The sequence below is a fragment of the Myotis myotis genome, unplaced genomic scaffold, assembly GCF_014108235.1.
Source record: "Myotis myotis isolate mMyoMyo1 unplaced genomic scaffold, mMyoMyo1.p scaffold_m19_p_4, whole genome shotgun sequence".
Lineage (NCBI taxonomy): Eukaryota > Metazoa > Chordata > Mammalia > Chiroptera > Vespertilionidae > Myotis > Myotis myotis.
In genome coordinates this window covers 123,370,484-123,492,379 of record NW_023416346.1, presented here as the reverse complement: position 1 = coordinate 123,492,379, position 121,896 = coordinate 123,370,484, and the positions used below count along the sequence as shown (strand labels likewise).

Genomic DNA, 121,896 nt, shown 5'->3' with positions numbered 1-121,896 from the left:
TGGCACCAGTGACATTTGGGCTGAATCGCTCTCTCTGGTGGGTGCTGTCCTGTGTGTTGTGGGATGCTACCCACCAGGTGCCAGCAGCACCTTCTTCCCCAGCTGTGACAACCCTAAGTATCTTTAGGCATTGCCAGATGTTCCCTGGGGGCCATGACCACCCCCAGGTGAGAACCACTGTGCTAAACTAATAAGAAATGACTTTCTCTTCCCTCTCAGAACCTACTCCCAAATATCTACCTAGGGCCCGGAATACTGTACTGGTAAGACATCTCCACATCCACCAGCAACAAATTTTGCTCTCTTTCTGAGTGGCCTTCAGTAATATATTTGATTTTCAAGACTTTTGGTCATTCAGAAAAATGCTTTTATTGCCCTTGAAAATAAGGTCATTTCCAGCTAAAAACCATCCTTTTAGAGAAAGTTCAGACACAGAATTTTACACACTAGGGCAGGGGTGGGCAAACTTTTTGACTCAAGGGCCACAATGGGTTCTTAAACTGGACCGGGGGGCCGGAACAAAAGCATGGATGGAGTGTTTGTGTGAACTAATATAAATTCAAAGTAAACATCATTACATAAAAGGGTACGGTCTTTTTTTTTTTTTTAGTTTTATTCATTTCAAACCGGCCGGATCCGGCCCCAGGGCCATAGTTTGCCCACGGCTGTACTAGGGTCTCTGTAAACTGGAAGTGGCCTTGGATACTTGAAACTCAACTCCTCCAACCCCACACCCTTTGCCACATTTTTACAAATGAAGAAAGTGAGAGCTAGAGGGGGAAGTGACTTGATCAAGGTCATACATATTCCTAATCCTCTGTGTGTGGAGGCATAGGCCAATAGAATTCTCCTTTGCCCAACATGCCTGAAGAGCTTAGGTCTCTAAACACAGAGAACTTGTAGTGCTTTACAAGCAACAGCTTAGGCCAAACAATGTCAGTTAAGGAATGCAAAATTTAAAAATGATAGAATGCTGTAACCAATTAGTGCAAACAAACATTTATTGTGAAATATTCAGCCTACCCTTTATTAGGTATTACATCATCAAAGCACTTTGTGGCAATGAAAATAGCTTTTTTACCCTTCTGATTCACCCAATATTCCATTAAAGCTGCAAAAAATGTGCAATTTGCTTGAAAAATAGGTTGCTCTTATTTACTCATTTGTGAAAAGTCAAAAATAAAAAAAAAATAAAATGATGCTAGCTTACAGGGCCTCTAGAGCCAATTCGCCTTCCTGCTTCCGAATTACCCCCCAAAATAATTAACAAAGATAATTTGTTTTAAATGACTTTTTATAAAACCAGTGCACCTTTCTCCATATTATAATCATAAAATTAAAAAACACACACACGCACATTATTTACTTTCTTGGAAAAAAGGTGGCCAGCCGTTGTTTTTTGATCGGGAGCATGTGTATTTCCTGGGAATTCATTTTCTTGAATTTTATGCTCCGGCTTTTGACAGGTTTCCTAAGGGGCTCTGTGTTTCCCATGGACTCTTCTCCTTGACTGTTGATGTCGTAGCCCTGAAATACGGAATCTTCTCTTTTGAAGGAGAAGTTTTTGGTGGACACGCCCGAGAGGCCTTTGATCTTGCCACAGAAGATAGTAGGCATGGCATCTTCCACCGAGACAATCACCTTGGCTGCCTGGGAGTTGCTCACCATCTCAATGTTATTTTCAGCCTTGTCCTCGCTGTTGGACTGGCTGGGCTGGCTGAATGGCTGGGTGGTGTCACTGCTGCCCAGGTGGCTATCCATCATGGCTGAGGCTTCGTGGGGTGTGGCAGGGGCAAAAGGCATCTCCATGCCTCTGTGCAGTTTCTCCTGCACCTTGTGACATGAGCTGTCCACTGACCTGCTGCTATTATACAGAGTCTCAGGGGGAGGCTCAGACTTCCGGCGGGTTGCCAGAGACAGGTCTAGGGCTGCATCCTCCTGGCAGATTGGGGGACTGACTGCGCCAGCCTTGAACCAGGGCACTGACTTCATGGAGAGATCCAGGGCCTCATTCTCACTTCCCATCTTGATGACTGTGTGGCGGTTGAGCTGGAAATACTCCTTGGGCTGGAGGATGTCAAAGGGCTTCAGTTCCTCCTTCTCCAGAGGGGTCTGAGTGCCTTTAAAGGGGTGTAGGCCAAAGGAAGATGGCGGCTTGGATAAACTGGGGCTGAACTTGGACTCAGAACTCTGAGGCACTGGGATGGGGATGGGAATGGGGATGGGTACAGGCAAGGGGACAATCACAGGGTAGGGCACCAAGAGGGTGGCTGGTGGGACCAGGGGGGACAAGGGGGAGTTAAAGGGCTGGGGGGGCACAGGGGCATATCCAGGAGGAGGCTGACAGGGTGGGGAGCCAAGAGTGCTCTGTGAGGGAAACAAATTCTGGAGCACAGCTTCAAATGGCAATGTGGGCTCCTGTGGCTGGCTGGGGATGCGCAAGTCCAGGAGCTGGGGCTGGGCCTCGGGGTCCTCGGCTGCTTGGAAGAGGTTGTTGTGGATGGCACTGGAGGAGCATGGGGCCTCCTGTGGCAGGACCAGAGGGGAGTTGAGGTGCTGAAAGACATGCTGCTCCAGCACCACGGGCAGCTGCACAGGGCCCTGTGTGGTCATAACATAGGTGGCATTGCCATTAGGGTTGAGCTCAGGTGCAGAGCTTCCCTCCACCTGCATGTGAATGGGCATCACCACCGGGCTCTCCCCAAGGCACAGGGGCTGCAACACGGTGGCCGCCACTTTTAGAGCCATGCCGCTCTGGGACTCAGCTGGGGGGTTCAGAATGGATGGGGCCGGCACCGTCACCAGCGCCTTCTTTACCAGGTCTGTGGAGTTGATGTTCCAGGCCTCTGTGGTGATCAGCTGGGCCATACCATTCTCCAGTCTGTTATTGGCCAAGGCAGGAGAGGAGTTGGTCATGTCCATGGAGAGGTTCTGTGATTGCAGATCATCCATCACTCACCTTTGATGTCACTCAACCTGAAACATAGAACACACAATATGAATTTTCCTTCAGAGACAATTTATAATTGCCCTAAGAGCTATCTTCACATCTTTTAAAAGTTTCCATGTCTTAGTTAACCATGGAGTACACCCATCTCTCTATGTATACATACATGTTATAGGCATTTCCTAATATATACGAACACACTGATGTGATCAGCTGTGCATGAAGAGCTCCAATTTAACAGAGGATTTTGATATAAACAGAGATGATGTAATGACTAAATTGCTAAGTGGGGTTAAACAGAGTATTTTAACCATCATACTCAGCTTATATGTTTAGCCTTCAACAGACACAAAGAGTCATTCCACTTTGCTATATCAGACAGTTAAGATATGCAGAGATGTGACTTGTTCAAATTCAAATAGGCAGTAGAGTCTGTCCTTTCAGAAAAAACCCCCACCACATTAGACTGTTCTATGAAAATGGAAGAGGGCCATCCCAAAACTGTAATTGAAATTTTTTTAAAAAAAATTAAAAACAAAACTCTGCAGTAATAATTATTCCAAAAGAGGCTTGATAAGGGGAAGAGCCGTGCGCTTAGACAAGAGAGTCATTACAGTTGTCTCACCATCTCCCTCTTACCAGTGACATCCCCTTTCTTCATAATTTTCCACCAGTGAAGATGCAAAACTTGCATGAATGCTCATAGGATCCAATGTCACTTTCGCCGCCATCTATTTGATCTGTGACCTCTCCTAACGTCTAGCTGTCAAAAGGAGGGGATATTGATGATTCTAGGGCTGGAGAAATGAATCACTTGTTGGAAACAAGCATCCTCAGAGGTGAGATACACTCCCTTAATGTCCATTGCACTGGCCACTGGAGAGGCCAAAGAACCCAGCACAGGTGCTTCCTGAAGGAAGCAGGGCTGCAGCTGCCAATATGACTCTCCATGGAAACACCTCCATATTTAGCCTGGTTACCATGGAGAAGGCAGGCACCATGTATAACTCCAGGATCTGTGCAGCCCTGGAGTCTGGTTGGGATCAATAATAATTCAATAATCCTCAGTCTCACTCTGCATCTCTGATTCTAGACCTCACCTCTCTGAACTGTATAGACTTTAGTCCTGTGATCATCTAGTCTTTCCTTGCTCACCACCAAGTTACCAGCACAACCTCAAAAACAAGTAAGAGAGCTGGCCCAGCACACCATGGGATTGGAAATAAACAAACAAGACATTGCTACAGGAAGCATCTTTAACAAATGAACAACTCTGTGATGTTTCTAGATCATTCAAATGTGTCACATGCAGAGAACAAGGAGTTTCTGTGAAGCATGAGGAGGAGAAGGCAAGAGGAAGGATGCTATGCAAAGCATCACTTTGTGGAGAAAGACTGGTGGATGATGCCCTTGGCAGGGATCACTGTGGTGCCTCTGAGGAAGCCTCCAGAGCCTGACTCTTTAGGGGCAAAGTGCCCTCTGGAAACCACAAGGTGACCCAGCATGCAGGCCAATAGTGCACTTGGGGCAGAGTAGGGAGGCAGCCTGTCCCCAGGAAGATGAGGGACCTTGCCCAAGCTGCAGTGCCTGTTTTTCCTGAGAGGAATTCTCCCTGATTCAGTCCAAAAAACACCATATTTCCAATACACCATCCATTCATTGCTTCATTCATTCATTCATTCATTCATTCAACTAACCAATTAACTTGTTGAATGCTTACTGCATACCAATACTTTCTGGGGGCTAGAAATGCTGTCATGGGCCAGACAGACAAGGTTCCTGCCTTCAAGTAGATCACATTCTAGTGTGGACACATGCCTTTGATTAGACAGAGATTTGCTAGCATGAGAAGGCATCAAAATTATGCCAGAAGAGGCAGCAACATCAGCAGAACAAAGCTTTGTGGCCTACTCGCTAGCAGCCCTGCGAAGGCCCTGAGAACCAAAGATCTCCTCCAGTAGGGTCTGCCCCATCCCTCCTACTGGCCAGAACTATCAGGAAGTGGTGAGAAAAGGCTGAAGAGAAGCTGGGTGGGGTTGGCAAGGACAAGGACAGCAGTCAGAGAAGGCACCCATGACCACCCATCTGGGGTAGCTTCTAATGACCTGCAAGGGAAGTCACTGAGAGAAGTCATGTTCTGTGTTTCCTGTGGGCTTAGGATTAATCAAGCAGTGAAACTGTTTTTGTCATCATGGGCTGTACCTATCCACCCTTCCAAATGTGGTGGCCTCCTTCCCTCTCTGCCTCCCTTAACACTCCCCCCACCAAGGGAGAGACAGCAACTTCTCAATGCCTCCTTTCCCTGCTCCTGGAATACACATTCAGCTTAGGTGCCAGCTTTCATTTCTTCCTGCAAAACGTCACTCCTCCCCCTGTCTAGCCCTGGTACTAGGCCTGCAACTTCCCTGGAACCTTCCTGCTCAAAATGTGAGGAGGATTAGAATTCAGGGTCAATTCCAGGCTCCTTTTTCCTGTGGAAGCTGTGAGGGCCACAAACACCCTTCCGTGCATTTCGTTTCTTGGCAGAGAGGCCCCTGTAGTTCTTCATTCAACACCAAGTGCAGTTCCCTGCAGAGGTGTGTGCGAGAGAGTGCTTGAGAATAACATTTATTCAAAGTAGTGGCCAGGTTCCTTCCAGAAAGTCATTGAATATTTGCTCATCTTTTTTCTACCAGGGACTTCCTCAGTCCCTTTTGTCAGGGAAGGAGCTGAAGGATCCCCAGAGTTCCTATCCCTGGGCAGTGAGTGCAGCCCAAAGAGGCTATGGTTATGTTACAGGATGGCTAGGAGGCCTCTATTTTCTCAGCCTGTTTCTAGTTACCCATCTACCACATCCTGCCTTCCTGAGACAGATGTCATGTGGGTGGGAGGGTAAGTCAGTATCCATGAGTTCCAGGGAGGCCATCAGACCCCCTTGCCAGGGCCTCAAGTCTCTGTGAACAGGGCTGAGGCCAGATGGATTGCAGGACAGGGCACAATGCAGTGGGGGTGAGCAGTGTGCACCTTAAGGCCAAAGGGACAAAATCTCACTTCCGCCTCCTTCCGCATGATAGCTTTGGACCTGTCTGATGATTCAGCCAATGGAAGCCCTGAGAGCACCCTAGCCCTTTCTCCAGAAAGCCACCCCTTGCTGATATTGCCTTTCCTCCAGCAGAGAGTCCCAGCTCTCCACCATGTACCAGGTAGGTACCAGGTACTTCTTTCTCTCTGCTCCTCCTGCCCTGTCATTCACCCTGCTAGTAGGCACCTTAACTAGGGGACAACAGATGGGGTGGCCTGAGTGCACCCAGTATGGGCAGAGCATGCCCTGAGAATAACAACCAGCTCTGGGATGCAGGTTCAAAGGGTAAGTCTCTCTCCCTCAGATGAGCCATGAAGTAAGATAATAACTAGAGAGAATGAGAAGGCCTGTCCTCCATGCTGATGAAGATGGGGTGTGGGGTGCGCAGAGAAGTTAGTCAAATCAAGGAGTGTTTCAAGAGCCACCAACTAGTGCTCAAGCAGAAGGAGGCAGTGATTTCTTCAGAGGCTACCGGGGACATTTTATTTGGAGTTTTAAAACATTGTTGGCAAATGGATTTAAATGAAGTCACCCACCCATTCTCCTGTGCCCATTACCACTAGGAGTGTGGGGTAGGTTGGTTAACAAGGCAGCATGGCAGTGAGAAGTGGGCAATCTGGATCTGCAGGTTTCAGGAGACTCTTACCCTCTTGGCCCTTGGCTGGGGAGGGAGGGCTGGGGACTAGGGGTTGGGTGCAGCCCAGTGTAAGCCACGTGCCTCCTGGATGGAGATGCTGAGGAAAAGCCTCAGGGCCCAGGGCAGATGGGGAGTTGGGGCAGGACTGTCTGGGGCAGCAGTTGGGTTCAGAGACCTAAACCCCTCATCTTACTATTACAAAGAACTAAGTGTGCCAGGGGTGGATTATCCCAGGATCTGCCCCTCAGTCTGGAGTGCTCTTTGGCCTTTGCCATCACCCAGAAAACTCCTGCTCACCTGTTAGACTTTGGGGTCTTATCCTCTGAGACATCCCCCAACTCACTGAGCTCCCACAGAACCCAGGCTTATCCTTGTCTAGTCCTGACCTTCTCTTCATACTGGGATTGCCTATTTACTTGTGTCTTCAGGAGGAAAGCACTGTCTCACCACCTCATCTTCATATCTGTACCTGTGAATAGCAGGTGCTCAGAATGAAGGAGAGCATGAATGAATATCTATACCCTTCTGAGCTTGGTCTTCTCATGCCCAGGCTCTTGTTATAGGCCCACCATTTATAGAATCATGGCAGTTTAAGACTGGAAGGGGCATTAAAGTTTACATTTCTATCCTCTTCCTGACTCTTTTTATAGATGAGGAAACTGCAGCCCTGAAAGGCTAACTAAAACTCCCCTGAGGCAAATGAAAACAGATGTCACCACACTCATTGTGGAAAGAGCAGAGGGCCAGGCCCCACAGGAATCATGGAGGGTAACATGGCAGCCACCTACTTCACCAGCCAGTAGAAGCCTCCAAGGAGACAGTGGATGCAAAAGCACTTTGTGGACAGAAAGAAGTCCGACAGGGGTGAGTGTTTATGAATTCATCCTGGGTTCCTGTGTTTCTCTGACATACCCAGAAAAAGAACCAAGCAAAGCCACATGTGTGCTGCTTTCCTTATAAGGAGTTATAGTCTGAAGAAGATGACCTGAGGTCTAACTTCAGTCAGTGACCCACCCTGCTTTTGAGCCCCACCAGACATTCCCACCAGCCATGCCTACCTCTCAGGCCTGCTGCTTTCAGAGCATTGCACAAAGCACTCATTTCACTCTATGGGCCTCCATATAAGTGGACATTTTTATATGAGGATTCATTTATGGCTTAATTTAAAAAGTGAAAACACTTGACCACTCAGATAAATTAACTATTGTCCAGGTCCTAGAGTCCATCTATTTTCTCACTGTGGGCATTTGACACTTTCTAACTCACACACACACACACACACACACACACACACACACACACTCATACACACACACAAACAACCTAATACTCTCATTCTTAATGCCTTCAGCCACATCCTAAATGATCTCATGGGCCCCTGAAATGCCTGCACAAACTCAAACTGAAGGAACTTCAGAATGTGACTGTGAACCCCCACTGATCCACGGTAGGGTCCCTGAGACTATCCCAGGCAAAACCTGTTTCTGAGGTGGAAATTGGGACAATGGCACTGGGACATGTTGAGAATCTCTCTCAAAGATCATGTTCCTGAGAGGGGACTGATTTTATTTTGTGATTTGAATGCATTTGCACCACAGAAGCAGCTATCAAGATGACCACAAGCCCCCAGTCCACAGCAGAAAGCACTCCTGCACAGATGTTTTAGGAATGGGTATTTGGTATGGTGGGCAGGGGTTAGTTACCTCATAGCAACTCAAGTCAGAGGCAATTGCCTTCTTGGGGGCCCTGTGAGGACCCTAGGACTACAGGAGTGAGGTCTCTGGAAAAGTGAACTGAGCCTCAAGGAAAGCCATCTTACTGATAAGGGCTATCATGGACAGATTCCACCCCCAGAAACCAGCTGACCCAGTGTGAGCTTCAAAGTTTCCTCCTCTGGCCTCTATCTCAATATAGGAATTCTGGAAAGGCCTAGGTCTCTGGCCCTGCTCCTGGTGATGCTCCCTTCAACCCCAATGGCCTGTTGATGTGGCCTGCTTTCCTCTTCCACTAAAATAAGCCTCATGTAGGTTTTGTACAGCAAGGTAATTTTTTCCCTCTAAAGCATTTATATATATATATATATATATATATATATATATATATATATATATACACACACACACACACACACACACACACACACACACGTATATATTCTGATAATTCTCTGAAGATAAGTGTGTTCCAACTGTAGAATCTTCACAGCTTTGCTTTGTGGAGCCTGTAGGCAGTTATCAGTCACTTCAGGTCAAAATTGGGTCATCTCTAACCTTGTGGCTCAAAATGGGGTCCTTGGAGCAGTAGCAGCATCTCCTGAGAGCTTGGCCCCGCCCAAACATCCTGAATTGGAATCAGCATACCAGCAAGCACCTGTGATTTGTGTGCACATTAAAATCTGACACATTCTGGCTTAGCATTGGTTCTCAGACATGGCTGCAATTAGAATCACCTGGGAACTTTAAAAAAGACTGATACCTGGGTCCCACCACCAAGACTCTGATTTAATTGGTCTGGGGTACAGCTGAGGCATTGGAGTTTTTTAGGACATTGGGGATTTTAAAAATTCCCTGGGTGATTCTAATATGTAGTCAAGACGGGAACCCTTCATCCAAAGGCCAGAGAACAAGGCAGCTGGTCAGCCAACCTTCTTCTTTGTGGCTGACCTTGCTTCATGCTTCACAGAAAACACAAAAGCCATCAATCTCAAACTCCCTCAAGTTCCCCACAGGCTCACAGTGTCTCCCCATGTCTCCCTACCCCCAAGAGAAGATGAGATGACTTCCCTGGGACTCTCTGATAAGAATCCTACCCCCTTCCAACAACACCCTATTCTGAGTCTATTTTCTACTTTCTATCTTGTATATCAGCTATATTCTCAATGACTGACCCAATTCTATATAAAAATTACTAGCCACTTACTAGTAGTTAAATAAACAAAACGTAAGTTTCATCATTTAATACAACATGGATATGGTTTCACCATTCAGGACCTGATATGCACTAAATATCTAATAGGTAATTCCAACTGGGTTAAAAATGCTTTAGCTCTCCCAATAAGGTGTAATAAATGTCAATTGCCCCAGTGATTACATTTTCTGAATTTTAGACATCAGCACAGGGGCTTTCTACTGAAGCTGTGAACATAATTTACCACATGAATGTCTTCCCAATTTGTTTACAATACAAAGAATACACTAAATAGTCACCCACTTTATGGCCAATTGTTTTTTACACCCAGAGATCTACACAGCTTTCCAAAAGGAATATGACTACCCAGGTTAGCTTTGAAAATGAGCTCCCTGTTAAGTAAACATGTTACTTAATTTATTAAAATAGTGGTGGCCATGCGGTTTATGACTTAGTGTCACCTTCATGAAGATGAATAAATAGTGGCTGTGGGGAAGTTCTGTCAGAGAGAATAGAGTGAAAATCTTTGCTTTTATGTAATACTGGTGAAAAAATGAAAGAGGTGGGTAATTCAGACAGAGGAAGTGGTGGGCATCATGAACTGGCCAATGACACCAGGGAACACTAAGGCTTTCCCAGAGAGTGGGGTAAGATAATCCGAGGGTTTCCATAAAACTTAGTTACGTTCATTTTATGACTTTATCCTTTTTATTCCAATTTTCTATTTTATGACATATGTAATAAATACAGGAAGACATATAATTTAATAATATGTTGAAGGGATGTGCAATTCTTTTTTCTGATAGGAGTGCAAAAGTGAAAAAGTTGCAACTCAATTAGAGAGATGATGCTCTCAAGACCCAGTGAGAGTTCCAGGGTCCCCCTGCCTGAAAAAGTCTTGGGGTTATTGGTCCAGTTTACTCCTATTTTTCAGAGCAGGAAGCTAAGGTTTGGAGGTTATATGAGGTTCAGAGATTGTAGAGTTCATAGGCTCCACGGACCTTGCTCCTTCAAAAGCCTGGTCCCTCACCCATGGCTTTGGTTTCAAATTTCACTTGAGCCTAAGGGGTCCCTTCCTAAATCTCTATCTTTACCAGCACTGAACACCAAAGAATGTGAGATGTTCTGATTCAATTGTCAAAATGTCAAACAGATTGTTCAATGCTTCTTTGTCTCTATATCTATTTCTGTTCATCAGTTTCTGATGTTCATTATATTCCATAAATGAGTGAGAACATGTGATATTTATCTTTCTCTGACTGTCTTATTTCGCTTAGCATAATGCTCTCCAGTTCCATCCATTCTATTTCAAATGGTTAAGAATATAAGGATATCAATGGACACAGACACTGGGAGAAGGGGGAGGGCATGGGTTGGGGGGTAGGGGAGGCCAGGGGGAATAGGGGAAAAATGAGACATATGTACTACTGTTTGTAATACTTTAAACAACAAAAAGAATGTCAAACAGAATTTTATGGGTGAGGTTATTGATGAAAAAAAAAAGATGAAATAAACCCTTGAGTCTGTGATACCTAATAGACAAGAGATTGAAATAGAAGAGATGAAATTCAAGATACATACTAGTATACACACAAGCTTTTTATGACTGTGGGAAAGAGATTTTATGTCCTGGGACTCAGTTTCTTCTGTAACATGGGATATTGCCCTACTCTCATGGTGGGGTGGAAAGTTAACTCAGGCCTCCCAAGAGTAGTGTCTACTGAGGAGTCTACTGAGGAGTAAAGCGTAGCCTTGTAGGAATTGCTGTGGACCATGAAGGATGGGTAAGTTAAGTGTGGGCATTCTGGGAGAATTGAGAGAAGAAGGAAAGTACACAAGCGGGTGGGGGAAAGGGCAAAACTGGGGTGGGTCTGGCTGGGCCACTCCCATGACCACTAAGAAGACCCCTCCCCCACCCTTGGAACTTTGAAGGCTAGGCCACAGGGGTATGAGGGGAGCAGCTTGTAGGGAGGGACCAGGAATGCTGAAAACTGAGACATTGGAGAACTAAGGTGGGTTCTTCTCAGAGTTCTGGTCTGTCTTTAAACAAGGTCAGTGGAGGGAAGGCTGAAAGAAAAGGAGAAGATAAGAAGACCTCTTCAGCTTCAGTCAGAGCAAGGTCTGTCTCTCTTGGGACTAACCTTCCCATTGCAGGGCAGTCTCTGTGGGTTAAAGACATCCTACTATATGCCAAATGTACCTACTATGTGGTCTCTGCTGGGTCTCAGGTTAGGGCTGGGCCTCAGCAAGTAAATAGTTTTGTGAAAATCTGGTTGAAAAGAGAAATAGTAAAGCTGTACAAATCAGAAGAATACAGGGAAATTTTCACAACTAGAACCAACAGCTCACAGGCCTGGTTTTCTGTTGGTGGCCTTGACTGGATTCCACCAGAGCACAAGAGGGATATAGGAGACTGCCTTGCCTCTTTTCTCACCCAGGTGGAAAGTGTGAGCTATCTTTGTATTTCTAATCTCATTTCATATTCCTGATGACCTCCAGCCTGCTCACAAAGAACCTATGGCAACCCTGGGGCCTTGCAGGCCTGGGTGTAGGACTAAAATAGGGAACCAGGTTCACATCCGTTCATTTATTTATCCTTTCAAAAATTATCTGAGGTGCACCAAGGAAGCATAACAAAATGCGGAGACAAAGAAACAGGACAAAATTGTCAATGGAAGATATAGAGTTCAGAACCACACTTTTAAGGTCTCTCAAGAACTGTTTAGAAGCCGCCGATAAACTTAATGAGATCTACAAGAAAACTAATGAGACCCTCGATCTTATATTGGGGAACCAACTAGAAATTAAGCATACACGGACTGAAATAACGAATATTATACAGACTCCCGACAGCAGACCAGAGGAGTGCAAGAATCAAGTCAATGATTTGAAATGCGAGGAAGCAAAAAACACACAACCGGAAAAGCAAAATGAAAAAAGAATCCAAAAATGCGAGGATAGTGTAAGGAGCCTCTGGGACAGCTTCAAGCGTACCAACATCAGAATTATAGGGGTGCCAGAAGATGAGAGAGAGCAAGATATTGAAAACCTATTTGAAGAAATAATGACAGAAAACTTCCCCCACCTGGTGAAAGAAATAGACGTACAGGTCCAAGAAGCACAGAGAACCCCAAACAAAAGGAATCCAAAGAGGACCACACCAAGACACATCATCATTAAAATGCCAAGAGCAAAAGATAAAGAGAGAATCTTAAAAACAGCAAGAGAAAGAAACTCAGTTACCTACAAGGGAATACCCATACGACTGTCAGCTGATTTCTCAACAGAAACTTTGCAGGCCAGAAGGGAGTGGCAAGAAATATTCAAAGTGATGAATACCAAGAACCTACAACCAAGATTACTTTATCCAGCAAAGCTATCATTCAGAATTGAAGGTCAGATAAAGAGCTTCACAGATAAGGAAAAGCTAAAGGAGTTCATCACCACCAAACCAGGATTATATGAAATGCTGAAAGGTACCCTTTAAGAAGAGGAAGAGGAAGAAAAAGGTAAAGATACAAATTATGAACAACAAATATGCATCTATCAACAAGTGAATCTAAGAATCAAATGAATAAATAATCTGATGAACAGAATGAACTGTTGATTATAATAGAATCAGGGACATAGAAAGGGAATGGACTGACTATTCCGGGGCGGGGGGGGGGGGGGGGGAAGGGGTGTGGGAGATGCGGGAAGAGACTGGACAAAAATCGTGCACCTATGGATGAGGACAGTGGGTGGGGAGTGAGGGCGGAGGGTGGGGCGGGAACTGGGAGGAGGGGAGTTATGGGGGGGAAAAAAAAGAGGAACAAATGTAATAATCTGAACAATAAAGATTTAAAAAAAAAAATTATCTGAGTACCTACTGTGTGCCAAGCAGGCATTTCCTATTCCTCCACCCTGGCACTGTTTTCTTCATAGGCTCATTGCCCTCTCTTGGCTCAATTCCCAAATTGGTATTCTGCCAGGGTTATTTGCTCCTAACAAGGCTCCTTCAAGGCCCAATTTTCTTGCAGAGGTAAAGGAACAGTCTCTAAAGAAGAATGTTAGCCCTTAGGCAGCAGCAGAAAAATACTTTGGTGCAGGGACCTCTCTAAGATATAGGAGAAATGCTTATTTTCCAGAGAGGGCTGCCTCTGAAACTAAAGGAAAAGAAGTGCCCTTCTAAAGTCCTGGTGAACCTCAGCGGAAGGTGAGAGGTGCATCTCAGAATCACAGGAGAAAAACCATGAAGAGCTGTTGTGTGGTAGGGCACACTCACTTGGATAGTGGGCTGTGAGAGTCAGTGAGTATCTGTTCCTGGATCCAGCCAAGGCCTCAGAGCCTTCAGCTGTACATGCAGAACCCCCAACAAACCTCAGGTGCTGCTGCCGGAGCAGCCATCTTGTGCACAGGCAGAGGTCATATTTAAGGTCTCAGGCCAAGGTCTGTTGCCTTAAAAAGCTATGGGGTTTTTTGGGAGATTTATCTGGCAAAAGAGAAACCTCTTATACACGGAACAAAGAAGCAGGGTGAAACCTGCTTTTGGAAGAAAAAAAAATACTTCTAATTAGATTGAGATTCAAAGGTTAAATTTTTGTTCTGGGAAAAGGGCTGTTTATAATCTCGTGTCATTAGCAGGACATTTTCCAGAGACTAGTGTGCCAGAAATAGAGTCTAAGGGGTCAACTAGAAGGAAGGGGTGTAGATTTGTGAAGTACAAAGGACTGGAGTTCAGATTTTCCCTTTCTTCTAGTGCATGTGGGCCCCTCACATCACTGGCACAGAAACAGTGCCAGCCTCATCCTGGACACTGTGTCCCCTGTGCGAGTGGTCAGAATTACAAGCTTTGAACTCAGACAGACCTAGGTTCAAATTTCAGCTCTGCCTACCTTTTTGAGCTGTGTAACCTTGGGCAAGTTAGTTCTAAGCTTCTGTGAAAAATAGGGATTAAAAAAGAGCTGGGGTGGTTGTAGGGAATAACCTATGTAAAGTACTTGGCACAGTGCCTGGCACATGGAAAGTGCTCAGTAAAATATGGCTATCATCATCATCACCATCACCATCACCACCACCATCATCATCATTATTGTTGTCATCTTATCACCAGAGCCATTGCCATCATTATCAGATCCACTGCTCAAATTTCCTCTGAGCATCCTAAGTAGCATAATGATCCCAATAGGTTTGTACATTCAGTTCCCAAGTTAAACCCTGTTTGTTCAAAGATTCATTTTAAAATCAGCTGCTAAAAACTGGGAAAACATTCACTAAAGAATTAATGTTGCATTTGATGGTAAGGTTTCTACAAAAACTCACTTAATCCCCAACATAGCTGAAATATTGAACATTTACATTGAAAATAGAAAGCCATTGTTTACAGCATTGGAAATGAAAAGGAAAATAATTAAATATTAAAAAAACCCCTATTTCTCATTCAAACTGAAAGGCTGGGGAAGGAAGAAGAGGTAGCCAGAACCGTTTGTATCTTGAATATGGAGTCACAAACATGTTGGGGTCCAGAATGAGCCTCCTCAGAATGCATCACCTTGGCATGCAGATTATTTCTAGCTGAAAACAAAGTCCACCAATTTAAAGAAGAGATTTTTGGTTTGTTTGCTTGTTTTTAACCTCTTACTTTACCTGCCTAAAGAAAGTCAGGTAGCGCTAGCCAGTTTGGCTTAGTGGATAGAGCATTGGCCTGTGAGACCAAAGGGTCCCAGGTTCAATTCTGGTCAAGGGCACATACCTCAGTTGCAGGTTCCTCCCCAGCCCGAGCCCTGGTGGGGGCTTGCGCAGGAGGCAACGAATCGATGTGTTTCTCCCACATGAATATTTCTCTCTGTCTTTCCCTCTCTCTTCTACTCTCTCTAAAAATCAATGGAAATATAAACTCTGGTGAGGATTTAAAAAAAAATAAATAAATTCAGGTAGAAAAACCTGCTTCAGGAAGGGAACCTCAGCCTATTCACCTCAGCACATAGGAACTAAGTGTGGCCAACAGGGAGGATCCAAGTAAGTCTGTTTCCCATTGTTTCTGGATGGCCTGGCAAGAATTTGTTTACCAAATATTTACTCCTTCTCATCTACCTGTAAATTTCCTGCTTTCCCTTTGAAGTCCCAGACCCGTGCCTCCTTCTCCTTAGTCTAGAATGGTAGATAAGACTGAGCTGCCCAATGTATCCTGGGGTCCCATATTTTTAGGGAACCCACATATGCACATATGTAAAAAATTTGGTCATTTTCTCCATAACATAATCTGTCTCATTTTAATTTCATTATTAGACCAGCCAGAAGAGCTTCCAAGGGTGAGGGGAAAAGAATTTTTCTACCACCACAAGCATTGTAAGTTTCTGAAGTTACTGCTGATTGGCTATGATATATAATTTCACTTAGATCCTATAGTTTTCCTTCTGGTTGTTGACAAGAGGGGCCTAAGTAGCTCGTCTCTTCTGCTCAGAAGTGGGATTAGGGTCATTTTTTCACTCACAAGAGGAACAAAAACAAGAGCCGGGTGGAAGAGGAGAGGAAGAGGGTAAGAACAAGAGGAAGACAGAAAACAAAGATATTTTCTAAGATAATTGGCCAAGAGTTGAAGGAAAAAGGTGGAGAAGATTAAAAAGTATGTGTAAGTCCAAATGAGGAAGAGACTGCTCAGCTGGAAGTGGTAAAACAGATATAGGAAGCTATATTGAAAACACCGAATGAGCATTATTCAGCTGGCCACAAGAGGACGCTGCTGAGCTACAACAGTTGGTTACTGCGCAATGCTGTTGGGGGAGAGGTGGGAATGGAGCTTCTTAGTAGAATGAGAATTGGGAAAAATATGAATGTGTTTACCAGTGCTAGCAGGCACATAATGAAAGTGATCCGAATTTGAGGGAAGCTTCTCCCATGCTTTAAAGCCACCAACCACATTCACTTGTGACTTAGCTGTTCTGTCAGTCCTAGAAAACACACACACACACACACACACACACACACACACACACACACACGTATCTTTTTTTGGTGCCTAATCTTTATTTTTGTCTATCTCTTACCCCTCCTCGGGCAGTTAGAAGTGGGGTTCCCCCATCAAAATTGGGTTTTCTAGAAAGAAGTTAATAAACTCATTCTCACTGAGGTCTGTGACTGATAGGTTCTGGAATTATGTTTCCTTTATTGGCATAATAAACATAATGCAATCAGTGATAAAGCTATGGACAAACAAATGAAACTCTAATTGAGGGGTTTCAGATACCAATCATGGGGTGGGACCTTCCTAATTGTCTTGAAATCTCTCCATACAGACAAGAGCCTACAACTATGACCAAGTATGCTGGCTCCATTAAAAGGCACTTGAGGTTTTAAAAAGGGATGTGACATAGCCTCAACCTGTAAGCACTCATAACTAAGAGACGAAGTGAATGCAAGTAGGTTCTTCATTCCCTTATAGACTCAATCCACAAACACTGTTCACACACCAGGAACCTCATGAGTATGTGCCTGCAGGGTCCAGAGATTTTAGCAGTATCTGTAATTGTCCTTATGTCACAGTACTTTATGGTCTTTACTTACCCTGTTACTGAACTGGCTACCTCCTGCAACTCTGGTTTCTGTCTACCAGACTTTTATGCATAAGTTAGGGGCTCTCAAAGGATTATCTCTCCCCCACACACCCTCTACCCCATGCACAACATGCTACTGCAGTGCTACAGCCACAATGGAAACTTAGACTATCACCAATAATGGTAGACATGGTGAGGAGGGTAAAGAAGGAAGCTTGGCTTTTGGTGAATCCAACTGGCTAGTTATCTTAGTAGGGTTCCTCCCACAGACTTATTTGACTGAAAGTAATTTATTTGGGAGAAGATCACAGAAAACACCAGTAGAGTGAAGCAGCGAGACTGGGAAAGGGCTCATCAGTTTTCCAGGGGGGTGCTGGGAGACAGTGGAGAACACATGCCTTGGAGTTGGTACATATATTCACCAAAACCCATCCATTATTGATCAAGGGATGCTCCTGGAATGTGTGTCAATTTATTGGCACTTCCAGCTAGCCCAGCATGCAGGCCTAGTGTGCTTTTGAGACACACACAAAGGAAGTCCTCAGGGAGAGTCACAGGTATTTGCAGTAAACGGGGATATGGCAGGGGTGGGGAACCTTTTTTCTGCCAAGGGCCATTTGGATATTGATAACATAATTTACAGGCCATACAAAATCATCAACTTAAAAATTAGCCTGCTATACTTGGTTAAACATTTAACTCACCCCTAATGCCTTGGCAGGGCCAGGCCGAATGATTCCATGGCCTTATACAGCCTGCGGGCCAGACGTTCCCCACCCCTGAGATATAGAGTCCCATGGGACATAAGGGCAAAGCACCAACCATATTTGCTTTACACCAGCCATGCCCTAGAAAGTTCCAGTGGTTATTATGTGATGACACAAATGTCACCAAGTCAGGCCACCATGGCAAGGTGTTTCCCCAATTGCTGATACTTTCTATGACCTCTGTGAAGAAGACACTCTGTTATGATAATTTCCAAGCCTGGTAAGACAGAAACCAGAGTTGCAGGAGGTAGCTAGTTCAGTAACAGGGTAAGTAAGGACTATGAAGTACCATGATGTAAGGACAAGTCCAGGTACTGCTAAAATTTCTGGACCCTGGAGGTACATACTCATGAAGTTCCTGGTGTGTGAACAGAGGCATCAGTTCACAAGAAGTGTGCCTTGAGATCCCATGAAGAACCAGGCACAAAAGGAGGCCAGGGATGGCTCTCTTTCCAAAAGCAAGATGGTTCAGAGATTGACTGCTTGGCTAATGTGTTCCTTTGGGGCCCTCAAGAGAGTTCTTTTAATCATATTTGTGCTGGCTAGAATGTAAGATGTTCCTGAGATGAGTCACAGAAGGAGTGTCTCTTCTGGTGATCTTCTATTCCAACTCAGGGACCAAAAAACAATCAATAAACATATACTACTTCGCTTTATCAGCTGCACACTGCCTAAAAATAACAATAATAATAACCTCAGCCCAAGAAGTACGAAGACAATGCAGGAAGAAGAGGGTGGAGAGTGCTCATCTTTTAAACAGGGAGTCTGCTTTCTGGAATTGTTTTGTCAAAAGCACCCCTCTGGCTGGAGGTGAGCTCTCTCAAAAGCAGAACAATGCATTATGAAGAATCTTAGGGTTGGTCAGTCTTTTGAAGTCTAATGAACTCATTATATTTATTATTTTAAAGCAAGTATGGTGGATGCAGCTAATACAGCATAAACAGCTTGGGTGGGGCAAGTAAAAGCTGCTGTGTAACATCTGGCTAGCTGTCAATGAAGATTATAGGTATTATTTCCTATTTTCTTTGGTAGTGGAGAATTCTCCTGGAACGTATGCTTGTACTCCCATGGTGGATGAGTTGAAAGAGGTTAGTTATTGTCCCTCTAATACCCAAGGCGGATCCCCAAAGCAAGATTCATGGTGATCCTCCTTTTTCCTCACCTGCTCCACATCTGAGTTCAGTCATTAAACCTTTATTCCTGGAAGTGACATGTGAGCTGGGCCTTGCCACATGGGTAAGATTTCAGCAGAGGAGATGATGGAGTGGGGGTGGGGCAGAAGTGTAGGAGGAAAGGCACAAGAGGAAAAGTGTGGGACTGGGCAGCTGAAGCACAGGGCTGGGGAGGGCTTGAAGGAGAGACAGGGTACTGTGAACATTAGAAAGCTGTCTGCCTCATCCAAAGGGTGTTACAAATTTCCATTCAGCAATTAACCTTGTGCCCCAAAGGATAACTAACTCAGCCAACACAATTTTGATGTCTTCAGAGGTTCTGATGGAGGCCATAATGCAGTACTGAGGAAAGTTGAGAGGAGGAGAAAGGACATTAATTGACAGGGCTGTGCTAGCTCCTCCTTCTCTCTCTCCTCTCTTCTACACACACAAGATTATATAAATAAATGATTTATTAAGATTTATTTATTATGTGCCAGGCACCCTGCTAGGTATTTTACATTCATTTTCTCTTCTCAATTTCTCAGCAACCCAGCAGATCAGTACCATCTTGGTGTGAATTGGTTTGTAGGTTTTTTTGGTCCTTTTTTCCCCCCAAACAGATCTGTGAGTCCCCAGGTATGGTTGTTTTGATGGGAGGGAGGGAAAGAGTTTCCTAGAATGTGGACAACATTCAATGCAGAGAAGGCAGGTCTGGGGTGGTAAGGAAAAGATAGGGCAAAGGTTCCTGGCTCCATATGTGGGGGCAGGGGAGGCAGGAAGGGAGGAAGAAGGGGAAGTGTCTTCTCACCTCTAGCCAGAGCCTGGAATTCCTTGATCTTCTGTACCTGGGGCAGGCCAAGCCCTGAACTTGCCCCTTCACCATTATCAGAGCAGCCAGCCATTACTCACCCTGAAGGACACAGGTACTCTCATTTCTTCTTGGAGCCCAACTTTCCCTTCCTACACCTCTGGACCAGCTTGCATCCCAGTCAGGGCTTCACTCCCAGCCTCCCCAGGAATATATAGGTTGGGGGAAAAGTAGGTTTACAGTTGTTCACATGGAAAATAATACAATAAATGCCCTAGCCGGTTTGGCTCAGTGGATAGAGCGTCAGCCTGCGGACTCAAGGGTCCCAGGTTCGATCCCGGTCAGGGGCGTGTGCCTTGGTTGTGGGCGCATCCCCAGTGGGGAGTTTGCGGGAGGCAGCTGATCGATGTTTCTCTCTCATCGATGTTTCTGGCTCTCTGTCCCTCTCCCTTCCTCTCTGTAGAAAATCAATAAAATATATTTTAAAAAAAGAAAATAATACAATAAATAATAACACTGTAAAAGAATAACCTGTGTTTCACACACTCACAATTGTAAACCTACTTTTGCCACACCTTGTATTTCATCTATGACTGTCTGGCTGGATGTTTACCATACCTACTTCCTCTTCTGCCTGCACTACATTTCCCAGACTCCCTTGCAGTTAGGGATAGTCAGGTGCCTGAATTCTAGCCAACAGAATGTGGGTGGAAGTGATGTGCACCACTTTCAACAAACCTTCCTTACATGGTGCTCTAATCTCTTTCTCCTTACCTCAGCTTGATGCACAAGAACCTCTTGGAAGCCACTTGTTGGAGATAGTAGAGCCACAAGATGGAAGGGCCTGCATAACTGAATCATGGTCTGAAGGAGAGCCACTGGCCATCAGGAGCATCCATCTGGGGCTCTATGTGAATGAAGAATAAACTTCTATTGTGTTTGAGCCCTGGTACACTTTCAATTTGTCTGCAACAGCAGCTATCATTACCTAAACTAATACAGTATGCAAAGGGAGGGCTGGGGGCACACTGACTTGCAGCCTCAGAGCATCTTGAACCCCACCAGCTGATAGCCAGACTGCAGTAGCAGCCCAAGTGCCCAGAACCCAATTCTGAGCTTCCATGTGTTAACTTTTCTGCACTAAAAGCACTGACATCCTTGGCTGTTCTTCCTGACTTGAATGGATTCATTAATATGGGTTCAAGGCCATTTTTTCCTGGTTCCTGCATAAATAAATATCCACTGAGTCTACTTCATTAGCATCCATAGAGCTAGTGGGGGTGGAGAGGGCAGGGGGTGTGGAGCTGCCTTCACAGAGCAGGAGGAGGCAGGCCAGCCAGCAGCCTTCTTCCCCTCCCCCAGCTCTGCAGGCAGCCCTCATCCATGTGAGTGGGTGGGAGTGGGGGAAGGAGAAGCAGCAGGGTCCTGGCACAACACAGGCAAACAGACTCCGGGGACCTGGCATGCCTGGCATCTGGCCAGAGGAAACTGCTAAGACCACAACACCCCTTTCTCTCTTTATTCCCTTAGATGTTTTGTTGTTTTGCAGAACAGGGAGGCCTGGGATTTCTGCCCTTTCCCCAGCCACACTGGAGTCTTTCTAGGAAAGATCCCTGTGGATTTTCCCTTGGGGGAGCACACCATCTATGGCTCAAGGATCTGGGCCAGCTTTCCCTTGGTGCCCTACATAATTGATTTCTTAGGCAAAAGACTTCCCATTAAATAGTAGCCTCCCCTTCCACCAACCACTGAAATTTCACCACTAGCAAGCTATTGCCTTGTGTTCAACATTATTGCCCTCTTTCTGGGTTCCTTTCCAAAACACCGATCTGTGTAAAGTCTTTGGGTCATTGCCACATTGGAGAGAATTGATCAGAACATTTTCTACATAGTAAGGGCGCCAGCACCTACAGTGGGAACATTTCCTGTCTGTGCCTTAGGTGAAGCTCTAACCCAGTCAGCCAGCAGAGTTCCAGTTATCGCTTCATTTCCATTAATGCTTGAGGCTTGGCTACAGAACACAGGGAAAATTATAAATGTTCTTTTGGTGGTAAAATGGGTGGCTTGCTAATTAATGTGGTGACTGTAACAAATGGGAAAATTTAGCAATATTCAAGATATATGGATAGCTAAAATATTTTAAAGGCATTCCCCATTTTGTGTGCATAGTGTTGGAAAATCCAGGAGAGCCAACAGCCAGCACTCCAAGGATGATTTTGATACTTGCCACCTAAGTGGTCCCATGCCTGGTAACTACCTGGTTTTGGAGGACTTCCAGTTGCCTACATCAACTAGAAGGTAGCAAAATTCTGCCTTGGAAATGTTGTCATATCTGTGTTAAGTGGAAATTTCATACAATGTGTCATCACAGCAGCTGAAAGGACAGCTGGCTGGGACTTCCTAGCACAGGCCTAGGAACTGGTTTGTGCAGTGATGGCGAACCTATGACATGCGTGTCAGAGGTGACACGTGAACTCATTTTTATTGGTTGATTTTTCTTTGTTAAATGGCATTTAAATATATAAAATAAATATCAAAAATATAAATATTTGTTTTATTATGGTTGCAAAGATCAAAAAATTTCTATGTGTGACACGGCACCAGAGTTAAGTTAGGGTTTTTCAAAATGCTGACACGCCAAGCTCAAAAGGTTCGCCATCATTGGGTTTGTGCCTGCTGGCTACTTACATGTCAGATTTCCACTGTGTGTGTGCAGCACAATTTACCCTGAGACTGGCTGTCAGTGTGATTCTGAGCTCCTTGATCAGGAGCCCCTCCCCTCTCCATTCTGAGACTCTGGCCTGACTCCTACGCCTGCCCAGCCTGGGCCCTCTGGGGCTCTGGCTCTGAGATTGCCCTAAAGCAACCCACAGACAGCCCTCAAGGCTGGAAAGATGCTGATTCAGGGACAGGATGATGAGCAGAAACCTCCTGTCTGTAAAAATGTAATACTTGGCCTTCCCTCCCGAAGGACCTTTTTAGTGTCTGAGCTGGTAGTGGTCAACATGCTTGAAAATTCTTTAAAATGTCTTTTAAAATTAAAAAAGCAAGGAATCATATCACATCCATTAGAACGATTAAAATTAAAAAGCCCGTAGCACCAAAAGTCAATGAGGATATGGAGCAACTGGGATTCTTGCTGGTACACTACTGGTAAAAATGTAAAGCCACTCTGAGGACCTATCTGGCAGTTTCCACTGAAGTTAAACAACTGCTACCCTCTAGGTCAGCAATTCCACTCCTAAGTATCTTCCCAAGAGAAATGAAAATATATTCACAAAACCTTGTACACAGATGTTCATAGGAGTCTGGTCATAAGAGCCACAAACTGGAAACAACCCAAATGTCTGTCAACAAGTGAATGGATAACATGCTGTGTGACACCCACCAGTGGACTTCTACTCAGCAATAAAAAGCAGTGAACTCCTGCCACATTCCATGACATAGATGAGCTTCGAAGACACTGTATTGAGCGAAAGAAGCCAGATACCAAAGTGTGCATGCTATAAAATTTCATTAAGGCAAAGTCCAAAAGCAGGCCAAAAAATGTATAATGATAGAAATCAGAAAGTGCTTGCTCTGGGGAGGGGGCAGGGGGAAGGGTTTTTCAGGGGTAATAGGAATATTTTATAGCCTCTTTCAGGTGGTGCTTACACAGGTACACACAATTGTCAAAACTGATGCATCTGACCATTTAAGAATAATTGGGTTTTATGTTAGTTATCCCTTGACTTAAGAAAAGAGACACTGAAAATATTATCAAACTGCAAAAAAGAAAAACAAACAAACAAACAAACAGAAAACAAAACACCAGAAGTGGTTCTGTGGTTCTGCACTGCAAATTGTGACCAAATCTGAGTACAGTGGAGGCAGGGGAGATGGAGCAGAGGCTGCTGGTGGTGAGGGGTGGGGGCACCGCCTGGGCACCTGCCAGAGGCCCTTTACGTCAGGTACAAATAAAGGAGGCAGCACAGTCAGCCCCCAAACAAACAAACTCTCAATGAAATAAAAGAACAGAGGCCCAAAGGAAAGCTGGCTCAAGAGTGTGGGATAGCTATCAGGCTTTGAGCCAAAACCACTTTCCAGGAAATGGCAATATTTTTGTGTTTGGGAACGGGGAGGGAGTATTAAGGCAAGCAAGAGCCAAAATGCGCTGGTCTTTGGACAATTGCTGCCCAACTAAGGGGCCCTGAGGAGGAGGCTTCAAAGTGCTGCTACTGAGACCTCCTCAGTGGGTCTCTGGGTGGGGCACTCAGAAAAGCCCAGGCTGGAGCAGAAGTTGGAAGTTTCTTAAGGGCAAAGGTCTCCTATTTTGCAAAGTGAAGAGGAATCTTCTATTTTCCTAGTAAGAGACCTGGCAGTCTTGCCCATTCGCCTTGTTCAGCCTGCAAACAGCCTAGGGCGGCTTTATGAGGTCCTGGCACGAGCATGAGCTTGCAAGTCAGGCAGGCCACAGACCTTGGCTCTGCCCCTTCAGAAAAGAAAGGCAAAGAAGTAGATCCACATGGGCTACTAATTTTCATTTTATAAAGATCATCTACTACAACCCATTTTCAGATGAGGAAACAAAGGCTTAGAAAAGGTGATTTGCCCCAGGCTAGCATCTAGTTAGGGGCAGGATTATGATTATAATTCTCCTCTGTTCAAAGCTCTGAGCACCTTCCAAGACAATGTGCTGCTCCTGGGCCCTCAAATGTTTTGATTTCCACAAATGCCTCTAAGTAATGAGGTGACAAATAGTATATTGAAATGGTGTTCCTCCAAGCAGAAGTTCTTTACTGAAAAAAAAAAAAAAAGATCATTTAAAGACTAATTAGGATTCTGACATTCTTTAATGGCCCCAGGGCCATGTCAAAATCTATGTGGATATTTTCAAGTTATTTTCTTATCACAGGTGATATTTATTCTCAAGAGAAAAATCAAGGATATGCTAGTGACATTCTTTGAAATTTGAGTTGGGTGCTATAATCATATAAGTAGAAGCAAGAATTTTTCTTAATAAACTACAAATAATTGAGAAATATACAAGTACTAGATAAATAATTTTACACATATTTTAATGCCATTCCTTCAGTTCAATAAATGACAAGAACTCTTACTCCTAATAATGTGCATGGAGATATTAAGGTCAGGGTTTAAAGGCTCACCTATTCTCTCCTTTCTTTTGAAACTCTGAGCGGGGTACAAGATAAAACTGGGAGAGAGAGTATGGAAAGACACTGGTGTAAGTCTCACCTGCATTCCCTCTTAAGCCTTCAGGGTAAATGAATTTCTCAAATCTTTTTTTCTCTTTGATGGGCTAATCCCTTCCTTCCAGGAGATTTCAACCCTCCACTCTGCGCCAGGTCTACAGCCACAGAGCCCCTTGCTGTTTGCATCTTGTGTCCGCACACTGATCTCTTAAACAACTGCAGAAAGGATGTCTAGAGAGGTCACAATTGCTGAATTTTGAGAGCCTCTGACTCTCCCTGGAGAATAAGCACATGAGAAGTTCTACGGATTTTCAAAGAGATCAAGTCAGACTCTTCTCAAACCATGCCCACACTTTCCTCTGTCTCTCATTTTTCTCGAGAGGAGAATTCCGAAATTGTACAGATGTAGTGCTAATGGCAGAGAGGCCTACATCTCTTGGTGCAGGTAAGAACCATCTGCTTTTAGTTACTGAAACTGTCTCCACAAGGCCAAGACAACTTAGTCCATTGGATGCAACTAGTGACTCAAACTGTTGGATGAGAAGCTGTTGACATGCCCTTGCTAAGCTCTCTGCCTTAAGCCACTGTTCGACATTGTGAAAGCGATGGGACACTGATGTACCCACACTCACTGCCCATATTTCTAACTTGAGGGGGAAAAAATACAATGCAGAAGCAGAACAAATCCAAGATAAATCCTCCTGACTTGTAGAGAAGAGCCCTACTTAAATGTAATAGATACCCAGCTCAGACTGACTGTGGGAGCAGGAGTAAGTTCCTTAACCTCTCTATGCCTCAGTGTCTTGATCTGTACAATGGGGGTGATATCAGTAAATATGCCGCAGGGTTGTTTAGGGGAGTAAGTGAGTTAACATGCAAAACACCTGGCACACTTAGGCACTCAATAAGGGTTATCTATTGTAATTATAATAAAGATAGGGAGTTAAAGACCCCCGCTGTGAAACACTAAATAAATAAGGTGAGAATTTCATTTTAAACTAAGCAATAAATAAGATGATGAAAAGAAGGTGCTTTTGCTTCTCAGCAGTTTTTAGCCTGTCATGGTGTTGGCCTCCCATGGCCCACAGTGGACAAGGTATGCAGGGGAACAGTAATTGGCATCAATCTGAAGTGTAGAGTTAAGAGCAAAACCAGTGGGGACCTGAGAGAGGGTTTTCATTAGGCCAGACTACCTAGGATAAAGGGTGGGGATGGACAATCAGCTCAGGCTGCACCAGAGACTCAGCTGGGGCACTTTGAAAGATCTGGATACCCAGGCCACATCCAGACTAATGAAATCAGAATCCTCCAAGGTCACCGAGTCATCATGATTTGTTAGTGCTCCTTAGGTCTGTACTCCCTTCCTTTTGACATGAATAGTACTTATCCAAGTTGGTCCTCAAGAGGCCCAGACACACAGTTTCAATATTCTTCCCAGAGATGGAGAAACCCATGAATCCTCAACCAGGGCAGGGATTGATTCGGATTTGTGTATGAGTCCACAGTGCCTTCAAAATAGTCTTTGTGCTGAATCAATCTGTGAATGAATGGACACATAGGTGAATGGATGGATGGATGGATGGATGGATGAATGGATGAATGAATGAATGAATGAATGAGTGAGTGAGTGAATACAGCACCATAGCAAATGTCTGCTGATATGAAGTAAAATTGATTAAAAACTTTCTGGAGGACAACCTAAAAGCATTCATACCCACTGACCCAGAAAATCTACTTGAAATAATCCCAAGGCAATGCAGGCCCTGGCTGGATTTCCTCCTTAGTGCCTACAGTTCTTATTAAAGAGAGATCTCATGGAGGTGTGGAACAGACTGACATACCTCGATGTTGGGTTGGGGGGATGAAAAGAGATAAACCAAAGAATTTATATACTTATATGCATAGCCCATGGACATGGGCAATAGGGTAGTGAAAACCTGGAGGTGGGGTTGGGGTTGGGGCTGGAAGGAAAGGGGGGAAAGGGGGAGGGAAATGGGAGATATCTGTAATACTATCAACAATAAAATATATTTTTAAAAATAGAGATCTTGTGGGTGACAGGAGGGAAAGAGTGGACACTCCAGGGCGACTGTGCTCTTGTAATCTCATTTCTGTGGGGAGGTGGAAGAAGAACACCCTCAGATAAGGCCAATATTTTTTGTTTCTTTCATTCAGGTTTGAGATTTGCACAACATTTCAGATAAGAACTCAGCTTGGATCCCAGAGTTCAGTAGCATAAGCACAGAAGAGACTTTTCTAGATAGGTGAAAGACTATAAGAGGTTCCTGCCAGCCATTTACCTAAGTCATAAAAAAAAAAAACACAATACAGTAACCCTGGCTGGGTGGCTCAGCTGGATGGAGAGCCATTCTATAAGAAAAAAAAAAGTTGTGGGTATGATTCCCAGTCAGGGTATACCTAGATTATGGGTTCAATACCTGGTCAAGGCCCATACAAGAGGCAACCAATGGATGTTTCTCTCTCATTTCTCTCTCTCCCTTCCTCTCTCTAAAAATCAATAAACATAACCTTAGGTGAGGATTAAGATTAATTAATTACTTAGTTAATTAAATCACAGTAAGGCAGGGCCCGATGTCTGGTTTTGAGCAGAGCAATCCTATTAACAGTCTCCCCACCGAGGATACTGTTAACCATAAAATGTGCCTTCAGGTAGTGAATGAAGTGACTCAGTCCTGCCAGCTGCTGTGAACAAAGGTGTTGGCATTGTGCCATACACTGAAGATGGCTATTTAACTTGGGGAAGTTAACAACCCTTTCTTTCTGAGAATGGGATAAATTTGCTCTTGAGTCCGTCTTTAAGGCACTATGTATCAGGGGGAATCCATTTGTCAAGGCCCAAGGCCTACAGTTCTCTCCCATGCAGGCCATGAGGTGCCTTCTCCACTGTATATGCAACAGCATTAAAATGATGGGGCTTTGACTAAGGAGCTGGAATCAAGAGGAACAATTTTTACAAATATGCCTTTAAAAAAATCAAACTACCCCATCTTAAGCTTTTAAATGTGTTTGTATGTGTATGTACTTCTTAAGAGAAAATAGAGTCATCTTTAAATTTAAAAACATTCCTTGGGTAAGAACACTTATAAGAAGTGTAGTCCAGAAAAAATATTATTCTTGTGTTACAAAATCAAAGCAGTGGAGAGAAAAAAATCAAAGGGAACAATCCATCAGGAAAAATGTCAGGGTTCCAAAATGCTGTGGGAGACTGCATAAAAAGCACAGTAATATTTAAGCTTGTGATAAACATGCTTTTTTCTACAGTCACTTTTTACCAAGTGTGAGTTTATATAGCTTCCTTAAGGATTAATTCTAAGGGATTTCCTATCACTCCTGGGCTTAAAATTTCAGGCAAGCTTAAGGAGGTGGGTGGACTTTGGAACTGAGAGGGCACACAGAGGACAGCAATCAGAACATAGCACTGAGGTTGCTGAGGTCACTCCTTGGAGCCTTGCATGATTTACTTAGAAGGGGCATGGGTAGTTCCCCTGTGTCTCAGGCAGTTCTATCCTCAGCCAGCCATTCTTCAATGAGTATGGATCATGAATTGCACAGAGGCCCAGGGTCTGGGCCAGCACTGTCCCACAACTGGAAAATCACCAAAGAGGTTGATGGTGGGCATGTAGTGATGTCTTAGATACTAAGGATGACGTTACCACCACCATCATCACAGTGACCATTGTAGTAAGCCTTTTACTAAAGAGAAAAAAAAAACTAATTCCCTGAAAACTGGCCAAAGCAGTATTAAGAAATGTTAATGAATTATTGATCCCTTCAAATGCAAATGCCTATTTCTTGGTGAGACTGTATGTTCTAAAACCAAAAGACAGGGAGCTTATCTGCTGTCCCCTTCTCCACTGCAATCACTGTGGTTTAGATCATGTTGACCTCCTCTGGCCAGATCCACAGAGAGTCTCTTGGCCCTCACATTACTCATCTCAGCAGCATTCCACACAGTTGACCAGTCCTTCATTCTCTTCAAACACAAATCAGATTGTTTTGCTCAGCTGCATAAAACTCTCCAATTGTACTTTAAACTAAAAGTAAGTCCAATGGGACCAGCCCCACTTTAACCCCTCATCTCCTATCACTTTCCTCCTCCATCAGAGTATTTCTTTTCCTAGAAGCTGCCTTGCTTTTTCCTTCCTCAGGGCCTTTGCACTGGCTGTTTACTCAGCTTAGAATGTCCTTTCTGAAGCTGGTTCCTTCTCAGCCTTTAAGTTCCAAATCAAAGTAGCCTCCTTATAGAAAATTATTCACTTGGATAAAGGAAGGGAGGACCTAAGGGAGAGAGAGTGGGAAAGGGAGAGGGAGAAGGAGATAGAGAGGGTCAGGGAGAGGGAGCGAGAAAGAAGGAAGGGAAGACAGTATTCTCAACTAGTATGCCCAATGACTGACATAGCTCAAATTCCTCAGAGAAGTACCCCTAAATTTTGAATAATTGTTCCATTTATTTTAGCTATAGCTGAGACCATATAGAGTTGAGCAGCTATCAATGAAATGTTGAGCTGATGCATGATTCAGGGTAAAGTAGCCTTCAACTTCTGATGAATAAGAAGTGCTACATGAGCCCTAAGTCCTGAGGGCATGTCCATTGGGATACTGAGGACTTTTCCTGGGGATTAGACAGGACAGCATGGCCAGGGCAGTGGGCTCTGCTTCCACAGCACTGCCTAGGGCTGAGAGCAAGGAAGGAAGCCTGTGATATTCCCCACGCCACCCCCGACCCTTGCAGGCCAAACTCTACAAGGAAGGTAGAGGTGGAGCTTTGTGCAGCATCCAGTAAGCATTTGTTGGATGGCTATATTTAACAGAGGCTCTTCATCCAGACAATTGATGTTTTATTCAGAAAACACTTATATAAAGTGTTTATTGTGTGTACTCTTCTAAATGTTTACAAATATTCAGTCCTCAAAGACAACCATACAAGGGGGATGCTATTATCACCACTTTACAGATGAGGAAACTGAGGCATGAAAAGGATAGCGTGCTTGCTACTTGGTGGTGGCAGAGCTGGGATTTGGACTTGTACTACAGCACTGTGTACCAAGGACAGGCAGGAGGGAGGGCAGCATGAAAAAAGGGAAAAGAGGAAAGGTGGGAGCCAGGGGAACAGTGGGGGTCTTGCCAGCCTTTTCTGATGTGTGCCTTCCCCTGCAACAGATCTCTTTTCCTTTTCTGTATCTGCCAGAGGTCTAGGCCAGTGGTTCTCAATCTAGTGCCAATCTGTCACTGCTGCAAGGGGACATTGGGTCATGTCTTGGAATATATTTTGTTGTCACAACTCAGGGGTGGGGGTCTATAGGCATCCAGTGAGTGGAGGCCATAAATGATGCTAAACATCCTGCAATGCCCAGGACAATCCCCAAGACAAAGAATTATCTGGTCCCAAATGTCAATAGTGCAAAGAGTGAGTAACCATGCTGGTCCAGACACCACCCCCTTTCAGAAAATTAATGAAAATGGTAGTAAGGTCAGCAAAGGAAGGCCCATCTGGGAACTCCTGAGAAATGCCAGCCTGGATCCTGTTTCACCTCTACAAAATCTGAAGGGCAAAAGCCTTCCTGTTTGTCTGCCTCTCTCTGTTGTCTCCTGGCACCACAACCATTCCCTCCTGCTGAGAAGCTAAGAGCAAGCAGCCCTTGGCCCAGATGGCACACAGCAGAGGCTGCTAATACCCACTTCCTTTGGCAGCTTCTTAAGACTCTTGGCTTGGAATTTGGTATTCCTCGAGCCCTTTTTCTTAATTACATTGTAGAGATGGAGGAAAACCTATGTGTAATTTGGTATTCCTCAAGCCCTTTTTCTTAATTACATTCTAGAGATGAGGGAAACCTATGTGTATATAATTCTGAAGTGAATGATCCTACCTTTCATTGATCTCAAACATGTTAGATCAGAACAAAATAATGCTGTTCCTCCAAATAGATTATGAAGATCTCTGTAGAAGCAAGTGGACTGTGATGAGCCAAGCTGTGGCTGAACCAGATCTCTAAGCTGGACCCCAAAGCAGAGCCCAAGAAAATTTAAAATGCCCTTTATAGATGACTAGATGCCTGTTGCATGAAGAGATTCGTGCAATAGGCCTTCCCTTCCCTTGGCTGCTGGCACCAGTTTTCCTCTGGCACCCAGGGCCCAGGCCTCCGCTCTGTCTGGGCTCCGGCCAGAACCCCCCTGCAGCTGTCAGGCTTCGTGGCTCCGCTGATCCCAGGGGTGTGAGGCCTCGCGGCTCTGCTGATCCCAGAGCGGTGAGGCCTCGCAGCTCTGCCTGGTGCCAGGACCATGAGGCCTCTCGGCTCTGCTGATCCCGGGGCCATGAGGCCTTGCTGCTCGGCCGGCTTCGGGTACATTTGGCTTTGTTCCACCGCTTGGAGCCTATGTATGCAAATTAACCGCCATCTTTGTTGGCGGATAATTTGCATATTGCCCTGATTAGCCAATGGGAAGCATAGCGAAGGTACGGTCAATTACCCTTTTTGTCTTTTATTAGATAGGACTCAGGATCAGACTTAGGGTTGAAGAGAATGGAGTGAAACTAAGTGATGTGGTAAATTCTGAAGGCCTGCGCTCTGTGACCTGAGATCAACATTTCATCTTTCCCACTTTTGAAATGAGGTTCACAACATATCCATAAAGATGTTCTTAGGGTCAGCAGGGGAGGTTGTAAAAGGGCCTCACACTGGGTGCCGATAAGAGTAGAGCCTTGGCAAATTTTTGTTTGCCTACTCACTGATGTTCATCCTTTTTATTCTCTTATCGCTCTTTATTCTTTTAATCATCCAACACCAGAATCCAAAAGGGATCCAAAATCTATTTATGTCTCTAGCCCACCAACCCAGGAACAATCAGATGTCCTGAGCACTCAGTAGAATAATAACAAACAAAAGTAAAACTTGAGAAGTACTGCATGTGACCTGATTTGAAGGCATTTGAAGGAATCTTATAGTTGATGGGTTTTCAAAATTGGGCTTCAGTTAATGAATAAAAGTATAATCTAGAGTCCATGGCATTTGCTGAGATGCTATTCATGGCCATCTGTATGGCAAAATATTGTTTGGGATGGTATGAATAAGAGACCCAGTCCAGAGAAATAGACCAGGCCAGCAGTTCTCAAACTTCATTAATCATCAAAATGCCCTAGGAGAGCTCTCTGAGAACACAGTCTCTGTCAGACCTCCAAAAGCCTGACCCAATACATTTGATGGGGTCCAGGACATGCAGGTTCCAAACTCCCCCCAAGTGACACTAAGGTCAGCCAGATTGGATTTAGGAACCTCTTGATGAGGTTTCTAAATTGTGTGGAGCAAATTACCAAGTACCAGACACTAACCCATGATCCTTAAATCACTTCCAAAATCCTAAACCAAGATGTTTCCCAAGTATTGTTTGAAGCTGCCTTTGCTTTTATATCTAAGAGAAGGTTTTTAGATACAGGATTTATTTTACTCCCAGCAAGATGCTATACATCACTACTACCAATTAGGCAAGTTCATTTAAAAGCTTCGAATACATATTTGTAATAGCCCCCTCTGCTCATCCAACTTTATGTCTAAACAGTGCAGCGAATGGTTGTACAGTTCCATTTGTGAATTCCACTCTTGTGAATGTATTTCCAAAATTGTTTCAGAATTTCTTTGTATGGGAAAGCCAGGACTGCTGGTTTTAATAACATGGTTTAAACAGTTATCCAGGTCACTGAGATTTCATGACTTCCCAGAACACAGGCAGCACACAGCACCCAAAGTACCTTCTCTTTTTTATTTTTATTGAATGTATTGGGGTAACATTAGTTAATAAAATTATATAGGTTTCAGGTGTACAATCCTATAATACATCATCTGTATATTATACTGTGTGTTTACCACCCCAGGTCAAGTCTTCTTCTATCACTATTTATCCTCCCTACACCCTCTTCTCCATGGCTTACCCTCTCTTTCCTGCTGGTAATTAATATACTATTGTCTGTGTCTATGAGGTTGTTGTTGTTTTTTGTGTTTTTTGTTTGTTTGTTTGTTTGTTTGGCTTAATCCCTTCACATACCTTCTATTTTTAAAACAAAGACTGCCCACACACAACTCCACCCTTTCCTCTTACAAAAGGACTCCCTCTCCACTCCCTTCTCCCAAAGTTTTCTTTAGAAAGTGTAACCTGGCTTAAAAGAATGAAAACTGAGGTTAGACCAAGTGAAACGTGGACCCTGCCCTCAGGTTAAAACTCATCAACATCACAAAGTAATTCACAACAGTGGCTAGTCTCCAGTAGGTGCTCAACCACCAACTGAATAAATTCAAACTATTTGATAGAAGTCTGGCATCTCTGCTTATGAAAACCAAAACAAGAATTCTCTGAACAACTGAGACATTCCATAGTGTTCTATTACGTAATCAACAAACTAAAAAAGAACTTTATTTTTAGCTACTGAACTTCACAGGGAAGATCCCAGTCCTATTTAAACTTCGCTTTCATCCCTAAACTTCAAATGACACATGATTTGCTTTTTTAATTTGTATTTTTAAAGAAAAGATTCAAAGATGGCCTTGAGCACATTTAAAACAATACAAAACAACAAGAGAAATAAAGCAGATGGTTAAAAAATCATAAATCAGGATAAGCCCGCTGAACAAGCTACAAAGGAAGGCACCGTCAAACAGTAAAAGAGAAGGGGCACTTGGTTCCTCATGACTAAGTCTCCATTACTGTTTCTTTGCAAAAGAAAGCTTAGAGGTCATCTAGGGGAGGGTATCATCGTCCCTCCTTAAACTTTCACAATTATGGAAAGAGCTGCATGATAATTGGTAACTCCAAAGGTTCAGTACTCAGAGCAGGTAGGTGGTATGTTGCTTCCCGTGTGATAGAAAAAGAATGGTTTGGAAGGATTTGATTTTTTTGGTGTTTTTTTTCCAATTACAACTGACATACAATATTATTGTATATTAGTTTCAGGTGTACAACATAGTTGTTAGACAATCATATACTTTACAAAGTGATCCCTCTGAAGGATCTCTCTTTTAACTGTACAGTGGCAGAGGTAGGGAAAGAAGAAACAAAACAAACAAAGAAAGAAAATCTAACCTAATGTGTATGTGCTGTTTTAACACATGATGAAAACAACGAAAACTCTTCTCTAGAAAAAAATTCCATTCCCATCTTTTCTATAGACATCAATAAAAGGACACCCTTTATAGAAATTCCATTGACACCCTCTAGGCTGATGAATACAGTAATGGCCACATAACAATATTTTGGGCAATCATGAACTACCTATATGAGGAGGTCCCATAAGATTATAATACAGCTGAAAAATTCCTATCTCCTAGTGATGTCATAGTGCAACGTATGACACAAATACTTACCACTGTGTTACTATTGATTACAGTGTTTAGCAGAGTAACATGTCGTATAGGTTTGTAGCTTAGGAGCAGTAGGCTGTACCACGTAGCCTAGGTGTGTAGTAGGCTATACACCATCTACATTTGTGTTAAGTACACTCTATGATGCTCACACAATGATGAAATCACCTAATGACACATTTCTCATTATGTATCCCTATCATTAAGCAGTGCATGACTGTACAAGAAAGAGACTCTAAAATTCAAGACCCATACTACTTGGTTGTCTTTAACACTGGACTAATATTTGGACCATCCCATGGAGATAAGGACTTTAGTTTGGGGGGATTTGTTTTGTTTTGTTGGATCTATGTGATGGCTGGGTGGAATGTAAAATATTCAGGGGCATGCATTCCAATAGGTAATCTGTGAAATGAATGAATGAAAGAAACTGCATGGGCTAGCCTGTCAGATCTTACAACAGCTGCCATATATTTATAATGCATTAAAAGGGTTTTTCTTTTTAACCAACAATAACTGGGCCTCTTAGGCAAGAACACATGTCCATTTGTTTTACATAATTTAGGAGTACATGCTGTTCTGTTGTAACATAACAGAGAATCTGGCACTAACTTTTTGCTCCTAGAGCAGCTTACAAACATACTTATTAACCCAAGTATATTAGTTCTGCCTCCCCCACCACATTTTATCTACATGACCCAAAAAGATGCAGAAGGTTTGCCAAGGCATGCTTATCGATGTTAATTCATAGGCACGGACAAATCCAAGATCTCCTGCTCACCTCACAACTGGATGCTTCACACCACCTAATGGGTATCCTCTGAGTGGGAGGCAAGACAGGGGGTCTAAGCAGCATGAAGGTTTATATCAATAGACCGAAATTAGTCCACTGCCTTATCAGCCCCATGCCCACCCTCTTTGTTTCACAGCCAATTTGTAATACATCAGAGTTTGCTGTAAATTGCTTTTCTAAGCAGCTCTAGAACTTTGTGGTCATGCTAAGGAGATAAGAACCAGTACTGGATTGTCTTCACCACCTGCTTCATAGCCTCTGGTATTTTCCCAGTTAAAGCACTCATTGCCTTATCTCTATCAAAGCAAGCATAGCACTGGATTGTAATTACTTCTTTAAACTCCACCTTTCTCTCTAAAGGAAGTAGTATGGAACAGGAGAGGGATCACTTGTGCCTTGTTAAATACCACTCTATCCCCCAAACCTTGCAAGGTGCATGATGTGTAAATTCAATAATATTTGTTACCTGAATAAGTGAAAAGATGTCCCTCTTTTAAGGTGACCAACCACCCTGGACCAAGGGGCTTCAAGGACCTCAAACTTTCTGTGCCCAACTGGCAACAGTCCCAGGCAAACCAGGATGGTTAAATGGCTTACACTCGCCTTTCATTTCCAGCTTACAGACCTACCCCTCCCAGGAGTTCCCACCCCTGCCAAACCTATCTATCTATATAGCTGCTCGCCTTCCGCACCAGCTGAAAGAAGGGGGCAGTCTTCTAAGATGACAATCCTTTGTGCCTCATTTCTGCCCAATGACAATAGTTTCTTTATTTTCCAGATTCAGAAAATGGGAAGGTGTCAGAGTGATCAGGAATGATGCCCCAATTTAAGCTATGTTCCTGAGTCTACCCAGACGCAGGCATGGTGCCAGATACTTGGGCACTCTAGGTGAGAAATGGCTCCTCTCCTAGCTGCCTTCAAGCCCACCCTGAGGAACCATGTCCCAATCTGTTTGCTATGCTATCTTGATATGACTGGCCAAAACCCAGCTCTCTTCCCTTTCTTCTATCTCAGGGTTAAAGGAGGTGAGGCAATGAAGCAACCTCTCTGCCCAACACTTCTGTGACTGATACAATAAGGGAACATGGAGCTAGCTTGATTTTTAGGGGAAAGATAACCCAAGGCAATACTGGCCTTTAGGATAATAGCACATTTGCTTATGTGATGGTAAATGGATTTTGCCACCACTTTGGAACAAGTTCACCTGGGGCCATACCATTCTTGCTTATTTATTGGATGCTCTAATACAGACAACCTAGAAATATCAGTTAAAACTGAAGGCAAGGGGAAAACTGGAAACAACTCAAATGTCCATCAAAAATACATAAACTGTGCTATATTCTCATAATGGAATATTGCAGAGCAATAACAGAGAATGAATTACTGAGACATGCAATAAGCTGGATTAATTTCACATTGAATGAAAGAAAACAGACATCAAAAGACTTTATATGAAGTTCAAAACAGGTGATGATTTTCAAAAACTGTTAGAAGGCAGGGTAGTGGTTACCTTGAGGGCAGGATAGAGGTGTTATGTTATGAAAGTGAACTCTTTGCAGGGATGGAAGTGATCTATATCTGCATTTGGATGGTGGCTATATGAATCTACACAATGGGAAACATTTATTAAGTTGTACATTTGGTTCTCCCTCTCAAGAGCACACCTGCGCCTTTTCCTTCCCTCTCTTCTTTGCCCCGCCCCCCCCCCCCCCCCCGCCAGGTGGGTTACCTTTGCCTTTCCCTCTCCTAAGCTTCAAGAGCCCTTCTTTTGCTTCTGGAACTTGTTTTGTGAGCTTATTCAGCCCAGCTGGCTCATTTATATTACCTCTGTAACTTTCTAAATAAACTTTTTCTTATAATTTGAAAAAAAGTTGTACATTTAAGGTAGGCTCACTTAACGTGCTTTATGTGTCTATTAAAAAACTAAAACAAAACAACCAATACAAAAGCTATGGAGGAGATACTCACTGCCACCTGATCCAGCAAGCCCTGTCATGTAACCCCTGGGAAGCTTTCTTACCTCCTCTGTAAGTACATTCCTCTCCCTACCTGCTTTGGCTGTCAAATTAAATTAGATGAAACCAAGTGGGGTGGTTGTTCAATCTCATTTGTTAAATGTATGCTCGACACAAGCAACACTGTCAATCTCAATGAAATTAGGGTTTGTCAAACTAAGGATCTGATTTTTTCTCTTTTTAAAATAAAAGACAGCTTTCTGCATTTAGGACTCACTCTCAAATATCTTTACAGCAGCTGTATCTCTCAGCCTATTAGTCAAGGGCAGGCACCCAGCCAGCTGTTTGCTGGATTCGACTTCCCTCTACATGATTATTTCAAAGGTCATGTATATGTTAATTTACTACCTGGTTGTTATTCAAGAGGATTTTATTACATCATTTTATGTTGATTTATTCTTTCTCCTCTTCTAGGAAATTCTGGATTCTAAAGCAACCAATGGTGGAATAGCTCTGGGTGAGTGTGAGACTTCAAAGAAATCACTGTTGTCATTTTTCAAATTAAAAAATGAATACACACTGGCAATATGTTTTGATTGGACAAGATTATGATTGCCATTGTCTAGAGCTAGAAGAAGTGGTTTAAACAAAAATTGTTCATGTGAAAAATATAAAATAAGGAGAGAAAGCAAGCAAAAGAGACACCCACAGCGTGCCCTATATAAATTATTTGACAGTAGTAATGCACAGTTGGTGAATTTCACAACATCTAGGTCTTAATAATTTGATTTAAATTACATTTTTCCTGGGGGAGACCTAAAGGCTTAACTATTTTAAGTCTCTGCAGTTTAATTTTCTATAGTTTCTGTGTGGCAACAATATCCTAAAGCTGGAATACTATGGGAAGAGCTTGAAACACCAAGAAGAGAAAGAAGGAAGTTGATTGAAGGCCAAGTTAGAGAGGGAAGATGTCCTCACCAACACAGCTTATAGGAGAGGAAGGAGGGTCGTTGGAGTGGGATCCTATGCATAAGATCATCCCATAGGAGGAATTACGGAAAAAGATTGGTGCTGCTGCTTCTGGGAGGAGAGAGGGGATGGGAAAGGGAAATGACAGACAGCCACAAGCAGAGGAGACCAGGAGAGATAAGGCACCAATAAAAGTACTTCTTGGCTTTCAAAGGAATAGTTCAGTGTCTCCTTTATTTTTTAGCACCTGTATCTATGAGGCCTCACTCACATGTGCTCCTGTATGAGAAAAGAGTGACTCACAATCAAAATTATTGGTGAGTGATCATCACTGTTCTGCTCAAATATCACATTCAGGTGCCCTTACACTGCATTCAGAAATCTATTAGGTGCACAGTGGAGTCAGGAACTTCCTGACCTACTTTTACCAGAGAGTGGGGGCTTCTAATTCTGCAATCAGTGAGACAGCAAAATAATTAGAAAATGCATGTGGTGTGCCAGATCAACTCAGGCAAATAGAGCCCTGGGGATAGGTTAATAGAATGTAACTTAAACAGCTTATGTGCTTCTAAATATGCAGAGGTTGGCAAGAACCAGACAATAGGGAGTCCTTCAGAACCCAGAACACGTCTTCCCCCTCCATCAGCCCAACCCTCATAGAGTGAGTTTATCTGTGCTCTCAAATTCCCTCCCCACACACCCTTGCTACTTCGACTGTGTCCTACTACAGTTGAAGTTGTTATCTGTATCTGCAGTATGACACCCTGCTCTCCCTAATGCCTCCAGATTGCCCCGGCTCACTGAGATAGGTTTGTGTGTTTATTCCTCCAGAACTGCAAACTCAAATGCAAATCATCCAATGTTATATAGAATTCTAGCTCTCAGCCCAAACTCCACCTTCCTCTTCTGTTCCCTTTCCTAAGTTGTGTGAAAAATACCTTTCCAAGAAAAGATTAGAAAGAAACTGGACAAACTGCTTTGTGTATTATGATTTTTCACTCCAAAAGGATTTATTTTAGAATTCTTTTAAACATGTTCATACCTACATTACAACTGCATTTTGGAAAATAACAAACAAAAGAAAAAAAATCATTCAGGTGTCTTAGGCTTTCAACAAATAAAAACTATTTATTTGATTTTATTGGTTTGTTTTTTAAGAAAATGACCTATTAGGGCAGAGATATAATTTTTCTTTTTCGCTTTGTATGTTATAATAAGCCATTTTCCTTGGGGATATAGAATGGCTTGGAAACCCCTTAAATAACAATGCCCACCCCCATTCTACTCCACTATCCCAGTGGGTGTTTTAATGATTCAATTTATGCACACCTTTCTGCAGTGTTATATCCATTGTGCACAGTACTGGGAATGGCGCTGATAGAGAGGGAGCAATGGGACAAAGGCTGTCTGCCTTCACTGCAGTTTGAATATTAAATACTGTTTATTACTGTCCTCCTTTGGGTCAGCCACTGATCTCAAACTTTTCCACAGCAAAGCTACCTGGCAGTGGCTTGGCTGAACCCCAAATGGGTGATGCAAATGGTGCCATGGAATTTGCAAAATTCCCAGACAAAATTAATGTGTGTGCCAGAGACTATTTTCTAAATTTTATTTTTCAGTTAGAGTTTATACTCAATATTATTTTGTATTTGTTTCAGCTGTACAGCATAGTGGTTAATCATATACTTTACAAAGTGTTCCCTCTGATATTTCAAGTACCCACCTGGCACCATACACTATTATCGACTACTAGAGGCCCGATGCATGAAGATCCATGCAAGATTGGGCCTTCCTTCTTCTGGCTGCCAGCACTGCCTTCACTCTGGCCGGAGCCATCGTTCCACCTTTGCTCCAGCCTGGAGCCACCTTTCTGCCTTAGTTCTGGCCCAAAGCTGCCTTCCTGCCTTCCCACGCTGCCCAGAGGCCTGGCACAGCTGGGGCGACGCGGAATGCCTGCGTTGTCGCCATGGCAATGACTTAAGCGTCCAGCCCTGCCCCCGGCCGCTTGGTGCCTGAGTATGCAAATCAACCTGCCATCTTTGTTGGGTTAATTTGCATACCCACTCCTGACTGGCTGGTGGGTGTCACGAAGGTATGGTAAATTTGCATCTTTCTCTTATTAGTGTAGATATTCCCTATGCTATACTTTAAATACATCCCCATGAATATTTTGTAACTACCAATCTGTACTTCTCAATACTTTCACCTTTTTCACCCAGTCTCCCAATGCCCCTCCCTTCTGGAAACCATCAGTCTGTTCTCTGTTATCTATGAGTCTGTTTTTATTTTGTTTGTTCATTTTTTTTTTTTTTTTTTGCTCTTTAGATTCCATATGGAGGTGAAATCATATGGTATTTGTCTTTGGCTTATTTCACTTAGCATAATACTCTCTAGATATATCCATGCTGTTGTGAATAGTAAGATTTTTTTATGGCTGAGTAATATTCCATTGTATTATGTACCACACCTTTTTTATCTATTGATGGGCAGTTGGGTTGCTTCCATATCTTGGCATTATTAACAGTGCTTCAATGAACATAAGGGTGCATATATTCTTTTGAATTAGTGGTTTTACTCTCCCAGAGATTATTTTTTCTTAGGGAGGGGCATGGCTCCATTTAGGATTCCCCTGACAAAGAAGGCCTCAAGACAAAGACTCAAGTACATATAGTTTTATAGGGGGAGGTTTGAGATTGCTCTGGTGTCGGGGTAGAGGTGGGATGTGAACGTAGAATGATAGGCAAACATCCTAAGTTGCTTTAAAAAACAGTTAGCTTCTGTGGGCAGTCATAGATCACTTCCTCTTGGAGTTTACCTCTGAGATATCTAGACTTGGGGTGGGGTGGGGAAAATGCTGGGGTCTGTATCCTAATTGTATTGTAGTATTGGTTGGGGGCTGCCCTGGGGACACTAACTCCAGCACCTCTTGTTTGCCCAACACTGATCCAAGCATGCTCCCATGGCTAGCACAGAAGTCTTGTTACCGAGATCTGTAGGGGGTTGCAGTGAGCTCACAGGTAGGTGGGATAAGTGCCAAGGACATAGGAGCTGGCTTCTGTAGAGAGAGGATCAAGGGTCTGGGTGATGCAGACACCAAAATATCTTAAAACAACCACTGTGCAGGTGCAGGCCTGGTCATTCCTCTTCATTCCCTGAAATCCCTCCTAGTGACCAGGGTCAGGCAATAGGCTGAGCTGCCTCAAAGTAAATTGGGCATCTTTTGGAGTTGTTTGAACCCAGCCCTACAGGGGCTTCCAATGAGAAAATATTGGCATTAGAACCCAAATGATAGCCCATAGAGACTGAAGCATCCAGTGGCCCTTCCCAGTAACCCCCTAAGGAGTAATTTTTACACTGGGAACCCTGATTCCATAAATATTGTAATCCTCATAGATGATGTCTGTTTCACAGCAGAACTCTGAGTCCCAGAGAGTTTGCTACTCTACCACATGTGATACTCTCTTCTCTCTCAAATGCAGAGATGTAGTCAGATTCAAGACAAGCCACATGCAGGTCAATTGCTTCATCCTTCTTGGGAAACCTGATGGACTAAGTTGGTGGCTTTGTTGTTATCTGATTTTTGTAAGCTCTATCTTTGTCAAATGCTATCACCAGGCCTATATATCTCCACCAAAATACATGCTGAAGAATGTTCCTAGCAGCTATATTTGCAATAGCCCCAAACTGGAATCCACCCAGATGTCCAATAGCAGGAGAACAGATAAACAAACTCAGATACATCCATTCAATAAGATACTACACTGCAATAAAAAACATAAACTGCTGATACAGGCAGCAACATGGATGAATCTTTTTTTAAGAATATATTTTTATTGATTTCAGAGAGGAAGGGGAAAGGAGAGAGAGAGAAACATCAATGATGAGAGAGAATCATTGATTGGCTGCCTCCTGCACAACCCACACTGGGGATCGAGCCTACAACCCAGGCATATGCCCTGACCAGGAATCAAACTGGTGACCTCCTGGTTCCTGGGTCAACACTCAACTGCTGAGCCACACCCGGCTGGGCAACATGGGTGGATCTTAAAAGCACTGTGTAAATAAAAACAGCCAGGCACAAAAGTCTATATACTGCATGATTCCATCTCTATGAAATTCTAGAAGGGACAAAATTAATCAATGGAGATAGTAGTCAGAATTTTGGTTGTCTTTGGGAGTTGTTAACTGGAAAAGGGCTCAAGGGAGCTTTATTGATTTATCAGTTGCTTCTTGCTTTTTCTCTGTGCCCTGACTGGGGATTGAACCCATAACCTTGGCATATCAGGACTATGCTCTTACCAACTGAGCTACCTGGCCAGGGCTCAAGGGAGCTTTATAGGGTGCTGGAAATTGATTCTATTTTGCTATGAGGGGTGGTTACATGGGTGTGTATACCTGTAAAAATCCATCATCACTTAAGAATTGTGAACTCCATGCACTTAACTGTATTGTTATATATACCTCAATAAAAAGGTAAACCAGAATGATATTTTTTAAAGAATAATAAAACAAAATAAGACAGCTCTAGAGAATACTGCGTCCCTCTCTATGTATCTGCCAGGTAATACTATGAAGAGCAGAGATGTAAGTGCTCCCCTAGATCTTGGCTTCCTGAGTGAGAAAAATACCTAGAAAATTCTCTTGAGTGAGGCTGGCATTTTTGCTGCAGGAAACAGGGAAGACAGGAGGAAAAACTCTAAGTGAGCAGCATGGAACCTTTGTTAGGCCACATGAGTGTATTGGTGGATTTAATTGCTGCCCCCTTCAAACATATCCACACAGAGTACACTCACACTCTACCAGTATGACACAGAACACATCCCCATACAGTCATACATACACACAGAGCACTGCACACATTCATTACATACCACACATAAGCATCACATTCACACACAAAACCACATCACACTATACAGATACACACACAAACTCAGATGTTCATCTCACACACACACACACACACACACACACACACACACACACACACGCACGAGGCAGCCCTTCATGCAGATTTAGCTCTTAGTGCTCCAGCACTGTCTGGGTGATCATCTTCCTCCTCCTGCTGCTAACCACAGCCACTGTCATCATCATTATCATCATCGCCATCGTTCCAGGAACGTCCCTCATGGACAGGATGTCTCAGAGAGCACACAGCTGTGCCCACAGACAAAGACATCTGCCTGGAGCTGTATGTTCACCCCGAAAGCTGTCCAGGCACATCAGATTTATGCCTGGTTCTGAGGAGTGAATGTCCTGCAACCCTCAGCTCAGTCCCAGCAGGAATCTTGTGGCAATGGCTGTACAGCCTCCTCCCCACTTTCTTTCTGGCCTACTGCCCACTGCCCCCTCCTCTGAAAGGAAGCCTTGCTTCACTTCTTAGTGAGGGACAGCATCTTGCCTTGAGTTCAGATCAGCCCTGATCTTCCAGACAAAACTCATCTCATTACCAGAAGGCTACAGAGAAACCAGTCAACAGCATGAAGGTGCCACCTCATCCTATTGGAATGCCAGTGCCTCCTCACTGTTAATCTTTGTCATAGATTTGGAGCATAAATGCATCATTCCTATAACCTAGAAACCTTTTATTCCACTGTTCTTTGTCATCTTAACTTAAAGAACTAAGCCCATTGAGTCCGTTTCAATATACGTTGACTATCTGGATCTTCTATCTACACTAATAAAAGAGAAACATGCAAATTAACCATCACTCCACCACTCTGCTACACCCACAAGCCACGCCCACCAAACAATCAGGAGCGAGTATGCAAACTAACCCAACTAAGATGGCGGTGGCCACGGAGCTGGAGCGAGCAAGAGGCTTGGGTTGCCCTCAGCGATGGAGGAAGCCAAGCTTCTCACCTGCCCTGGCCAGCCCTGGGCTCCGTTCAAGGCTACAAAGTTTCAATTATAGAAGATAAATAAATCCCAGATACCTGCTTCCAGCCTGCCCTGGCCTCCACTCAAGGAGGCGCTGAAAAAAAAGAAAAAAGAAAAAAAGGAGAGGCTGGGAGCTTGGGTCGCCAGAGGGTGTGGCCAGCCTGAAAACAGCCATCAACCCCTCACCCAAGCTGGCCAGGCACCCCAGCGGGACCCCCTACTCCCCCCACACACACACACACCCTGAAGGGGCTGTGGGCAGCCTGAAAACGGCCCTCAGCCCCTCGCCCAGGCTGGCCAGACCCCCATGGGGTGAGGGTCCCCACTAGGGGGCTTGACCAGCCTGCAAAAAGGCATCAGTCCCTCACTCAGGCTGGCCAGGCACCCCAGTGGGAACCCCCACCCTGAAGGGGGTGTGGCTAGCCTGAAAACAGCCCTCAGCCCCTCACCCAGGCTGGCTAGGCACCCCAGCAGGACCCCCACCCTGATCCGGGACACCCTTCAGGACAAACCAGCCAGCCCCCACCTGTGCACCAGGCCTCTATCCTATATAATAAAAGGGTAATATTGCAAATTGACCCTAAAAGCAGAATGACTGGGAATGACTGGTCACTATGATACACACTGACCACCAGGGGGCAGACGCTCAATGCAGGAGCTGTCCCCTGGTGATCAGTGCGCTCCCACAGGGGGAGCTCTGCTCAGCCACAAGCCAGGCTGATGGCTGCCAGCACAGCGGTGGTGGCGGGAGACTCTCCTGCCTCCTCAGCAGCGCTAAGGATGTCAGACTGCAGCTTAGGCCTGCTCCCCGCTGGCAAGTGGACATCCCCTGAGGGCTCCCGGGCTGCCAGAGGGATGTCTGATTGCCAGCTTAGGGCCAATCCCCTGGGGAGTGGGCCTAAGCCAGCTGGTGGACATCCCCCAAGGGGTCCCAAACTGCAAGAGGGCACAGGCCAGGCTGAGGGACCCCCCACCCCCGAGTGCACAAATTTTTGTGCACCGGGCCTTTAGTAATAATCTATAACAATAGGTCTCCACATGTGGAAGACAGTGAAGTATGTCAGTGTCCTCATAATGTCCCCCTTAGGATTCGACCCCAAAAGGAGAAGCAGAAACATGGTTGTCACAGCTCTGTTGTGTTGTAAAGATTGAAAACATTCTAAATGATAACCAAGGGGGAACTAGTTAATTATTGCAGATCATTACATAGCCTATTACTAATCATTGCAAAGGATGACCCAGATTGGTATGTCCTGACATGGAAATAATGCCTAAGAAAATTAAGGAGAAAATAACTGAAAAAGTCATGTGGCAGGAGATAATATAGATTTTATATACACAGAGTGAACTAATTTTTGTTGAATGTGTGTATATATTAAGAGCTTGTACCAGTTTTCTCTGATAAGATTACAGATGGCTGTTCCTTTCTTTGTTCTGGATGTCTATAATGTTTTTATTTTTTAATGTGTTACGTTTTCCAGTAAGAAATACAAGATTAGAGACTAAAATATCTTCTTCTAAGGGTGCATCACTGATTCCCCATCCATTCTTTTTAAAGTCATGGATTACACATACTAAGAGGCAGCCTCATTGAGAGCCTACTCAATGCCACTCTCTGTGCCAACTCTGCAGGCCATGATGGTGGACAAGACAATCACCTCCTTCTCACTTGGAGTAGCATCTACAGCTGTAAAATGAGGGTAACTTTGCAGGCTGACTGAAGGGATTATTAAATGATTCCTGGCACATAAAAGGCCTTTGAAAACTGTCAGCTACTTTTTTAAACACCAGAGGAGTATGACTTAGTTAAGGTAGGATAGGCTGCCTAAGAAATCATATTTGTTTTTGTGTGTTTTTTTAGAAATCACACTTGTAATGGCTCACTAATGGAAGCTTATTTCTTGTTTATGTAACAGCATAGGGTGGGGGCTCCAGACCAGACACTTCCATTTTTTAAAATATATTTTTATTGATTTCAGAGAGGAAGGGAGAGGGAGAGAAACATCAATGATGAGAGAGAATCATCAACTGGCTGCCTTCCGCACGCCCTCTACTGGGGATCGAGCATGCAACCCAGGCATATGCCCTTGACTGGAATTGAACCCAGGATCCTTCAGTCCTCAGGCCAATACTCTATCCACTGAGCCAAACCAGCTAGGGCCAGACCAAGCACTTTCATGCAATGATCCTCCTCAGGCACAGGAGGCTCTGCTATCTTTCAAGGCTGCCCTGGGGCTTTGCCCCATCCCAGAAAGCCAGTGGATGAGAAAAAAGCATGGAGGAAAACTTGGAAAGCTTTTTCGATTGGATCAGAACTATACACTGAATTTCCACTCACATCCTATTGCTCAGAATTCAGTCACACGGACTGCAAGGGAGGCCGATAAATGTAGGCTTGCTGGGTTCCTGGGAAGATGAACAAAACAGGTTTGAGGAACTAACAGCAATTGCTGCCATGGTGAATTAGAGAAAGAAACACACACCCCAGAGACTGTGTTTGTGTATTTATTTGTGTCCAATTTTCAAAAAGCCAAAGCTCTGGGAAGTTCCAAAGCTCTTCTTTGCTGAACTTTTAGTTTTTGGGAAGAATTCAATCTCTCTCTCTCTCTCTCTCTCTCTCTCTCTCTCTCTCATTATTAAGGCTGTCTTGCCACCATCTGAGATACTACCAAAAAACACCAGCCCCCAGCTCTGACTTTCACAAGATTTGAGATGCTATCAAAAATAAATGCCAACTCATCATATCCTGTGTGAAAGAGATGCCAACACACATATATCTCATACTAAAAATTGCAGACAGAAGCTTTACTGTGCATACACTGTCACTCCTCCTCTTCTAAAGAGCCTTATATGCCAGCCAGTGAATCCGTGAACTTAATCATAGGAACTAAGAGGAAATATTACTTCTTTCCTTAAGCAGGTGCTTTGCAGAACCAATACTTATGTGTCTGTTAGAAGCTTACATTATAGAGTCAGAGTGTTAGAGATTAAATTCAATAGTTTGGTTCCATGTTGAGAATTGCCTAAATGATAATCAAGAGGCAGCTGGACCTTGAAACCAGGCAGATCTTGATATCCTCATTGAGGATATCAAGATGGAAGGCCCATTCACTGTCTAGTGAGGGAGTCAGCTACTGGACACGCAGTTACAATGCAACAAGACATTTGCTACAGGGGAAACACATGCAATGGCAGTGGAAGTGCAGGATATTAGAAAGGCCACTGATTATTTGCCATTTCTGATTTACTTGGCACAGAAGCATAAAGTAACTCATCAGAAAATCTCCTACACTCATTAGATCAACCAACTGGAAATGCAAAGAGAAAGGCTACACTTTGGACCCCAAGGGTCTTTATTTATGCTGTCATTGGAAAGAGAAGCAGGAATAATACTAGTAGCTACAGATTTTGGATTCCTCCTATGTACCAGGCACTGTACATACTTGTCACTCATCTTGCTAGGCAGGTATCACCACTGCCCATTTTACAGATGGCATTTCTGATGTCCAGAGATATTAAGATACTTGCCCCATTATGTAGTAATCTGCAGGCCTGGGAATCTGGTCTGTTTGCCTCTAAAACTGGGCACATTTCACTGCCACCATTCACTGCCTCCCCACATGGAAGATCAGGGGAAAGCAATTCCAGCAGACAGTGCTGGGACCTACAGCTTAATCAGATTGCTCAGGAGAAGCAGCACAGGAAGGGGGAAAGAGGTTGGCTTCAGGAGTCAATGCTTAATTCCTGGAAGTGATGTGAGTATAGACTCTCACCAGTCATCTATTCAACATCTATTCAACATTCAATATTTATTAAGCAATGGCTAGGTTCCAGGCACTATTCTAGGTGCTGGTGATATGGCAGTGAGCAAGATGGGGGAGGAGGGCAGAGTGGGGAGTAAATATGCTCCAAAATTTTGTCACACACGAGAAGTAACAAAATAAATACCTTTTCATTCATTTAAAAAATGAAAACATCTTTTTAAATATTTTTTATTGATTTTTTTTTTAGAAAGAGAGGAAGGGAGCAAAGACAGAAACATTGATGATGGAGAAACACATATCAGCTACCTCCTGCATGCTCCCCACTGGATATTGAACCCGCAACCATGCCCTGACCTGGAATTGAACCAGCAACTCCTATGGTGCATGGGGTGATGCTCAATCTACTGAGCCACGTCAGCTAGGCCCTTTTCATTCTTGATGTTGATAATTAGAGAAACGGATGTTAGAAATTTAGGGGGGATTCAATTTAAGCACATTACATTCTGTTGTGGAATATACTTTCCAAATCTGGAGAAGATAAAGGATCTATGTATAGGACAAAAAGACTTTTAAAGACATGAACTGGACATTGATAGTGGTGATCTTTGGGTGGCAGGGCTGCAAATAATATTTATTCTCTTGTTATTGCCTTTCTATATTACTTTCATAATCATAGAGAAACAAAATTTACTCAAATGCTAAAGAAACTAAAGCTCCAAAGAACCAGGATCTTCCCGTCCTGGCATTTAGGCATTAACTGACAAATCAGCCAGACAGAGTAATGCCTAGCTCCTCTAGTCACGCCGGGTGATATCTTATTTCAGCACATTGCCTGATTATTTCAGAATTTACTCACAGGGGTAGCCACAGGAGGAAATATACACTCATCACTGAGATATTAGGGACTGAATCCTGAAGCTTAATTTTTCATTAGGGCATTGTGCCATTTTTCAATTAAGACAGGTTCATCTTTTTCTTTCTTTCTTTTTTTTTAAGTGCTGATGTGTAAAACCTCATTTCCTTCCTTAGCACACTGGCCCAAGGATTTTATTTTTAATTGATTTCCACGTGATCCTAAGAGTGACAGAGAAACTAGGCTGGTGAACTGTGTTGCCACAGTGTTCCTGGTGCTGGAAAGGAAACACAGCTATGTGAGAACAATGCTTTGGAAAATCTGTAAAACCCGGTGGAACACACCTAATGCTTGTATGAAAGGGCAGGCATTACTCACAGCAGCCTTGACAGTGAGAATGGAGACTGAAAAGCCATCCAACCCTTCAGCAATGAATGTGCCTGGATGAATTGGCCAGGTCTCACTTAGAAGCCAAAGAAAAATTGTCTACTAACATTTTGATATAGTGATGCATTGTATTATCTTTTTATGAAAAGTATTTTATGTATTTTTGAATAAAAGAAGATTGCCACCTCCCTCTCCCCACCAAATATAAATCTAGAAATGGAAATACCCTCACTCAGATGAACAGGGTCTGTGAGGGGTTTAGGGTTCTTAGCATAAGATTTTGTTTCTTGCTGGAAATATTCTTTCAGAAAAGTAGAAGTGATTGAAGGACCACAGGAAACATCTGTGTGTACAAACAGGCCAGCTCACTAGAAATAAAAATGCATTATGCATCATAAAGTTCTAAATATTTTTATTAACACAGTTTGTTAACCAAGATCTGAGAAATAAGGTTCTCTAAGAGTCCCCTGTCAACTGCTTTCTTCAATATTTTATTTTATTCTCAGGTAGCTCTGAAATCTTATCTTAGATTTTAGCAATGAGTTTCCTATTAAAAGTTATTTCTTTTCCATCTCAGACTGAGCAAAGCTCTGGGCCAAGGAGGTTAGAGAATTTGTTTCATAAAACTGACAGCTTGGCGAGCATTCAATCACTTGGCACTACACAGTGCAGGAGAACAAATAAGTCCTTTTCTGATGCTGCTCCAGACACATTACGATGTATGTTCCATAGCTTTATTCCTGCATTCGTCCTGTTTGCCTCCTGCAGCAACATGGGAAAGGGGCAGAAAGCACATCAAAAAATACGATAAAATAGAGGAGGAAGTGATATTAATCAATAATGCTCTCATTTGGAAGTTCAGGGGAAATGAGCACGTTGGATATGCTGTTTTAGGTGGTGGTACCCAGCCTTCCTTTCCAGAAGGCCAATACTTTCAGGGGACTCTCGGCCATTGTGTTGCCCTGTCTTCAATGCTTCCAGACATGTGTCTTTGCAAGATCCAACAAATGCTTTAATAGGGCAGATAAGGCCAGCTCGGTGGCTGCTTTTGGCAGGGGTGGTGCCTAGGGCAGGCTACTGGCTCGCAGTCTGGGCATCGTTCTGGACAGCAGAGACCAGCTTTCTCCAAACCCTGCACAAGCTGAAATTTCCTGTTTAACAGGCCTAACTCAGAGCAGTCAGGGAAAGGAAACCATTACAAAATCTCTGCTCTCCTCCCTAAAAAAATTACAAGGACTTTTTTTTGGGGGGAGGGGGGCGGTACTCATACACAAAGTTACCACTGAATAATTCTTGTGTGAGGCACAGCTAATCCATGCTATTGGAAGATAGTGATTACTGTTGGTGAGAGGTAATGAAGAGGGTATGAGCAGGGGGAGTTCTGGGGGCTGGTGTGGCCTCTGTCTCCACCAGGGTGCTGGTGACATGAGTGTGCTGTTTGTGATTTTTTTCAATCTGTACACTTACTAATATGTGCACTTTTCTGTATGTATGTTAGGATTTTAGATAAAAAATGGAAAATAAAAATCTGTGATGGATAATTTTTAGGATTTCTCCCATCCATATAGCTGGCTTTAAAAATCAAACATTACCAAGAAAAGAATAAACCAGGGGTCCTCAAACTACAGCCTGCGGGCCACATGCAAATACAAATATTGTATTTGTTCCCGTTTTGTTTTTTTTTTTGTTTTTTTTTTTTACTTCAAAATAAGATATGTGCAGTGTGCATAGGAATTTGTTCATAGTTTTTTTTTTTAAACTAAGTCCGGCCCTCCGACGGTCTGAGGGACAGTGAACTGCCCCCCTGTTTAAAAAGTTTGAGGACCCCTGGAATAAACCATATCTACCCACTGCTTAAAACTTCTGACCTATTGAAAGTATATGTGAAATACAAAGCCTTTTTAAAATGTTGGTACTATTATTTAAGCTTTTACCCACCATGTCCTTTATGCTTGGGAAAGAATATATTATAGGCAATTTTGCTATAACTAATATCCATTCCTCATAACATGATGCAGATGGGCACAGATAACTGACAAAGAACATTTTCACTCTAGGACTCATGGTAGGAGTTGGAGGCTCTTTCCAAATTCCCAAGTCCCATTTGGGGTCTTTCTTGCTCTTTCACTATCTGATCCATATGGCCAGAGAAATTTCATTGTTACTTTTTTCACATCTTCCTCTATTTTTCCCTTTCTCTTTTATTTCCCCGCACAGAACTCCTCCTTATTCCTGCTGCTGCACAAGAATATAGTCTGATGCTGTTTCCTGTCACTAGTGTCACTGGTATTAGATGAGTGTCTCACCTCATCCTCCATTTCTATTTGCATTTCTGAAGGTTTGTGCCAGGCCAGGCCTTCACAGGAAAAATCCTTTTAGTTTACTTGCTATTCCAGGGCTCCTCTGTCCTACCATTTACAACATGCTGCCTGCTTACTTACTGAGGTTTATTTTGAAAGAGAAATAGTTGGGGCAGGGGTGGGGGAGGGAAGCTTTTGAAGGCAAAAAGTTGTCATTTCGTTTCAAAGAATTATGAATAATGGAGGACTATGGTTGCTTTGCAAGTTAAGATCTGAATGGATGACTGCTACAAATGATTCTGCATTTTGCTGCTCTTTCTAACCATGGTTTCAAGGATGTAGGAACACATTGTGTAAAGAAACTGCTTTGTTTACCTAAGACCCAGTTTAAAATATTCCCATGTCTCATTAAGGGCTTGCAGGTCCCAGATTCCAGCAGGAATCCCTTAGATGAGCAGGAGGAAAGCAGAATGGAGTTCTCAGGCCCTTATTTTAAGAAAAGCAGGTCATTCAGACCCAGAGAAGCTATCTGAAAGGGCTTGGGATATGTTCTTTCTCTTTCCATTCCAAAGCTCCCTTTCTGCTCTGCAGTAGCATCAATATACTGAGTTCCCAGGCTGAACTAAGTGAGTCTCCACTGTTTTGGCCCTGACCAGCTTAGCTGTCCATGTTGTGACACCTCCCCTGGCAGGTGGGTGGCATTTCTCATCCCAGTTTGCCCATGACTGTTTGGGTTTTAAAGCTGAAAGTTCCATGTCTCAGGGTCCCACATCCCCAATTCCAGGCAAACCAGGACAGTTGGTTACCCTAGTGGCAGCCCACCAGCTAAACCCCTCTCCTCCAGCTGGGCCGAGTCAAGGCCTGAAACAATAGGATTACTCTATGCACCTGCTTCTTACAAATTCGGACCTATTTAAAATATGTGAATTTGGAAAATGTATTTAAAGCTGCTGACTGAAGGTCTGTCAGGACCCTCCCACTCCCCATTTTCTGGCCCATTCATTGTTTTCATCACACTCTCTTCAGAAATTGGAGCTCAGATGATTATGTGGGCAGCGTCAAGATTTTCTGACCACTCACTTAGTTTGGGTCTGCCCCAACCCTGGCTGCAAAGGGAAATTGGGGCCCAGGTATCCAATTCCCCCATCCTTAGGGTGTTGTCATAATTTACTCAACCAGCCATTATCAAGTCCTACAGAATCATTCTCCTCAGTACTTCCAGAATTCAATCGCTTGCCTCCCCTTCTGCAGCCACTATGCTGCTTCAATTCAAGTTCATTGCTCTTGCTGGATTATTGCAACAAAGCCTGTTTTGGTCTTCTTCCCTTCCTACCCTAGCTCATTCTCCACTGGGGTGGGGGGGGGGAACAAACACATAAAGCAGATATTGGCACTGGCCTCAGGATAAAGTCCAAGTTCTTTATCAAGGCTTAATAGCTGTTTCTAAACATTACTGTGGGTTTAAGTGAGAGAACCTACAGTATATTAAATTCCTGGCCAGGTGCTTCAGCTCTATCATGAATTTGGGAAACTTACAGTGCTTCATCCCGTCCACAGAAGTGATAAAAGGGGTAGAGCATTTGGCATTGACAACTACAGAGAGAGATGGCAAGTGACAGATTTGAAGAACGAGAAGAAGTGTCCCACTCAGATGAGGGATGAAGAGCTTCGTGTCCAAATATCTGAGATGGAGTTGAAAGTGGGTCGGGTTGATTATAGGAAAGTGGGTCTCATTCTCTGATGACTGCTGGTGACAGAGACAAGAGGGACAAAGCTGGGGCCCCACTGGTGTACTCAAGATTTGCTGAGCTCTATCATGGGTGGCTGGCACAGAGATAAGCAGAAAGATGGAAGTACTCAAAACACAAGAATGTGACATTTCACTGCTGATTAATAGGGACAGAATGAGGCCTCAAGTTCATGCCTTTGAAGACTTGCTTTTAGAAACAGACAAACTGGGGAAATTTTGTGTGTGTGTACTTTTTTATTAAACATATTATATTATCAGCATCTAAGTGCTACAGAACACACTGCCAGGGGCCAAGTAGGGCTAGGGTGCTATAGATGGTGATCAAAATGAACCTTAGGAAGTGTTGTCTGGCTCAGGAAAATGAACGCTGGTGTGACACCAAGCCACAAAAAAAGACACATGACTCCAACTCTCAAAAAACAAAACAAAAGAACAAAACAAAGAGAGAGTAACATGTAGAAATAGGAAACAAAAAGAGATGGGTTCTGTGGGAGAAAATACAGGTTTGTGTACACTTAAGAAAAAAATGATTCTGCATAAATCTTTCATTTTACAAATATTCATAAAACAACCTAATAGCTGCGTTCACGAGTAACCTCAGCTACTTCTTAACACCTGCATTAAAAACAAAAACAAAAACAATAACAACATTTTCAGCACTGATGAAAGCTAGATTAAAAGTCAGGGTGGCCAACATGACAATTCCCTTTCCAAGCCCTGCCCCCCTTGACATTCATACCCCTTTGCCTCCAATCCTGTCCCAGGGCATCTGGCCTGTGCTCTCCAAATGGACAAAGATTTTAATTAGGGTGAAGACACATGGGGGGGGGCCGCCTTCCTTATCTGTCTGCCTCATCGGCTTCACTTTTTTTCTTTCCTAGTTAATTTTTCGGCCACCAATTAATTGCCGAGAACAGCAGATTAGATAACAAATGGGCCTCTATGTCTGGGCTTGTCCTACATTACCAGGGTGGTCAGGAAATTCCTAGAGATCTTTCCTCCTCCTTCACCCCACCCAGCTCTCCATCCCCTCTCAAGGTGCCCCAAATTAAAATGAAGTCATTCCAGAACAATTTCCGAGGAAGTGACCAAACCTAACTGTGGCCCAAATAAAAGTGGAACTGTCCAGGTCTCAGGACAGTAGCAGAAAGGAAGCTTCTCCCAGCTTATGTGAGTCAGTGATCACTGCTCTCTGTGTACCAGGAGGTATCAACTGAACCCCAGACCACACTACTTGAAGATGAAGGAATCAGTCCTTAAGCCCATGTATATTAGCAGTTAACCAAAGGTCCTAGTACCAGAAACACCAGCAGCACCTGGGAATTGTTAGAAATGCCAATTTTTTGGCCCCACTCTAGACCTGCTCTGGAGGCGGGTCCCAGGAATCTGTATTTTAACATGCACACTGAAAGCTTGAGAACTACTGGTTTACAGGCCTTTGAGAAATCGAGAAGCTGCGCTAGGAGGGAAGATGAGAGATGCCAAGCTGATAGGTGCTATAGGAGAAGGGCATATAAAGCAAGGATCAGAGGGGCAAAATGGCATAGGAAAACAAATGTGTTCTAGAGCTGTGCTGTCTAATATGGTACCAGTGACATGTGGCAATTTACATTTAAAACTTAAAAACAGAAATATAGCATAATCTCACTTAAATGTGGAATTTTTAAAAAGCCAAACTCATAGTAACAGAGAGTAGAAGGGAGATTACCAGAGACTGGGATGTGGGAGAAAGGGGAAATTTTTAAAAAGAAAGAAAAAAAATAAAGTAGAAGGGTGGTTGCCAGGGACTGAGGGGAAGGGGTCATGGTTATTGTTCAATATGGACGGAGAGTCAGTTTACAAGATGAGGAGTTCAGAGCTAGATGGTGGTAATGCTGGCACAGCAATGTAAATGTACTAATGCCACTGTACACATAAAATGACTAAGATAATTTTTTAAATAAAATTAATTAAAATAAAATGTTAAAGTCGGGCCTTAATCACACTAGTCACATTTCTAATGCTCAACAGAGACTCGTAGCTAGTGGCTACCATATTGGACAGCATAGGACATTTCTATCATTGCAGAGAGTTCTATTGAACTTGGCTGTATAGAATCCCTATTCTACCTCCTATGATCAGTGTGACCTGGTATAAGTTGCTAACCCTCTCTGAGCCCACCTATCTGGTATGATTGTTGGAGCTGGATATAAAATGATAAATGCAAATTACTGGGTATAACTGTTTATCCAGCAGGAGCTGGATAAACAATAGGTAATTTACTGCTGTTATGATTTTATAAGCAGCCATTGGAGACATTTCCTAATGAAATAGATAGTTTGCATTGGCTAGGATGGACTCCTTCCACTACATCCCAATTGCACATTTCAGAGGTTATGTAGGTGGCTTTACTTTCAACAGGACAAGCCAGCAGTGCCATTCCAAAGCAATACCCAGGCCAGGAAGGTGGTATCCTAATCCAGAAGCAATATGTAAGAGACTCGTAATAAGGCTATGATTCATGAAGCCAGAGAGCCTCATTTGGGAGGGTGGTATTTTTCTCTCTTTTTTTTTTTTAACACCACTAATGTCATAATCCCTGGGATAGTCCATTACATTAGAGTCAATACTTCAGTGTTCTTCGTCTAGAAAGATGCTAAAGAGATCTTGTAACTTTCTTGCAAACCTCCCCCCCCCCCAAAATAAGAAAACAAACAAAATCCAGCCCAGAATAATGGCACAACCCGGAGACATCTTCCCTACTGAAGGCCAGTCATGAAAGGGATAATGGGAAGAGGGCTTTATGTGTGTGGTGTTTTATTCTAACTAATTAGGAAATAGGGAGTCACTGAGTGTTCTTGAGCTAGGGTGACTGCTTTAGTGTAATAGTGACAGGAATAGCAGGGGAGAGGAGGAGCAAGGATAGGAGTCAGGTGGAGCAGTGAGAAGACTGGAGCCAGGCCCAGTGAGCCATGCTGGGGCCTACACTCACAGTGGCGGTGGGCAGAGCTGAAGACAGGAAGAAGGGGTGGGGGTCAAGCCTATGCAAACTGTCAGCAGAGTTGACATCAGAAGCCAGGGATATAGTGTCCAGACTCCCAGCACTGAGGCTGTATGTTCAGGCATTATGTCCAAGAGGCCAATTTTCCTCTTCAAAGTCCTTTATTGAAGAAATTCCATTCTTCACAAAGGCTTTGGACAAAGCCAGTTCTCTGTGGGTGATGGGTCAGAAGAGTTGGGTTAGGGACTTGGAACAAGATTCTCAGGTTGGTTTTTCAGGCTTAGGAATCATAACAGAGGCTCCTCCTCCTAATCCACTCAGGCCTCCTGGGTGAATCCCAGACTTTCTAATGTTTAAAATGAGTAACATTTTTTTAAATGGAGACTACAACAGGAGTTAGACAACTTCTGACTGTCAAAAAAAAAAAAAAGATGTTAAACTACAAATGCCATGTACTATCCTAATTATTCACAAAAGAAACTTTAACACTAATAAAATTATAAAGGAACATTTTAGGATAAAGGGCATTTCTGTAAAATGGAAAAGGTTTAGCTTAAAAAAAAACTAATTACATTTTCACTTTTCTTCCATTTCACTGTGAATGGGTAGAAATTTTGTCCCATGCAGGTAATAGTCTGCAAGCCTGGTCTGTGGGGACCAATGGTTTATGTGACATTCCAAAAATGGTTCACTGTGTGGTTTAGAATGTCAGAATCAGCCCTGATGATCCCAAATCCAACTGCCCAGCTCCTAAGAGCAAAAACAAAGCTGAGATTTCTGGTGTGGGTGTGTCCAACATGAAAAGGCAGGGCAGAATCAGTCTTTACTAGCCTTCTTAAAATGCAAGTGATAAGCTACAATGGATGCTAGAACAAATGGTCTCATATTGATATATTCAAATTCAATAATTTCATATTTAGTCTAGCGGGTTAGTGAAATTTTTTATCATAAAAAGAAACTGCAGCCAGAGCTAATTGCTCAATCTGAAATGTATCTGGACATTGTTTAGATGTTGGAAAGGAAATGGTAACGTTATAGAGTTTTAGCAAAGAGGAGGGCATTATTTTTTAAAATGTAAACGTAAAATTAATAGAAAATGTGTCCCCACATAGTTTTCAAGCTTTGACGTATATGGTCAAAGAAAGAGCACCTCTATTTTGAGTGTTCCTTGACATTTTTCTTATTTCTAAAATGTGAAAGGAAATTCATCAGCTCAGGCTCAATCCATTCCCATCCATTGATTTGAAGCCAATCAATGGCCATTGTAATCTGAAAAAAATAACACCCGTTTCTATGAACCTTTCCAAGTGAGGGCAAGTTCAGCTAAGCTTAATAAAGAGAAAAACAGCAAGGGCCATCTGGAAAACACTTCCAGAGTCACAAAAGATAGTGGCAGCCTTTGCCCAACCTGCTATAAATAAGTGTCTCAGGGAAAAAAACACCCAATTTTCAAATCTGTTTCTACTTAATACAGCTGCAATAGAGTTTATTTAGCTTTTCCCTATAGCAGGAAGATTGTTGCCTTTTTATGACAAGGGTCTAAATGTTTTTCACAGCCATTTCCATTGCCATTATTTTGAGGAACAACATACCACGCCGACTTGTCTGTTTGTTTCTGTAGCACACAGCAGTGGCCCCAGTGGCCTCTGCACCACCAAACTGGCCTCGAAAGCCCAGATTTATGATCCCGTTTCCTCTCCCAGTGTTGCAAACATCATCCAAATCCTGGCCTGCAAAGGGTTGGCAACTTAGAATGACCAAGTGTCACATGCAGCAAATCAATTATTTATCTGCCTGGACCCAGTACACTGTGGATGTCTGCCAGCTCATTGCCTCTTCCTTCCCCATGATAAGCAAGGGTCAAATTACTCTTCAAGCGAAGCTAGTCCTTGCCAATGATGTCCTGGCAACCCCTACACACTCACCTTTTCATCTTTTCTCACTGGCTAAGCTTGCAAAGGAATTCCTCTACACATGACACTCCAAATTCTTTGAGACACTCTGAGAAAAAGCCTCACCTAACTTGGATGGCTGCGAAATGAAGTGGCCCCCACTCATGTCTGTGCTGAGTATCTGCTCATACCCTCAAGTGTCCCTAAACACCCATCCCACTCTGTAGACTGGCAGAGCAGGGTTGACACCAGGACACTGTCCTGCGTAATGAGTGATCCACCTCTGTTATCCCTCTGTCCCCCAAGCACCCATCCAATTTCCATACATGGGTAGGACAGGGTTCATCCCCATGACACCTTCCCTGTGAATGCATGTCCCTTCTTTCTAGACTTTCAAGGGACCATGTGAAAGATGATGGCTGAGGGCTTGTCCAATGACAATATTTCATCTGTTGCTGCTGACTGCAGGCATTATCAGGTTTGAGGTGCCTGAGGGAGCCTTGCTGACATTCTCTTTCCCAAGGGGAATTGCTGCAATGAAATGAATGTGTGTAAGAGGGACAAAAATAGGGAGGGGTGGTGGAGACCACCTGAATTTTAATTTCCAGTCATTTTGAAAACTGCTCCATTTAGCTACCATTGATTTTCTTTCTCAAAAGTACTAAAATTAGTACTGGGTAGAGGACTCCCACATTTTGAAATGAATCTATTCCAGTGTTATGAGTAGAGCTCTCCCAAGTACACTAAGGGGCTAAATTAATTGGTTTAGGTTTAAGATGCTACAGGAGAAAAGACAGTGTGGAAGAGGGAGGAGTGAAGGAAGATGCCTGGTGGATTTGAAAGCATAACTGGAGTCAAGTTCATATGAAAAAGAAATTAGGGAGGAATAAACCTTTTCTCTTTATGAAAAACTAGAGAAGCCATTATATATTACAATATGCCCCTCAATTACCTATGACTTATTCAATGCCTGTCTTAAAAACAAAACAACAGCAACAACAAAAAACACCTCTGTGTTCTTACAATCTTATAGATCCTTCTACCAACCTTAGAATTAAATCAGGCAAATGACCCACTTCCAAATGTTAATTAAGCATCCCCATAAATTGTATATATAAAAGTCAGAGGGGAAATTGTGTCGTTTATTATTTCAAATTGAATTTTTCAGAAAACACAACTTACTTATTAAATCTTGGTCTATATTAATGGTTCTTAACCAGGGATGATTTTGTCCCAGAAGGGACATTTGGCAAGGTCTGGAGACATTTCTGGTTGTCACAACTAGGGTAGAGGGTAATACTACTGGCATCCAGTAGGTACAGACCAGGGATGCTGCTAACCATCCTATAATAAATGCACAGGACAGCACCCACCACAATAAAGATCTTCCAACAAGGCCAAGGTGGAAAAAAATGTGCTCTAGCTAAAGCCAAGTATGCATGGCATTTAATATTCTTATCAGTGGCAGTTATCAAAGGCAGAAGACCCCATTGTCTTTGAAATCTAAGGTTGGCTTACATATATGTCAACTAAGGACATATTTACTCCTTTCAGAATAAAGGAAATAGGGTTTCAGTCTGAATCTAGGAACATTAAAAAAATATTCTGACAATGATGGGGGTAGAAAAGGTGCATATTTCATAGGTCTAAATGGATGGAAATTAATATAGCATAAAATGAAATGATTACCTAGTTATGTTCCATACAAAACCAAAATCAATACACTGCATCTTACTTAAACTGCAATTAAAGTTAAAAAAAAAAAACTAAAACAAGGAAATGCCATTCTTTCCCATTTCTTGCTAGCTGGGCATACGTTTCTGAGCACAAAGCATTAAAACAAAAACAAGCAGACAAAAACCTTTATTTTAAAAGCAGATTTTTCCAGAGCATAAAAAGCTTCCTGAACCATTCTATTTTATTTACTGTAGATTCAATCAGTCTTTAGTGAGCAAAACATGCAGCCCATTCTCTTGGTTATGCTTGCCTGGCTTTCCAAATGCCCTCAAAACTGGGATGATGAATCACATACCTTGGCCCCACTGTACCAATTAATAGTCAGCAAAGAATTCCACAGAGCTAAGACAAGACTTTTTGCCTGGTGTGTGTGTGTGTGTGTGTGTGTGTGTGTGTAGGGGTGTGGGGGGAGTGTCTGTGGGAAGGGGCCTTCAGCCAGCTGTTTTTCAGATAGTCTTAAGAGCAGGTGTTGAGATTTTCTAAAATTTATTTACAATATTCTGTGTGGCTCTGCAGTACCCCCAGCATGGGGATGGGCTTTGGTCAGAGAAAACGTATATACCTAGAATCGGGGCTTCCAGGCTTAAACTATGTAGGAAAGAATGGCTAACAGCTACGTCATTTCAACCTTCCAGGCCACTGTTCCTTTCTCTGAATTATACAGCCAAAGTGGCCATATACACAAAGACAAAAATAACAACAACAAAAACGCCCAAACACACCCAGTCTTGGCTGCCAGCAAGGCCTGATTCTGCTGCTGAAAAAGAACAGTTGCTACAGTGCAGCTGGAGGAGATTTTCCAGGAAACTGGTAATACCCTGGCCGTTAATGAATTATTTTTCGCCAGAATGTCGGATTCTTCCTGTGCTCCAGTAAACAGTCTGCCATGGGAAACAAAACCGGCTCCTTCCGAGGATCTCAAGAAGGTCAGCCAAGGGTCCTCTGTGGGGGCAGCCACAGACGCCTGACCTATAAATCACCACAGCCTCAAGTTCATTCTTATAGCTCTTTTTGTCTACTTGGGCCATACCCAGGGCCCAGGGAAGGGCCCAGGAAGACCACAGTGTCGCTGCCATCCCCTCCTGAACTGTCCCTTGGTCAGATTTCCTCATCTTCAGCACCACGACATATGAAATTGGGTTTCCTTGCATATATCCTGTCTCTCTCGCAGAAACTGTATTTATTTCCATGCTCTTGTTTTCATCAAGCTGTCAGGAAATGGCTATGTGTGTCCCCTTTTCTCCTTTCTTTTTTTTTAAGATTGGCTTCAGCCCCAAATAACCCACTCTCAGTGATGAAGTGTCTACTTGGGACACTATTCTCCAAGCACGAATCTTTGGGAAGGATATTACTAGATCAGGTGTCAAGGAACTCAGTTACTCAAGCAGGAGACAACTCTCCAATGGACAAGGACAGAGGCTTGGGAGAAAAAAAGGAGCCACTTTTTTCCAGCCAGGCCTGCCCCCTACCCCCGCCTTGCTCTCTCATTTCCATTAAGATTCAGGAGCCCACATTCCTAACAGAACTTGACTGAGCAAACATGCTCATAGGTAGGCTTGATGAGGACCCTGTCATTTGATGACAGGCTGTTGTGGCTACTGGATCAACCCCATGTCTCCCATCTGCCATGGAGATGGAGTGGGTTTATGCTCCCCTTGAAACATCTGGAGGTACCGTGAGGCTGAAGGCACAGTTTGGTAGTTAGTTTGCTCTGGAGCAGTGCTGTAGTAGAAATATATATGTAATTTTAAAGTTTCTAGCAGGCATATTAAAAAAATTAAAATAAACAAATGACATTAAGTTTAATACTGTGGCTTATTTAAACAATATATTGAAAGTATCATTTCGCCATATAATCAATATAAGAATCTGTAATAATAAAAGTATAATATGCTAATTAGACAGGATGTCCTTCTGGACGTCCTTCCTTCTGGATGTCCTTCCTTCCAGACAAAGCCACAGCAGGCAGGAGCCGAGGCAGAAGGGGCAGAGGCCCCGGGCTGTGGCAGTGGCAGGCGGAGGCTGTGGTAAAGGTGGCAGGCGGGTGGGGACCACGGCAGAGGTGGCTGAGGCAGAGGAGGCCGCTGCCACAGCAGGACCTAAGGCCCTTGCATGAATTTCATGCATCGGGCCTCTAGTTATTAATAAGCTACTCTGCATTGCTTTTTTATACTAAACTAGAGGCCCGGTGCATGGATTCATGCACCAGTGGGGTCCCTTGGCCTGGCCTGTGCCCTCTTGCAATCCAGGACCCCCTTGGGGGATGTCAGAGAACCGATTTTGGTCCAATCACTGCAGGCCAGTCCAAGGGACCCCACCGGTACATGGATCACCGGACCTCTAGTATGCATGTAAGATCTTTGGTTAATTTCTTCCTGCCCTCTCTCTTCCTCCCTTCCCTCTGAGATTCATCAGTCTGTTCCATGCTTCCATGCCTGTGCATTGAGCATCTTCCCCCTGGTGGTCAGTGAGCATCATAGCTACTGGTTGAATGGTCGAATGGTTGCTTAGGCTTTTATATATATAGATTGTAGAAATCCCATGCATATACTAGGTCTTATCCTTATAGCTCATCCTACTTTGGACTAGCCACCTTTCAACAGCTCAATAGCCACATCTGACTAGTGGCTACTGTATGGGACAGTGCAGATATAGACAATTTCTATCACCATAGAAAGTTTAGATAGTGCTGTGCTGAAAGACTAAACCAGCTGTGCGAAGAAGAGTGACAGGTGAGAGCAGGATGAACTATAGGGTTATTGGAGCTAAGAATTACAGCAGAGCCCTGGCTGGTATGGCTTAGTTGGTTTGGCATCATGTCCTGTGCACTGAAATTTTGCTGGTTTGATTCCAGGTCAGGGTACATGTCTAGGTTTTGGGCTCAAACCCTGGTAGGGGGCATGCAAGAGGCAGCTGATTGATGTTTCACTCTTGTGTTGATAATTCTCTCCCCCCCTCCCTTTCTCTCTCTAAAAATCAATTTTCAAAAATCTTTAGAAAGAAAACAATTACAACAGAAATAGTAACTGCAAGGATTTTGATGTCTAGGTGGCCCCAGCCCTATCTCTAAGTGAAGATTAAAGTGGGTTTTTAAGAAAGGCCCAGGGCCCACACCTGCATAGTGAGTATAGTAATTATTCAAGGAATCTGCTGGTTGAGCTGCCTCCATCTTAGCTCTTCCAATCTATTTAAGGCAGAGGATGGGACAGAAGATCACCAAAGTCAAGTATGTCCTTTCAATAATAATTCTGGGTTTGCAATATAATTTGGTGAAGCAAATACAGAAACATGATCAAATTATGTCTGTCTGTGCCTGAGCAGGCATGTGTGTTTGTGTGTGTATTCATAGGTAGAGAGAGAAGGAGGGTCATGTGAGAAATACAGAAGTACTAACATGGCCACCAAAATCACCTCCTCATCAGTGGCCATTAGAACAGAAGAGAGTTGCCCTGGCTAGCATGCTCAGTGGTTAAAGTATAAGTCTGTGGACCAAGGAGTCTCAGGTTTGATTCTGGTCAAGGGCACATACCTGGATTGTGGGTTTGTTCCCAGTCCTGGTTGGGGCATTTGTGGGTGCGTGCGGGAGGCAACTAATGGATATGTCTCTCTCACAATGATGTTTATCTCTCTCTCTCCCCCTCCCTCCCTCTCTTCCACTATCTAAAAAAAAAATCAATGGAAAAAGTATCCTTGGGAGAGGACTAACAACAACAAAAACAACAACAAAAAAACACACACAAGGGAACGGTAGAATCAAGGGCTCATTAAAAATCATGAAGTAGGCCAGTGTGGCACAGTGGTTGAGTGTCAATCTATGAACCAGGAGGTCACATAATTCCTGGGTTTCAGGATTGATCTCCTGTAGGGGGCATGCAGGAGGCAGCCAATCCATGATTCTCTCTCATCATTGATGTTTCTATCTCTCTCACCCTCTCCCTTCCTCTCTGAAATCAATAAAAATATATTTTTAAAAAATTGTGAGCCATGAAGGAAACACCTTGAGTCTGAAAAGAATGAGATGATGGGTGTCTGGGCAGACAATTAGGTAGGAGAGAGAAGTGATAATCAGAGGCATTCTCCAAAGACAAGAGCTGCCAACTCTACAGTGAGGATGCCACCCTAACCCCTAAATCAAGCTTAGTTCAGAATCCCACACAGGCTTTTGTGCGAGAGTATAATTAGCCTTTCCTCCTCCTCTCTAGATCCTCATTCTCTGAGGTCTCCCTCAGACTCTGATAAGGGAGGCAGCAGAGTCAAAAGCATCTCATATATGGATTCAAATCCCTGTTCTCCCAATGACTCCAAAATTTATAGGGGTTTAAGACTGCCATCTGGTTGGAGTGGGGATAAGGGACTAACTTTGACAATGCATTTACATAGCAAGACCCCAACTCATTTTTATTTAGAGTTTATTTATCTAAGACGGTTAAGAGTCAAAATAACCTGCTCACCCTCTGGTCCCACTATGGGTCTCAGTTTCAGTCTCGGTTTCCTCATCCACAAGGTGGGAATGCCTGTCTCATGTGGACTTGTCAGCTTTATCTACTCGGGGCATAACACCAGGAACTCAGAGTCCCCAACCAAACATTCATAGCTCAAGTTTTCTCCCTGCTGGGTTTCCTTTGATAGTGACTTACAGCTCCCTCCCCAACACCATTCACTCTACCAGCTCCAGCATTTAGTCACTCAACTCTCACTTATTAAGCAACAACTGGGTATTGGGTATTCCAAGATGAAAGGCACAGCCTTTCCACCTTAATTAGTTAGGGACTATTTGGGGTCCATCTACTTGGCACATACACCCTGGGTGACTGGGCTGGGTATTTGGTAGGCTCCCCTTGCCCTTAGGTACCATATATTGTGAATGGGTAGGGAATGGGTAGGGGCTGAGGACTCTGGCCTGTGGGATAAATAAATAAGAGATTTGGGGAAGGGGTAGAGGTACATGTTGCCCATCTAAAGCCTGGAATCAGACATTTGACAGGAAATTTCTCTGAACCTCAGATTCCTTATCTGTAAAATAATGCCTCTGTCACATTGTGGATTCCCACATGTGAAGTGTTTGGCAGACAGTGCAACAACAAATGTCAATTCTTTTCCCAACTTACTTCCCTCCACTACCCTCTTCCCCCAAATCTAAGATTAGGGAAGGAGCCAGAGAACAGAAACTTGGTATTTTCTGACTGGAGAGTCACAGCACACTGTATGTGAATATCTCCCCATTCAGAATACCTCCATTCCTGGTCCAGTGGATTGAGGGAGGCTAGTCCTATCCAGTTTTCAGGTCATTGTAACTAGTGCTGTATCTGTTTCCAGGTGCTATAGGACTCCTAGCAGCACCAGGTCACATACCTCCCATCCTTCTCTTTTTCTTTCTTGCCTTTCAGAGGCCCTGTCTCAGAGGCTGTTTTCTGGCTACAATACTTTTTATTTTACAGTTATTACCCAACCACCCACCAATCAAGTTTTCACATTGGCAACTGGCATCACCTGGAAAGCTGTTCTTTCTTTTAATCCTGAGATGGGCAGGTTTTCCTGGGCTGAGCCTCAATGCTGGAAGTCTGGGGTTTCTTTGCATTATAAAGGACTCCCGCCCTGAATAGCTGATTGGTGCTGGTACCAAAGCAGCCTGCATCCTAAATTCCAGTCTGAATTGGCTCATAGTGCCTGGCACCTTGTGGTTGCCTCTAGTGGGCACCTGTCAGGATGAGACACACGTGCCCATTCAGAGTATATTGTGTGTGTGTGTGCGCGCGTGTGTGCGCGAAGTGGGGGGGGGTCTGGTGGTGGGTAGGTGGCCTCTTTGGGCTTCTAAGGAGCAGAGGAATTGGGATGCCACGAGGCTTATGAATCTGTGCCTTCCAGCCCACCCCCAGCTTCTGAAGATGGCACAGCTCCCCCTCCCCATTTTTCCCTTTGAGAAGAAATGCTAAGGACAAAACTGGGTGGGGGCATAATGCTGCTCTAGTGAGTGGCTCCCACCCACTAGCCTCCCGACTATCTTCCTCCAACACTGCCACCCTTCCACTGCAACAAAGACACATCACTACACATTTTCAAAGTTATCAGAAGTCTCTTGGTCAATCAATGAACGATTCTGATGACTCAAAAGGAGGAAGAGAGGCATCCAGAAAACGGTGAGAAATATTCTCTGGGAAAAAGCACAGCAAACCTTGCCCTATGCATGCAAAGCTAAAAATTGTTTTCTTCCTGCTGGCTGCTTTTTCTATCTGTTCTAAAGAGAAGCTTCCAAGAATCAGCTAAATAAAGGGATCACACCAGAGGATGAGAGAGAATGCTAAACCAACAAAAACAAAGACCCTAATGAAACAGAGAGAGCCATGAAAATCCGCGGTTATCAAAACTTTGGCCATATCTATTTATCATCGCTGCACACCCGGGCTCTGCGGAATATCATTCTGTTGATGTCACTTATCCTCAGCAAAATATTTACACATCCTTAAAAACGCCAGATGAGGGGGGCCGGCCTGCGCACCACAGCAAGCCGCAGCTCACGCCCAGTCGCTGAGTTCTGGGCAAATGGTGGGGTGGGGGCGCGAAGGAGGGTGGCTCCTGTGGGCACAGGTAGGAGCTATGGACAGTTCCCAGAACTCGGCCACCTGGCGCTGCGCCCTGCCCTGCCTACCTCTCTCCCACCTGACTCTGCAAGAATAGCCACATCCCTGATACGGTGTCAGCGCCACCCCCACCTCCCCCCTGCCTTTCTCATTGATTAAGTTCTCAAACCATTGTTAAAGCCCGGTTGCTTTTCCCTGGAAAACTGGGCTGAATTCATTAAGCTTCCCCGTGCCACAAAAGGAATATTCATAAAAGTTTGGCAGGCAGAAAAGGAGGCTGACTTCATGCCGCGGGGTGGGTGACAATTTGCTCCTCCAAAGCCACCTTCTTTCTCCACGCCCCATCCCTCTCTCCATCCATCCGTCGTGCCCCAAACCTACTCCAGGGACTTCCGATAGTGAAACACAAAGCAGCAGCTGTTTGGCAACATTTCTACCCCTCGCCGGCAACCGTGGTGGGATGCCATTTCCCCACCCAGGCGGAGCTTATCCGGAACAATAGTCGGGCTTTAAACAGCAAACAAGCAAACACACAGCGCACAAACCTGACCCTGAAAAAGCCAACGCGGCAAGAAGCAACAACTCCCTCCGCAGCAAAGGGCACCACGGAAACGCACGCAAAAAAATGCAGCGTGAACGCTGCCCAATGCTTAACATGGCAGAAAGCCCGAGCCAGTGTGGGCTACCCCGAATCTGAGCACTGGGGGGACAAGAGGGCTCCCGGGGCGCCTATGCACACTCACCCGGCTCCGGGAGGATGCGGGGCTGGCCAAGCGTCACAAAGGCGAGCCCAACGCGATCTGGCAAAACCCAACTTTCCACCCGGCTCGCCAGGGCCGCCAGATACGTCAACAGAATCCATCTTTCGAAGGGCCTGGAAGGCGCCGGTTTTCTGGGCTGGGGCAGAGCCGCAGAGCCAGAGGCAGCCCCGTGCGGTGCCCGGGCGCGGAGTTCACCGTGCGCCACCCTCTGCGTCCTGTGCCAGCGATGGTGGCGGCCAGAAACCCACTTCGGGTGCCCCCTCCCCGCTGGCCTGCGCCGCCTCCCTGGCCCCGCTGGCAAGTGCGCGGCACCGGGAGCGGGAGCGGGGCCCAGATACACCGCACTGGTAGCGGCCTCCGCCAGCGTCCCCGCCTCCGCCCCCGCCCGGCCCTTCCCGCTGGCCCGGGCTTCAGGGTGCCGTCCTGCCCCCGCGAGCAGGCCCCTCCCAGGGCGCGGGGCCCCGCCAGGCGCTCCCAGTCCGGCGCGCCCCCTGCGTCCCAAGGCAGGTCGGCACTGGGAGGGCGAGGGGGGACCCCAGCCCGCACGGGGGCGCCGCGGCCGCTACCTCGCTATTGCAGCCGCCGCCTCCAGGAAGCCGCGGGGTGGTCACGGGTGCGGGAACTCTCCGGTCTGGCCTCTCCGCCCGCCTCCTGAAGGGGGTGCGTAGCGGTGGGAGCCGCCGTCGCTGCTGTCACCAAGCTGCTGTCGCCGCCACCGCTGCCGATTGTGCGTGAGCGTGTGTGCGCCTCTGTCCGGGCGAGTGTGTGACTGCGTGCAGCGCCCAGGCTTTACTATATACACCAAGGGGTGGGAGGAGGCGGGGAAGGGGAGGGCTTGGGGGAGGTGGCGGATGAGGGGGAGCAGGAGGGGGGCGAAAGGGTACCCAAAGAGGCTGTGGCGGAGGAGGGACAGGTGATCTAGCCCATGGGGAGGGCGTGGCTGTAGGTGGCTCGGATTGGTAGCAGGAAGAGGCTCCAGGGCTCTGGGTGGGAGTGGCGGGTGGGACTCCAGGGAAAGCCTGTGGAGCACGACCCTGTCACCTCCCAGCAGGCTAGGGACCATTCCAGACCCCAGGATGGAGAGGAGAGAGAACAGAGCCCAGGAGGGAGGAAGTGTCTGGCTGATGAAGGTGGGAGAAGTGGGAAGGGTCCAGCGATGACATTCTAAAATGCCAATTGTGATACATGTCGAAGACCCCCCCTCACAAGGTGTGAGATTAATAAAGACAATATTAGTCCACGGACATAATTTCATTTCCACATAATTGCTTTAGAGGCAATTCATTTATTAATCTAACATTTATTAAGCACCTAGTATTTGCCAGACACTGAGCTAAGAACTGGAGTTACAGAGATGATGGATATATGGTCCCTAACCAGTATATAAATAATAAGTATCATTACTACTATTGATCATTTTAAAACAAAATAGAAAATCAAATACTATAAATGTTTTAACAGTGCAAAGGAAGTAACTACATTGGTTTAATTAATCCCTAAAGATGTAAAGATTATTTTTCTGCTCATCAAAACAGGATGAAGATTTTTGAGAGAATGGCAGAGCAGAAATGACTTTAATCAGAGCAGAAAGCCGTCCCAATGCTGTGAGTAGTAACCATGACTTAACCTCTTGTAGAAGTGGGATGGCCAAACAGAAATACATAGAGAGCAGCCTGGCAAGTTTATAATTAATATGGGAACCTTAACTTGTGTTTAAAAGGCTCTATTCTAGCCTTGTTGTGTTATGAGCATAATGTGGTAGAAAGAAGAGACTCACTATGACTTTCGTGCACACTTTGCCTTTGTGGACCCCTTCCTCCATAAAAAAGTAAAAATTACATTTTTTAAATTGCATTGTTGTAAAGATAAATATATTAATATTATATATTAAAACATTTTCTTCAACCTAAAAGATCACTTTTTCTTCTGATTTTAAATGAAATTAAAACATTCCCATGGGCCCCTAAAAGCTTTGTGAGCCTCAGGCACTGTGCCTACTGCCTCTAACAGAGAAGTCAGCCCTATTGATATCCTTTCTTAATACTAAATTTCCTCTTATGAAAAAGAAGAATCAAATTAGGAAGTGCCCAATCAATATAAGAGCAGAAAGACACACAGTGCAAGTTTAAGAATTGATAATAATGAACATCAGCAGAAAGGACCAGTTCCTACTTTTTTTCAATCAAGCTCTTGGGTTTTAATTATTTATTTTTCAAAATATGTTTTTGTTGATTTCAGAGAGGAAGGGAGAGGGAGAGAGATAGAACATCAATGATGAGAGAGAATCATTGGTTAGCTGCCCCCTGCACTCCTGATACTGGGAATGAGCCCACAATCCAGGCATGGTCCCTAACTGAGAATCCAACAGTGACCTTCTGGTTCATGGGTCAATGTTTAATCACTGAGCCACACAGGCCTGGCCAAGCTCTTGGGTTTTAAATGAGCTGTGAGTAACTAATGATACTTATGGAGTTATTTGTCTGTGAATGTCTTCAACCACTTCAATAACCACAGACTTCCTCTATGGATCTCATAACTGTTCTGATCAGGTATGTGAGGGCTCAGTTACCAGGATGTAGCCTGAATACAACTAAAGACATAACTAGGCAATTATAATAGGGCAAGTTCATAGATGAAAGATCCATAAAGGTTTTGTGTGTGTTGAGGAGCATGTGTGTAAAAGGTAGGGATTGATATCCTGGAAAGCAATTACTAGCTTATTTCTTTTGTTGACCTCATCACAACCCTGGGTTCATGTTTGAACCTCACTGGCAATTGTGATTCATATTTGCTGCCCTTTGAAATGCTTATGTTTTTAGGAAATACTATATTGATTCAGATTAATGCATAATAAATAGGTATCATGGACCCAATTCCCAAAGAAATGTACAGTGGCACCCCTCTGTATTTTCATAATGGCTGCCTTTGCAGAGAGAAGAGAAAAAGAGGATTCCAGGAAGAGAGGATCTGGATTGGGGTAAAGGAGATGTTTTGGGACAGAATAAAGATATTAATATGGATGAATTGTGTTCATACAGTTAAAGGGATGACTAAGAAAATGGAGGTAAGAAAGGATATACCCAACAGAAGAAAACAACAACAAAATTTCCAGAGTTGCTCAGGGTGATTTTTGAGATATGTAATTCTAATATTTTGTGATTTTAAATTAGGACTGAAGAAATTTTCTATTTCAGATCTGATTCTTTTATATCTATTCTGCTTCTCTAATATAGCATCTTCTCAAAATCTAGTTTTCAACATACTTGTCATGTAGATGGGTCATTCACTCATTTATCCAATAATCATCATTTAAGCACCTGCTGTATGGCAGTCACTGAGCTAAGGACTGTGATTAGTGAGATGGTTAATGGAGGGTTGTTGACCCCAAGGAGCTCACAGACCAGTAAATAAAGTGTTAATAATACAATGTGACACCATGTGGTACATGAGGAGTTAAAAATGGCTCAGATGGACACCAAAGGAGGGGCCTATTCCTGTACTTGGAAGGGGTAGGGAATGGCATGAGGGCAGTAGAAAAGATTGCACATGGAGGGTGACAAGAGTTGAGCATTGAGAGATGAATAAGAGTTTTTTAAAGTGAGGGAAAGCCATTACAAGTGAAGGGAATGGCAGGCACCAAAGCTTGGATACAAAGGAGGCTGCAAATATTTTGGGAGGCTGCTAGAGTAGTCTGTGAAGAATTGTGGTGGGGGTGGGGACAGGGGAAGATAGAGGTCATTTGAGATTCCCTGGTCTGTCCTGTAAAGGAGCTTTTTGTAGTCAGTGGGGAGTCATTGAAGGACTTGAAGCAAGGGAGTGAGTGACCAGGAAAGATTTGGGTTGAGGAATGATCACTCTGATGGTGGGTGTGAAGTGCTGATAGGAGAGAGGTAAGGTTGGCAGCATGGAGACCAGGTGAGAGAGACTGTGGCAATGATCCCAGTTGAATCAAGGCAGTGTCAACAGAGATGAAGGGTTCGAACTTGACTCAAGTGGTACTCAGGACATACGATCAATAGGAATAATGATGGAGGAAATACGGTGACTTGCATCTGGCTTTCTGAATCATATGACAAGGTGGTTGTGGGTGTGGTCAGTGAGATACAGGTCCCTGGGAAGAGAATTAGATTTGTAGCTGGAAATGATGAATGTCATAGGTTCCCCCAGAAGCCAATCCTGAAACGAAGATTCAAGTGCAGAAAGTTGAATTGTAAGGTGAAGGAAACAGTGGTAGGGATGTGGGAAAGGGAAACAGAAGGATGACAGCCAATAGAGGGTATGTAATCAAGGCCAATTACTACCATGGGCAAGTGGAGGTTAATCTTACAGACAAACTCTTGGACATGATACAAAATACTCACTTCAGAATTGTCCCACTCAGAGGGTGATGATTTTTTGGCAATTTCAACCTGCCACCCAGTATTGGCAGAGAGTCTTTTTCAGGTATAGGGAAAGGATACTGGTTGGCAGCTTCAATATCTGTGGAGCATGTTGAAATGGTAGCAATTTAAAAAAGAAAAGAAAAGAAAAGAAAAGAAATGGTAGCATCCAAAGGATGTGGGTAGTGCACCCACCACTGTGTGCTCCAGGGAGTTTTGGTTAGTACATCTTTTTTAAAAAATCTATATATTTTATTGATTTTTACAGAGAGGAAGGGAGAGGGATAGAGAGTTAGAAACACTGATGAGAGAGAAACATCAATCAACTGCCTCCAGCACACCCTCTACTGGGGATGTGCCAGCAACCAAGGTACATGCCCTTGACTGGAATCGAACCTGGGACCCTTCAGTCCGCAGGCAGACGCTCTATCCAAGGGGTGGGCAAACTTTTTGACTCGAGGGCCACAATGGGTCCTTAAACTGGACCGGAGGGCCGGAACAAAAGCATGGATGGAGTGTTTGTGTGAACTAATATAAATTCAAAGTAAACATCATTACATAAAAGGGTACGGTCTTTTTTTTTTTTAGTTTTATTCATTTCAAATGGGCCGGATCCGGCCCGCGGGCGGTAGTTTGCCCACGGCTGCCTATCCACTGAGCCAAACCGGTTAAGGCTGATTAGTACATCTTGAGTTGAAAGTATATCTTGGGTAGTCACAGAGAGAAGTCCAGTAGGCATTTGCAAGAACAGGCCTGGAGTTCAAAATCTAAGCTGGAGACCTAGATTTGGAAGCCATTAAGTCCTGGGTGTTAGCTGAACCAGTGGGTATTGATGAGCTCTGCAGAAGACATATGTGACTTAAGTTGATGGCTGAGCCCATCACCCTTGGCCATACCAACATGATTTGATCTGATCTGATCTGCATGAGAATCATTGTGAATTTCTCTAGGAGTTCCTAGAACCCTTGAAGGTGTAATGCCAATTTAGTGCTCATGGGTATGAATGTCTTTGGGGGAAATGGTCCATTGCTTTCACAAAATTCTTAAGGGGTCTATATTTTACTGAAGCTGAATAATGTATTTAAAATAGAAATTCTTTTAAAAAATTTTAATGGTCAATCATATTTACTAGATGATTGAGTGACTGAATGCAGGTGGACATTTGAACACATAATCACAATGAAAAAGGGTTGATACTGGAAAAAATGCAAAGGGTAATTAAAACACAGAGGACTGAAATCAAACCTAGGCTTAGGGAAAGAGAATGGAAAACATTCAGAGGAACAGTCCAGCAAGAAAAACATTTTAAAATTATTATATTTAAGGATGGCATTTTTAGCTAAGGAATTTTCAGAGCCTGTGGGGTAAGAGAAAGATTTTAATCATTTTGATAGAATGGAGACATCTAATGTGAACTGTATTATGCCATGATTTTATATATGAACTGGCCCTTCTCTGCACTGGTTTCTTTTAGTCCAGTTGTAATTCTGTCTAGTCTTACAGCCAGGAGAGCATTTGATTTCAAAGGATTGTGAGAAATTGTCAAAGTGTCAAAGGCTCATTATGAAGGGCTCTGCTTGTGGCTGCCCCATTCTGCATTCCCCATTCCTCTTTCCTAATGGAACCACAATGTTGTTCAGATATCCATCCCTTTCCTACAAAGCCATATACTTTAGAATTTAATCCTAGCTTTAGTATGGGGTCTATTTGATCTGCAACAGATGGCATCCCTCCTGCTATAATTTGGACCAAATAGACCAGATAAGAGATTTTCTGGGAGTATCATGGGTAAGTTCTTTATAGGAGAGCCACCCTCCCTCTCCCAATGAACAAGAAGATAATGAAACCCCATTTGGAACTGTCAGTAAAAACATGATGCAGGTGTCCATATACTTGATTATATAAACTGGTGCACTACTGAGGGTAAAAGGGGTTGATATTACTAATTATGTAAGGGCCTAAGGCATAAACTGGGTATTCAAAGCAAACCAGGATGGTTGATAACTATGATGGCAGGAGCAGGCTTAGGAGAGACTTGATGCTCTCAAGGCAGAACAACAAAAATAGGCAAAGAATCTGGAACTCTGATGATGTTATTGAACTGCTAGAACAAGCAACCATTTCTAAAGCCACCTGAACTTGTACTTCCTGTTACATAAACTATTACACTGCTTTCTAGATTAAGTTTCTTTGAGTCAGGTCTCTATTGCCTGCAATTAAAAGCATCCTAAGACATACATGAAGTTGCAGGATTGCTTTTGCTTTGGTTTGGTTTAGTCCCAGATGGGGTGAGGACTTTATGGATTCAAAAGATCTAACAAAAACAAGTGAAAGGAGGAAGTAGGTCAGGAATTGATATTTTAATCTGACTTTCAAGACAAGGGAAGGAAATCATCTAAGCTACCATGTGGTTGCACTGAATCTGGAAGGTACTGCACTTGGCAGTTTTCATTTGAGCAGCGCCTTGGAGGCACACTCTTGCCTCTGACAAAGGCTGATTCTTGTGCCCAAGGTCAGGAGAATTTCTTTCTATTTCCTGCTCTCTCACTGCTCTGAGTGGCTTTGAACCAGCTGCTTCTCTCTGTGGACTTGGATCCCTCATACCAGGAGCAGCCATCTTCCCCCTGATGTCATGTCTAGTCTTTCTGACTTGACTTGTAAGTAAGTCCTTGATGTACATCTCCCACAGAACCTACCTCAGTTCTCTCTGCAGGGAGCCCTCAATAAGTCATGGTTAAATTCACAATGATCTCCCCTCACATCTGGGGTCTCTTACTCCTAAGGAGCTTCAATATCCCTTATCTTGTTCAAGTCTTATAACCCTCACATGTACCTTCCTTTTCTGTGTGGAGGGAAGATGTGGACAGAGAGGGGTTTGGGGTTGAAGCCATGTGACTGTCACCTGAGGCTATCAGGGTTGTCCAACCAATGGAGAGCCCTGCACAAGCCAAGTGAGAAGCCAGGTTGCATGAGACAGAGTGGAAACCATATAGGTCACCAAGAAAGGACCAGAAACAAAAATAATAGCCTGGAAGAGATTTGGAGTCAGGGACATGAAATAATAAGGCAGTGGATTTTGGTTAAGTGGAAAATAGACCCAGATTTGGTTTGGGAGAGCTGAATTGTTTTGCCAGATGGGATAACAATGCCACCTATGGCATGAGTGCAGTTGAAATATGGGCACATCAAGGACCAAGGATAGGCTGGCTCAGAGATGACCCCCCTCAAAGGAGGGTGGGCAGGAGAACTGTACACACAGACACACACACACACACACACACACACACACACACACTAACACACACACACCTTTACACATGTCAAGTCCTGTTCTCTTTCTGGCGTCAGGGTTACTTTTACCTTTCTTCAAAATTCATTCACAAAGGAGCCAGACTGATCTCCCAATAAGAAATCAAAAATCGGCAAAGTTGCCCTGGAGTAATGCCCTGGAGTGACAATGAGAATATTGTCCAAAACAATCATTAAAAATAGCTGCTGAGACACTCTATGTAAAGGGGACAACAAGCAGTGGCCCTAAATATCCCCAGTAACCAAAACTACAGTCCCCCGTGTCAGGCACTGTGATGAGGGCAAGAGTCCATCTCTGCAGTGTTTTAGAAGAGCTGCTGAGGACTTTCTCAGCCATCAAGCCCACCGGCTGCTGGAAATGATTAACTCTCCCATAGATACACCCTATCTGATCTAGCTAGCACACAGTGTATAAACAAAGGAGAATGTGGTCGTTAATTTCACAAATGGTCCCTGTCACAAAATGCACTGCATGTTCCCGAAACCTTCAGTGTGTGGGTGATGGGCAAGTTTTGTCCTGAGTCATGCATGGCAGGTTTCTCCAATGTTATTGACAAGGTTTCTCATACTACAATTATAAGAAGTGGGAGGAGTTGCAAGGTCACTTTTGTAATAGGACATCAATGTATAACACAGATAGGACTTAAATCATGTCATTTTTTGCAGTTAAGATAACTTCCCAAGTTATAAAATTTTATTTTTTCCATTTAAAATCATTTTAAATTTTCAATTACAGTTTACATTCAATATTATTTTGTATTAATTTCAGGTATATAGCATAGTGTTTACACAATCATATACTTTACATAATCATATACTGATATTTCCAGTACCCACCTGGCACCATACATAGTTATTACAATATTATTGACTATATTTCCTATGCTGTACTTTATATCCCCATGATTGTTCTGTAACAACTAATCTGTACTTCTTAATCCCTTCACCTTTTAAACCCATCTCCCAAGCCCTTTCCCATCTGGCAATTGTCAAAATGTTCTCGTATCTATGAGTCTGTTTAGAAATTTATGATTGGAAAAATTTTATAGAAGGAGAAAAAGAGAGCATGAGTAAAACCTCTCTTGCTAGGATGGCTAGCAGTTTTTATTGCTGTCCTTTGCATTTGTGGCCTCCCTGTGCCAGGTCAACATCCAAGTCCTCTCATGAGACTGCTTCCTGTCAGCCCCTGCTACCTCAGCTCCTCCCAAGGGGAATCCTGATGCTCTTCACTCCCAGGATGATTCCTGCCCAATTTCTGAGCCAGACCACCCGTGTGTTGGATCTGAGATGAAGCTTGCCTCTCCCATTACAGCTCCTCGTGTTCCTGAGGCATCACTCAACCACTGAGCTATAGTGTTCTCCAGTTGTCCTCTTCATGACCTTCCCCCACATTGGCCCAGCCCTAAGAGTAAGATTTTTGGGTCTGTTTCTCTTCATAGCTCTCATGTCTTCCTTTGGAAATGTAGTTCCACCACCTAAACTCACTCACCAAAATGTCCCCATCAATCTCTGAAGCTCACATAGCAGTCTGCATGGATAAAGTTGGTTTCTCATTCACTGATGTTCTGCCTTGAAGGAACTGCCCCAAAACTTGACAGGAGTGTTGCACAAATTCCAATCACCATCATCCTGGATTATCTCTTTCACCCCTTCTATTAGATGAGTCCTCATTAGAGATTTATAGTGATTGCTTTTCTTTTAAGAACAAATATTTTACTTGCAAATAGAGGTGACCTTTTGAAAATTACAATATTATTGCTTTATAATTTATTCACGGTTAAAATGGAAATACTGTAGAGCGCGTATAATTTATTCCTTTAAAAAAGATTTTTCATTATAAGTAAATTTCATTAAAAATTAAATATAAGTGTAAAAAGTTATTTTATCTCCATGATAAACATTCAGTTATAACCACTCTCAATGATCTGTATGTTCCCTTCAAGTTTTTCTCTTTATAGCATTTACCCAAGTGATATAGTATTACCCATGATTTTAGTCCTGCTTTTATCTTTTAATAACTTCCATTGATAAGCATTTTCCATAGCATTCTAATAACATTACATAATCAGAGTAAACATTTTCAATGGTTCAATAAACAATTTCATTAAGTGGATCCATCACCATAAAACTTAGCTTTTCCTCTACTGTTGGAAGTGTGGGCTATTTCCAAATTCTGCTGTTGTAAAGAATTCTATAATTGTATATATTGATGTTCCCCATTAATAAGTTCTCAAAATCAATATACAGCTGTAATACTTCTGGGGAAGATGCAGAAACATTTACATGTTGCCAATCTGATCTTAAAAAGGATGTTCCACTTATAACTCTAAATATGAGTTCTGGCAGTACTTGCCTTATGGATACTCACCAGCCTAGGCCAAAATATTTCTCATTTTGTACTAAAATATATTTCACTGATAACTGTGGAGGCAAGCCATTTTTATGTTTGTGTTTTCTATTTACATACTTAAAGGAATTATCAGTTTATTACTTTCACTCACTTATTAATTAAATCATAGTGTTTGCATTTTATTTATGTGTCTATTATTTAAAACAAAATAAATGTATGTCATAACAACAACAAATAAATCCCAGAAGTGGGATTACTGGATCACCTAGTAGTTCCATTTTTAATTTTTTTAAGAACCTCCATACTGTTTTTCATAATCTCTGTACCAATTTACATTCTCACCAACAGCATACAGGGTTCCCTTTTCTCTATAACCTGCTCAATATTTGTTATCTCTTGTCCTTTTTATAATAGCTGTCTTAAGAGGTGTGAGGTGCTATCTCACTGTGGTTTTGATTTGCATTTCTCTGATGATTAGTGATGTTGTGCACCTTTTCACATACCTGTTGGCTACTTATATGTCTGTTTTGGATGTCTATTTAGGTCGTTTTACCCATTTTAAACTTGGGTTGTTTGTGTGTGTTTTGGGTTGTTTTTGTTTGTTAGTTTTTTTGCTATTGACTTGTAGGAGGTCCTCATATATTTCGGAATATATATATATATATAAAAGGCTAAGTGACTGGCCAACTGGCTGGTAGGTATGATGCACACCAACCACCAAGGGGAAGACACTCAATGCAGGAGCTTCCCAGCAACAGCAATTTTGCAGAGTGCCCTCTCACACTCTGGAACCCCTGGGGGATGTCAGACTGCCAGTTTCAGCCCAATCCCCGCAGGCCAGACAGAGAGAGCCCACCTGCCAGAGGGACCCTGCTCACTCTGCAGACATCTTTTGAGCCTGGCGCCACCCCAGGTGTGGCCGGCCAGGGAGGGACTGTGGGAGGTTGGCTCTAGGGCGTGTCTGGCCCATCTTGCCCAGTTCCAGCCCTTCTTGCCCAGTTCTGCCCCACCGGCCACATTCTAATTAATTTCCTTTCAATGTGCATGAATCCATGCACCAGGCTTCTAGTATTATAAACCATCTTAGATGGTTTGACAATATTTTTCTTCCATTCCATAGGTTACCCTTTCATTTTGTTGGTTGTTTCTTTTGCTGTCTAGAAGCTTTTTAGTTTGATGTAGTCCCATTTGTTTATTTTTGTTTTGTTGTACATCTAAAAAATCATTACCAAGACCAATGTCAAGGAGCTTCACCCCTATGTTTTCTTGTAAGAGTTTTATGGTTTCATAACTTGCATTTAAGTCTTTAATCTCTTTTGAGTTAATTTGTGTATATGGTGTAAGATTTTATCCTTTTACATATCCAGTTTTCCCAGCACCATTTTTTCAAGAGACTATCCTTTCCCATTGTGTATTCTTGGTTCCCCTGTCAGAGATTAGTTGTGTGTATATGTGTGGATTTATTTCTGGGCTCTCTATTAAGTTACATTGGTCTTTGTGTTTTTATGCCAATACCATACTGTTTTGTTTACTGCAGCTTAGAAATACAGTTTGAAACCAGAAAGTATCATGCCTCCAGCTTTGTTCTTCTTGCTTAAGATTGCTTTGGCTATTTGGGGTCTTTTTGCTATTTGGGTTTCATTTATCCCTGGGATGCAAGGATGGCTCAACATACTGAAATCAATAAATGTAATACACTACATTAACAGAATAAAGGATAAAAACCATATGACCATGTCAATAGATGTAGAAAAAGTATTTGACAAAATTCAACATTCTTTCATGATAAAATCTCTCAACAAATCAGGTATAGAAAGAATGTACCTTAACCTAATAAAGGTCATATATGACAAGTGTACAGCTAATATCATACAAAACAGTGCATGATTAGGAAAAACATGAGGGTGCCCTCACCACCTCTATTCAACATAGTACAAGCCCTAGCTAGAGCAATTAGGCTAGAAAAAGAAATAAAATGCATCCAAATTTGAAATGAAGAAATTGTCTGTTTGTAGATAACATGGTACTCTATATAGAAAACCCTGAAGAATCCACCAAAAAAAAAAAAACCACAAAAAAACACCCACCACAAAACAACTGTTAGAACTAATAAACAAATTTAGTAAAGTTTCAAGATACAAAATCAATATACAAAAATCAGTTGTGTTTCTATACATCAATGATGAACTAACTGAAAACATAAGAAAAAAATCCCAGTTTCAATAGCATAAAAAAGAATAAAACACTTAGGAAAAAAATTTAACCAAGGAGGTGAATGATCTGTATACTGAAAACTATAAGACAATGATGAAAAGAACTTGAAGATAGAAATAAGTGGAAAGCTATCTTATGTTCTTGAATTGGCAGAATGAATGTTGTTAAAATATACCACCTAAAGTAATCTACAAATCCAATGCCAATGGCATTTTTCACAGAAATAGAAAAAAATCCTCAAATTCATATGGAATTACAAAAGACCAAAAATAGCCAAAGATATCATAAGAATGAAGAACAAATCTGAGAGTTTTTAAAATCATGAATGAGCGTTGAATTTTGTGAAATGTATTTTCTGAATCAATTAACATTGGTTATTTAAATTTTCTTCTTTACTCTGTTGATAGATATATTGCACTGATTTTTTTTTAAAGACTTTATTTTTCAGAGCAGTTTTAGGTTCAATTTGGAGAAAGGTACAGAGATTTCCCATTTACCCCTTGCCCCTACACATGCATAGTCTCTACCATGATCAGCATCACCAAAGTGTTACATTTGCTACAGTTGATGTGTCTACATTAACACATCATAATTACCCAAAGCCTGTAGTTTACCTTAGGTTTCACTCTTGGTGTTGCATATTCGACAAATTTTGACAAATATATAATGACACGTATCCATCATTGTAATATCATACAGAGTATTCTCACTGCCCTAAAAATCCTCTGTGCTTCACCTACTCATCCCTCCTCTGACATCCAATTTTTGGCAACCACTGATCTTTTTACTATCTCCATAGTTTTGCATTTTCTAGGATATTATATAATTGGAATCATGAAGTGATTGGCTTCTTTCACTTAGTAATATGCACTTAAGTTTGTTCTATGTTTTTTCATGACCTGAGAGGTCACTTCTTTGTAGTGCTAAATAATATTCCATTGTCTGGATGTGCAATTATTTATCCATTCAGTTACTGAAGGGCATCTTGGTTGCTTGTAAGTTTTTGGCAATTATGGATAAAGCTGCTATTAATATCTATGTGCAAGTAAATACCAAGGATTATGATTGCTGAATCCTATGGTAAAGTATGTTTAGTTTTATAAGAAACCGCCAAATACTGTTGCAAAGTAAATGTGCCATTTTGCATGCCCACCAGCAATGAATGAGAGCTCCTGTTGTACCACATCCTCACCAGTGCTTTTCAGCATTCCAGAATCAAGCCATTCTTCTGTCTTGATGCTTCAAGATTCCTTCTTTTTATAGCTTACTTTCTGCTTGAAGAACTAACTTCCTTTAGTCAATATTTAAGAGTATGTTTGATAGCAAAAAATTCTCATAATTTTTCTTCACCTGCGAATGTCTTGATTCCCCTTTACACCTAAAGGATACTCTGGGTTGGCAGTTCTTTCAGAACTTGCAGAATATTGTTCCACTTCCTTTTGTGCTCTGTGGTTTCAGATGAGAAATTCACTGTCATTAGAATTGATGTTCCCTGATAATTAATGCGTCATTTCTTTCTTGCTGCTTTCAAGATTTTATCTTTGCCTTTAGTTTTCAGAGGTATAACTATGATGTGCTGGTATGAATTTCTTTGCATTTGTCCTGTTTGGGGTTTGCTCAGATTCATGTACCTGTGTGTTTTCTTTTGCTAAATTTGGGGTATTTTACATCATTATGTCTTCTAATATTTTTTTTAGCCCCAATCTTTTTCTCTTCTTCTGCTACACTAATAATATGATTTTTTTCTTATTGTTCCACAAGACCCCAAGAATCTGTTCATTTTTTTTTTCTAATCTATTTTCTGTCTCTTTCTGATTGGATACATTTTATTTACTTGATCACAGTTCATTGATTCTATCTGCTGATTAAGTTGCTTAACTATTGAGTTCATCAAGCAGGTTTAAAATTTGCGGTGTTAGCTCAGCCTGTGTGGCTCAGTGGTTGAGCATGAACCTATGAGCCAGGAGGTCACAGTTCCATTCCAGGTCAGGGCACATGCCTCAGTTGTGGGTTTAATCCTTAGTAGGGGGGCGTGCGAGAAGCAGCTGATTAATGATTCTCTCATCATTGATTATTTCTTTTTCTCCCTCTCCCTTCCTCTATGAAATCAATAAAAATAATTAAAGGTTGGGGTATTTTTCGGTTAGAAGATTTCCATTTCATCCTTTTTCATAGCTCATTTTCTTTTCTGAGATTTTCTATATTTTCATTTATTTCAAGAAAATTTGCTATTGCTTGTTGAAGGGGTTTTTTTTTGTTTTTTTTTTGTTTTGTTTTTTTGTTATGGTTACTTTAAAGTCCTTGTCAGATAACTCCAACATCTGATTCATCACTGTGTTGGCATCAGTTAATTGTCTTTTTTCATTGAAGTTGCGATTTTCCTGGCTCTTGATTTTGCAATTTTATCCTGGATATTTGTACTATTATACTGTGAGACTCTAGGTCTGATTTAAGTATTTTGTTTTATCAGGTAGTCACCCGTTTAGGTTTAGCATGCAGGTCCTAACCTACTTTTATGGAGTATGGTTTGAATAATAACTTACTTTTCAGAGACTTTGCAGTATTTTTGGGTATGCTTGGTTTATCTGGTACTGTTGGGACTCTCACTGGTCTCTGGTGGTGCTGCCTAAGGGGTTGCCCTAGGCAGGGCCAGTTGATGTCTCTGGCCCATAGAGATGAAGATTGTTTCCTAGGCAAGATAGCTTCTTGGGTGTGGTAGAATCTCTCTTGCCAGTGCCAATATGCCACTCGGTGTCTTCCAGCAAGGGAGTCTTAGGTCTGGCAAAGGAGGAAAATACTTCCTTTAGCCGATCCATTCCCCTTGCCAGTGTTGTCAGGCTCACCTAGTGTTATCAGAGGGCCTACTGCTTGATCTGGTAGAGTAATGAGCCTACCTGGACAGACCTGTGTTGTTAAGTTGGGGGTCTGGGATTGCAAGGCCTGGGTTGCCTTCTTTGTTTGGTGTGGGGGGGGGGGCATATAAGACATCCTGCTGCTGTGTCACTCTTTCTGTCCTGGGATCCCAAACTAGCTTGCCTTCCTCTCCCTACCTTTCAGAGTACTCCCTTGGTGGCCTCTTAAGTTCTTTCCAGAGTTCACAGTTGTACTTAGCAGGGAGGAGCAGGGAAAATGGGTCTAAACCATCTTGTCCACACAAAAATGTCTTTAAAATGTTTAATTCTTTAAAACTAAATAATAATTGAAAAAATGATCATTGCAATTATTATATGATTGATATGAAAAATAATTTTGGCATAGAAATAAAGTACATTTTAAAAAATGATCTGCTCCAGGTGTCAAATATACTAGCTATGCCACTGAGAGTGAACAAAGTGAAAGGAGAGATTAGAAAGATTGTTAAGAAGGTCCTTAAAGCCAAGGGTAGAAAAAGTGTTAAGAAGCTGAGAGAGGTTATTATTACATTTGTTTTATGATGAGATTAGAAACCAGAGGATCTGAAGCATTAGGTTGCTTGCCCAAAATTGCTTTGGCATTTGGCTGTAGGACGGTTGCAGAATTCAGGATTATGACATTCCAAGACCATGGTAACAGCACACTGTTTCCCAGGATGCTGCTTTCAAACTTCAAACACACCATTTGCTGGAAGATATACTTAAAAAGTCAAGTAGCTTTTGCTTATCTGGCAAATAAACAAAAAGTTTCAAAGAAGTAAATGTTTACTAAATTTGACTAGTATTAAATGTCTGCTATTAATTGTCTCTTAATCATCCTGTTTGGAGGGGGTTTAAGTAATGTTCATTAATTCATTTCAAGGTAATAACCAAGAAAGTGCTTAATCCTAGAGGGAGAGTATTAAATTATAATTGGCATTTGTATAAGTTTGTAAAACTCTTTTTTATATCTTTCTTTAAGCTGCTGACTTCTAGAATTTATTCATAACAATTTTTTTACATAATCAACAACATATATCAAAATTTCATTTTTTTATTAAAACGTTGAAGAAGTTGGTATTCTAGAAATAGCTTTGAGATAAGAGAATGAGGAAGTTATGGGAGTAAAGGGTTGGCTTTGAACACTGAAACCAGTGAAAGGTAGCACTTGCTTAAATCATTCTTATATACTTGCAAATCAAAAAGCATATATAACAACTAATATTTGATGCTGGAGAAAGAATGCAAAATGAATCACATAAGGTCCAATTTATGTTAATAAAAGAAGACTCAAAAGTGTGGGGTAGAACATGAAAAAGCAAAAGCATGTAAAGCCTACATTTTATGCACTTGAAGAAGCATAGTCAAAAGATATATTTTCTCTTTTTTTAATCTTTTATTTTTTTTAATTTTCTTTCCTTTTATTCTTTTATGGCATAAAAATTTCTTACATGTCACTTTTCTTTGATTTTCATTTGCCTATGGTCACTCCCATATAAGCTAAAACTTTGTTCCTAATAGTATATACAGGATTTCAGATAAAAGTTGACCACTTTCTCATTAAATGTGTTTGAGTCTTTTATTAGATCTCTCTATATAATGATATCTATATCACTGGATTTTTCAGAGTCAATTTTAATTTTTAATTTTACTATTTTAGAGAGAGTGGAAGGGATGGATAGAGACACACAGAGAGAAACATAGATGTGAGAGAGACACATCGATTGGTTGTGTCCCATACATGCCCCAGTCGCCGGCAACTGAGGTACATGCCCTTGATCAGAATCGAACCCCCAACCCTTCAGTCCACAGGTCTGTCCACTGAGCCAAACAGGCTAGGGCCAGAGTCAATTTTTAGAAATCCTGCTTTCTACTTTCTTTTCCTCATTTCCAATTTATTCACCCTTCTCTGCCTGCACACTTCATGCATGTAACTACTTTCTTCCTTCAGACACAGAACTCAAGAACTCAAGGACTCATGAACATCAATTCAGAGAAATATTGCCAACACTACCACACCCCCTCTGCCCCAATGGTAAGTGATTCTCTGTGAGATGGGGTATTGTTCGAATCCTCCTCTTGACTTTGACTGTTTAGACATGGACTTAGATTCTGTAGAGCAGTGGTTTTCAAAATACGTTGATCACACCCAGGGGTGAGTGAGATAATACATTGGGTGTATGGATCAAATGTTAAAATGAACAGATAGATATGTTCAGTTTTATTGCTACTTAATAGACAGATTGCCACCAATGCCCTCCCTTAATCTGTATGAGAAGTTCATACATTCTATATGTTTTTTGAGATATCCTGGAGGAGTGACTGTTCCATACTGGGAATAGTTGACATCAGAGCCCTCATGTGATCATTCCTTTCAGCACATTGCAAAGTATTACAGTTTACATGTTCCTGGGTAGATGACATTATAAGTTATGTTATCCAGTTTTAATTAATAACTTTCAAAATTGGCAAGTAACTTTAAAAATCTCTACAAAGAAAAAATAGATCAAGATTCTACTATTAACTCAAGCTCACAAAAGTATAGGAAAAATGGCAAGAGCTTATGATCTTCCCACCCTAGTAGTAACTTAGTATCAGCCATATTACATAAAATAATGAATTCGAATCAGATTACTTAAAATAGGAATTATAAATGAGAGCATTTAAAATATGTTATTATATACCTTTTTGAGTCCCCTCCAAAACAGACCCACCTTTTATCCTAGGTAACCAAAATTGGGCCAAAAAGTTTTCTGGATCCATTTTAACCATTGGTAGTTAACACACGGTCTGTATCAATCATTTATATTGTCTCAAGATTATTAAGCTTCAAGTAGTGCTAGAAAAGTCAGGGTCATGAGACCTAGTACTCTGTTCATGAGACCTAGTACTCTGACCTGGTACTCTGTTCATGCCAGAGGACCAAAGAACAAGTTTTGGAAGTTTAGGTCTTTCTTGCAGACTTCAAAGCTAGAAAGGTATTACCAAAACTTATGAACTATGCTCAGCCTTCTAACTTCAATCAACAATTGCTGACTGAGTGTCTGTGCTAGGTCCTGTATTAGATTAGGAAGAGAGGGAGTGAAGAAGGGAGGGAAATCATCCCTGGCTTCCTTAAAAGGTAGTTAACCCTAGACAAAGCTGCATATGGCAATTGCCAAAGTGAAGCAGACAAATATGGGGAGCTGAGATCAAAGCCATGGTGTTCAGGTAAGTATTCAGGAAGAGGTGAGATCTGAACAAAAAAGTATTCTTAAACTTGAATATACATAAGAACTAGACTGTTAAAATGAGATTGCAGGGTCTCCCAGAGATTCAGATTCAGTAGGTCTATGGTACAACCTGAGCATTTGAATTTCTCACAAGTTCCCAGGTGATGCTGATGCTGCTGGTCCAGGGACCACACTTTTGAGAACCACCTCTCTGAAGGATTTTAGACATATAGAAGGGAAAGCAATGTCAAGGGCTAAGATGAGGAGGTGTTAAGAGGAATAAGGTTGGGAAAAGTGGAAGACATATTTAGGAGGATTCTGAAGTGAGGGGAGTATATAACAGAAGAGTGGGAGAAAAAAATCTAAAAATCTGAAAATTTTGGAATTTATCCTGGGATTTTAACTGGGATTCATTGTATAGAACAAATTCAATTTAACTGGGAGTCATTGAATGTGTTTGAGTAGTGACATGACATAATGAAAACCTTATTTTAGGACTTTAATATGTTTACAATATATTCTTTGGTGTGGAGCAGAGGAAGGAAAGAGGTGAACACAAAAAGGACATGTACGAGCTTATTAATTTATTTAAATTGTTTAAAAGTCTATTTTATATACCATTTATCCCCAAATAACGGTAAGGAAAAAAGTGCTTCTCAGGGGGCTAAATTTTGATGAGAAGCTTGGGCCAGCATTCCTCTTGGAAAAGAAGACAGAGGCAAACAAATGGAATTTGGGATCTGGTCTTCCATTATTCAAGTATTCCTAAAAGGTGACAGCATGAAAATCCTCAATCCTCAAGTATTCTTGGAATCTGTGTCAATTTAATGGGAGAATCTGCAGATTTTTAAGCAGTAAGTTGATCCGTGGTGGCCTTCAACCCAGGAGGAGGAATTTTCTGTTTGTCTTGACTCAAAAAAGATTCAAATTTGCCCTACCCTGGAAGTGCATCACTAAGGGGGAACTTTCAATGTTTAAAGATGGTTTATAATAAGATCACATTGAAATTTTCTTCCTTTTTTTGCCTCTGTGAAGATAAATGCAATGTGACACTGATTCTACATCAGGCAAGAGAACTGTACTCTGAGGACACACACACACACACACACACACACACACACACACACACACACACACCCCAATCACTAGCATCAGCCAGTAACTCTGCTCTGAGATGCTCTGGCACATTTTTGCATGAAGCAAAATCAATATGAGCCTTTGGGAACTTTTGGAAAAGTATATGAAAGGAGAGGAAAGACAAGTCAGACTTGGAAAACAGACCAGGGAAGCTCTTTTGACGACTCAAGTCATTATTTAACATTGATGTAGTCATCTGTGAGGCCCCAAAGTGAGCCAACATGGGGTTGGGTACAGGTCAAAACAAACCTCTGGCTTCTCAAAATGTCCCTGCACCTTTGTTCTCCTGGGTTTCACCTCATTAGGCAACCCTTCTTTTCCTCTGGTTTTTCTCCCATTCCCTGCCTTTCTCCTTCTTTAGCTACCACCAAGCTCCCTATGGGTTGACTAATAATTTAGTAAAAATTCATTTTTTGAAAATGTTTTGCAATAAAATCTTATTACTTTTGTTGTCTGTAGCTAGAGGGGTGGTGCCCTGGTATGAATGCCCCAATTTTAAAGAAGAAAAAATAGGGATAATGGATCAAGTGATTTGCCAGGGATGAAACAAATGAGATTAGTACCCATTACTTTTTATTCCAACAACTGACATAAATACAAGAGCTGTATTGTAGCAATTATCTGGGAAAGCACTGGGAAACATTCTTTGTGAGTCTCATATAATGAATGTGGTAACAGAGAAGATGACTATGCCAGTTTTTAATTCAATCGAGGTTTTGAACATATTTCTAAGTCCTTTGCCATGTCCCCAGTTTTCTCATGCATAAAATGGAGCTAATACAATAATTAGTATCTACCTTATACCATACTTATGAGGATTAAATGACACAACATGTCAACCACTTAGAAGAGTACATGGCATCTAATAAGCCCTCAATAAAATTATTGTTGTTGTTGTTGTTGTTGTTGTTGTTGTTGTTGCAGGAGCAACAACATTTTACTTTAAAGTGACAACCTCAATATTCAAATCTTCCAAAATTTATACCAAACAATGCCTAGACAGAAAGGATTAATACTGATTTGCTGGAGAACCCTATTAGAATGAGAAACTACAGGGTGGGGATTGAGTTGAGTGGTCCATCACTCTCCCAGAACATTTTGGAAATTAAACCTTTCATTTCAGATTATTTGTATGTGTGCAGGTGGTGCCTATGAGAAAATGAAGCCCAAATGTTGCAGGTACCATTTCTGTTCCTACCTACCTGCACCTCATTGTAGCAAGAGCCATTTACCAGACACAAGAAAAAGCCAAGAGTGTACTGTGATTGTATTCTGATGTCACACCAAATTTATCTGTGACTGCTAAGGCATTTGATCTTGCTTGTCAACCTGTGTCACCTCTCATATAAAAGCCCATAGGTCATATCTCTCTCATACTCTCAGCCAAGGAATTTTTTCTCAGCTTTTCAGCTCCCTTGCTCTTCCTGTACTTCCCAATCATTTACACAGTGTCTACTGAAACTCTGATGCCCTCTTCCATAACAAGTAGCCTGTGCACTGCCACTCCTCCATCATCCAGTGGTAATTGCAATCTAGCTTTCCTGTGAAGCTCTATTTCCTAAAGCTCTTTTAGGCAGATGGCGTTTATTTTACTGGAGTTTATGGAGATTATCATCATTATTCACCTGTCCTCCCTCCAAACAGTTGTTACTCTACCTTTATGTAAGATCTTTCTGGGGAACTTCCACTTTCAGGATGATGGAGTAGATATACTTTTCTCTATTTCTCCCACTAAGTGCAATTAAAAACCCTGGACATTATATATGAAACAAACTTAAGAATACTCTGAATGGTGGAGCAAGGAAGGCAGTTTGAATTCATTGAATTTTTCTTTTTCCTCATATGTTACAGAATTGGAGCTGAAGACATTGACAACCATGAATACAAACAGGTGTAGACCAAAGAAGCCCAAATGCTGGGAGCCGGTCCATGCTTGCTGTTTCAAGGGACCTGGCATATATGGCATACTGTTCTTAATATGTTTGCTCACCTTCTTGGCACTATGTGTTTTAACCAAGGTCTCTGAGAAAGGTTGTTTCCCCAGGTAGGGATTTTCCCCTGAAGTTAGGGAGGGAATAAAACCGCTTAACTAGTGCCAGGTAGGTAATTAATCACTTTAACTACAAACAATCATGCTTAAGCTACATAATCTTTACTCCCTGGAGTGGAGATAAGAAACGCCCTAACCTTTGTAATAGAGATTGATAGGATTGAATCAACTGGTATAAATACAGTTGTAACAAGACAGCAAGACTCAGAACTTAGAACACAGAACCAAGAGAGACAGAACCTAGGCACAGAACCTACACAGAACGTTCTCTAGAGACAGAATAACTTCGCTGGAGAGAACATGGCAAAAGTTCCTGGACAGAAACTGGCCTCAGAACCTAGAGACAGAACTTAGCGAGAGAACATGGCAAAAGATCCTGGACTGAACCTGACTACAGAAATTGGCAAGAGAACCTGACTAGAACCTGGCTACTGACCCTGGCTGGAGAACCTGGACAGAACCTGGCTGGAGAACCTGGAGAACCTAGCAAGAGAACATGGACACAGAACCTAGCTGGATATCCTAACCAGAACCTCTCTGGAGATCCAAACCAGAACTTGGCTGGAGATCCTGGCTGGAGATCCTGGCTAGGCTGCTGATCAACTGAACACTGTCTCCGTGTCCTTCCTTCTTCGCCGACTCCGTCCACACCTTTGGGGACCCCTGGACCCGCTGGGTCTGGACCCCAGCACCCAAACAAAAGCCTGCTCTCTCCAGCCAAAGTACCAGGAAAGGGACAGGCCAGAAAGATATAACTTTTAGAAAATAATCACTTTCGTCAAGCCAAACACCACAGAAAGAACCGTAGTCTACACTTACAGCATTGTATGGCTATAACAAGGTCCTCCTTTCACCAGGGTGATATCACAAGAGGCTGAATATGGAGTTATGTCTTTCATTCCTGCTAGATGGTAACAAACATACTCCCCTTGCAGTGTTGGTAGGGACCATGTGGAAGCCTGGATCCCCACCCCCACCTAGCAGTAATGAGGTACCTCTCCCTCTCATCTTCCCTATTGGGATGATGTCAGAAGAGGCCTAGTGAAGAGTCAGGACTTTCACCATCACCCACTGGTAACAAGGCAATCATCCCAGGTGTCAGTGAAGGCTACGTGAAGAGTTTTAACTTCCATAACATGACAATAGAGGCTGAGTGGGAAACCTGAACTTCTGTACTCACCTGGCAGAAACAAAGTAATGCTCCTAATTTCCCTGCCAGAGCAGTGTCAGAAGAAACCAGCTAAAGGTTTAAATAAGAGCCAGAGTATCATAACATAAGTGCCCAGGTCTCAATAATAAAAACATAGCTCATCATACAAAGAACCAGGAAAATCTCTATTTGAATGACATAAAACAATAGATGCCAACACTGACATACAAGAGATATTAGAATATGACAAAGACTAAAAGCAGCCATATAAAATGCTTCAGTGAGCAACTACAAACATGATTGAAACAAATGAAAAGGCAGCAAGTCTCAGCAAAGAGTTAGGAAGTCTCAGAAAAGAAAGAGAAGATGTAAAGAAGAATCAAAATGAAAACTGTAGAACTGAAAATACAATGACCCAAATTAAAAAACAACAACAAATCAATGGATGGACTCAATAGCAGAATGAAGAGGATAGAGGACAGAACCAGGGAACTTGACGAAAGAACAATAAAAATTACCCAATCTGAACAAAGGCAAAAAAACAGACTGAAAAACATGAACAGAACCTGAAGGAACTGTGGGTTTATAACAAAAGATCTAACCTCTAGTTCATCGAAGTGCCCAGAAGAATAGAAAGAGGATGCAACTGTAAAACTGATCAAATAAATAATGGCTGAAAATTCTACAGATTTGGTAAAATTCATAAACTAAAGCAGAACACCATTTTTCAAGTGCTGAAAGAAAAAAGAACTGTCAAACCAGAGTTTTATATGCAGTAAAAATATTCTTTAAGAATGAAGAAATTCTCAGATGAAGAAACACTAAGAGAATTAGTCACCAGCAGATGTACCTTAAAAGAATGGCCAAAGGAAGTTCTTCAAACAGAAAGGAAATGAAAAAGAGTCTTTGAATATCAGGAAGGAAGGAAGAACAACAGAAAGAGTAAAATATGAGGAAATACATTTTCCTTCTCTTAAGTCTTCTAAATTATGTTTCATGATTGCAGCAAAAATTTAACACTGTCTGATGAACATGCAGATAAAATTTTTAAGCTAATGAGGGTAAAGGAAGGTAAGGTTTTGAACTTCAATAGAACTGGTAAAACGTTTAGTAGACTGTGATAACATCTATATCTATATCTATATCTATATCTATATCTATATCTATATCTATATCTATATCTATATCTATATCCATATCCATATCCATATCCATATCCATATCTATATCTATATCTATATCTATATCTATATCTATATCTATATCTATATCTATATCTATATCTATTTCTATCTATAGTAATACCTAGAGTAACTACTATACTTAGAGTAACTAATATAATAGCTATACAGTGATACACTGAAAAAGACTACAGATAACTCAAAATTGAATTCTAAAAAATTGTTCAAGTAACTCATAGGAAAACAGGAAAAATAAAACAAAGGTGATAAACATGGAGAACAAATAGAAGACAAAATTATAAAATGGTAAACCTAAGTCTTAATATACCAATAATTACATTAAATGTAACTGGTCTAAATACAGCAATTAAAAAAAAAGAAATTTGCACAGTGGATTAAAAACCAAAGCACAACTATATGGTGTCTATAAGAAATTAACTTTAAATACAATGAAAAAATATATAATGCAAACAATCAAAATAAAGCAGAAGTGACTATATTAATACATTAGATAAAGTAAACTTCACAGCAAATTTAATTACCAGAAACAGAGGGGGTATTACATAACAATAAAAGAGTCAACTCCCCACGCACCATCGAAATCTTAAATGTGTATGCACCTAATGACATAGCTGCAAAATCTGTGAAGCAATAAAATGACACAACTGAAAGGAGAAATAGAAAAATCCACAGTGATAATTAGAGACTATTAAACCCTTCACTTGACAATTGATAGAACATCTACACAGGAAATCAGGAAGGATATAGGACTCAACATCACTACCAACCAATAGGATCTAATACATTTTTATACAACATCTTACACAACAACAGAAGAATACATATTTTCCAGGGCCCATGAATCATATTCCAAGATAGAGCATATCTATCCATAAAACAAACCTAAATTAACTTACAAGAATTAAAATGACACAGAGTATGTTCTCCAATCATAAAGCATCCAAACTAGAAATAAATAACTGTAAGATAACAGGAAAATCTCCAAACATTTGGAAATAAAACACACTTCTAAATAATCTATGTCTTAAAGAGGAAGTCTCAAGGGAAATTAAAAAAAAATACTTTGAACTGAATAAAAATTAAAATATACATATCAAAATATGTGAGACCCAGATAAAACTGAGAGACATTTATAGCATGAAATGTTAGAAAAGAAAAAAAATCTCAAATCAATAATACAAATACCCAGCTTAAGAACCTAGAAAAAAAAGAGCAAAAAGCAAGAAGAAATAAGAAAATAATAACAAAAATCAATGAAATTGGCAACCGAAAAATAACAGAGAAAAATCAATGAAACAGAAAGTTGCTTTCTTTTTAAAAAAATCAATAAAATTGATAAACCTCTAGCAAGACTGATAAATGAAAAAGAGTGAAGACACAAATTACCAATATCAGGAATTAAACAGGGACTATCACAACACCCTCTGCAGACACTAAAAGGATAATAAGGAAATGCTATGAAAACTCTACACATGTAAACTTGACAACTTATATGAAGTGTCCCAAATCCTCAAAAAGTGAAAACTGTACAACTCACCCAGTAAGAAATAAGTAATTTGAATAGTCCTATAACCATTAAAGGAACTCAATCTACAATTGAAAAACTCCCTAAAAAGAAATCTCTAGGTCCAGATGGTTTCATTGGAAAATCCTACCAAATGTTTAAAAAAGAGTTAACACCAATACTATGCGATCTCTTCCAGAAAGTAGAAGAGGGAAATTTCTGAGTTCATTTTATTAAACTATTATTACTCTGGGACCAAATCAGACAAAGTACCAAACGTTACATTTCTCATAAATATAGATACAAAAGTCTTTAACAATATCTTAGAAAATAACTTTTCCAATATACAAAAAGAATTATACACTGTGATTAAGTAGGGCTTATTCTGTGGATGCAAGGCTTGATCATATGCAAAAATTAATCAATGTAATCCATAAAATAACAGGCTAAAAATTAAAAAAAATCATATGATCATATCAATGATACAGAAAAAGCCTTTGTCGAAATTCAATACACATTCATAGTAAAAGAAAAATCTCAGAACTAAGAATACAGGGGAACTTCCTCAACTTGATAAAAAGCATCCAGCAAAAACTACAGCTAATATTATATTAATGATGAAAACCCACTGAAACCGGTTTGGCTCAGTGGATAGAGCGTCGGCTTGCGGACTGAAGGGTCCCAGGTTCGATTCCGGTCAAGGGCATGTACCCTGGTTGCGGGCACATCCCCAGTAGGAGATGTGCAGGAGGCAGCTGATCAATGTTTCTCTCTCATCGATGTTTCTGGCTCTCTATCTCTCTCCCTTCCTCTCTGTAAAAAATCAATAAAATATATTTAAAAAAAAAAAAAAAGAAAACCCGACTGCTTTCTCCTTAAAATCAGGAAGAAAGTAAGAATGTTTACTATTACTATTCTTATTCAACATAGTACTGGAAGTTCCAGCCAGTGTAATAAGAAAAGTAAAAGATATAAAAGGCACAGAGCTTGAAAAGAAAAAGAAATAAAACTGTCTCTATTTGCAGATGACATGATTGCCTATGTAAAAAATCCTACAAAATACTCTTAGAATGAATAAGTGAGTTCAGCAAGGTGCAGGATGCAAAATAAACATGCAAACCATTCACATTTCTATATACTAGCAATGAAGATATGAACACTGAAATTAAAAATACAATGCCATTCATAATTTCTAAAATGCTTATGTGCAAATCTAACAAAACATTTGTGGGGTTTGTATGCTGAAAATTATACAACACTGATGAAAGAAATCATCATAAATGGAGCGACATACCATGCCCATGGATTGAAAAATTCAACATCGATAAAATGTCAGTGTTCACCAATTGATATACAGGTTTAATGCAATTCCTATTAAAATCCAAGCAAAATTTTTTTTTGATATAGTATATATGAAAAAATAAATGAACTAGAATAGCTAAAACATTCTGGGAAAAGAAGAAGAAAGTGGGAGGAAGAACTCTACCTAAATTAATGCTTACTACATAATTACCATAATCAGAACAGTGTGGTTGGCAGGAAGATAGACACATAGATCAATGGAACATAATAGAGAACCCAGAAATTGACCCATAAATATACCTAAATTATTTTTGACAAAGGTGCAAAAACAATTCAAAATAAGGATAGCCCTTTAAAGAACTGGTGCTGGATCACAAACTTAAATGCAGAATGTAAAACTATAAAATATTATAGAAAAAACACATAGTACAAGATATTTGCTACAGCTAGGCAAGCAATTCTTAGACTTGACACCAAAACCATGACCCATAAAAAGAAAAACAGATAAATTAGACTTTATCAAAATTAAGAACTTTTGCTCTGTGGAAATTCTGTAGGAGGATGCACAGGGAAGCTACAGACTGGGAGAAAATATTTGCAAACCACGTATTTACAAAGGACAACTAACTAGAATATATAAAGAACTCTCAAAACTCAATAGTAGCCGAAACCGGTTTGGCTCAGTGGATAGAGCGTCGGCTTGCGGACTGAAAGGTCCCAGGTTCGATTCCGGTCAAGGGCATGTACCTGGGTTGCGGGCACATCCCCAGTAGGGGGCGTGCTGGAGGCAGCTGATCGATGTTTCTCTCTCATCGATGTTTCTAACTCTCTATCCTTCTCCCTTCCTCTGTGTAAAAAATCAATAAAATATGTTTTTTTATAAAAACCTCAATAGTAAAATATAAACAATCCAATTAGAATATGGGCAAAAGATATGAACAGCCATTTTGATAAAGAGGATATATATATAGATGGCAAATAAGCACAAGAAAATGTACTCAATATCATGAACCACTAGGAAAATGCAAATTAAAACCCCAATGAGATATCACTACACCTTCAGAACAGCTAATATAAAAAATACCGACAACACCAAATGTTGACAAGGATGTACAGAAACTGGATGAATTAATAAATTATTGGTGGGGATGTAAAATGGCACAGCTACTTTGGAAAATACATAGTACTAGTTTGTAAAATAAATAGTAGTTTGTCAATAATTTTTAAAAAATGAAACATGTAACTATCACAAGATTCAACAATCGCACTAGTGGGTATTTGTCCCAGAAAAATGAAAATGTATGTTCACACAAAAACCTGTACATAAATGCCCATAGATGCTTTATTCATAATAGCCCCAAACTATTGAAAACAGCCCAGATGTCCTACACAGGTGAGTGGTGAAACAAGCTATGGTACTACTTAGCAATAAAAAGGAATGAACTATTCACACACACACACACACACACACATACACACACACACACAACTTTGGGTGAATTTTCAGGGTATTATGCTGAGGGAAAGAAAAGCCAACCTCCCAAATCACAAGCTGAATAATTATATTTACATAACATTTTTGAAATGACAAAATTTTAGAAATGGAGAACAGAGTAATGGTTTCCAGTGGTTAGGGATGGGATGGAAGAAAGGCAGATGTGGTTATAAAAGGGATCCGTGTGGGGCTGGAAAAGTTCTGCATCTTGACAGTATGTATCAATGTCTATATCCTTGCTGTGATATTGTACTGTAGTTTTTCAAGGTGTTACCATTGGGGGGAAACACTAGGACTCTCTGTATTATTTTTTAACTGTATGAGAATCTACAATTATCTTAAGTAAAAAGTTTAATTTAATAAAAACATTAAAAAAACATGATTTGAAGTAGTATATTCTGGCTGTAGCCCTTTTAACCACCATTATCTCTTCTTCACTGTCATCTACCAGATGAGAGTCAATAGTGACTTTGACTAGAGAGGGGGTGGGAGTGGTGGAAATGGTGAGAAGGTGGCCGTTCCTGTGTTTATTTTGAAAGTAGTACCAATAGGATTTGCTTATGGATCAAACATGTGAAATAAATTGAGGGATCCAGACATGATACCAAATTTTTCCTGAACCATCTGAATGATAGATTCATTATCTAGAGAAATGGAGAAGACTGAAAGAAGATCATGCTTGGAGGGAAAGTTGGGAGTTTGGTGTTGGATATGTTGAGTTTGAGATTTCTAGTAAGCCTCCAAGTGGAGATGTAGAGTAGGCAATTGGATACATGTGTATTAGGAAGACAGATTAGATCTGGAGAATCAAAGTGAGGAGATATTAGTACCTGGATAGTATTTCATCATGAGTTTAGATAATATTGCCTAGGTGATATGTATAGCCTGGGTCTGAGCCCTGGGACTCCATCCACAGTTTACAGGCCAGATAAATGAGGAGAAAGCAGCAAAGACACAGAAGCAATGCCCAGTGAGAGAGAGAAGAGCCATGAGAAAGTGGGGTTTGGGAAACCAAAGCTTAACTCTCTGATGGTCCCTCCTTGATCCTTTTCATTGATGTGTTGACCTCTGGTTTCATCCTTAGCCCTTTTAACCACCATTATATTCAGATTCTCCCCAAACTATTGTCTTCAACATTGAGCTCTCCCTTGAAGTTCCAACTTATAAAAGCCATTGATTATTGGATATTCTGTTGAGACAGTACATGAGTACCTGTCTAGTTATTCATTAATGCTAGCAAATAACCCATAAACTTGGTAGCTTCAAACAATAACAACAATTTATTATTTTTCACAATTTCTATGGGTCAGGAACTTGAGATTGGCTTGGTTGGGCAGGTTTTGGCCGGGATCTTTCAGATGGATGCAAATGGATGGGGTTGAAATAATCTGAAAGCTCACTCATTCACATAGTCTGGCACCTGGGCTGGGAAGATTCAAACCATTGGTGCAGGTATACCTCATCAATCTTGGAGTTATACAATACACAATACAAGTGCAGGGTATGACATTTTAAAACATAAACAAAGCGGTATCCATCACCCTTCAACTCTTGGAGCTGGCACAGTCTGCGTACATACCAGAACTCAGTGGTTTGGAACCAGAACCAGATGTTGGTTTTCCATATATGAGAGAGAATCTTACATAAAGGATAGGATCATCCCTGTGTGCCTATCATAGATAGTCTGTCCTACTGGAATGCTATTGCACAAAAGCCAAAACTTTTTAAAAATATATTTATTGATTTTTTACAGAGAGGAAGGGAGAGGGATAGAGAGTTAGAAACATCGATTCAGCTGCCTCGTGCACACTCCCTACTGGGGATGTGCCCGCAACCAAGGTACATGCCCTTGACCGGAATTGAACTGGGACCCTTTAGTCCACAGGCCCATGCCCCATCCCCTGAGCCAAACTGGTTAGGGCAAAGCCAAAATGGTTTATCTCAATCCCTAAAATCATTGCACCCCCATTAAGACATATAATAGGCAAAATTCACCATGTTGACAATCCCAACAAGCCTTTCTGTGAGCTTTGGGTATTTCCATTGCCCAAGTATCTATGTATCAGGGTTATTGGATATTCCACTTCACCAAGACCAACATCTCAGTTTTTATACCTGTTGTCCCATTCTATTTTTTAATAAGTGACTTCTTTATCATTCTCAAAAGTGTACTGGTTACCTGACAAACTATATATATATATAATTTCCTCCTTGTTTCAGAATTGGGCTGGAAGTGCAAATTATTTCTCCAAGAAGCAACAAAATGATGTATCATCAAAGGGTTCTGAAAGAGAAAAGAACCAGCTTTTCCCTGAGTATGGGAGCAAGAGACACATAAGAGCCCAATGTGTTCAATGTCAAAATGGAGTAGAGATATACACTAAATGCAAAGTCATCAACATAGTGATGATGATGATGATGATGATGATGATGATGATGATAATAATAATAATAATGATAATAATAAAAGCATACAGAAGCTCTCCTAACCCATCTCATCTTACTTGACTCACTTGATTAATCAATGCTCTCCACGGGACATGGTACTGATTCCCAGGGCCTGAAACTGTTCAGGGCTAGAGGGCTATTCTCTAAGATACCAGAGTACTTCCATTCCCAGTAATTGAATTGTGTATTTAGCAAACAGTGAGCCAAATTTTCCTCAAACCTGTTTACACTTGTTGTCATTAGAATTCTGTAATCTAATTAGATATCCCCTATATTGATTTAAAAAAGACAATAAATATCCTGTTATTGGATAGACTTAACTAAAACAAATTGCTAGGGGTTTAAAAAAAAGGGGTATTTGTTTGGAAGTATTATATTCAGGTGTAAAATATTAGGTGAACATTAGAAAACTCTACAGTCTATACTCACATTTCCTCTCAAAATATGAGGAAATTGTAAGCTGTGACTATTGAACATCTTTTGAAAACCATTTGTAGGTTTAGAGAATTTTCCTTCTCAAGTTAAAAGCTGGAATTTATTTCCCCAGCCTCCTTTTCAGCTGGGAAACAGACACATGACCTAGGCTGTGACAATCAGGATTGAAGGAGGAAGTGGGTGGGCTCAGTGGAAAGTTGGTTTGAGGGGTGGGTGGTGGAAAACGGATCCATCTTTTTGAGAGACAGCAATGGCAGAGCTTTTGGTGTTGACTGAGAGAGAGAAATCTGCAGTGCAGAAGGTTTGTGAATGATATCATAGTTCCATTTTATACATGTTAAGTTGAGATGTGTATTAGCCCTCCTGATTAAGATGTCCAGTAGGCAGGTGGATATACCAGTATGGGTTTAGAAGACAGGTCTGAACTAGAGATATAAATTTTGGAAGTATCAGTATACAAGTGGTATTTTGGGCCATGGGCTTGGCCAAACTCTCGTAAGGAGTGAGAGGGAATGAAAAGAGACATGAAGACCAAGTCTGGGGGCTCTTTAACTATTTGTCTGCCATAAGCGTCTATAAACCAACTTTAAAATCATTTTTCGTGAGAATTTTCAACTGAAAATATTCAAGAACACCTGAATTGTGAGTAATATATTTATTTTTATAATATTCATTGCAAATTTATTTTTAAATTAAATTCAAAATATCGTGGCATGTGGGGATGATTTCTGTTTTGGACACATGTCAGTTAACTGGTTAAAGCTTAGAGTTCAGGAAAATAGGGAAGTATAAGGAAGGAGAGTGAGAAGGAGCAGCCAGTAAGGAAAAAGGCAAACGAAGAGATGGTGGTGTTTCAGAAACCAAATAAAGAGTTTAAGGAAGAAATGACGGTTAACTGTGTCACTATTGCTGATGGGTCAAGTAGGATGAGGGCTAAGAATGACCATGGAATCTGGCAATATGGAGGCCATTAACATCCTGGATAAAAGCAGTTTCAGTGCTTTCTCTTTGGCTACCTAAAATTCAGACTGTCATGTGTTCCCATTCCGGGACTGGGGGGGACTGTTGGAACAGCTCAGTCAGCTTCCACCTTAGTTGGGTTGGCCTGTTTTTGAAACTCTTCCCTCAGACTGAACAATTGTTGTAAAGATAGGTTTCAGCAACTTGTTTGTTGGGTGGAATGGAAGTCCTTCTTGGCCAGTTGACCCTCCCAGATCTTCTTTTTTTTTTATATATATATATATATTTTATTGATTTTTCACAGAGAGGAAGGGAGAGAGATAGAAAGTTAGAAACATCAATGAGAGAGAAACATCGATCAGCCGCCTCCTGCACATCTCCCACTGGGGATGTGCCCGCAACCCAGGTACATGCCCTTGACCGGAATCGAACCCGGGACCCCTCAGTCCGCAGGCCGACGCTCTATCCACTGAGCCAAACCGGTTTCGGCCCAGATCTTCTTAATGTATTACCTTCTGAGGGGCCTTTGAATCATCCAAGATGTTGGGTAGGACCCAGTCAGCCCACCCTCATAGACTACTATTTCACACCTTATCTTGTTTCTTCAAACACCAAAGACTCGCTCCCTCTTACTCAATTTTTTATTCCACTGGAAAGGTAGAAGCAGTCAGAGAGAAGTCTATCAGGTTCCCACTACCACATCCACAAACCTACCTGTGACTCTGCCTTCCCCTCCTTCACTATGGATAAACTGCCTGTTCTTTGTCAAGGCCAAGCCTTCACTTATGCATTGGTTCCCATCCCCACTTGCAGGACCAGCTATACAATTTAGGAGGCCCAGTGCAGGATAAAAATATGTAGGGTATTTTATTTAAAAAATTATTAAGGATTTCATGATACCAACAGCAGAACATTAAACCAAGCATAGTGCCTTTCTGAAGCCACGGTCCTGCATGACTGCACAGGTCACCTGTCCATGAAACTGGCTGCTGGCCCTGACTCAAGAAAGGATGCCTATTCTTTTGGCCACCCTTTCCCACAGACAGAATCCTAGCAGTGGTGAGCAGGGCTCTCTCCTGATTTATCATGGGTCTTTTATTTGCTATTTAATGTTGTTATGGGTAAAGAAAAAAATTAAAGGTTTAAATTATGAGCATAAATTTTAGTACACACACTTGGACCTGATGGCTGCCGGGCTCCCCCTCCTACCAACTGTCATGCCGACTCATTGCACAGAGTAGGGGTGAGCTCTGAAGAAGTGAGCCTGGTTTTCCATGGGTGTTTCCCCAATCCATGGCAGATGATCAACCCTCAAAGACCTTTAAGCCTTTGTACCAGGGCATACTAGGTACCTGGATTGGGGGTGGGTGAGAGCCTTGTCCTCTCTAAGATGCAGCCTTTATTAAACTGCCTGGACATATTGTAGCAATGCCAACCTTGGGGAAAGATGGCTACCACCACAACCTGCTCCCAAAATTCTCACAGTATATGACTTAGTATATCCAGGCCCCACCTTGGGAGTGGAGGGTGACAGCAGAAATTGGGCCTCTCCTTCTCTCCCCAAAAATGGGACCCAGTCATCATCCTGAGAAGAGGGCTGTGAGCTTTGTGAGGCAGGAACTGGGGGAAGCCAAGTAGGCTTGGGGCACCAGGGGCCGGGAAGCAGGTATCCAAGAACCCGTCCCAGGGAGGTGGGGAAAGAGGCAGTACTATGTGTGATCTGAGACTCGAGCTGGCATGAGCTCCTGTGTTCCACTGGACTTTACTTAATAGGAAAAATAGTTAAGAATTTCAAGATTGTGGCAAGAGAGTATTAAACTGAACACAGGGCCTTTCTGAGTGGGCCCTGGGAACCTGTACAGGTCACAAGCCCATGATACTAGTCCCACCCACCTGCCTGCTCTAGCACTTAACCCAGCAGTTTTATCATCACTTTCCTCCTCTGTACTGGAGAAAGCTGTACCAGCTTACAAACATATTGAAAAATCTTCAAAACTTTAAAAGCACACTCTCTTCCCTCAACTCTACATCTAATGCTAATTACTGTGCTAATTTTCTACTCACTTTACCCCCAAACTCCTATAATGAGTTGTCTATATTTGCCATCTTCACTTGTTCTCCTTTATTAATTCTACCCCAATCAGGTTTTGTCCACCACTCCATTGAAATTGCCATCACCATTCCCTCTCTGGATTTTCCCTGACCTTCCCTTACTTCTTACTCACAGACAGAGGTGGCTCAAGCAGCCTGCTTGAGCCCTTGTAAGGCTCTCTGGCATAGCAGCCTTCAGAGGTGTTGTCTCTTTCTAAGGTTGAGAACAGAACTTGAAACTATCTCTTCAGTACCTGTCCCACCAAGATCTCTCTTCTTGGAGAACAGCTTGGCCACCACAAGGGTTCAAGTGAAGACTCAAGCTGCTTTCCCCTAGAGTGGCTGATTTCTTTGCCTCTCCTTATTTCCCAACAAAGAGAATGCCTGTGCAGATGCTGCATGAAAGCGTTCAAACTTGCTGAATTCAGAACATTCTCAAGTTATCATTGCTGCAAGATGTTTATCTAGAGACAGTAGTTTGGGTTCCACATTTTTCTATTGCTATTTTCTACTTTAAACATACCCCCAAATTTCAAATGAGGGCCAAGAGAATGTTGTTATTAGTTATGAAACACCTGGCTTTTGGATACTTATATAGCTATCCTCTAATAATGCCACTGGTTAATATATTCTAAAACTAGCAATATGTCTTCTTTACAAGTGTTCTTTTTGAGATCATATCATCATCCTGTTTTTAAGAGAGAGGAGCTGCTTGGCAAATTTGCTACATAGATTAGCAGCTGGTGTCATGTTCAGAAAGTGTAGGGGGAAAGCCCACTTGATTTGAAGTTCTGAAGCCTCAGCCATATGTAGTGCACCACAGCTCTGTTCACATTAAACCTCCATGCAGAAATATAAAGATAAAACTATCTTACTTAGTTTTCTGTATTTGTCTTCCTTTTCAGTTTAAAAAGAGTCTCATTTTAAATTCAGTTTAAAAAGGCTATTCTCCCTCACATATATTAAGAACTCTTAAAGATCAGGAAGAAAAAGACCAAAAGCCAAATTAAAAAATGGAAAAATCTAAACATAGTCCACAGAAAAATATGAACAAATGATTCTTAAATATAAGAAGATATACTCAACTTCATTCATAATAAGTGAAAACTACACTGAGACTACATTTCTCATCTATCCACTGGGCAAAAGTTTAAAAACTTGACAAAGCATTCTGCAGGTAAGTTTGTGGGGAAGCAGGCACTATCCTACATTGCTAGTGAGAGTGAAAAATGATATAGCTACCATGGAGAGAAATTTGGAAATATACATTCGGAAATTTGGAAATATACTCTCTTTACTACCGGAAATAGAGTCATTAGCATCTTTAAATCTAATCAGATTAGAGAGCCAATTATAGAAACCCCAGAAACAATTCAGAAAACTCATCCTTAAAATTCTATTCCTCTAGAATCACTCTGAGTACCAAAATCCCTTTTAGTCAGGATTGTTCAGAGAAACATAATAAGATAGATAGATGATACATAGATAGAACATTTATTATAAGAATTGGTTCATGCAGTTATAGAGGCTAAGAAGCTCCACCCTCTGCCTGCTCCAAATTGGAGAACCAGGAGGAAAGCTGGTGGTATAATTCAGTTGGAGTCTGAAGGCCCGAGAACCTGATGGTTTAAGTCCGGGTCTGAGTCCAAAAGCCTGAAACCAGGAGCACCAATGTCTGAGGGTAGGAGAATATGGATGTCTCAACTCAAGTAGAGAGAGAAAATTGTCCTTCTTCCATCTTTTTGTTCTATTCAGGCTCACAAGGGATTGGACAATGCCCACCTACATTGGTGAGGGCAGATCTTTACTAGGTCTACAGATTCAAACACCTTCACAGACTCATCCAGAAATAAGGTTTGCCAGTAATCTGGGCATCCCTTAGCCCAGTCAAGTTGGCACATAAAATTAACCATCACAGCCCTGACTGGTGTTGCTTGGTGGTTAGAGCGTTGGCCTGTGCACCGAAGGGTCACGGATTTGATTCCCAGTCAAGAGCATGTGACTGGGTTGTGGATTCACTCCCCACCCCTGGTTGGGGGCATGTGCAGGAGGCAACCAGTTAATGTGTCTCTCACATTGATGTTTCTCTCTCTCCCTCTCTCCTACTCTGTGCTGCATTTGGAGTAATTTTTTCATATATACTATCTAGTTCACTAATTTTCTCTTCACCTTTGTCCTTTAGACTGCTTTTAAACCTGTGCACTAATTTCTTTCTATGACTCTATTTTTCAATTTTTAAAAATCCTTTCCCAAGGATATTTATTCCATTGATTTTTCCCCATTGATTTTTAGACAGAGTGAAAGGGAGGAAGAAGGGGGAGAGAGAGAGAGAGAGAGAGAGAGAGAGAGAGAGAGAGAGAGAGAGAGAGACATTGATGCAAGAGAGACACATTGATTGATTGTCTCCTGTCTCCTGCTCATGCCTCAGGCTGGGGCCAGGGATCAAACCTGCAACTAAGGCATGTGCCTTTGTCCAGGAATCAAACCCCTGACCTTTTGGTCCATGAGCCAATTCTAACCACTGAGAAAAATGACCAGGGCTATGACTGTATTTTTCATTATTAGAAACTCTGTTTGGTTCGCATTTAAATCTTTCTGGTCTTTTTTTCATATTATTTTGGGCTTTCATTTTGGTTTCTCTTCTCTCTTTTATGTCTTCAACTATTTAAAATAGAGTTATTTTATTTTTTAATCTTTAATTTCTTTATTGGTTAAGGTATTACAAATGTGTCCTTATCCCCCCATTAACCCACAACCTCCCCCCACTCATGTTCTCATCCCCCTGTTGTCTGTGTCCATTGGTTTGGCTTATATGCATGCATACAAGTCCTTTGGTTGATCTCTTCCCCTTACTCCCACCCTCCCCTACTTTCCCTCCGGGGATTGACAGTCTGATCGCTGTTTCTCTTTATTGATTTTTTACAGAGAGGAAGAGAGAGGGATAGAGAGTTGGAAACATCGATCACCTGCCTCCTGCACACTCCCTACTGGGTGTGTGCCCGCAACCAAGGTACATGCCCTTGACCAAAATCGAACCTGGGACCCTTAAGTCTGCAGGCCGATGTTCTATCCACTGAGCCGAACCGGTTAGGGCAAAATAGAGTTATTTTATAGTGTCTTTAAGATGATTCTATTTTTTTACTTTTTTTTTTTAAACGTTTAATTTTTTTTTAATATATTTTATTGATTTTTTACAGAGAGGAAGGGAGAGAGATAGAGAGCTAGAAACATCGATGAGAGAGAAACATCGATCAGCTGCCTCCTGCACACCTCCCACTGGGGATGTGCCCGCAACCCAGGTACATGCCCTTGACCGGAATCGAACCTGGGACCTTTCAGTCCGCAGGCCGACGCTCTATCCACTGAGCCAAACCGGTTTCGGCTATTTTTTTACTTTTAATGATTTATTTTATTAGCCCAATATACCCCAAAATGTTACTTTAATATGTAATTAACATAAAAATTGAGATGTTTTCTTTTCTTTTTTTTTGGTAATCCTCACCTGAGGATATTTTTCTTTTCTTTTTTAAATTTATTTATTGATTAAGTTATTACATATGTGTCCTTATCCCCACATTACCCCTCATCCCCCCACTCATGCCCTCACCCCCCTGTTGTCTGTGTCCATTGGTTAGGCTTATATGCATGCATATTAGTCCTTTAGTTGATCTCTCCCCCTTACCCCACCCTCCCCTACCTTCCCTCTGAGGTTTGACAGTCTGATCAATGTTTCTCTGTCTCTGGATCTGTTTTTGTTCATCAGTTTATGTTGTTCATTATATTCCATAAATGAGTGAGATCATGCTAAGCGAAATAAGCCAGTCAGAGAAAGATAAATATCACATGATCTCACTCATTTAAGATGATTCTATTATATCCAATTTATGGTGCTGATTTTCTTGTTTTCTGAGTTTTCTAACTGTCCCTCACAATGGATGCATTATTTTCTACATTCATAACCTTTTAATGTGAATTTCTGTTTAGCAGTTCCCCGCCACGCCCCCCCGCCCCTGCCCCCCCCCCCCCCAGAGACCTGTGAGCTACTAGTTGTGAAAATTGACCCAAAGAGTGTTTTTGCGCATTTATTTTAGCTGGGAATTCTGGAGGTTTCAAAAGTTCTAGATGCATTTTTATTTTAGCAGTTTGGCTTGGGTTTTCTGTGCCATACAGGTAATGTGAATTTGAATTCTACATTGAACAAAGTAAAGTCCTGGGTTTTCATTTCCTACAGATGATGTCTTTCCACCCAAGTGCCAAGACACTAGCTTCTTCATAACTTTCCAGGGCCAGAGTTGCTCCCTGAGCAAGCATTTCAGTCCCCTTTTCAGAACCTGGATGGGACAGCTGTCTGAGATGCCTGCTCCCCTGCATCGTCAAAGTCTAGAGCCTCTTTTCCTGTACCACACAATAATTATAACCCTGGGTGTGAAATCTTCATGGTCCTGTGCTACCTGTTTAGTCGTACTGCTCTGACTTTAATTCCTTTCTTCCTGTCTGGCATTGGGGATTCCCCTCTTATCATTGTCTGAGCCCATTTATGTATTTAAGTTCTGCAGATAATTCCGCCTCCCAGCATTTCTGTGTGTTAGTAATAAGAGAGAGGTCTTATTCATGAGTTTAGTCTGTCTTATTGCTGGAAGTGGGCTGCTGTTGATTCTTTTAAAAATGTTTCAGAAGAACTCTTCAATCTCTCTTTTCTCTGATTTACTTCCATTTTTGTGATGGGGGACTAGCAGGGTGGGGGGAGATGAACTATGTGATATTCCTAATATAAATGAATATACTATCATGCAAACAAATCATAGAGACACATAATTAATGTAAAATTAGTTCCTAAAAGACAATATACTGTATGTGTGTATGCTCTTAATGATATACAATGTAAATGTCAGACAGTAGCTTGAAAATTAAGGTCAGAAAACAGTAATCTTTGCATTCTGCCAAATTTTTTCTTGGGATAAATTGCATTTTTATTGCATTATATTATACTACATCACTGCAATTACATGAGACTTGTTGGAATTTTGAATGCTTCTCTTTACCATTTTAAATATGTATGTATATTATATATGGCAAGTGTTCTATAAACAAAATTTATTGTATAAAAATAAAATTGAAAACATGATAGTTCAAAAATGCCTACAAATACATTGCAAATCAGACCATTATATTGGGTCTTGGACAAAGGACCACTTTTACTTAATATATCAATATTCCAAAATAAAAAGAAGAAATTCTCAAAAGCAAAAATGATTTTTGATAGCTTTCAGATTTCTACATTGCAATTTTAGTAATGTATTGAAATCATGGCTGGAAACTACTCATAGTTTTTTGCAAACAATAATTAAGGTGTAACACAAGGTTGTATTTTTCATGTTGTATAGTTCTGAAAAATGGTAAAAAGGATCCTTTTGACTTTTCTTAGTTTCACTGAGAAAAATGCTGATAAGAAAGAAAGGGAGAAAAAAACACTAGAATTCTATAACACAAACGAGACACAAAAGCCATTTTCTTAACTTCACACTGTTCAGGGGAGTGACAAAATACCAATTTCCACAGGATGGTCTGTCTTACAAATATGGAACACTTCCCATTCAAATAGGTATCTGGGGCATGCTGGGTAAGCCAGCCAAATGGGTAGCAATAGTATGTAAAATAAAATAGCAACCTTCTCAGTCCTGATTGCACTGCTACACTGCAGAAAGGATGCCAGACCTTCCACTGACATAAATCTCACATCTGTAGCCTGCTGTGAGATCTCCAAAGAGCACCACTTCCAGCATGTAGGTTTCCTTTGCTGGTGACATGCAGTTGAAGGGAGGAAATAACATACCATTTGGTGTCCTCTGGGCAGGACTATGAACAGACTTATGCTGGGGCCTTGTACTGCTTTTTCAAGATGTTCAAGAACTGCATGTGCTATGTGCTACAACATACAAGTGGCATGTAAACAAACCTGTGTTGATTTCCAGGAAAAAGCAATTACCATTTTAGGAGAATCATCACATTTGTCTGAATCCAAATGATGTGCAAAATGACAAATTTCAGCTTGTCATCTTGATCCTCAGAAGTATAGACATAGCCACATCTGCAAAGGAGGCCTGGGCTATTATAACACTGTCAGCGTTTTGCTGTGTCCCCTTGTCCTTACCACTTTAGTGCCTTCCAGTCTGACTACCAGTTGCCAGAGCCTACATTTCTTTGCCTTTTCTGGTCCCTACAGCCTGCTCTGCCCTCTCATGTGGCAGGTCAGAGGTATTGGGGAATGAATGCCAGTTGCCCACAATGATGATTGGCTTGATACCACACTCTTCATTGGACACCTTCCTTCCTTGCTTCACTTTCCTGCTACCCTACAGTGTTTCCTCCAACCAACTCTCAAATCAGCCACATGTACTTAAGTCCTTGTTTCTGAGTCGGCCTCTGGAGAAACCCAGGCTAAGACAATTATCTTCTCCCAAAGGTCCTGGCTTCAAGATGTCAGGGTTTCAGTGGAGGAGGACATATATTAGAATACTGTATTAACTGATCACACATTTCCCAGTTTACAACTTCTCAAAAATTATTTTGGCATTCCAAACTCACACCTATATACCTAGCACGTCTTCCTTCTTTACTGCTTGATTCTTATGCCTCTAGTTTTCCTCAAGTTCTCTAGTTCCTATAATGCCCACTTGTTGCCTTTATATGATGGTGAAGCCACTAGTAGTCACAATACTAGACAATCAACTATTTCAGAGGACAGCCCCAAGGGAGAACACAGGACTGAGTTTGGAAGCAAAGTTATGAGTGGAGGAAAGTCCAGAGTAGAATTAATATCGATCCACATACTTTGGAATTAAAAAAACACAGGTAAAACAATTAGGCTCTTTTGTTTGAAAGTCACAGAGAGTCAATCTGATTGCTTTGGGTCTTGTGGGCCTAAAACACATGTGAAAATAATCATTTTCTTTACCATCAATTTGACAAATATTTATTGAAAAGTTAGTATGTAGGAGGCACTATTCTAAGTGTTTTACATGTATTGACATTTAATCTCCACTAAACACTGAGAAGTAGGCATTATTATTACCTTGCTTTATGGATGGGAGAACTGAGTGATTAAATAAAAGTGAGGATAATCTTGATCTTGTGATTACACCTAGAAGAAAAGTCAAGAATGGCAGCATGGGTAGCCTAATGGGAGCTGCAACAGTGTTGGTGGGGGAACTCTTCATTGGCAGCTCATGGTTTTGTGGCTGTCTCCCCCGGTCCCTGCCATTTTGATGACTCTTAGACTTTGAAAACTATGTTTGGCTCTATATTTGAAGAGGGTTGGGTAGGTGTCAGGATTTTTGATCCTTTGTAAAGCTTTTAAATTAAAGAATAGCATACATAAAGGCAAGTGCACAAATCCTAAGTGTACAGCTCAATGAATTTTCACAAGGTAAACACATTTGTGTAACTACCAGTTAGATCAAGATACATAACAGGAGGCTTCTCTGAGGACTCTGTAAATTCTCATTAACATTCTATAGTTCATAGGTCACAGGATCATAGAAGACACTTTTGAAATAATTAGGCCAACATTATCATTTTTGCATAGACTAACACCCAGGATGGTTAAGTGTCATACACAAGGTCACATGGTTAGAAAGCATCTAGTTTTGTTGTTGTTGTTCTAAAATATTAGAAAGTTTTTATGTTGCTCACTAAATCAGTGTCTGTGGATAAACCATTCCACCTCCCCACTTCTATGTATTTGTTTTACATGCCACACTATATCTTTTTTTCTTATTTTGTGTTCACTTTATGGTCAAATCATGTGGGACCATGATTTCTCCCATGATCTCTATGGCTGGTGCATGGAAAGATAGCTCTCTCCTCACTTTGGTAGCCAGTGACAGCCTGGGAACATGTGACCCATAGCAAAAGAGAGCATGGGATTGGTTCTCTACCCTTCCATAGAACATCATCTGCCACCTTTCCCACTATAGTTAGCATTTTGAGAAATTGGAACTTGTTCCAGCCAAGGTTCTCATGACAGTGATGACTACCTGACCAACATAGCTCTCCATGGTGTAGAGCTATGGCTGGAAAGCAGATGCCCAGCCAGGGAGTCCATTTCCCAGGCCTTCGGGAGTAGCCATTTGACTGCTTATTATAAGTGAAATGGGAGTGGGGGAAATATACTTTTCACTTCTGGGCCGAGGTGGTTAAGAAACAAGTATGCCTTCTATAGGGTCTCTTTCTTCATCCATTGACTCTGTGGGCCTAGCTCAAGATTGGCAAGCTTAGGCCTCTGAGTGAGGCTATAAAAGGCCATCTCTTGAGCAAGAGTCCTGGCACTGAACATGGCACTAGTGAGAAGTAAATGGTTAGTGGGTTCATGTACATACTGAGATTCTAGTGTTATCATAATAAGACCTAAGCTAGAGTTGGATCTTGGGATTTGGGGACTATGGAGTAAGGTCTAAGCCAAATTAATCATAGCAGGGATGGTAGAGGGGATCTTAAGCTTTCAAAGGCTATTTTAAAAATCAATTCTTGATTTTTCTATCTACTGAAAGCCACAGCAACCAGAACCCCTTACTTCTATAGCAAGGACAAATCCTAGATGATATATGCAAAAATGATAAGGAACTGATCTTCTTTATAAATAAGAATATATTTTCTAGATCATATACCTTTTTCAAGATTGCTTTTAGGCACCCTTGAGGCAGTGGGGAAAGATTGCAAGGAAAGCCTGGATTCCCATTGCTGAGCTCAGCTTGACACCCCATACTTCCTTATTTGCTAAAACCATGGACCATCACCTGTGTCTATGATAGTTTTTACCAACAGGAGTGCAAATTTGTCTTCTGGAAAGCTTGTAAATAAAGAAAGTGACCTTTATTCATAGTGTTCTCTGACCCGCTTAAATAAGATAGGTTTTTTCTATAATGGAAAATTTTTAAAAAAGGACACATAAAATTTGACAAGGGAGTGCCCTTTATCATGCTGTATTGGTAAATGATCTATAGCAATGAGGCCACTGTTTATTAAGAGTTTTCATCTCACACAGCCACAGTGGGGGCACCAACAAAATGGCTTCTGGCATTAGACTGCCTGAGTTCAGACCCTGTCTGAACAAACAAACCCTCTACCACATACAAACCTAGTTGGGTAAGTTACTTAATTTCTCTATGCCTCAATATCTCCATCTATAAATGGAAACCACCAGATATCTACTTCCTAGTGTTGTAAGAATTAAATTATTTAATATAGGTAAAGTTGTTGGAAGAGTGCCTGGCATGTAGGAATCCCTCAATAAATGCCAGCTATTGATATTACAATGCTTTGAGGCCCTGATTTATCTGTGGTATATCTAGATTTATTTCATAATAATAATAAACAAACAAACAAACAAAAACACAAAGAATTGCCTCACAGGATCAGATCTCAGGTCCTTTCTGCTTCTCTCAAGAATACCTAAAGGCAGTCCTATGGGGCTGGAGAGTGGGAGGGCTGGGGACTTCTCTTTTGACACTAAGTATAAGTTGAATTAATGCCACAGATGTTTAAAGAATGTACTAATGTACACTGAAAATTTCAAATACTCTGTGACTTACTGACTCAATTTCTGGGAATGAATCTAAATGTTTTCTAATATACTTTATTTACCCTAAATACAGGAAAAGTTATAAGATACAAAAGTTTCATTTCAGGGTAATTTATAATAGCCAAAAATTGGGACTGCTCAGGGTTTAATAGGATGTAATTTAAAATAACAAACAAACAAACAAAAAAACAAAAAAAACACCCAACATGATAAATCCTGTTGCTGAAACTTGCACAGGAAAAATAAATGATTATGAAAACTCCATGACATGGAATATTCTTATGCTATAATGGGAAGAGGGTCAATTGGGGGAAAAGGGAAGACATATGTACTACTATTTGTAATACTTTCAACAATAAAAATAATAAAAATCATATCTAAAATGTGAATACAACTGAAAAACTAACAAAAACATTATACTAGAAAAGAGACTGGAAACAGGACCTAAGGTGATATTAAATTTTGGGGTTTGGGAGCCATGTAGTAGGGTCTGAGACAAATCAGTTTCTTTTTTTCAAGAGGCTAAGTGAAGGATAGGCCTGGGGTGGCTGACAACCAAATCCAGGGAGGCCAAGTAGAGCATCAAGTCTAAAGACTGCAGAGCAGGCCAACTTATGGATGTGGAGACTGAAGTTAAGGGCCATACATGGGAAGACAGGCAGAATCCTAAGACATGGACACTAGTAGTTTTAGGGGGTGTGGTGAGAGTCTGGCTAGTCTAAAGGGCCAGTGAGAAGGAAGAGAGGTAGGAAATAACCCTAAAAATGTTTGGGAGATGGGTCCTACTTTTGATGCTCTTTCCCAATTTATATCTAATTTTCCAATGTTTTTAGGTTAAACATGTATTAGTTTTATAATGGAAATAAATTTATTTTATAAAATTTATTTTATAAAAGCTAATATCTTTATACATGTCCACTGGGATTGAATAATTAAATAAATGAATGGCAGATGGAGGGGAGCCAGGTTTTTCTCTGTTGGAGTGGAAATTTATAGATCAGCAAGTAGAGCATGCTAGAATGATCCATGTAGTAATGGATTACTTGGAAATATTGGTATAAACTCATGTTTAGTTTGATATAGATATGATGGATATATAGAAATAATTATAGATATGTATGGGTTAATATACACACGTTCTATGAGTTGTCAAAGTCATTAAACCTGTCAAAGTCATCAAAAACAAGGAAAGTCTGAAAAGTCACACCCAAGAGGAGCCTAAGGAAACATGATATTAACTGTAATATGGAATCCTGGTATCCAGTAAAAGGCCATTAGGTAAAAACTCAGAAAATCTGAATAAACTATGGATTTTAGTTAATAATAATGCATTGATATTGGTTCTTTAATTGCAACAAATGGATCATATTAATGTAAGATGTCAATAAGAAAGGAAAGGGTATGCAGGAGGTAGGTGTATGGAAAGTATTTGTACTATCTGCTCAACTTTTCTTTTCTTAAATATACATTTTTATTGATTTCAGAGATGAAGGGAGAGGAAAAGAGAGAGAAAAAACATCAATGATGAGAGAATCATTGATCAGCTGCCTCCTGCATGCCCCAGACAGGGGATCAAGCCCACAGCCCTGCATGTGCCCTGACTGGAAATCGAGCCATGACCTCCTGGTTCATGGGTCAACACTCAATGACTGAGCCATGCCAGCTGGGCTGCTCAACTTTTCTGTAAATCTAAAACTATTTTTAAAATAAAGTACAGTTGATTTTAATTATACACAACAGTTATGTTCTATAAAGTTATTGTGAACACTGAACTGATGAATATTGAGCCATTACCCCTACCTGAGAACCTCTCCTCAAAACACTTTTTGGTCAGTACAAAACCTTGTTTTAACTGTGTTTCTATTTAAAGATACCTTACTTAATATGTATTGTGAATTCATGAATATTGAATTCATGGCAAAAAGCACTCTAACTCATGTTTAAAAGAAGCTTATCTAATACTAGAGGCCCGGTGCACAAAATTCATGCAAGAGTAAGCCTTTGCAGCCCCGGCTACCTCAGCCCTCACAGCCCTGGCTTTGTCCAGAAGGTCGTCCAGAAGGTTATCTGGACGGTCGTTCAGCTGCTTGGCTGTTCGGTCAATTTGCATATTATGCTTTTATTATTATAGATGTATTTTCTCTATAGGGCACTCTTCAGCTTGCTTGCACTAGACAGCACTTCAGCACTATACTTGAGGGCCATTCCAAAGAGTGAAATCATTCACAGAAGGCACAGAAATGTAAAAGTGTGGCACTAAGTGGACCACAAAAATGACACTTGTTTACAGTATTAGAGTTGGAACAAGAGGACAGAGAATTGCCTTGTTCATCCTCAGCTGAGAACATGCATGTTGGACAATTGAAATGTTTCACACTCTGCACATACCATGTTCATAAATGACCACAAAGTGCTGTAAGCATTTATTTGGGGGTTACAAATAAATTGTAACGAGTAGACAAATTCACAAATATGGAATGGATGACTAATAATGATCAACTATATAATAATTTTTAAAAGCCTAGGAATATATCCCTCAGTAGTCTAGTTTCTATTCATAACCTGTTACAACTCTCACTTTTTACTCTGCTTAACTCTCTAACATTTATTTAGCTATCTATTTATCTTTCTAATTATTTATTTAGTCTGTACCTGTGCCTTAAAATAACTACATATGCCTATTAGTACTTTAAATGAGGCTAGTCCAAATCGAGATGTGCTATAAGGGTTAACATCAGATTTTGAAGACTTAATAAAAATGTAAATAACTAATTAATAATTTTATATTAATTATTAAAATGACAATATTTGACATGATTATAATATATTGGTAAAATTAGTTTCACCTATCTATTTTTACTTTTATAATGTGGTTACTAGAACATCTAAAATTATACATGTGACTTGCATTTTATTTCTATTGAACAGTGCCAACCATATTATCTCTGGGGAAAATTAATTCTGTCATAATATTTCTAATGTGGAGAAAGACATAAAACTATAGAATCATTTTATCCTTAGAGGGACCATTTAGTAATCCCCTCCTTTTAGGATGCTAAAGCTCAGACAGGTGAAATGTTTTTTCCAATTTCATACAGATAGTTACTGGCAGAGCAATAGTCAGGCACCAGTCTTCTGTCTTCCAGCCCAATCTCCTTCCTCTTGATCTTCTCTCCCCTTCCCCATATTTGTCTCCATTGCACCAATAAATAAAACCAAACAGCCTACATAATCGTTTAGGAGAAAAAAATGTTAGCTGTTCCTGAATCAAAAGAGAACATTTCACAAAATCATACTAGATTTCTATATGGAGGGCTGCCCGATTTAGCAAATAAAAATACAGGATGCCCTGTTAAAATTTGCCTTTCAGATAAACAAGGAATAATATTTAAGTACTAGGGGCTCAGTGCACAAATTCATGCACCTTGAAAGGAACTGTGGGCTGTGAGGCTTCCTTGGGCACAGGGGCACATCTCAGCCCATCTTCCATGCCCCCGCCCAGCCCTTCCTACTGCGACCTGGTCCCTGTCTGATGGCAGCTCTGCTGGCAGCCGTGCTCTGCAGCTCCTGCCCCTGCTCCCATGCTCCCACACGCTGATGGTGCTGGCCCTGTTCTCATCCGCTGACAGCACAGTGGGGAGTGATTGGAGCCAGTGCCAGCAGGGAGTGCAAGTGGGGGCTGGTGCCATCAGCGGATGAGAGATCACCCCTCAGGAGTCGGGGGTAGGGGCGGGTGGAGAAGCCCTCAGGGGTGATCGGGCTGGCAGCTGCTGCTCACACCTGCTGATGTTGTCAAACGATCGGGACCTGCGCCGGGCACCAGCAGCGGGTGCCAGTGATGGCTCTGGTGCTGGCAGCAGGTGAGAGAGGGGCTGGTGCCGGCAGCAGGTGCAAGCACTGGGCAGGACCAGAGCATGCGGGAGCAAAGAATTTTCAGTAACCACCAGAGGCTCACCCCAATGACAGCGACCAGCACCCCACCTTGGTCTGGCACCCCCGCTCACCTGCTCCACCATCCCACTGAGGCCAATGCCCGCCATGTTTCACACACACCCCCTGGTGGTCAGCGCACATCATAGAGACTGGTTGTTCGGTTGTTCAGTTGTTCTGCCATTTGGTCTATTTGCATATTAGGGATAGATAGATAGATAGATAGATAGATAGATAGATAGATAAGCATGTCTCATGAAATATTGGGGACATATACTAAAAAGTATTTGTTGTTTATCTGAAATGCACATTTAACTGGAGACCTGAATTTAATCTGGCAACTTCCTCCTGTAAAACCTTTGAGGAAAGAGCCTTTTCACTGAGTTCTCCCAGGCACTTAGATACTTAGGCACTTATCTTTCTGTACTCCCCCAAGGAAGAGCCCAACCTAGTGAGTCATTCAGCAACTCCATAATAAACAAGGGAATCTCCAGACTTGCCTTCCCATCTGCAGGCTGTCTTGGTTGTTAATGCTATCTTTCTTATCAGCCAACTTACTCAGGAATCAAGCCACAGCTTTCAACTGTCCCTCCCATCTTTTATAATCAATGTAATTTGGGCAAGATGCCAGCTTTAAAAAAAATGCACAGAACCAACTCTTGTAACTATGGAGATAAGAGGGAAGAAAAAACCTAAGGAAATAGACAAGCTTTCCTTTTCTTGACAGAAGCTCTTCTTAATGTAACAGGTGACAATTGGTACATACAGGGACAGACAAAAATAGGTTTACTGTTGTGAGAACAGAAAATACAGAGTTTATTCTTCTATTATTATTTATTATTATATTATTTATTTGTATTACAACTGTAAATCTACTTTTTACCACCCCTGTACATTCCAGCCATTTCCTTGTCCTGAATACATATCAAAGAGAGCAAGGCAAGAGTTAATTTGATTTGACATTTCATGACTTTGCTTTTCCTTTATTACTATTATTTTGTGGCATTATAAGGGGTGAGTGATGAAAATGGTCCATTCAAAAGTGCATCCAAAATGGGGTACAGGTAATAAGGGGTTCATTGACTGTAGAAAATTTACAAATAATAATAAAACTGGCAAGAAACCATCAACAAAACAAGAGAGCCCACTGCATGGGAGAACATATTTGACAATGTTACATATGATAAGGATTTAATCTCCAAAATTTATAGGGAACTCATACAACTTAACAAAAGGAGATAAACAATCCAATAAAAAATGGGCAAAGGACCTAAATAGACACTTTTCCAAAGTGGACATACAGAAGGCCAAGAGATATATCAAAACATGCTCAAAATCACTAATCATCTGAGAGATGCAAATAAAAACGACAATGAGGTATCATCTCACACCTGTCAGAATGGCTATCACCAAGAAATCAACAAATGACAAGTGCTGGTGAGGATGTGAAAAAAAGGAACCCTCATGCACTGCTGGTGGGAATGCAGACTGGTGCAGCCACTGTGGAAAACAGTATGGAGTTTACTCAAAAAATTAAAAATGGAACTCCCATTTGACCCAGTAATCCCACTTCTAGGAATATATCCAAATAAATCAGAAACACCAATCAGAAAGGATATATGTACCCCTATGTTCATAGCAGTGCAATTTACAATAGCTAAGATTTGGAAACAGCCTAAGTGCCCATCAGCAGATGAGTAGATTAGAAAACCATGGTACATCTAAACAATGGAATACTGTGATGCTGTAAAAAAGAAATAACTCTTACCATTTGCAACAGCATGGATAGACCTGGAGAGCATTATGGTAAGCGAAATATGCCAGTCAGAGAAAGATAAATACCACATGCTGTCACTCATTTGTGGAATATAATGAACAACATAAACTGATGAACTAAAATAGATCCGGAGACACAGAAGCATCAAACAGACCATTGAGCCTCAGAGGGAAGGCAGGGGAGGTTGTGTGTTGGGGAGGGAGTAAGAGATCAACCAAAGAACTTATATGCATGCATATAAACATAACCAAAGGACACAGATAGTAGGAAGGCCAGGACAGGTGCTTGGGGGCGGGGGTGCGGGTGGGGGTGGGGGTGAGTGGTCAGGGAGAGGTCAATGGGAGAAAAAAGGAGAAATATGTAATACTTTCAACAATAAAGAATTTAAATTTAAAAAAATAATAAAACTGGCTAAAAGTTGTTCTGAATTTTATTACCTCATGTGCTGATCATTCTAAAAATATGGTTGATAAAATACTCCTCTCACAGCAACTCCCTCCACCCCCTCACCCACACACACTTGGGAGTTCTGATATTAAGCAAGCCTATCAAACATTTTTAAAAACCCTACTTGATGGAGCTTTGCATTTTTGTTCTTTTGGTGGAAGGTCTGTAGGAGCTGCATAGGAGAGAAGAGCTGGATAGGGATGCTTAAGCCATCATCAAAATAGCAAGAGTTTTGCCGGCTGGCATGGCTCAGTCGTTGAACGTTGACCTATAAACCAGGAGGTGTCTTCCTTATCTTCAAGACTGAAACTGAACCACCACCATTACAACCTTATTCTTACCCAAAGTAATGGGAAAAGAATAAGTGGAGGATGAGTAGTTTCCTTTTAGAGAATGACCCAGAAACTACACACACAACTTCTGTTTCTTTCTTATTAGTTAAAACTGAGTTGCATGGTCTCACACTGCTGCTACAGATGCTGAGAAATATAGTCTCCAGCTGGGCAGCCATGTGTCCAGCTAAAACCTAAAGGTTCTATTGCTAAAAGTTGATCATAGATATGGTGTGATAATATGCTGTTCAGCAACAGTTTTTGTCATTATTTTTCAAGCTAATAGATAAAGGATAGTTTGTTGTTTTATTGCTCTGAGAATGACACCAGGTGAAAAGTCCCATATTTCCATTGTGGTTGATAAGTTTCAGATACATGTCAATGTAAATTATTCTGGTATAAATTGGGGATGAATTCCTAGAGCAGTGGATTTTAAAGCACTTTAATCGGGGCCTGTGTGTGGCTGCTCTCCCAGGAGACCTTGTCAAAGTGGATTTGGACACATCTTTTTTTTAATGATTCATCATACATTATTTTTTAATTAAATTTTATTGGGGTTACATTAGTCAACACGAACATATAGATTTCATGTGTGAATTACTAAATTACAAAATGTGTATATAGTACCATGTGCCCACCACCCAAAGTCAAATCTCCTGTCACCTCATATTAGGACCCCTTTTTCCCCCAAGCCCCCTCCCTCTGACAACCACCACACTGCTATTTGTGTTCATAAGTTTCAGTTTTATATTCCACATATGAGTGAAATCACATAGTTCTTAGCTTTTCCTATCTGACTTATTTCACTTTGCATAATGTTCTCAAGGACACATCTTAAATATAGTCCTGTGCCCCTTGGGGACCAAGCCGATATTCTAGGAGAAACATGGAATTTAGACCACCTGGCTATTGTATTGACCCTAACCAGTGAGCTCATCAGTGAGAAAGTGCTACATCATCTGCTTAGTAACTTATCATCTTGGAAGCCTGTGTCACTGCCTTCATAATTAAACACACACCATTAGCTATAACCCACTGCACCCACATCAATTATACCAGTTAGGATAATGGCCCCAGAAACCCTCCTTTCCTGTCATCTGCCTCTCTAGGCATAATCCTGGTTGTATCACACAGGTGTAATTAGAGCTGCCTTGGCTTTTATAAGATGTCAAATTAGCAAGGCTGCTATGCCATGGTGGAACAGAAGCTTTGTTCTTCCATGCACTGATTAAAAGGTAATTTAACCTCTTCTAAAGGTGGTCTAACCAATACCCAGCAGTATCAATGCTGTGTTAATGAAAAGTGGCTCTGCAGAGTGATAAATTAGCCCCCTGAGACTAATATACAAACCCATCTTCACTGGATGGGCCAGTCTTAAATAACCAACTTGGTTTTTCCATCATCCTTTTTCCCCCTCAATGAAATATTCAGGGGCTCAGGGACCATCTATGGAATCCAAAATGTACTGTTGTAGCCTCCTCAGCAATGCAAGCTACCCCAGTTTGCTGGTTTTCTCCCATGTGCTAGGCTAGCTGCCAGTAGCTCAACAGTGATAGGGTTAGGGTTGCTTACTCAACCTCATTTCTTAGAAAGAAAAAACTCAGTTTACCATTAAAAGAAAAGAGAACCAAGCCAACAGATGCATGAATGTGGGAGGACCCTGAGCAGTAACTTCAGTTAATCTAATGTTTTCACTTTACATAAGAGGAAACGGAGGCCCAGGGAGATGGAATATTTTGGCCAAAGTTGCAGAAAGCTGAAGCAGCAGAGATGGACTAGCATTCAATTTCTCTGACAATAGGTCACCATTTTTTACCCTCATCTAGATATCCTATCAAACTGACTACTACCTATATACCAGTTGTCACATCATTTGAAGCTCCTCATTCTACTGCCTTGGTTATTTTTACAAAGGATGAAAGCTTGAGAATATCAACCTGTCTTCCTTGAGTACAGTAGCATAAATCTCAATCCAGAAACTCAGGTGAGTAAGAAACATTGCTTGTATTTATCTTCAATAAAGCAATCATCCACTTCCTGCTAACCTGGTGGGAATTTCAACCCCTGACATTCTTGGATCCTCTCCCCCATTCTTTGAGTATGCCTAGGTTCTGGATCTCAGGCACTGCTAAGACATCAGGGTGACCCTCACAGCCCCAGACTAAAATATCCCTTCAGCTCCCTAGACTCTTCTGGTGTTTAGCTGTGTTAAGGTCTGTGGAAACTCTAGCTGGCTGTGAGCTTAGGACTCCTTGGTCCAAATTTTCTCCCTCAGCTCTACTGTCTGAAATCAGCCTTCTCTTTTGGTTCTGCCAGGATACAGAATGTAGGGATCCATGGCACTCCAGGCTCTTAGACATTACTCCTGTCCCAAGGCAGAGGGATATTGTTTGTGTCAGGAAAACCCTTCTTTTCCTCAAAAGTATTCTCTTTCTCTTGCCACACACTCTAGGACACGATTACAATTCCCTGGAGGGATTGAGGTTTTTGGAAACAAAGCTGGGAAGGGAAATGTTTTGTAGGTAATTTCTACTCTTGGTCCAACCTCAAGCCTTCACCATGGCAAAAAAAAAAGCAGAGTAGCAAAAGAAAAGGGAAAATGCAGAGAGAGGAAATATAAATTACCTCTCAAAATTATACTACAAAGAGTAACTGAAATTTCCATGAAAGAAGAAACACCCAAATTCTAGTTCATTTTCTCTGGGAGAAAGAATACTTGGGAAAATTGTCCTAGCTTCATCTTGAAAGGAGTATGAAGACCAGGGAGTCATTCCCCACAATGAGAGAGGCCACTAAGTGACCTCAAAATGCAGCAATGTCTGCAACAGTTATTTTGCCTTCCTCACTACTTGATTGCTCCTCAACTCCTTGCTACCTGGCTATGGATGTTACTGCTCTCCAAAACACCTCTGTGGAAGGTCTCCACTGGTCTATTTGTCCAGTCCAGTGGCTGTCTCTGACTTTATCCTCTTTGACTTCTCCCAAAACCTCTCTGCTGGGGCATGGTTGGTGATACTGAAGCTTACTGGTTCATCCTCTACCTTTCTGACCATGCCCTCTTTTACTCCTTTACTGAGTTTTCTCCCTTTCCTTCCCACTAATCAAAATACTGGTTTTTCTACAAAATACCAACTTCTGCGCATGGGCCACGAAGTTTCAATCACACTGTACGTGCGCACCCGCACGTGGTATTTTGTGGAAGAGCTACACTCAAGGGGCCAAAGAGCCGCATGTGGCTCGTGAGCCGCGGTTTGCCGACCACGGTATTAATGCATCACCATTCTTCTAAACTATGGATCCTTTTTGACTCCTCCTCTCCATTGTCCTTACATCCAATACTGTTTTAATCTAAAGAGATTTTACCTCTTCCAATGGAGTATTTGGGGGGATGAGGGGACATTGGGGGGATAAGGACACATTTGTAATATCTTAATCAACAAAGGGGGGAAAATAAAAATTAAAAAAATTTTAAAAATGCTTGACTTTTGATGGCATTGTAAAGCTTCAGTGAATCTAGAAAGCAATTTTTTCCAGTATTTTGTTTGCACATATGCATGGATAGTCATATAAATACTTGACTATAAAAAATCCAGTTTTATAAATTAAAATAAACCAAATTCTAGAAAATTTTTTAAAAAGAAGAAAATAAAGGGGAACTATCCATCTGTATACCATCTTTCCATATAACAGTAAATTAACCATGGCTATCATTTTGGCCTTTATCCTTTCATAATTTCTTATACACAAATATGTATTTTTACATAAAATGGGATCATCCTGTTTTGGAACTTATTTTGTCACTTATTATATCATAAACACTTCCCTATGCCATTAAATGTTCTTTTATATAGCAATTATCAAAATTTAAATTTCTATCAGAATTATCTGAGGGTGCTTGTTAAAAAAAACATATTTCCCTGGACCCTTCCCCAGAGATGCTCATTCAGTATTCTAGAGAGGGCCTAGAACGTGTACGCTTAACCAGCACTCCAGAAAATTGTATTGCATAAGGTTTTCATATCCCAATTTGAGAAATACTCAATTGGTACAGTACAACGTTTAAATAATTTTTATTGATTTTAGAGAAAGGAAGGGAGAGAGAGAAAAACATCGATTGGTTGCACCCCTACTCCCCCCTCCCCCCGTATATGCTCTGACTGGGGATCAAACCCATAACCGAATATGTGCCGTGATCTGGCATTAAAACTACCCCCTTTTGGTGTATGGGACAAACCTCCAACCTACTGAGCCACACCAGTCAGGGTAAGCACAACTTTTAAGGATTGCCTCATTTTCTTTTGTTTACATTTGCCATAATTTAGTTATCAACCCTCACTGACATATATGTAGGCTGTTCTCAAATTTGTTAATATTATTATTAATTCTGTACTGACTTTATTTCTAGGCTCCCTCTTTACCATTCCCTCTACACCAGCGGTTCTCAACCTGTGGGTCGCCTAAGACCATCAGAAAACACATACATAATTACATATTGTTTTTGTGATTAATCACTATGCTTTAATTATGTTCAATTTGTAACAATGAAAGTACATCCTGCATATCAGATATTTACATTACGATTCATAACAGTAGCAAAATTACAGTTATGAAGTAGCAACGAAAATAATTTTATGGTTCGGGGTCACCACAACATGAGGAACTGTATTAAAGGGTCGCGGCATTAGGAAGGTTGAGAACCACTGCTCTACACACACACACACACACACAC

The 121,896-nt window shown here is 41.7% G+C and overlaps 1 protein-coding gene across 5 annotated transcripts; it reads right to left on the bottom strand.

Annotated features, from left to right (window-relative positions):
- Positions 1-596: 596 nt before the first annotated feature.
- RAI2 (retinoic acid induced 2) lies at positions 597-67,725 on the bottom strand. Of its 5 annotated transcripts, none has more exons than XM_036305798.1 (3): positions 67,539-67,725; positions 2,818-2,976; positions 597-2,601 (listed from the first exon to the last, which is right to left on the bottom strand). In XM_036305798.1, exons 2-3 carry the CDS (start codon positions 2,950-2,952, stop codon positions 1,363-1,365), a joined length of 1,374 nt encoding a protein of 457 aa, XP_036161691.1. In that variant the 5' UTR covers positions 2,953-2,976; positions 67,539-67,725; the 3' UTR covers positions 597-1,362. The 5 variants fall into 5 exon arrangements, with proteins under 5 accessions (XP_036161691.1, XP_036161689.1, XP_036161687.1 ...); XM_036305796.1 differs by lacking the exon at positions 67,539-67,725 and adding exons at positions 20,588-20,720; positions 66,955-67,336 and having other exon boundaries at positions 597-2,976; XM_036305794.1 differs by having other exon boundaries at positions 597-2,976.
- Positions 67,726-121,896: the final 54,171 nt, after the last annotated feature.

Excerpts from the sequence above, each read along its gene's own strand:
- RAI2 (XM_036305794.1), bottom strand. The coding sequence starts at position 2,952 with ATGGATGATCTGCAATCACAGAACCTCTCCATGGACATGACCAACTCC.